At 41.3% G+C, this 144,179-nt stretch overlaps 4 protein-coding genes and 1 long non-coding RNA gene across 8 annotated transcripts; 1 reads left to right on the top strand and 4 right to left on the bottom strand.

Moving 5' to 3' along the window:
- Positions 1-32,549: 32,549 nt before the first annotated feature.
- On the bottom strand, positions 32,550-53,344 carry SPA17 (sperm autoantigenic protein 17). Of its 2 annotated transcripts, none has more exons than XM_054441730.2 (5): positions 53,130-53,344; positions 51,668-51,848; positions 45,656-45,726; positions 35,434-35,520; positions 32,550-32,883 (listed from the first exon to the last, which is right to left on the bottom strand). In XM_054441730.2, the coding sequence occupies exons 2-5, from the start codon at positions 51,819-51,821 to the stop codon at positions 32,740-32,742; spliced, it is 456 nt and encodes a 151-aa protein (XP_054297705.1). In that variant the 5' UTR covers positions 51,822-51,848; positions 53,130-53,344; the 3' UTR covers positions 32,550-32,739. The 2 variants fall into 2 exon arrangements, with proteins under 2 accessions (XP_054297705.1, XP_054297706.1); XM_054441731.2 differs by having other exon boundaries at positions 52,980-53,150.
- Positions 49,833-51,554, bottom strand: LOC134740288 (uncharacterized). The gene is made up of 2 exons (XR_010127656.1): positions 51,525-51,554; positions 49,833-51,421 (listed from the first exon to the last, which is right to left on the bottom strand). It is a non-coding gene; the product is annotated as an uncharacterized LOC134740288 (long non-coding RNA).
- SIAE (sialic acid acetylesterase) lies at positions 53,206-91,857 on the top strand. The gene is made up of 10 exons (XM_054441728.2): positions 53,206-53,444; positions 57,560-57,721; positions 66,309-66,484; positions 72,325-72,463; positions 77,379-77,556; positions 78,989-79,098; positions 79,666-79,799; positions 87,381-87,538; positions 88,507-88,702; positions 90,050-91,857. Exons 1-10 carry the CDS (start codon positions 53,378-53,380, stop codon positions 90,299-90,301), a joined length of 1,572 nt encoding a protein of 523 aa, XP_054297703.2. The 5' UTR covers positions 53,206-53,377; the 3' UTR covers positions 90,302-91,857.
- Positions 91,858-92,261: 404 nt separating this feature from the next.
- TBRG1 (transforming growth factor beta regulator 1) lies at positions 92,262-104,736 on the bottom strand. Of its 3 annotated transcripts, XM_063671533.1 has the most exons (11): positions 104,348-104,736; positions 102,598-102,668; positions 101,698-101,930; positions 100,991-101,127; positions 100,550-100,696; positions 97,152-97,249; positions 96,780-96,890; positions 96,221-96,363; positions 94,982-95,030; positions 94,574-94,681; positions 92,262-92,570 (listed from the first exon to the last, which is right to left on the bottom strand). In XM_063671533.1, the coding sequence occupies exons 1-10, from the start codon at positions 104,495-104,497 to the stop codon at positions 94,600-94,602; spliced, it is 1,221 nt and encodes a 406-aa protein (XP_063527603.1). In that variant the 5' UTR covers positions 104,498-104,736; the 3' UTR covers positions 92,262-92,570; positions 94,574-94,599. The 3 variants fall into 3 exon arrangements, with proteins under 3 accessions (XP_063527603.1, XP_063527604.1, XP_054297704.1); XM_063671534.1 differs by lacking the exon at positions 94,574-94,681; XM_054441729.2 differs by lacking the exons at positions 92,262-92,570; positions 94,574-94,681; positions 94,982-95,030 and adding an exon at positions 95,200-95,543 and having other exon boundaries at positions 104,348-104,735.
- Positions 104,737-106,218: 1,482 nt separating this feature from the next.
- Positions 106,219-116,293, bottom strand: PANX3 (pannexin 3). Its single transcript, XM_054441726.1, has 4 exons — positions 115,986-116,293; positions 114,606-114,748; positions 110,119-110,333; positions 106,219-108,324 (listed from the first exon to the last, which is right to left on the bottom strand). Exons 1-4 carry the CDS (start codon positions 116,164-116,166, stop codon positions 107,685-107,687), a joined length of 1,179 nt encoding a protein of 392 aa, XP_054297701.1. The 5' UTR covers positions 116,167-116,293; the 3' UTR covers positions 106,219-107,684.
- Between the last annotated feature and the right edge of the window lie 27,886 nt (positions 116,294-144,179).

Genomic DNA, 144,179 nt, shown 5'->3' with positions numbered 1-144,179 from the left:
GGCACAATCGTGTGGCCAGCTGGATTCAGTGACTGGCAGGGCCCTGCAGAACCATTTGGTAAGAGTGGGGGACGAGCAGTTCCATAAAAGAAAGGGGTGTTTTGGACTGGATGACTAAAGAATGCACGCACATCTCAATACATTGTGTTGTGTCATACTCACAATAATCCAAGCAAATACCATTGGTGAAGAAATACCATTCCCCAGTGTTTTACAGGTAAAAAACATATATATGGGGAAAAGAAAGGTTAAGTAACTTGAACAAGGCCATACAGCTGGTAGGCAGTAAAGCTGGGCTTCTATCCAAGTCTGTTTGACTCCAAAGCTGTCCCCACTATTTGGCCACCTCTCCTGCCTGGATGAATTTCTCCTCAATCTGTGCATTTTACTTAGAGTGACGAAGCCATTAAGACAGAAGACTACATTTGCATATTAAGCAACATTCTCCCGCTCTGCTCCCCTCTGGGAAAGGTCATTTTGGCACTGAGGGCTCTCCCAGGGTTCTGCTTCCTTCTGGAATAACTATCTCAGACAAACCTGGGGATGTTATGAAGCCACTTAACTGGGCTGACGTGGCTGGACCAGGGGCTTAGAACAATGCCATCAGGTTTCTGTCTCCTTTCCATTTTTCGGCAGTGCCTCCCTCAGGGTGTCTCTGTGTTAGATTCACCCTCAGATTGGCCTTTTATGGTGGTGGAGAAAGAAAGGTTATTAGAATCCCCAAACTCTCAAGAGAAAAAGAAACCGTCTCTCTCTATGTACCTGTATATAAAATTTCATGAAAGGGCTCTAAGCAACCTTTCTTGGGCGTTTGCTCATGTTACTGACAAACACTCCAGGACCACACAGACTGGGGCAGGGGTGAGCCAGCCCTAGGAAAGGACCTTGGCAGTCAAAAACATGGCCATGTTGATGCCTAGCAAGGCAGAATCATTGCAGAGTAAAGAGCTGTGATTGGCTCCCCCACTTCCCTGTATGCCCTCTCTCCAAGTGTGTGCCTTATTGGCAGTCATCACACTGCCTTGCCGTTGTTTCTGTCTTACCTTCCTCACTAGGCTGTGACTGCCTATAGAACCAGGATTTGACCTTTCGTTTTTTTTTTCGGGGGGTGGGGGTTGGGGGAGGGTGGTGTCTTGCTCTGTTGCCCAGGCTGGAGTGCAATGGCATGATCTCGGCTCACTGCAACCTCTGCCTCCCAGTTCAAGCAATTTTCCTGCCTCAGCCTCCTGAGTAGCTGGGACTACAGGTGCCTGCCACCACACCTGGCTAATTTTTTGTATTTTTAGTACAGACGGGGGTTTCACTATGTAGGCTAGGCTGGTCTTGAACTCCTGACCTCAGGTGATCCACCCGCCTCGGCCTCCCAAAGTGTTGGGATTATAGGCATGAGCCACCGTGCCCAGCCTGGCCTTTCATTTAGACATCCCAGCATCTAGCATAGTGTCTGACACATGGTAGGAGCTCAATAAATATTTAATGAATGAATGACTATAATACAATGCTATGGTTTATATGATTTGCAATGCTATGGTCAAGAAAACAAGCATTTTCCAAAAATCTGGTATGCACCACAGTAGCAAAAAAACTACCACTTAGATGCCATTGCATAATTTACAAAGTACATTATAGGCACTTGGTCAACAAATTTTACATATGTATCTCATTTAAACCTAAACACTATGGAAAGTTATGTGCCACTTCTTATCAGCCTTGCACTTGGCTGGATGAGGGTGAGGGAAGTTCGCAACATAGAGGACGCAGTCTGTACAAAGTATTTGGTCTTATGGAGAGGCAAGACAATCAAGATAATTAGAAAACCTCTTCCAGATGATACATAATAAGTTCTTCCATTCAAATCGATGCTTAGGTGCTTCCTGGCCAAAGTCCAGTGTCTGTTTGGGGTTGCAAGGAGGAATTGGGGATATATTCAAAGCAAGGTTAAAGGAGTGACAACAAGATGAGCTAAAAAAAAACATGATGTGTGGAAAGGTTCACGGAACGGGAATGACTCAGGTTGGAGAAGAGAAGACCGAGAGGAAACTGAATCATTTCCAAGACAAAGAAGGGCTCTCTTGCTGGGGGATGATGGCCAGCTGTCCTCCTTTGCCTCTGCTTGCAGAGCAAGGGGAAATGGGCTTAGACCGAAGGCAGGGCTAAGATTAGAGAGAAGGAAGAACTTGGCAGTGAAGGATGTTGTATAACCTAGTTTTTGAGACAACTTGGGGACTGAGGAGACTCCCACACGCCTGGTCTGAGCCCAGTGGACGTGCATGTGGGGTGATCTGGCTGACTGGCTGGGAAGGGAGGAGGAGGTCCTGAGGCTGCATTTTTCTCTGTGTCCTCGATTTCCCGTTGGAAGTTAAGTTCCCAAATTTTGGAGCTGGCAAGGCAGCACCTCCCCCACCCACCACGCACTGCACCAGTGTTCCTGGGCTGGGTAATAATGCCTGTCATTTCCTCTCCCGGGGGAGTGGGGCTGCAACCGCCCTGACAGCCCCGAGGGATTGAAGGCAACTAAAAATAGTGCATTAAATATAATCTGTTGAGGGGCACATTTGCATTGCTTTTCTTTCCCCCTCGCCTGTCTCTTCATCCTTCCTGGCAGGCCAGGCCTGGGTCTCGCTCTGGGCACTGGGAATCAGGTTCCGGGCACTGGCTGCTCTCATTTTGTTGCAGAAGGGCTCTCTAGACAAGAGGGCCGAGGGAGAAAATTCATACAGTACAGTCAAGGATCCCCAAGGGTGTCCCATTCCACTCCTCTCCATTCCCCCTGGGCCTCTGAGTCCTTCAAGGCCTGAAGGTGCAGGGGGAGGAGCTGTAAGTAGGGGAGCTAGTGTTGAAAAGGAGAGCCAGCCAGGGCTTTGTTCTCCCATCAGCCACTTCCGTCTGCTACACAATCTCTCTGAGGTTAAATATTAATTAAGAGCAGAATGACAGTGAGAGCTGAGCAGTGTCACTTTCTGTCCCAACACAAATGTTAATTTCCTCCCCTGTAGAAAGTGACTTTGGAGTGGGATTGGCAGCACAGGGGGAATAGCTGGGGAGAGGGGAGGAGAGGCAGTAGGGAGAGATGGGTGGTGGCGGCAGCAGCCCTGCGTCAGAACTATTAAGACTGATAAAGCAAGGAAGGTGTTTGTGCTGGGATTCCAGAGGGAAGACAGGACATATCCAGTCACAGAGGACACCATCACGGCACAATCCTAAGCTCTTCCCACTTTAACGATAGTCATCTAAGAAGTTGAGGTAGAGCTGGGTCTCCCCACTTCCCTAAGACTGAGTTCTTAATCTTGGGTCTGTGCGTTGGTTTCGGGGCTCATCAAACCTGGGAAGTTGTTTGCAAAACTGTCTCTGTGCACATCACCAGTTTTTTTGGAGACAGAGTTTCCAGCAGGGCTGGTATGTGATCCACAGTGTCATCCTCAGCATGTGGTGCCATCTTTGAGGTCAGCTTATGGTTTGAGATGGCTGCTGGAGCCCCAGCTGAACACCTAGATTCTAGGCAGGAAGCAGGAAAAAGTTGGTGGGCAGGAAAGACCAAAAAGTTCCACTCCAGTTTTCTGTCCCTCTTTTAATGAGCTTTCTTAGAAATCCATTTCCATCTTACTGTCCACACCTACCTGCAAGAGAGGCTGGGAAAATATGATAGTTTCGCTGACATGGGGCATCTCCATGTCATACTGGTGTTTGTGTTTGTAGGAAAGAAAAGGAGAGAATGGTAGACAACTAGGAATTTCTGCTGCAGTGTCTGTCTCACAAAAGGTCAACAACCTTGAATTTGGGGGAGGAAATGCTACTATCTCTCAAGGGTCTCTGTGCCCCCTGCTCAGACAAAGCTGACTGGAGGAAAAAGCCTACCATAGAAATGCTTACTTTGGTATGGATTCCTAAGCTCACAATGGGTCCTCAGAAGCTGGTCCTCCTGAGTGAGGTTGGCAGGTTTATTCTCTGACCAGGGCTTGGTTATTAGAAAGGAGGCTAAAAAGGAGACACTTGTTCCATTAAGGACCATGGCCTTGTAGGGGGCTTTGCAGCATATGCGTGGGAACAGCTTTGTTTGGTCTCTGGTAATCAACTTCTTCTTGGCAATACTTTGCTCCACACAGCCTGGAACAGGTGGCTGAGGAGAGGGAAGACATTCTCACTTCTTAAGGAAGATAAAGTGAGGAAGGCTGTGGGGTGTAGGTATGGGAGGGGTGAGCTGGGCCAGTCTGAGATGCCGCTTGTTTGGGACCTGGGTGGTATATTTACTTCAATCCCTTTCTCTTAGATCTTTGAGCCTTTGCACAAGCTGTTCCATCTAATTGGAGTGGTTACCCATTGGTGGACTCTTAATCCCTCTCTAAGAGTCAGGTCCATGAAGCTATTCCTGATTTTTCTTGACCATTCTTTCTATCCCCAACCCCTGCCCCAGGAACCTTCTTGTGATTCTGAAATCCTCTGTACGTGTTCTGTGATCTTCACAACAACACCTGTCACATTATTTAAAACTATCGACTTGCCTTCCTCCACAGCACTAAAAGCTCCTTCATGGTAGAAAATGTTTTGGGCCATCTATGGCATACGACTCTCAAAGTGTTCGATGGGGATGAACAAACTTTACAAAGTGTTAATGAACATCTGCTGTGAGCAAAATGCACTGGAGATAAGAAGGGGATTAACATTAAAAATGACAAAGACAGTCAGGCTTGGTGGCTCATGCCTATAATCCCAGCATTTTGGGAGACTGAGGTGGGAGGATCGCTTGAGTCTAGGAGTTCGAGAGCAGCCTGGGAAACATAATGAGACCCCATCTCTACACAAAAAATAAAAAATTAGATGAGCATCATGGCGCATGCCTGTAGTCTCAGCTACTCGGGAGGCTGAGGCAGGAGGATCGCTTGAGCCCAGAAGGTCGAGACTACAGTAAGCTATGATCACACCACTCCACTCCAGCCTGAGCAAGAGAGTGAGACTTTGTCTAAAAAAAAAAAATGATGAAGACACTGGCTTCTAGGAGTTCACAGTCTAGTGGGGGAGACAGAAGTGTAGATTACGGATCTGATAAAACGGTAACCCTGATAAGGTGCAGGGATCTTTGGAACAGGGGAGGGAGAGATTAATAGAACTGAGGGGCTCGGGGAAGGCGACGCCGATTTGTGCTAAGGCTTTGAAGGAAAAGTCACGTCTCTATCTTTAGGGCAGAGAAAGGGCAAGGACAAAGGAAAAAGCAGGAGTCATCTCTGGAGATCTGGTGTTTTGGGGTTGGAGAATCCACATGGGAATCTGGGAGTCTTTCTATTTGTTGGGTTTTTTTAAACATGGGGAAGCTGGTGCTGTGTGTGTGTTAGGTTGATTTGAAGACTTGACCTTTGTCTGCTTTTTGTGTAAGAAGACTGGGCCATTTGTTCCTGTATGGATTGAAGGTGTTTGTAAAAGTGTCAGGACTGGGCGATGGTGCCATTCAGGGAAGAGGAGGCAAGAGGCCTGGGTGGGGACAGGGTCTGGGATGGTTGTCACCTTGGTCTGAGTGTTTTGGGAGCCTGTGGGAAGGAGGGCCCATGCTAGGTTCTCCCCTCACCCTTTCGTTTTTTGTCTTTCTTAAAATACCCTGTGTTCCTGCAGCAGTGCGGCTGCTAATCTAAAATAAAAACAGCAGGAAATGCAAATGGTCAGGTTCTCCTAGCAACAGGAGCCAACCCACGCAGGGCGTGTGGAGCAGAGCAAAACTGTCCTGAGGCTGGGATGCGGGTGGCTGGGGTAAGGAAAATGTCTTCTCGTACAGCTTGGCCCCTCCAACTTCCAAGAGGGACTGGCTGGTGGAGAGCCACCTGCTGTGCAGAAGAAACCCTCACTGGGCTGGACTGGGGCAGAGGACTGTGTGCCAGGGAGAAGGTGCAAGGGTGGGGGAGAGAGCAGAGCCCTAGTTGAAGACACCTGACTGCAGTGGCTGGAATGCTGCCTCTCAGAGAACCGACACTAGGAGTCTAACTAGGTGCATGGTTGGGAAGGGCCTGGATTTGTGTACACATTTCCATGTGTCCATTTCAATAAACCTGTGGAGCCTTGTCATTTTTAAGATGATGAAATGAAAGGATGTACAAGGTGGCTCAGATTCCTAGGTAAGGGGTTCAAAATCAGGAAACTGCAAGATTCCTAGAGACATCTTGTTCCATCCCCTTTTGTTACAAAGGAAAAAACTGTGGTCCAGAGAGGTAAGTGACGTTCTCAGAACACAGACATCATTAGTGGAAGGGGTGGAAATGGAAAACAGACATACAGGCTGAGACATTTTATTTTAAGTAGAAGCTGACGATGTCGCTCCTCTGTTCACAGCTAGACAGTTAGAAGCCATGATAACCTCACTGGGCCCCTGGGGAGTTGCAGGGAGAAATCGTCTTAGGCACATGAAAGAAGGCTGAAGACATTTGAGGGATAAATGAGGGTCACATCCCCAGTGGGGTGTCGTAGAAAAGTGAGCACCTGGAGGTGAGAGGGGCATCGGCTGGGGGTAGAAACCAAAGGATATTGCTCAGACTGCCACGCAGCTCCAGCGGTCGCTATGCACAGCCATTCTTTGGGGATCTCATCATGGAAAAGGGTAAAAAAGAACATTGCTGTGTCAAGGCTGCACAGCAGGAAACTGGAGACGGTGAGGTGACTTGCTCAAAAAGACAGACCCAAGTGTGGGTGAACTTGGAAGAGAACCTTGGAATTCTGGCTCCCTGGATCCCAGAGAAGTCCATGTGCCCTAGACAGTGTGGTTTCCTATTACATAAGCAACTCTTTTATTACTCACACTCGCTTGCTCCTGCAAGACTCCTACAATATCTCCCCCTAGAAAACACAGTGGAAGAAAAGGGTTCTTAGTTCCAGCCGAGTCTTGGTGACTTGAATGCCTGGTCACTCCTAAGGATTCCAGGGTAGCTAGCGAGGTGAATAACAGCAACAAGCCACATTAGGGAAACTGGTGCACTAAGAGCTTGATTTCAGAACCATGGGCCTGCAAATGATCTACACACTTCCCCATGCTGCATGGCGCCCCATGGCCAGAGCACTCTGAGTGCCCTCAGTGCCTTCCCATGCTGCCTCATCCTTTCTGGCCAAAGCCCAAAATAAGGCAGTTGATGAATAGAAGAAAGAACATGGGCTTTGATATCTGCAGCCTTGACTCAAATTCTTGCTTCGTAACTGTGTGACCTTAGGGAACTTGCTTAGCTTCTGAGTATTGGATTCTTTAGCTGTAAAACAAGAGCAATTATGCCTATCTCATAGATGTACGTAAAATGCTAGCACAGCCAGACATACAGTAGGCACTCAACAAATATTGGTTTCTACACTTCTTACTTGTGGTTGCAGTTGCTCAGGGACCAGGTGGGAGTTTCAATTGCTATTGCCAAGGCAGGGAATGCTATTTTCCAGGTATTCCAAGATGGAGCTCAGAACGCAATGCTCCCACACACAAAGAATAGTTTGCCTTTATTATTGATTAAATAGGTTTTTATGGGTGGATCTGGGAATGCGACCTCTGTTTTTCACCATTATATTCCCAGCATCTGATAGAGTAGACAATCCATAAACATTTGTTGAGTGTTGCATATATGAGAAAAGGCATTCTAAATTATAGACAACCACCTTACAAAATAATGTTTGAAACATAATGAGGTTCATAATACTTGAAACGTAAGTTCAATCTACTTATAGAACCTCTTTGAGGTCAGGCCTAGGAAGACAGATCTGGGGGCCTAGGGTGGTACCTGCTATGCTAGTGACTCTACCAAGCCATGACCCATTGCAGCCCAGCCCCTGGACAACTCCCTGGGTCAGAGAACAGACTGCATTAATCCCTATACATGGGTTTTGAGGATGTGGGGCTGGGGGTGGGTTCTTCCCAGGAGACCTCTGGGTTAATGGAGCCAGTAAAGTGTATCATCACCACCCTTGGCCTTGGCCACTCTATCCTCTATTCCAGCCTTCCAGCAGCACAGACTAGGGGCATATTCACCTGAGATCTCCTCCCTCCAAGGGGTTGTTTGTTCTTTCCTCTTAGTCATAAAATCCCCTTTCCCCTGTCTCTCTCCTTCCTCTTTCTCTCTCTCTCACAGACACACACACACACACACACACACACGTGCATGCACACACACATAGAGCTATGAATTTGAATATTGATTCTGCCATTTTAACTCCAAATTCTGTTTCTCAAATGTGGGTAGTGTTGGCTTACTCACTGTTCTCTTGTTGCTGGAGTTGTAAAAATCAATGTCCCATTGCTGAGATCGAAGCTCCCTGTGTCTCTGGGGGGCTCAGCAGGGACGATGGCCTCCAGAGTGGACCTCTGGGAAATCGCAGAGGAGTCAGAGCTGTGGGCTCAGCATGTGAGGTCCCCAGGGGGCCATAGACCCCTTCTCCTGGGAAGAGTGCTCCTGCAGAGCTTATTTGCAATCTCCTGGAGTCCCAGACTCACCAAAGGATTCAGATCCTCTTCTTTTTGCTTCCTACATAGAGCACATTATAGACCTGAAACAGGAATCAGAATTCCAGACTCCCTTAGTGAGAGACAAAGTGTTAGGTCTTAGCTTTTTCCTTTCTAAATTAAGGGTCCTCCCTGGAATCAGGCTGCCTGATAGCATTATCCGTGAAACTGGTGGAGAATAGGAAAATCGTATTTCTCTTTATGGGTGGGAAATCAGGTCATCCTCTGCAAAGGTATAGAATACTCCCCCAGGCTGTGGAGAGCATGTTCTGGTTTCTACCCAGAAAAACTACAGAGGAAAACTGTGGCTGCCTACTACTGAGTATCAGGGGAAAAAGCAGAGATATTTTTAACAGACGGAATATCAGTGAACAGAATGCTAAGGAACTAGAAAACTTATTCCAATAAATAGGAAGCATATGCTCTGCCTAAAGCAAACTCAGCTTTTGCTATATACAAATTTCATGAGGGAAAATAATGTAGGAAATTGCGGAAATATTTGACCAGAGGTGGGCTACTACCACTTGCTACAGGAGACCTGGAAGGCTGTGTAGATGGATTGGGGAAAGTGACCGGTGCGCCACCGTGCGTGGAGCCCTTGGACATCTTGTCACGTGGGCTTGGGATCGTCCAGACTCTCAAGAGTCCTGGGGGACACAGGGTCCAGATGGACACTCCCCCTCACACAACCCCACTGTGTAATGGGGTGCACGGCACTGACAATCGGAACATCCCCGCGGGCTTCACCTCCCTGAGTCTCCAGGCACGGACGATGGCAGTCTCAGTGGCAGAGATTCCTGGGCTTTGGGTTTTATGCCACAGGTTCTTCTTCTTGCAACTAGGAAAAGCAATTTGTATGCATCTCATTAGCGAGATGCTAGTAGTTGGGGATATTAATTTTACTGCTAAACCTGACAAATATCTTACTGTCTCCTGTAGTGGGTAATTGCATCCCCAACAGCCTATCCTTTTGTGCTGCCAGATGGAAAGGATGTGTGTTTGCCGTTTTCATTAATACAATTAGTACCTTAGCATCTGGCCTGCCCGCTCCCTGGCTGCAGGCTCCCTGAGACGGGGAGGAGAAGGGGAGACGAAGCGGGAGGCCTGCCCGGGGCGAGGCGCTGGGACGCGGTGCGGAGGGGCAGGCGGGAGTTACTGGGAACCGCAGCCGCCAGCAGGGAGCACAGCGGGGGGAGGCGGCGCTCCCAGGCGCTAAGCCACAACAACAATACCGCCGCTGACAAGTGTGTGGTTACGGAGCAACAACTCATTAAGCTGCCTAAAACTCCCCCTGCTTCATCTTGGTCCCAGACAGCTCCCCACACAAAGGGCACCGCACACGTGTGGGCGTCGCTGCCACCCTCCCTACCCGCAGTCTGACGGCGGACTCGCTGCTGCGGCCACTCCCGCCCCCGCCGTCCCCATCATCTGTTCCGGTCGCCTCAAGCGCAGCCGCTCCCCTGGGAGGTGCTGGAAGGCCCCTCCGGCCAGGGAGACAGCAGCCTGTTCCCTTTCGCTCAGGAATAGGAGCAAAAATCCTGCTCCGGCTGCAGGGGCCTGCACGTTGCTCTCTGAATCACTCACTCCCTTCTCTATTCCCGCTCCGAAGGCTGCTAACTTTGCCAAATATTTACTATGCTCTTCGCCCAGGCTCCTCAGTCATCACAGGACTGTGACTGGCAGACGCTCACTTCTGATACGATTTCCCTCTCGGAGAGATGCAGGCAATGGCATAACCTTCCTGATGCTCCCACAGAGGAGAACTTGAGTAGAAGTGGGTTCTAATCCTGGTGGGAAACTCTGAGCTTAATATGAACTCTCTCATTTGGGAATACTTCCTGAGCCTGGGATTTTTGAAACAAGACTACATGGAAATACGCCAGCTGATTTGCTGTTTTCTCTGACTGGACCCGACTCACCCTTCCTTTCCAGCATATGACCCCTCAGCTTTACTATTCCAAAGAAGCTTTCCTTGAACATAGCTGTGCAAGATAATCCTTCTAGAGAACGCACTACCTGCCGCGTTCACTTACCACTTGTTCAGTGTTATCCTGTGTGACTCAAAGTGAAAGGATAGCTTGCCTGGACCTGTTGCGAAGTCTTTTTTTGTTTTGGATGCCACTCAAGACAGTCTTATTACCTTATTATGAGCTTCCCGATAAATGGGTAGAAGGAATACATTCGTAGGTGGTATATTTTGATTCTAAAATCCAAAGAGGCTTGCCAAGCACTATGCCTCTTTCTTTGGTAGGTAGATGCAACCTGTTGTTTTTTAATTTTTTTAATTTTTTTTTTTGAGACAGAGTCTTGCTCTGTCACCCAGGCTGGAGTGCAGTGAGGTGATCTCAGCTCGCTCAACCTCTGCCTCCCAGGTTCAAGCGATTCTCCTGCCTCAGCCTCCCGAGTGCCTGGAATTACAGTCTCTGACCACCACACCTGGCTAATTTTTGCATTTTTAGTAGAGACAGGGTTTTGCCGTGTTGGCCAGGCTGGTCTCAAACTCCTGACCTCAAGTGATCTGCCCACCTCGGCCTCCCAAAGTGCTGGGATTACAGGCATGAGCAATTGCCCCTGGCCGTTTTTTACTTTTTAAAGTGTATCTTGATATGAACTAGACCTGTAGACCTTTATGAACTTCACAGAAGGGGCCAGCGTTTGAACGTTCTATATGTTAGCAATACAATGGACTAGTGTGATGTTCTATCAAATATTAAGACAATCAAGATTCTCCAGGCTATATGGTGACAAAGTGCAGGAGCACTGCCATAGCCTGAGGTAAGAGATTGCTTTTAATTTCCTTTGGTGGTAGGAATGGGTTGTGGGGAGGAATTTGTTAGGCTAATATCTGAATACCAGCTTCCAAGGGCTGCATTGTGGCACTGCTGATTAAGTGTGTAATAATCCGTAGTCATTCTCCAAAACCATCTGGCTTTTCTAAGAACCAGGAAGGAAGTTAAGTGGAGATGTGGTTAGAATCCCACCTCTGCCTCTGTCAAGCCTTTAATGGGTGGCACTAACCCTGCAGTTCCTCTGGAGTGGTGGGTTTACTTTGAGTTACTAGTTTGGCATGGGGGAGTGGGTTGGGTAGGGCAATTCTAGGGTCTTCTACTTGCTATGGGCTCCTCCCTTATGGCCATAGGATACCTCACTCTGTGAGCTAGGAAATACATATGAGGATCTTGGCAGTTTTTTGGGTTTTTTTTTTTTTTTGGAGACAGAGTCTCACTCTGTCACCCAGGCTGGAGTGCACTGGCGCGATCTTGGCTCACCGCAGCTCAGATGTGAGGGTCTTTTAATTACTAAATATATCTATTTTAAATATACCTCCTGAGGCTGGGAGCCACAAAATGAATCCATGATCCCACTGGACTTAGACGAAAACTCCCTCTTTTACCTGACTTCCATAAGCAAATTCTGATTAGTGAACCAAGGTAGGATTTCAGGTTTTAGAATTAGTCAGTTTAATTCCTTTCTTACTGCCTTAAAGAAGGGAGTATCCTCTGGGCCTTCCTGGGGGGATATGGCTAGGAGGGGTTAATCAAGCTGCATGTAATAGATCCATTTTAGCTTTCTCATGCCTGTTCACATTTAGACTTCTTCCTCTGTCTATAGTATGCCAAGTTCTGGCATTTCAACTTTCCTTACTGTGGCTTGCTGTTGAGATTGACCAATCTAGCCAACTACTAATGCCACTTCCCAAGTGCTCAAACCATGACATTAAATATTGATTCCCAATTGTGCACCCATTTCAATAAATTCAGCTTAATCAAGTCTTAAGTTACATTCTTCTTGGCCTAACAACCTTACAATCCACTTAAATAAATGTTCTCCAGACTCCTGCTGATAAAAGTTAATGAAGTTCTGCAACTCTTTTGGCATAAAGTCTATCTTCTTGAGGCCTAGCCTCTATACTTTGCAATCTGAACTATGCCGGCATTTTACTTTCCTTGTGGATCTGGAAGCAATGAGGGGCAGTGGAGGTGGGTCTTGAGGAAAGTCACATTTTTTTTGTAAGGGAACTGCCTGAGGAATAGTCATTGAAAGGATTTTATTCAATGGAATTGGGGTTGCAGGGTTTAAACCTCCTCAGAGAGGTTTAGGGGGATTTTAGGATTCAGATTCTTAGTCTCATCCATGTCTGCACAATTGTCTATATCGCATCTCTCAGGGTCCCATCTCTCTCCCATTAGTACCCTTTGCTTATTGTAAGAAATTGAAACGGAAGGATTTGAGTATTTAATTGGTTTTGCATCTCTGCAACTATTAACATCATTTTTTAGATGTGGTCTTCTTCCGTATCAGTCCATTGACTACAGGAGAAGGACTCCATTAGAGCTACTGTAGAGACGTTCTGATTTCCCATCATGTTTTCAGTTGGGTATGCAAGACTTTCAGTATGTTTTTTTCCCTGTTTACTCTTTAGAGCCATCAGAGACAGTCGGTTGACTCCACAGTCTTTATAATCACTATTGTCACCATGGTGACTAAGTACCACAGTCGTTTTATTTCTATTGCCATCCTCCTTGAATTTATTCCTTGCCACCAACAATGGTAAGTCTAGTCACTGTTATGTCACTGAATGCCGTGGATTACCAGTATCCACCGTTCTCCTGGTAAGGAGGTTACTTAAGAAGTTTTGTGCTTCTTAAGTATAAAAGCAATAGAATATCAGAATCCTACTGTGGGGGTCTGTTTTCTTGGGCCCTTCCTGGTACCTATTCTTTTATTTCTCTGGAGCCCAGAAGGCAACATGAGGCAACCACTAAGCCACACTCAAATGTGGCTAAGCTCTAGGTGCTCAGGTACATGAGAATAGGGGTAATTGGCGTGGATTTAATAAAGGTAATATTTATAAAGATGAAGGCAGGGTGGCAGATTAAAAAATTGACTTCAATTCTTCATTCCTATCTGTATCTGTATCCTCTCATGCCCTTTTGATGGGTGGACCGTGCTTCCCTGCCTTGTGTTGTTGGGCTTGGCCTTGTGATTTGTTTTAGCCAATGACATGTGAGTGGGAATGACAGCATGCCAGTTCCAAGCTTAGGCCTTCATAGGCATCACGTATTTTTGTTTGTTCTTGTATGCCTCTGCCACCACAAGCAACATGTTTTCTGGTCTAATGAAGATGAGATACATGGGGAACAGAGTTGCTCCAACCACCCCATAGATCTACAGTGAGAAGCATAGCTGCTCTAGCTAGCAAGGCATGACGTAAAGATGCTCAACTGAGCCCAGCCTAACTCAGCCCCGCTCTAGCTGACCTGCAGATGTATGAGAAAAAAATAGTCTTTTAAAAGACACTGGACTTTGGTGTAGTGGTTATGCAGCATTAATGTTGCAATAGATAACTGATGCTCTGGAGTAAATAAAAAACAATAAGAGATGGGACAGAACCTCAGAGATGTTGATGGTAGGCCGAAGGATCAAGGGGAGGAAGCAGTTACTAGAACCTGGAGAGTAGCTAGAGGAGAGGACTGTATGATAAGAGCTGTGGCCTTTGGTTGAGGGATGCAGGCAATCCATGAGAACCAGGGAGGGAGGCAAGGGGAATGAATAGCATCACCTTGCTCTCCTGCTACCCTCTGATCTCCTCCTGGTGCCTGCCATTGTCCAACCTAGAAGGCTAAGGAGCTCATTGATGCAGGTTATTTAAAAAAATCCTCCTAGTGCATAAACACAATGAAGAATAGGTCTGGAAGGGAAAACAGAAAATATCTAAGCCATTGTGTGTCTGAAAATATCTTTGTTTTACCCTCATACTTGTAGGACAGTTTGGTGACATAGAATTCTAGGTCTGAAATAATTTCCTTGAGAAGTTTGAAGATAATCCCACTACTGTGTATGTATCTAAAGGAAATAAAATCAATATGTTGAAGAGCTATCTGCACTCCCATGTTTATTGCAGCATTAATCACAATAACCAAGATACGGAATCAATCTAAGTGTTCATCAGCAGATGAATGGATAAAGAAAATGTGGTGCTGGGCGCTGTGGCTCACACCTGTAATCCCAGCACTTTGAGAGGCTGAGGCGGGCGGATCACGAGGTCAGGAAATCGAGACCATCATGGCTAACACGGTGAAACTCCGTCTCTACTAAAAATACAAAAAAATTAGCCAGGCGTGGTGGCGGGCACCTGTAGTCCCAGCTACTCTGGAGCCTGAGGCAGGAGAATGTCATGAACCCAGGAGGCAGAGCTTGAACTGAGCTGAGATTGTGCCACTGCACTCCAGCCCGGGCAACAAAGTGAGACTCCGTCTCAAAAAAAAAAAAAAAAAAAAAAAGTGGTACATACACACAATGGGATACTACTGGGCGGTAAAAAACAATGGAATCCTGTCATTTATATAGACATGGATGAACCTGGAGGACATTATGTTAAGTGAAAAAAGCCAGGCACAGAAAAATGAACACTGATTTCACTCATATGTGGAATCTAAAACAGTCAATCTCATAGAAGTAGAAAGGAGAATGGTGATTACCAGAGGCTTGAGTAGTTGATGGGGGGATAGGGAGGTGTTGGTCAAAAGATATACCATCATGTGTCACATAATGACATTTCAGTCAATGACAGATGGCATATACAACGGTGGTCCCATTAGATTATGATGGAGTTAGTTGAAGAAATTCCTGTAATCTAGTGACGTCGTAGCCATCCTAACCTTGTAGCACACTTATTATTTTTCACAAATTTAGTGTAGCCTAAGTGTACAGTGTTTACAGTGTTGATAAAGTCTACAGTAGAGTACAGTAATGTCCTAGGTCTTCGTATTCACTCACCAGTTACTCACTAACTCACCCAGAGCAACTTCCAGTCCTACAAGCGCCATTCATGGTGAGTGCCCTATATGGGTGTATCATTTTTAATCTTTTATACTGTACTTTTACTGCACCTTTTCTATGTTTAGGTATGTTTAGATACACAAATACTAGCCATTGTGCCACAATTGCCTACAGTATTCACTACAATAACATGCTGTACAGGTTTGTAACAGGAGCAATAGACTATACCATATAGCTTAGGTGTGTAGTGGGCTGTATCATCTAAGGTTTGTGTAAGTACACTCTATGATGTTTGCACAATGATAACATCATCTAAAGGCAGAGTTCTCAGTATGTATCCCTGTCATTAAGAGATGCATAACTGCATAATTACAGTTAGGATAAATAAGTTCGAGAGATCTATTGTATAGCACAATGACTATAGTTAATGATGATGTATTGTATGTTTGAAAAATGTGGCCAGGCGCAGTGGCTCACAACTGTAATCCCAGCACTTTGGGAGGCCGAAGCAAGTGGATCACTTAAGTCCAGGAGTTCAAGACCAGCCTTGGCAACATGGCAAAACCCCATCCCTACTAAAAATACAAAAAAAAGTTAGCGAGGCATGGTGGCGTGCACCTGTAATCCCAGCTACTTGAGAGGCTGAGGTGGGAAGATCACTTAAGCCTGGAAGGCAGATGTTGCAGTGAGCCAAGATCACACCACTGTACTCCAGCCTGGGTGACAGAGCAAGACTACATCTCAAATACAAAATAAAATAAAAAGAAAAAAAAAATGCAAAGAGAGCAAATCTAAGTGTTCTTGTCACAAAAATGATAACCATGTGAGGCAATGCATTCGATTTAACTGTTCCACAATGGATATATACTTCAGAACATCATATGGTACATGACAAATGCATACAATTTTATCTGCCAATTAAAAATGTCCAGAATAGGCAAATATAGACAGATAGAAAGTACACAAGTGATTGCCAGGGCCTGAGGGGTTGTAGGGAGAGGATGGGGGCAGAGAGAAACAGGGAATGACTACTAATAATTATGGAGCTTTTTTGGGGGTTAAAAATGTTCTAAAATTGATTTTGGTGATGGTTGCAAAACTGCGAATATACTAAAAACCATTGGATTGTACTATTTTTTATCTTATTTTATTTTATTTTATTTTAATTTGAGACAGAGTCTCCCTCTGTCACCCAGGCTGGAGCGCAGTGGCACAATCTTGGCTCACTGCAAGCTCTGCCTCCCGGGTTCACGCCATTCTCCTGCCTCAGCCTCCTGAGTAGCTGGGACTACAGGCGCCCGCCACCACGCCTGGCTAATTTTTTTGTATTTTTTTAGTAGAGACGGGGTTTCACCGTGTTGGCCAGGATGGTCTCGATCTCCTGACCTCGTGATCCACCCGCCTCGGCCTCCCAAAGTGCTGGGATTACAGGCGTGAGCCACCGCGCCTGGCCCATTTTATTTTATTTTATTTTATTTATTTTTTGAGACAGAGTTTCGCTGGTCACCTAGGCTGGAGTGCAGTGGCACAATTTTGGCTCATGCAACCTCCGCCTCCCGGGTTCAAGCAATTCTCCCAGCGCCGGCCACCATGCCTAGCTAATTTTTGTGTTTTTAGTAGAGACAGGTTTCACTGTGTTGGCTACTGTGGTCTTCAACTCCTGACCTCGAGTGATCCTCCCACCTTGGCCTCCCAAAGTGCTGGGATTACAGGCATGAAGCACCGTGCCCGGCCGGATTGTAGACTTTAAATGGGTAAATTGTATGACATGTGAATTATATCTCAATAGTTTAATTTTTTTAAAAAAAAGTTTGAAGGAATTTCCAGTGGACTCCACTGAGCGGTTTGAAATTCTTCGGAGTTCTCACTCTTCATGTGTGAACTGTTTTGTCTCCCTCTGTCTATCTCTACCTGGAAACTAGTAGAACCTTGTTTTTGCCCCAGTCAAATTTTCACAAATTTTTACCATGTGCCTTGCAGTGGACTTGCTTTTATTCATTGTTCTAGACAATTATATGTTTCTTTCAATCTGGGGACTATGCCCTTTTGTTCTGGAAATGTTTCTTGAATTATTTCATCCATGAGTTACCTTATTTTCTTTCACTGCTCTCTGTTTCCAAATTTCTATTTTTCTCTCTTCTATTCTCTCTCTTTGCATTTTTACTCTTCTTTCTGGGAGATTTCCTTAACTTTTTTTCTTCAGTCCTTCTATTGAGTATTGTTTTTAATAGCATTCTTTTTTTTTTTTTTTTTTTTTTTTTTTTTGAGATAGAGTCTAGCTGTATCACCCAGGCTGGAGTGCAGTGGTGTGATCTCGACTCACTGCAACCTCTGCCTCCTGGGTTCAAGCCATTCTTCTGCCTTAGCCACTCAAGTAGCTGGGAGTACAGGCACATGCCACCGCACCTAGCTAATTTTTTTATCTTTTGGTACAGATGGGATTTTACCACATTCACCAGGCTGGTCTCGAACTCTTGACCTCAAGTTGATCTGCCCAGCTCAGCCTCCCAAAATGTTGGGATTACAGGTGTGAGCCACTGTGCCTGGCTGACTTTTACTTTAAAAGCATTTTGGAATTGAAATATGCTTCACATAACATAAAACTCACCATTTTAAGTGTATGCTTCAGTGGTTTTTATTATAATTACTACATTGTGTTTTTAATATAATTACTACTTGCATAATTGCACAAATTACTTCATCCCCAAAATATTTCCGTCACCCTGTACCTATCAGTAGTTAGTCCCAACTCCCCTCTACCTTCAGCACTGAAAATCACTAATCTATTTTCTATCTCTGTATTTACCTATTCTGGACATTTTATACTAATAGAATCATAAAATATGTGGCCTTTTGTGTTTGGCTTCTTTCACTTAGCATAATGTTTTGAGGTTCATCCATGTTCTAGCGTGTAACAATATCTATGTCATTATTTTTTATGCTTGAACAATATTTTGTGGTATAGGTATACTGCATTTTTTTATCCATCAGTTGATGGGTATTCAAGTTGTTTCTCCGTTTTGGCTACTATGAATAATGAGACCATGAACATGTGTTCACTAGTTTTAGTGTTCGCATGTTTTCAATTCTCTTGGGATATACCTAGAAGTGGAATAGCTGGGTCATATGGTAACTCCATGTCTAACTTTTTGAAAAACTGCCAAACTCTATTTATAGAGTTTTAAAATTCTGCTAACAAGCTTTACATTTCTAAAAGCTCCTTTTATTCATTTTCTGAATGTTTCTTTTTAAAAATGGAGTGTAATATCTCTCTTCCCTCTCTGATGATGTCAATACTTTTTTTTTTAAATTTTCTTCTCCCTGCATAGTCTGTCTTACAAAGTTAATTTAATTTTTTTTAAAAAAATATTTGTTTTCCCAAATATCTCAATCCTTGGCCAAGCCAGAGTGATTGTATTCAGGAGTGGGGAACCAGAAAGCTGATTGGATCATGGTCTTTATCATGTGGTGTGGGTGGTCTCAACTTGGAGTTTCAAAGTGATTTGATCGGACATTTGTTGAGAACGCCTAATGTCAGTCATCTTTAGGCCAGATGTTTTCAGAGAAGGACCTTCCAATCTCACATCTAGAAGTTTAGGATCTTTCTACCAGTGCTCTGGGGAGTGTTTGGGAAAGACAATTGGAAGTCTCTGTACTTATGATTCAGAACGCCCATGACCACTGAATCCTCTTCTTCGGGCATGGTATTTCCGTCCTCAAAGGGGCCTGGTACCTCCCAGTCTAGAGACTATTCTATTTCTTCTGGACTCTACACCTCCAGATTTCTGCCAGTATGAGGGAGGGGCAGGCTCCCAGTGGCGTGGAATCTAAGGATCAAATACCTCTCAAAAAACCTTTTACCCATGGTTTTTGAAATTTAGCGCTCTTGACTTTTACTTCTTTTTTTTTTTGGATGGTGTCTCGCTGTGTTACCCAGGCTGGAGTGCAGTGGCATGATCTCAGCTCACTGCAACCTCCACCTCCTGGGCTCAAGTGATTCTCCTGCCTCAGCCTCCTGAGTAGCTGGGATTACAGGTGCCCACCACCACACCTGGCTAATTTTTTTTTGTATTTTTAGTAGAGACGGGGTTTCTCCATGTTGGCCAGGCTGGTCTGGAACTTCTGACCTCAAGTAATCCACCCGCCTTGGCCTCCCAAAGTGCTGGGATCCGACTTTTACTTCTAGTTCTGGCAGTACCTGGTACTTGCTAATCTTGTGCTGTTTGTGAATTTTGTGATGCTAATTGTGTTGATTCTCAGCCTTCCTCACTCTGTGGGCTTGGGATTTGGCTCTCGTAGTCCTGCTGGACGAATTTGGTTTCCAGCTTTCAAAACGTGTCGGTGCTGTCTCATTTCTTGTTGCCCTACCCATGTGTTAGTTAAAATCATTTGCTGTTGTTGTAATGGAGTTTTTGGAGGATGCAGAATTAGCTGTATGTTTTCAGTCATTCGTGTTAATCTAGAAGTCTCCAATCCACATTTCTAAGTACATAAATCAGACATTTTTATTTCTATCCAAATCAGTCATGGTCTAATCAGGAGACAGAAACCACTATACTTATTTTAACAGATAGAATTTAATATAAATAATTGTTAGGTATAAAGAATTGTTAGCATAGTGACTGAGAAAGCTCAAAGAGAAGACACAGCTATTATGGAGATAGAAACTTCAAGAAGCAGCTACCACCCCTAGGCCCGAAGCCCTGAATTACGAAAACTCTGAAACTTGGAGAAAGAGCCTCAGGGAGCTGAAACACAGTACTCTGAGGAGGAACCTGATAGGCTGGGGCTGGTGTTTCTGAGGGAGCATGATGAGGCTGAACACAAGTGCTGGGACACTGGATTCCACTGTTCCTGGACTGAATTGCTGCTTGGGAGTGACGAAGAAGCAACGTGATACCGACAGGCATTGGAAGATTGTGCCACTCTCCACTTCCAGCCTTGAAGTCTCCTCTAAGGACCCCTATTCTCTGAGCCTAAAAAATCCACCTGGCAGGGGAAAAATGTGGTTTGAAGAGCCCAACTCCAGCATCACAAAGCCAACTAGAAGTGGGACTGGAAGCTGAGCACCCACAGCTTAGTAATTGGTATGGTCTACCCCATTGGCTACTCGGATTTGTATGCACATGACTAAACTCACTTAAATTTCCATACAACCACAAAATTGACTGTTTCTACCTTCCTACAAACAAAGGCATTTTCACTTTCTCCCCCAGTATGAGGAGACACAAAGTTCAGGCAGCAATGGTATTCATATGGGAGAGGGTCTCATGATCTATTCTGGGCTATATATTAACTACTGGTCAAATTCAGTCATAGTCCAATCTGAATATTCTGTTTCTAAACACTACGTTGCTTTTTTTTCCTATAGAGATGAGGTCTTGCTATGATGCCCAGGCTGGTCTCAAACTTCTAGCCTCAAGCCATCTTCCCTTCTCAGCCTCCCAAAGTGCTGCGAATACAGGTGTGAGCCATTGTGCCTCGCCTAAACACTACCTTTTCATCCCTGCTTTCCTCCTTAGTTTCCCTCAGTTGGTTCAGAATTTGGGTTGGGAAGAGGGGTTATGACCCTCTTAAATTCTAAGTGTGCTTATTATTGTGTTTATTAGCTATTGTGCCCGTTTACATTTGTAAGAGCAGTATAAATGAGTTCCAGTCATTCCACATCATCCACTTAGTATTGTCAGACGTTTTAATTTTGCCAATCTATGAATGAGAAATTACATCTCACTATTGCTTAATTTGCATTTCCCTTGTGGAGGAGGCTGAGCATCATTTTGCCATATGTTTATTGAACTTGAGTTTCTCTTCCGCTCATGTATTTTTTTTTTTTTTGAGGCAGGGTGTGGCTCTGTTGCCCAGATTGGAGTGTAGTGGTGCCATCATGGCTTACTGAAGCCTCGACCTCCTGGGCTCAAGTATACTCCCACCTCAGCCTCTCAAGTAACTGGGGCTACAGGCATGTGCACCATGCTAGGCTAATTTATTTTATTTTATTTTTAGTAGAGTTGAGGCCTTGCTATGTTGCCCAGGCTGGTCTTGAACTCCTGACCTTGTAATCTTTCTGCCTCAGCCTCCTAAAAGAGTTGGGATTACAGACGTGAGACACTTCTCCTGGCTGCTCATATTTTTTGCTTAATTTTTGAGTTTTTTTCCTTGCAGATTTGCAAGAATTCTTAAAAAAAATTTTTTTTGGTGAAATATATTTGAAACATATAGATAAGAATAGAAGATAATTTAAGAGATATTCATATTCCCACCATCCAGCTTCATTAAGTCTTAACATTGTCTTATTTCTTTTAAAGAAATAAAACATATACATACTTGCTGTCCTTCGGGCCTTCTTCTTCAATCCTGTTCTCCTACTGTTCCTCCTCTACGATAATCACTATCATGAATTTAGTGTTTACCATTCTCATGCAAAGCTTTTACACTGAGTAGGAGTTTATATTCTGGATACTAATCATTTGTTAATTTTATGCATTTTGAATTGCAAATATCTCCTCGCATTCTGTGCTGTGTTTTTCATTTGCTTATGGTGTTTTTTGATATATGAAAGTTTTTAATTTTAATATGATCATGTTTATCAGATGTTTCTTTCGTGGTTTGTGCTTTTTGTGGTATAACTTTTCTGTGGATGTATGTCTTATCTCCTTGGTGAATGTCTATTTTTCCTTGAGGAAAGGACCATGATTTTTATACTTTTTCCATCCTCTACAGTCTTATTATGATTATTATTATTATTTTCTGAGACAGAGTCTCACTCTGTCACCCAGGCTGGAGTGCGGTGGCACAATCTCCTCTCACTGCAATCTCCACCTCCCAGGCTCAGACAATCCTCCCCAATCAGCCTCCCGAGTAGCCTGGGACCACAGGCACGTGGCAGCATGCCCGGCTAATTTTTTATATTTTTGGTAGAGATGGGGTTTCACCATGTTGTCCAGGCTGGTCTCAAACCTTGATACTCTAGGCATTTGGGCCAGATAATACTGTGTTGTGGGAGGATCTGTCCTGAGCATTACAGGATGTTAGGTGGCATCCCTGGCATCTGCCTATTAGACGCCAGCAGCAATCCCATTTTCCACATGGAGCTGTGATGACCAAAAATGTCTCCAGATATCGCCAAGTTTCTCCTGGGGGGTGAAATCACCCCTGGTTGTGAAACACTATCCTAATTAAATGGTCCTAAATTATGGGTTCAGAAATAATGAGAGGCTGCTGAGTGATGGAAGGTGCTGACTGGCTTAAGCTAATCTAGATTTATCTCTAGGTTTGGTTCAACCTTTGTTCTGGATTAATGAATGTTCTAGAAACAAAAAGAAAGGTTAGGTACTAGTAGAAAGGGCAAAGGTGGAAGTGGAAGTGATGCTAAATAATCAAGAAATGGTCAACCCCAGAAAATTTGGATATGAGGCTCAACGTGGCAGCTAACTGATCATTGCCACCCTTCTCCCATTTTAATATCCAATAATTAATCCAGAGCCCTCATAAGCGGCTCATCCATTCCAATTTTCTCTTCCCTTTGTCACTCAGGTATATACATTATAGCAAAATTAGAAAGGAATGACTACGTCAGTGGTTCGGAAAAGATGGCAAACACTGACATGGTATTAAGTTTTGCGCATATCATCAGTTGTTACTTATCTTGGTCTTTTTAGGATGCCATAACAAATACCATAAGCTGGGTGACTTAATAACAGAAATTTATTTTTTCACAGTTCTTGGGGCTGGAAGTTTGAAATCAGGGTGCCAGCATGGTTGAGTTCTGGCGAGGGCTCTCTTCCTGGCTTGCAGATGGCCACCTTCTCACTGTGTGCTCACATGGCCTTTCCTTGGTGCCTGTGTGAGTGGAGGCTGGGTGGGGGGCAAGCTGTCTGGTGTCTTTTCTTATAAAGGCACACCCTTATAAGGGACCCACCCCATTAACCTCATCTAATCCTAATTATCTCCCAAAGTCTCTCTCCAAATACCATCACATTAGGGGTTATAGGACTTCAACATATGAATTTTGAAAGGAACACAACTGAGTCCATAGCATTACTAGTTGGGGCTTTGGTGATTGTAATTCATTTAGAGAAGAAATGTGTATTTTTTTCTGTTATAGATTATCCCCTGACAAGCAAATATACCTATCATTGAATTTTTATACAGGTCACATTAGAGGGAGCACATTTAAAATGTGCAAGTATGCCAGAAATTTGCAACTTAATCGGTCATAGGTCAGGTTTTTTGGGCATAGTTTTGGAGACAGAATTTGAGCATAGGTGGTTTACTAGAGAGTGCATTCGGGAAAAACACCTGTAGGGATGACAGAGAAGCAGGACTGGATAGATGAGGTTGAACTGTGATAAGGTCGCAATAAAAGTTTAGCCAATCCCTTGGGTGAGAGCTGGGATGGCTCTGCAAAACTGTCTAAATTTGAGGTAAGGGATCAGCCCTGGTACCAGAGCACTGACTAGGCATTAGATGGGGGCTGCCCCCAGGGAGGGCACAAATTTAATGCTGAGGGCAATTCTTAGAATAGAGGCAGCTTTAAGTCCTGAAAGAGTGGGGAGAAGGGGGCATATCTGGGTAGCACATTACAGCATTGATATTAGTCAAGCAATCCAAAGGCCAGTGTCTCTAAACTCATTACTGGGACAACAGCACTGCAGTAATCATTCTTTCCTACCAACTGCTTGTTAAGGGTCCAGGTAAGCATATTTTCTATAATTTCAAGGAATTAATAAACAAGTTTTTCTGATAGCTTCCAAAACTGGGTTTAGTACTTGGTTTATTAAACTGGACCGTACTTCTTAGTAATATAGTTTCAGTGGTGTAAGATGCTATACTTTTTGTCATGAAGTCTTTGCCCAAGCCTATGTCCTGAATGATATTGCCTAGGTTTTCTTCTACAGTTTTTATGGTTTGGGATTTTACGTTTAAGTCTTTAATCCATCTTAGTTAATTTTTGTATAAGATGCTATACTTTTTGGTCAGAAGCCTTCTGAGATAGGAGTGTGTCTTCAGGGGTAGAATAGTGGCAGATTCTCATACCTTCCCCATTGTATCTGACCCTCTTAGGGTTGTAGTTCATACACTTTCTGTGGTAATCTGATGGTCTTGCAGTGTTGATAGTCCTTTGTCTAAGTGTGTGGTGGCTCCTGAAATTTTAGTTATAATAACATCACTCCCCAGCAGGCTTTAATTTTTTGGATCTACACAACAGAGGCTGCTTACTTTGAAGCCTATTTCATTATGAAAATAATTTCACATTCTGAAGTATTGTATTCTGCATGTACAGACTCTTCTGAGAGAATCACAGGCATAAATAATTGTCAATCCGAGTAGCTATATTTGTTTTATTTATTTATTTATTTATTTATTTTTTGAGATGGGGTCTTGCTCTGTCACCCAGGCTGGAGTGCAGTGGCACAATCTCGGCTCACTGCAAGCTCCACCTCCTGGGTTCAGGCCATTCTCCTGCCTCAGCCTCCCGAGTAGCTGGGACTACAGGTGCACACCACCATGCCCAGCCAATTTTTGTATTTTTAGTAGAGATGGGGTTTCACCATGTTGGCCAGGATGTGCTCGATCTCTTGACCTTGTGATCCACCTGCCTCGGCCTCCCAAAGTGCTGGGATTACAGGCGTGAGCCACCACGCCTGGCCTCCAAGTAGCTATATTTGTAAAAAGCACTTCAGATTGGAAATGAGTTTATCAACATCATGGATTGATACAAAATGGATTATATGTTCATTACAGATAGCAGGAAAGGGAAAATAGGAATAAAAGTAGAGTCCTAGTCCTGTTTATAATGCACTCTAGAAATATCCTCAAGCCAAGAAACCTACAGGTAGGAAATTAGTACCTAGTTTTTGTATTACCTCCACCCCCGGGCTGCCCCAATAAAACAAGAACATTGGAATAATTTTACAGGGGAAAATCCAGGTTTGAAGATAATATGGTATCTGCTGAAATATTTCCAAATGTTAGATAGCTCAAGTGGAATACCTAGGAATTCATCTAACCAAGGAGGTCAGAGATCTCGACAAGGAGAACTACAAAACACTGCTGAAAGAAATCAGAGTCAAGGCCAGGTGCAGTGGCTCATGCCTGTAATCCCACCACTTTGGGAGGCTGAGGTGGGAGAATCGCTTGAGCCCAGAAGTTTGAGATCAACCTAGGCAACATAGGAAGATTCTGTCTCTACAAAAATAAAAATAAAAAAATTAGCCAGATGTGGTGGCATGAGCCTGTGGTCCCAGCTACTTGGGAGGCTGAGGTGGGAGGATGGCTGCAGTGAGCCGTGATAGTGCCACTGTACTCCAACATGGGTAACAGAGCAAGACCCTGTCTCAAAAAAAAAAAAAAAAAAAAAAATTGACAAACAAATAATCCAATTAAAAATGGGCAAAGGACATGAACAGACACTTTTCAAAAGATGATGTACAAGTAGCCAATAAACATATGAAAAAAATGTTCAGCATCACTAATCATCAGAAAAATGCAAATCAAAACCACAGTGAGATAGATCTCACACCAGTTAGAATGGCAATGATTACCAAGTCAAAAAAGAACAGATGCTGGTGAGGCTGAGGAGAAAAGGAAATGCTTATACACTCCTGGTGGGAATGCAAACTAGTTCATCCACTGTGGAAAGCATTTGGATATTTCTCAAAGAACTTAAAACAGAACTACCATTCATCCAGCAATCCCACTACTGGGTATATACCAAAGGAAAATTATTCATTCTATCAAAAAGACATGCACTCATATATTCAAAGCAAAGACAAGGAATCAACCTAGGTGCCCTTCAACAGTGGATTAGATAAAGAAAATGTGGTACATATATACCATGGAATACTACATAGCCACAAAAAAGAATGCAATAATGTCCTTTGTAGCAAAATGGAGCTGAAAGCCATTTTTCTAAGCAAATTAACATAACAGGAAACCAAATATTGCATGGTTTCACTTTTAAGTGGGAGCTAAACATTGAATACACATAGACATAAAGATGGGGAACAATAGACACTGGAGGCTACTAGATGGGAGGGAAAGAAGGAGTGAGCTGAAAAATTAACTATTGGGTACTACGCTTACTACCTGAGTGACAGGATCATTCGTAACCCAAACCTCAGTGTCGCACAATATACCCATGTAACAAACCTGCACATGTACCCCTTAATCTATAATAAAAGTTGAAATTATATAAAAAAGGGAAAGCTCAAGTTGTTTTGAGGTATAGAAACTGTTGTGTTAATTTTATTGAGGAATTGGGGAAATTACTGTTTAGTTTGCTTTAGAACAAAGAAAGTGAATGATGTAATAGTTTAGAGGCAGAATGACAGTGATAATTCAAGACCTTATTCTGGGTTCATCTCGGAATCACAGAGACATTGTTTGACTAAGCTTCATATCACAGTGGAACAGAGAAAAATTCCCTCCAAATTATGCTGGGTTTGTGTCTATTAAAAAGAACTGCTTGATGATCTTGACGGAAGACTCCTTCTCCATAGGTACAGTGTTCATAAGAATGTTTTATGAAAAATTCATGTTGACAAACTCTCACACTTAGCTTCCCACAGAGAAAAATTTTGCATATATTTCTAAAACAGTTCAAGTTCTCTCTCTCTTTCTCTCCCTCTCTCATGATTTTTCATACTCTCTTAGACCCAAAGCTCTTTCTATACAGCCTATAGTCCTCTGTTCTACCAGCTGAGCTATCAAAGGGTGCACCCAAAGCTCTTTCTTTTGGGAGAGTCTCCTTTTTGCATTGCATAGCTCCAAGAAGCACCATTAGCATTGCAATTTGTGTGGCAGCCTACCCAAATTTCCACATTCCCATATCTTGTTAACCCATGACATGCTGTTTCATTTTTCTTCCTTTTATTCTTGATACTTCTCTCATCTTTGGTTTTGATGAATAATTCACAAATTCAGTGTAGTGAGAAGCCAGGTGGTGATTAAAGCATTGTGGTGGATATTTGTTAGTTGACAACATTCCTCTATTCCTCTGTTTCCTATAGGAGACTTCAAATTTCCTTCACTTTCAGCCAAATAGTTTTGGGCAGAACTGACCTACTCCAGGGACAGGTTCTGACAGTCAAATGCATAAATTTATTAGCATATTCCTTTCCTCTGGCCTCAATAATTGATTCAAGGATAGATGTATTACCCAATCAAAGCTAATTATATGGAAGGAGATTTGCTAGGACTCCTTCATCTTCTGTATGAGGCACTAGAAGTGATTCATTCCTTCCCACTGCATATAAAAAAGGCGCTAGGCAGTGAATAGAATAACAAATCTCTATCTTCATGGAGCATAGATTTTACTGAGGGAAGCAGGCTGTAAACAAGATATATTAGATGGTGTCCAGAACTATGGAGATACATAACAAGGAGAAAGGGGAGTGCTTTGTTTAAAAGCTGTTTTTGGTAGGGGGGTGGTTCATGGAAGGTCTCATTGACTTTTGCTCATTGACTAAAGACATGAAGGAATGGGGCAATGTTTGGGGAAAAGCATTCCAGGCAGAGGGAACAACATATGCAAAATCCCTGAGACAAGAGCATGCCTGGAATGTCTGAGGAAGAGCTCTGAGGCCAGAGTGGCTGGAGCCAAGTGAACAAGTGATATGGGGGTCAGAGGTAACAGGAGGAAAGATCTCCACAGGGCTTTGTGACCATAAGGAAGACTTTTACTCTGAGTGAAATGAGGAGCCATTGGGGGTTTTAAGCAGAGGAGTGACATGATGTGACTTAAATTATAATAGGATACTCTGGCTGATGTGTTGAAAGGGGGAAAGGGTGTGTGATGGTTCATTTTTTTGTGACAACTTGACTGGTTAAGGGATGCTCAGATAGCTGATAAAATGTTTCTGGAAGAGATTAGTATTTGAATTGGTAGACTAAGTAAAGAAGGTCTGCCCTCACCAATGTGGGCAGATTGACATTGAGGACTTGGGTAGAATGAAAAGGCAGAGGAAGGGCAAATTATCTTGAGAAGGGTGCACCACACCTTTTGGCACATGGAGTTGACTATAGTCAAATTCATAGGAAGTCCATAAAGTTTAAAAGAGAACTTTATTGGCAAAAGTACCAGTACCAACTAAAAGGCAGAGGAAGGGCAAATTCTCTTTTGGAGCTGGGACATCCATTTTTCTCTGTCCTTGGACAGGACTTCAGGACTCACACCAGCAGCCCCCCTGGTTCTCAGGGCTTTTGCCTTGGACTGAGAGCTACACCATTGGCTTCCATGGTTCTCAGGCCTTCAGACTCAGACTGAATCACACCACTGGCTTCTCTGGTTCTCTGCTTGCACATAGCATATTGTGGGCTCTCTCAACCTCCATAAGTGCATGAGCCAATTCCCATAATAAATTCCTAGTCATATATCTATATATATTCTATTGGCTCTGTTTCTCTGGAGACCCTGAGTAACGCAAGGTGGAAGCTGGGAGAAGAAGGGACAGTGAATGCTCGGCAGTTATGATAGAAGTCTTTATATATTGAAATATTGGTTCCAATTTTTCACTCTTAACAGAATTGGTAACAAAGAGAGAGATAAAGGGAGGCAAATCTTGAACGAAATTGTGAGTGCACCACACCTTTTGGCACATGGAATTGACTATAGTCAAATTCATAGGAAGTCCACAAAGTTTAAAAAAGAACTTTATTGACAAAAGTACCAGTACCAGCTAAAATAGATTGACATTCTACAAGATATAAACAGATTATTGGCCTCTAATTTTCTACAGGCAGAAAGCAGGTTGAAGAACCCATTTATCCACCAAAAAGGGCATATTCTCTAATGTCCTTTGCAAGTGACTAAGGAAGATGAGGGAAAAAGAATGATTCCCTAGAGCTATGGAGGATAGACTGGAAAGTCATTCTTAGGGAGCAGAAACAGTGCCTAATCATGAAACATAATTCCCTCCGATGGAGGAACCTGACAACCATTGTCCAACGAGGTTTCCTAATTGTTATGGACCAGTGGCTGTGATCTTCCATTTCTCCCCTTTGTGAATAAGAGTATTTTTTTGTGGTTATTATTGTCTCTATTCCGTCATTTGTTGTATGTTTGGTATGTGATAAAAAGATACTTGCTCTTTTAATTCATAGGTCTCTATATCAAGAAGGGCTATATCTGGACCTGATATAGATCATGAGATCCTGGACTTCGAAGGTGTGATGGAACTTTTAGGGGTTTTGGGATAGGAGTGGGTCTATTTTTGCATGTGGTAAAGATATAATTATAATCAAGAAAGCAGATCGTGGTAGATTAAATTACTGGTCCCATTTCTTCACTACCCTGTAGTAGTATTATGCACACATGAAGCCTTTGCTATTGGTGAACAGTGTATTTCCTTATCCTCCTCACTTTGGGCTTCATTCGATGACTTTCTTTTGTATATGGGATGTCAGTGGAAGTGATATAAGCAAAAGCTTGAAATATTCTTGCATGCTGGGTTTTCCTGCTTGTCTTCTGTGACCAGCATGAGAAGAGCTTGTCCTGGATAACGTCTTTCAACAGGGGCTCAGAATAGGACACGTGAAGCAGAGGTGCTGTGTTGCAGCTGACCCTTGGGCCCACAGCCTGAAGCAGACCTTCTTGTCAGCCCACAAACCCACAGCTTAGAGCTGACCTGAACCTAACCTTGAGGTTGTAGTCCAGCCTAGTTCAGCTACATTACCACTGACCTACAGACCCAGGAGAAAAGATAATTGTCTTAAACCACTGACTTTGGAATGGGTTGTGCAGTAGTAGTGAGGTAATCACTGGCCAATATAGGTTATTGCAATAATTCACAAGGCTATCATGGGAACTAGGACCAAGGCGGTAACAATGGAAGTGGTGAGAGGCAGGCAGATTCTGAGTATTATTTTATAGGTACAGCCCACAGGTTTTGCTGATAGATTGTATATGGGGTGTGAAAGAAAGTGATGCATTAAAGATGAATCCAAGGTTTTTGGCCTGAGCAAATGGAAGAATGGAGCAGCCATTTTTGAATGGAAAAACGTGGGTGTGGGGGAAGTTTCAGATTTGGGGGCAATATCAGGAGTCATTTTTTATATGTTACTTTTGAGATGCCTATAGACATCCAAATGGGGATGTTATGTAGGCATTTGAATATAGAAGTTCGCAGGCAGAGGAGAGAAAGGTCTGGGAGTGATCATTAAGAAGATTGGATTTTAAAGCTATGCAACTGCAGGAAATCAAGTGAGTGTAGAAATGGGGTTGAAAGACTGAGCCTAAGGGCACTTAGCATTTAGTGGTTGGGGAGTTGAAGAGTTACCAGTAAAGGGAATTGAGAAGGAACAGCCAGAGGGATAAGAGGAAAACCAGATAAGTTCTAGTAAAGTGTCATTCATATGTGTTGTTCTCATATCGCATCCATTGCTCACCTTTTCCTTTTCCTCCTTCACTACAAATATCACCACCACGAGATCTGTGTGTGTGTGTGTGTGTGTGTGTGTGTAGAATGCATAGTGTTAGTCACTTTATATGTATAACAAGAGAATTACTGAAAAAGCGAACTCATCTCTTTTTTTTTCCTGCTATATACTCACTAGGGAAAAAATCCCTTTTTTCCTCTTCTGATCTCCTCTCCAGGTCAGGGAATCTAAGTCTTTGCATAAATTCTGGGTCCCCCCTTGACAATCCTCTAAGCAGGATGGCTCTGTCTGAGAGGGGAAGGTGTTAGAAGCTGGTGCTTTCAGTGGAATGGGAGGGACAAACAGCTGGAATCCTGGAGGAGAACTGATTTCTTTTCCTCTGTAAGCCTGGAGGAGAGGGGTTAAGGAGGAGAGGAAGGGGAACGTTAGAGAGTTGTGTTTAGCTAGCATGAAACTCTCTATAGTGGCAGCAAGATTTTGGAATCTTGCTTTGGAAGGAGAAAGGCTGCCTTTGTGAGTGGACATTAGAGAATGAAAGCCACAACCTTGAAAGGGTTGGTGTGAATCAGCTATGTTTGAGTGGCGATCACTTGGGGGAACTTCATTGCAGAACCTGATAAAGGCTCAGTGCCAGGGAAGGGCAACGAGGCTCCTGAAATAAAACTGCTTTGCAGAAAGAGCATGTCTAAGCCTAGGACAAGGACCAAAGTGTTTGTAGGAGAGTATTTGTTGTGACAACATATACCTGGTTTTAGAAGCTCCTCAGGACTGAGCCATCCTGGCTTGTTTTTAAGCTTTGGGGGAACACTGGCTTTGTGACGATAAACCAAGAGAGATGTCATCCTGGAACTAAATCATGGGCCATCCACTATGGTGCAGGCAGGAATTGGAACCAGCCAGAGAATCAACTCGGTCTGCTGCACTACGCTACAATATTATGGTAGAAGGCAACAGCATTAACTAAATGGTAAGACTCCACTTTCTACCCTTTGTATTGGGAAGAGAAGTGCACCCTTTGGTCTAAGACATGAACCCTCAGTTTCTTGGACAATCAAGGGGGGAGAGGCCTCAAAAAGGAGAGACTGAACTTTCTAAAACTAAGGCGCTAGGGATTTGAATGGCTCATTGAAAACATAAAAGAGATAAAGCCTCTGAGTTTGTGAAACAGGCATTACCATTGTATATTTAAAAACCTGGGAAGTTTTAACTGAAGAAGGCAGCATGATATGATAGCTTTTGCTTTTTACAATATGATGTTATTAGTCTTGTTCTGTGTGGTTCTGGAGAGCAAAACAATAAAGCATTGTAAGTTGTATGAGTGTAAGAACAAGTATTCACTACTAATTCCCAGCACATGAATAGTACTCAATACATTTTCAATAAATGATTGAATACACATATGATAAATGAAAACCAGTGGGTTAAACTTACAAGGAGGCAGAGGTTTTTTTGTTTTGTTTTGATTTTGAGACAGAGTCTTGCTCTGTCGCCCAGGCTGGAGTACAGTGGTGCGATCTCGGCTCACTGCAGCCTCCACTTCCCGGGTTCAAGCAATTCTCCTGCCTCAGCCTCCTGAGTAGCTGGGATTACAGGTGTGCACCACTACGCCTGGCCAATTTTTGTATTTTTAGTAGACATGGGGTTTCACCATGTTGGCCAGGCTGAAGAGGCAGATTTTTGTCCCAGCTTATCTTTTTAAAAATTCCAAAATTAAATAGACTATCCTTAAAAAGCAGTGAAATTCTTTATCACTAGGAGTGAAACAGGAGCTAAAGAACATTTTTGGGGGATGTGATAGAGAGGATTTATTCATTTGATAATGGTTAGAACACATAACCTCTGAGATCTCTGTAATCTCAGATACTTTAGTTCTATAATTCTAAATCCAAGGGTCTCTATAGATAGGCTTGAGACAAGTGTAAACAAACTCATGATCTCAGAGATATCTTCAAGTGGCATGTTTCAATGGTATGCTTATTAAACAAATGCTCATGACAGATTTTCACAACAGCAATGAATGTTATTTCACAACATCAAATCTTCCTTCCTCAGGAAAAAATGACATTAATAAGAAGGTTGATGGATTTGGATTGCTTTTCATGTTTCCTGGAGGTAAAACAGTGTCCTCACTTGTTTTCCTCTTTTTCCTCATTTTGAAGACTATTTGTTTTCATTTTCTTTGCCTCCTCTCTGGCTATGTGTCCCCGGAAGGCAGCTTGGATTTTGACAGCAGCAACCTCTTCTTTTTCCTTATCTTCCTCAGAAGAGTCCTTCATCGAAAGGAGAAAAAGTAAGAGACTCTTTAAATATGCCATATTTTTGATGCCACAAAAATAAATGGATGAAATGTAATCATTTTAGGGATGCAACTATCTGAGAGCTGTTGCTTCCTGAGGGAATTTCATATATTGTCACATTGTATATGTACCAAATGGCAAATGCCAAAATAGCAGGCATTTTGTTTTGTCACTCTTTTAATATGTCTCTGCAACAAAAGATCATTGCCAACTTTCTTTCCCCTAAAATAGTGCCTATTTAAGTTTCCTGAGCAACAACATTTTTGGGGGGGGTTGGGGGGACAAGAAAGAATCCTTGAGGCATGGTAAAAATGTTAAGAAGAAAGAACTGTAAATGTTATGTTTCAAAATAATCACAATTACATATAATGAATTAGAATAACTTCTCAATTTCTCAATGATTAGTTAATCATCGTCATACATTTAAAGTGAGGTGCCAAAGAGAAATCCATTTAGTCTAATAATGTCAGTTTTAACATGGTTGGTTGAACTTTGGCACATACCCTCTTTTAAAAAAATTGGGTATAAATTTTTAGCTATAAATTTACAGACAGTAAAACGCATGAATCTTCAGTGTACAATTGAATATATAGCTTTTAATATATCTTTTAAAATTATAGAAATGACATGTATACACTTTAAAAACTCAAATGTATACACTTTAAAAACTCAGATGTCACTGGCAGTGATAGTTTTCTCCACCTATCCAAATCCTGCTCCTGAGAGATACCCATTATTATGAGTTGAGTATCTACATCCTTCCAAAATTTCTCTATATGCAAATATATTCATATGGGTATATATATATATATATATATATATGCCTTTTTATTTTAAAAATGAGATCATGCTAATCACAGAGTTCTGCAGCTACTTTTTCCATGTAATGATATATCTTGGTTCTCTTTTTCTGTATTATTAGTCAGTGTATAACTCTGCCCATTCTTTTTTTTATGACATCATTATATTATACTGATGTACCTTGATTTAATATTTACTCAATCTCATATTAATGGACCTTTGGGTTGCTCAAGCCTCCTATCCCCCTATTATAAATAATGAGACAAATCTAGCTCTTAAACTTTTAAATGCAAACAGAATGGTACAAAATTCTTCAAGATGACATCCTAATATAGGCAAACAAATATACTCAAGTTGGAAATCAATGAGATCCCTACTCAAACTCATGAAAACCTGTGTAAAAGCACCTATGAAAGATGTAAGGAAACAAAACTCCCTTCTTCCTTGACTTCCTGTTACATCTTAATGTTAATCTTCCTGTTATATCCTAATGTAATGTTATTTCAGTACAACCCAATGGCAATTGTGGAATAACCTGTAAATCTTATAGGGAAGAGCAATGCATCACTAGGTAGGAAGTAGGGTATTCCTTGAGGGGATATCCATTCTGGCTGCCAGTTCTTGGGCAATTACCTGGGACCTGAGACATAAAAAGGAACTCAGAAGTTTGAACTTCGACATTTTAGAGAGTGAGTTCTTTCTTATGAGGGCTAGTCCACAAGAGTGTGGAGTATGAAGAATATAGACAATGATGTACTGGTAGGCGTTTTAACAACTGGCTCTCCAGAAGAAACAAAGCCCTGATTTGCAGTGTTTGCCATGGTCTTAATATTCTCATTGTGGCTGACTTCAAGTTATTAAAGTGACATTACTGAACATGGGCCTTTGAGGGTGGACTTCGCTATGTCTTTTTTTTTCTTTTTTTGAGAAGGAGTCTTGCACCGTCGCCCAGGCTGGAGTGCAGTGGCGCGATCTTGGCTCACTGCAACCTCCGCCTCCCGGGTTCACGCCATTCTCTTGCCTCAGCCTCCCGAGTAGCTGGAACTACAGGCATCTGCCACCACGCCTGGCTAATTTTTTATATTTTTAGTAGAGATGGGGTTTCACTGCGTTAGCCAGGATGGTCTCAATCTCCTGACCTCGTGATCTGCCTGTCTTGGCCTCCCAAAGTGCTGGGATTACAGACGTGACCCACCACGCCCGGCGTCCACTATGTCTTGACTGCTTGGATGTAGTACATCAGGCACGAAGGCATTTTTGTAGAGCGTTATGCATGGAAGATGAATAAGCCACATTGTTGTAAAGCCATTATTTTGGCTGTATGTAATTCCCTGTGATTTTCCTTGTGTTATCTCTGAAATTTGCCATTGTGTAGTGGTGACAGCACCAATTAGTGAAAAATTCTCAAAGTGGAAGATGAATCTGAAGGATCATGACTGGGTCTGTGAGTTCTGTCTGCCCTTCCCCATAGGGAGATTTTTCCATCCATTAACAATCTTGAAAAATAAGATTTCATTTTTAAGGGAAAAATGAATTTTTGATCATAAGAGGCATGGCTGAAAATTATCTACCAGTTAGTTTATCACTGATGTTAATTATCTGGAAAGTAAAATCATAATTTTGACAATAAAGATAACAGACATTCATATTTGGAGTTCAGTTTTAAATTGGGCAATATCATTCTTTGTAGGAATCCAGTAGTCCATGAAAAATATTACATACTAAGATGGTGATTGATATCTCTTCCTCCTTCCTAGATATCTGAGACTCTTCTTGTTTAGGATCACTTTTCTCAGGTGGTTCTTGCTCCTGGACAGATAGGAGAGAGCCACAATTAGCAATGTTTCCAAAATAGCAAAGTCTTGTATCAAACTGCTTAGAAGTAATGAAATATTACTTTAAATTACTGAGAAATAGGGGGAATTAAATACTACATATTTATCTTTTAATAAGGAAAATACATTGAAACAAGAAGAAATAATAAAAGCTCTTAAGGGAATATGTGTAAACAAATATTAAAGACCAAATAATTGGCAAAAATGTTTGATCTGTTGCTTTTGGAATGTGTGTACCACTGTTTTATGTTAAAAATAAACCACTGTCCTATACTAAAAGTTGATAAGATGATGTAATGAATCCTGAACAAAGTATAAAAAAGAGGTTCCAGTAGTTTCTAAAATAGGAATAAAATAAATGGCATTGTGTTCCCTAATGTGACATCAAATTGACTTTTTAGTGACGTTTATGGATTAAAACTAGTCAAAGAAGTAAGTTTTGCTGTGGAGTTTTGCTTTATGATTTAAATATAAAAGGAGAAACCGCCTCTGCCTATTTTGACATGGCTATTTAAGTCTTCCTTCATTGCTAATTCACACCTATGGAAAGAGCTTCTTTAACCCATAAAACCAAAATTTAAGAATATATAAGTTTATCAAATAAAGCCTTTAGAATTAAAAAAAGAAACACCCCAAAATTGCTATGTGACGCAAGGATTTAAAATCTTTCAACATTATTCCTTTGATTTCGATAAAACACGAATACAAATAAAACATGAGCACCGAGAATCTAGTAAAATGGAAATACACAGAACACACCCATATCTGCAGGCACAAATGGATGGAACTTCACTTTCAAACTTGTGTAATAAGTGACAGCTCCTTCTTCAGGAAATTCCCCAAATCTACTGGAGAACTTGAACTTTGTTAATTCTTTTCAATTCTAATATCTGCTGTGCTTTGTGGCTAATAGTACTACCTCAGTTGTCTAGAGCAGTGTTCTCAAATTTTAATGTACCTACGAATTATTCTGGTGATCTCCTAAAAATGTAACTTCTGATTTGTAGACCTGGAGTGGGGCCCAATACTTTGAATTTCTTCTTTTTCTTTTATATTTGTACAAATTTATGGAGTACATGAACAATTTTGTTACATGTGTGGATCGGTGATCAAGTCAGGGCTTTTAGGGTGTCCATCACCCAAATACTGTACCTTCTAGCCTTTAACCAATTTCTCATTATTCTCCCTTCTCCCACCTCTCCTCAATCTTCTGAGTCTCCATTATCTATCATTCCACTGTCTATGTCCATTTAAACACATTTTTTCAGCACCCACTTATGAATGAAAACAAGCACTACATGTCTTTCTGTGCCTGGCTTGTTTCACTTAAGATAATGGCCTCCTGTTTCATCCACGTTGCTGGAAAAGACACAACTTCATTCTTTATTATGGCTGAATTGTATTCCATTGTGTATATATCCCATATTTTCCTTATTCATTCATCCATTGGACAGACACTTAGGTTGATTCCATATCTTTGCTGTTGTGAATGGTGCTGCAAACAACATAAATATGAAGGTATCTTTTGATGTATTGATTTATTTTCCTTTGGGTAGATACCTAGTAGAGAGATTGCTGGACTGAATGGTCGTTCTATTTTTAGTTATTTGTGAAATCTCCATACTGCTTTCCTTAGAGGCTATACTAATTTACATTCCTGACAACAGTGTATAAGAGTTCTCCTTTCTCTGCATCCTTGCCAGTATCTGTTATTCTTTTGTCTTTTTAATAGTAGCCATTCTGAGTGGGGTGAGATAATATCTTATTGTAGTTTTGATTTGTACTTCTCTGATGATTAGTGATATTGAGCATTTTTTAATATACCTGTTGGACATCTGTATGTCTTCTTCTAAAAAATCTCTATTCATATCCTTTTCCAGGTTCTTTTTTCTCTCTCTTTTTTTTTTCTTTTTTCTCTCTTTTTTTTTTTGAGACAGGGTCTCACTCTGTTGCCCAGGCTGGAGTGCACTACAGCCTTGACCTGTGGGCTCAAGTGGTCCTCTCACCTTAGCCTTCCAAGTAGCTGGGGACTACGGGTGCACACCGCAACGTCTGGCTAATTTTTTGAAGAGATGGGTTTCACCATGTTGCACATGCTAATGTCAAGCTCCTGGGCTTAAGCAATCTTCCTGCCTTGCCTCCCAAAGTGCTGGGATTACAGGCATGAACCACCACGCCCAGCCCTTTGCCCACTTTTTAATCAGATTACTTATTTTTTGTTGTTGTTGAACTGTTGGACTCCCTTGTGTATTTTGGATATTAGTCCCTTGTTGGATGAATAGTTTGCAAGTAATTTCTCCCATTCAACAGCTTATTTCTTCACTCTGTTGATTATTTCTTTTACTGTGCAGAAGCTTTTTAGCTTAATTAAGTCCCATTTGTCTATTTTTGTTTTTGTTGCCTGTGCTTTTGTGATCTTAGTCATACATTCTTTGCCTAGACCAATATCCAGAAAAGTTTCTCCTAGGTTTTCTTCTAGTGTTTTTACAGTTTTAGGTCTTATGTTTAAGTCTTTAATCCATGATGGGTTGATTTTTGTGTATGATGGGAGATAAGGGTCCAGTTTCATTTTTCTACATATGGCTCTCCAATTTTGCTAGCACTATTTATTGAAGAGGATGTCCTTTCCACAATATATGGTCTTATCAGCTTTGCTAAAGATCAGTTAGCTATATGTATATGCTTTATTTCTGGCTCCTCTCCTCTATTACATTGATCTATGTATCTGTTTTTATACCAGTTCTATGCTGTTTCGGTTACTGTAGCCTTGTATTAGGTTAGTGCAAAAGTAATTGCGGTCTTTTCCACTAAAAGTAACAGCAAAAATGTCAATTACTTTTGCACCAACCTATAATATCATTTGAAGTCAGGTAATGTGATGTCTCCAGTTTTGTTCTTCCTGTTAAGGATTGCTTTGGCTATTTGGACTCTTTTTTTGGTTCCATATGAATTTTAGGATTGTTTTTCTCAATTCTGTGAAAAGTGAGTTGGTACTTTGATAGGGACAGCACTGAATCTGTAGATTGTTTTGAGAAGTATGGTCATTTTAAAGATATTAATTCTTTTGATCCATGAGCCTGTGATGCTTTTCCATTTGCTTGTGTCATCTTCAATTGGTTTCATCAGTGTTTTGTAGTTTTTATTGTACAGCTTTTTCACCTCCTTGGTTACGTTTACTCCTATGTGTTTTTTAAAGCTATTATAAATGGGATTGCCTTCTTGATTCCTCTCTCAGTTAGTCTGTTACTGGTGTATAGAAATGCTACTGATTTTTGTGCATTGATTTTGTATCCTGCAACTTTACTGAATTCATTTAACAAATCTAAGAGTTTTCTGGTGGAGTCTTTAGATTTTTCTAGACATAAGATTATATTGGGAGTCAGTCATGGTGGCGCATGCCTGTAATTCCGGCACTTTGGGAGGCCAAGGCAGGATGATCGCTTGAGGCCAGGAGTTTGAGACCTGCCTGGACAACATAGCAAAAGCCCATTTTTACAAAAGACAAAAACATTATTCAGTGTGGTGGCACATGTTTGTAGTCCTAGCAACTTGGGAGGATAAGATGGGAGATTCCCTTGAGCCCAGGAGGCCAAGGCTACAGTGAGCTATGATTACACCATGGCACTCCAGCCTGGAAGACAGAGTGAGACCCCATCTCTGAATATATATACATATATATACCAGTGAACAGAGATAAGTGACTTCCTCTTTTCCAATATGGATGCTTTTTATTTCTTTCCCTTACCTCATTGCTCTGGCTAGGACTTCCAGTACTATGTTGAATAGGAGGGGTGAAAATGGGCATTCTTGTCTTGTTCCTGTTCTTTGGGGGATTGCTTTCAACTTTTTCCCATTCAGTATAATATTAGCTGTGGGATTTTTGTACATGACATTTATTGTTTTGAGGTATGTTCCTTCTATGCCTAGTTTGTTGAGGGTTTTTATCATGAAGGGAAGTTGGATTTTATCAAATGCTTTTTCTGCATATGGTTTTTGTCTTTCATTTTGTTGATGTGATGTATCACATTTATTGATTTGCATATGTTGAACCATCCTTGCATCCCTGGTTTAAAACTGATTTTATCATGGTGTATTACCTTTTTGATGTGCTGTTGGATTCTGTTTGCTAGTATTCTGTTGAAGATTTTTGAATCTATGTTCATCAGGAATATCTGTCTGCAGTTTTCTGTTTTTGTTGGGTCCTTGTCTCATTTTGGTATTAGGGTGATATTGGCCTCATAGAATGAGTTAGGGAGAATCCATTCTTCTCAATTTTTTTGGAATAGTTTCAGGAGGCTTGGTATTAATTCTCCTTTGTATGTAGAACTGGGTAGAATTTGGCTGTGAATCCATCCAGTCCTGGGCTTTTTTTTGTGGTGTTGGGGTGGGGGAGATTTTTATTATGGAATCAATCTTGCTACTTATTATTAGTCTGTTCAGGTTTTCTATTTCTTCCTGGTTCAATCTTGGTAGGTTGTATGTTTCCAGGAATTTATCTATTTCCTCTATGTTTTCTAGTTTGTGAGTGTATAATTGTTCATAATGGTCTCTGATGACCATTTGTATTTCTGTGCTATCAGTTGTAACGTCTTCTTTTTCATTTCTGATTTTGTTTATTTGGGTCTTCTCTCTTCTTGGTTAGTCTAGCTAGCCATTTATCAATTTTATTTATCTTTTCAATGAACCAACTTTTTGTTTTGTTAATCCTTTGTATTGTTATTTTAGTCTCTATTTAATTTAGTTTTGCTCTGATCTTTGTTCTCTCTTCTGCTACTGTTTGGTTTGTTCTTGCTTTTCAAGTTGCTTGAGTTCATCCTTTAATTGTTAATTTGTAATCTTTCTACATTTTTGATGTAGGCATTTATTGCTATCAACTTCTCTCTTAGCACTACTTTTTCTGTATACCATAGGTTTTGTTATGTTGTGTTTCTAGTTTTCATTTGTTTCAAACAGTTTTTTAAAATTTCTGTCTTAAGTTCTTTTTTGATCCAATAGACATTCAGAAACATGTGTTTAATTTCCATGTATTTGTATCATTTCCAAAGCTCCTCTTGGTATTGAATTTTAGTTTAATTCCACTGTGGTCTGACAAGATACTTGATATTATTTTGACTTTTTAAAATTTGTTGAGACTTGTTTTGTGCCCTAACACAATATGGTCTATCTTTAAGAATGTTCCATGTGCTTATGAAAAGAATATATATTCTGCAGTTGTTGGGTAGAATGTTCTGTAAATGTCTGTTAGGTCCATTTGTTTAAAGTCAAGTTTAAGTCCAATGCTATTGTATCAGTCCATTCTCACAGTGCTATGAAGAAATACCTGAGACTCAGTAATTTATAAAGAAAAGAGGTTTAATTGACTCACAGTTCTGCATGGCTGGGGAGGCCTCAGGAAACTTACAATCAAGGCAGAGGGCACCTCTTCAAAGGGTGGCAAGAGAGAGAATGAGAGTGGGGCAAAGAGGGAAAAGCCCCTTATAAAACCACCCCCCCACCCATGATTCCATTACCTCCACGAGATCCCTCCCATGATATGTGGGAATTAAGAGAACTACAATTCAGGATGAGATTTGGGTGAGGACACAGCCAAAGCATATCATTTGGCCCCTGGCCCCTCCCAAATCTCATGCTCTCACATTTCAAAACAAAATCATGCCTTTCCAGCAGTCTCCCAAAGTCTTAACTGATTCCAGCATTAACCCAAAAGTCCAAGTTCAAAGTCTTATTTGAGAAAAGGCAAGTTCCTTATGCCTATGAGCCTGTAAAATCAAAAGCAAGTTAGTTACTTCCCAGATACAATGGGGGTACAGGCATTGGGTAAATACGCCTGCTCCAAATGGGAGAAACTGGCCAAAACAAAGGTGCTACAGGCCCCATGTAAGTCTGAGATCCAACAGGGCAGTCATTAAACCTTAAAGTTCCAAAATGATCTTGAGTCCATGTCTCATATCCATGGTGTGCTGATGCAAGAGGTGGGCTCCCATGGCCTTGGGAAGCTCCACCTCTGTGGCTTTGCAGGGTAAAGCTCCCTTCCTGGCTGCTTTCATGGGCTGGCATTGAGTGTGTGCAGCTTTTCCATATGCACAGTGCAAGCTGTTGGTGGATCTACCATTCTAGGGTCTGGAGGATGGTGGCCCTCTTCTCACAGCTCCACCAGGCAGTGCCCCAGTGGGGACTCTGTGTGGGCTCCAACCTCACATTTCCCTTCTGCACTACCCTAGTAGAGGTTCTCCATGGGGGCTCTACACCTGCAGCAAACTTCTGCCTGGACATCCAGGTGTTTCTATACATCCTCTGAAATCTAGGTGGAGTTTCCCAAACCTCAATTCTTGACTTCTGTGGACCCACAGGCTCAACACCACATGTAAGCCACCAAGGCTTGGGGTTTGCACCCTCTGAAGCAATGGCCTGAACTGTACATTGGCCCCTTTTAACCAGAGCTGGAGCTGAAGCAGCTGGGACACAGGGCACCATGTCCCGAGGCTGCATAGAGCAGGGAAGCCCTCGGTCTGGCGGAGGAAACCATTTTTCTCTCCTATGCCTCCAGGCTTGTGATGGGAGGTTGCTGTGAAGGTCTCTGACATACCCTGGTGATTAACATTTGGCTTCTCATTACTTATGCAAATTTATGCAGCCAGCTTGAATTTCTCCCCAGAAAATGGGGTTTTCTATTGTGTCATCAGGCTGCAAATTTTCCAAACTTTTATGATCTGCTTCCTCCTGAATACTTTGCTGCTTAGAAATTTCTTTCGCCAGATACCGTAAATTATCTCTCTCAAGTTCAAAGTTCCACAGATCTTTACGGAAGGGGCAAAATGCTGCCAGTTTCTTTGCATAGTAAGAGTGACCTTTACTCCAGTTCTCAACAAGTTCATCTTCATCTTAGACCACCTTAGCCTGGACTTCGTTGTCCGTATCACTATCAGCATTTTGGTCAAAGCCATTCAACAAGTCTCTAGGAAGTTCCAGACTTTCCAACATCTTCCTGTCTTCTGAGCCCTCCAGATAGTTCGAACCTCGCTGCCTGTTACCCAGTTCCAAAGTTGCTTCCACATTTCTGGGTATCTTTACAGCAGTGCCTCATTCTCTGCAGTACCAATTACCAATTTACTGTATTAGGCCAGGAGCAGTGGCTCATGCCTGTAATCCCAGTAATTTGGGAAGCCGAGGTGGATGGATCACTTGAGGCCAGGAGTTTGAGACCAGCCTGGCCAACATGGCGAAAATACAAAATACAACAATTAGCTGGGCGTAGTGGCATGCACCTGTAATTCCAGCTACTTGGGAGGCTGAGGCAGGAGAATCACTTGAACCCAGGAGGCAGGGGTTGCAGTGAGCCAAGATTGTGCCACTGCACTCCAGCCTGGGTGACAGAATGAGACTCTGCCTCAAAAAAAAAAAATTACTGTACTAGTTTGTTCTTACGCTGCTATGAAGAAATACCTGAGACTGGGTAATTTATTAAGAAAAGAGGTTTAATTGATTCACAGTTCTGCATGGCTGAGGAGGCCTCAGAAAACTTACAATCATGGTGGAAGGCATCTCTTCACAGGGTGGCAGGAGACAGAATGAGAGCTGAGCAAAGGGGGAAAAAGCCCCTTATTAAACCATCACCCCCCATGATTCAATTACCTCCCACTACATCCCTCCCACAACATGTGGGGATTATGGGAACTACAATTCAAGATGAGATTTGGGTGAGGACACAGCCAAATGATATCAGTTACTTTGTTGATTTTCTGTCTAGATAATTTGTCTAATGCTATGAGTGGGGTGTTGAAGCCCCTCACTATTATTGTATTGCAGTCTACCTCTGTCTTTAGACATAGCAATTTTTTTTAATGAATCTGGTTGCTCCAGTGCTGGGTGTGTATATATTTACAATTGTTATATCCTCTTACTGAATTGATCCCTTTATCATTATAAAATAAACTTGTTTGTTGTTGTTTTTTACTGTTTTTGACTTAAAGTCTGTTTTACCTAATATAACTATAGCTACTTCTGCTTGCTTTTGGTTTCTGTTGGCATGGAATATCTTTTTCCACTTCTTTACTTTCAGTCTAAATGTTTTTACAGGTAAGGTGAGTTTCTTATTAGCAGCATATAGTTGAATCCTGTTTTTTTTTTTTTTAAAGAAATCCATTCAGCCAGTCTATAGCTTTTATGTTGAGCATTTAATCCATATATGTTTAAAGTTATTATTGATATGTGGAGTTTTGTTCCTTTTGTCAAATTGTTAATTGCTTTCTGGTTATTTTATACATTGTTTCTTTCTCACTGTTTGTCATTGTGGATTGGTGAATTCTGTAGTGGTGCCATTTGATTCATTTCTGTTCCTTCTTTGTGTGTCGCTTTAACAGTGAGTTTTATACTTTCCTGTGTTTTAATGATGCTAAATGCCATTTTTTTGCTTCCAAGTTTAGGATTTCCTTGAATACCTCTTGTAGGGCCAGCCTAGTACAGACAAATGCCCTCGGCATTTGCTTGTTTGGGAAATACTTTATTTCTCCTTCATTTATGAAGGTTAATTCTGCTGGATATAGAATTCTTGGCTGATAGTTGTTTTCTTCCAGCTCTTTGAATTATCTTCCCGCTCTCTCCTGGCCTGTCAGGTTTCTGCTGAGAAGTACGGTTATTAGTCTGATCAGGTTTCCCTCACAGTTGATGAGATGTTTTCATCTTGCTGTTTTTAGAATTCACTCTTTGACTTCAGATAGTTTGATATTAATGTGCTGTGGTGAAAACCTTTTTTTTTTTTTTTTGCATTGTATTTGTTTGGGGAATCACTGCACCTCCTATATCTGGATGTTTAAATCTCTTGCTAGACTTGTGATGTCTTCATCTATTATTGCATTAAATAGGTTTTCTAAGCCTTCTGATCTTTTTGTCCTTGGGGATACCAATAATTCAAATATTCAGCTGCTTTATGTTGTCCCAAATGTCTTAAAGGCTTTGTTTATTCTTTTTTATTTTTGTCTTACTGGATTGTTTCAGACCTGTATTCAAGTTCTAAAATTTTTTTGTTCTACTTAGTCTAGTCTATTGTTAAATCTTTTGAATGTATTTTATATTTCCTTCAATAAATTCTTCAATTCCAGAATTTATGTTAAGGTTTTTTTTAAAATAAAAATCTATCCCCTTGTAAAATTTTTCATTCATATCCTGAATTGTTTCACTGAGTTCTTTGTATTGGTTTTCAGATTTCTCTTGCACCTCACTGACCATATTTAAAAATCAGTATTTTGAGTTCCTTATCTGAGACTTTAAGAATTTCATTCCGGTTATGATCTATTGCTGGAGAACTGCTGTGTTCATTCTGGGGTGTTATACTTCCTTGTTTTTCATGTTTCCTGTGAGGCTGAATTTCTATCAAGTTTCCAGTTGATGCCAATAATGCTGATTCCACACAGCCTTTCTCAACCAGCATTCATTATCTGAACCATGGAACACAGAGAACGTTTTGAGAGGCTCTTTTCTCAATTCTCCCAAGGATGGTACCTAACCAGAACCATTCTAGATACAAATCAGGACACTGATTCCTTACATGCAATTAGTGCCTTTGGTTTAGGGCTTAATTTTTTTGAGGAAACTTGGTTGAGAAAGCTGTCTTTGTAAAGCTGCTAAAGAGAAAGGCTCAGACTCTGAAAAAACTAGCTTTATAGAGAAAACTACACCATTACCATCTTTAATTCTAACCAGTCTTTTGTATCAATAATATCATATCAATGATAATGAAATAATTGGACTAATAGTGTTTTGGTCTATGAAATGCCATCTATTAATTCAGTAATTATTTGTGGAGTACCTGCTATTACTTAGCACTGTGATGCTGAAAACATTTGAAGAATAAATGATGAAATAATTATTCATAACCCTTAAGCACCTTCTTCCTGTTGTTCATCGTTAAACTTAAGTGAAATATCTGTACATGACTCAGATACTTTAGAAAAATATTCTCAGAAAAAAATCCCAGCACAATTAAAAAGATTTAATAAGTTATTTGTGATGCCTCCTCACATAATTCTCACAATTCTGGGGATAGCCTAATAATCACTAGCTGTAGACAGAGAGAAGAAATAGCCAAATCCAACAGCTTCAGAGGACCATACCTCGAATGCGTGATTGTTATAGAAGCGGTCTTCTACCTTACTCCCCCATTCTGCTGGATCAAAGTTGGTTTCTAAATAATAAAAATATAATAACTTCAGATTTGTTTGAATTCATTAAGATAACTGTAGAATAGTAACACAAATATAAGTTTCTTGTTTCAAATTACAGGTTCTTTACTGGCAGTCCAAAATCTTATTGACATTGTACATAGCCTAGCACTGCAGACATTACCAGTGATTATTAAATATATGATAACCAACTGAACATTGGATGAGCCTTTGGGGATATTTAGAAAAGCACCAAAAATGTAATTTCTGCCTTCATAGAATTTATAATAAAATGGGAAAAAGAACAAATGCCAGTACTTAAATATAAATGTAGACACTTAGAGCATGTATTAGTAACCACAGAAAACTGTATAAACCTAAATGCTAAGTTGTCAGAAAGTTTGGAAACGTGAAAGATGGGAGAAATTTTTTTAAATGAAGTATATTATGTAGACAGTTGACACAGACAAGCAGAAGTATTTATTTTTAAACAATTTTTTTCTTTAACTTTATATTATAAAAATTTCAAACTTAAAAAGTAGATATAACAAACTCCCATGAGCATATTGTCTAGATTCAATGATCAACCCATGATTTATTTTATCTATAACCTTTTCTTCTGATTATTTTTCTGCACTTTTTTCTGATTTTTTTTAACCCAACCCCTTGCATCCTGTTATTTTATCTACAATTATTTATTTCAGAATGTATCTCAATATATACTCTTTTAAAATATAACCACAACACCATTATCATACTTCAAAATACTAAAAATATTAATAATTCCTCAATATCCTCAACTATTCAGTCGACTATCCAAATTTCTTCCATTGTCTATTTATTTGTTGGTTCAAATCAGGACCCCGAAAACGGGCACGCACAGCTCTTTGTATGTCTTTTAAATTTCTTTTAAAGGAAGATCCCCCAGCCCCTATTCTTTCCTTGTAATTTATCTGTTGATGAAATTAGGTCATTTTCCCTTTGGAGTTTTTCACAGTTCAGATGTTTCTGACTATCCCCATGGTGGCTTTTAACAAGTTCTTCTGCCTTTGAATTTTCTGTAAACTGGTAGCTAGCTGTATAGGTTTGATCTAATTCGGGTTTGATGGTTTGATTTTTTTTCTGCAAGTATACTTGATTGGTAGTGCTGTGTAATTCTGTCATAAAATTTATAATATCTGGTTACTCTTTTTATAATTTTTATCGGCCCCCTGATGATCCTTGCTTAGATCATTTCTTTAGGGGTTGTGAAATGGTAATATTCTAATTTGATCAAACTTCTTTATTTTCTGGAGTATTCATTAAGGAAAACTTCCTCATCAACTGGTTACTCTGAAGAACGGTTGTTACAGAAAAGAAAGGTTAAAGGTTTAGTTCTTTCCTTTTATTTACCGGTTTTCAGAATAATCAGCTGGATTCCTAGGATCCTCTCAAGATGACCAATGAGTTTTTTTTTTAACCATCACAAATTCACGAATGTTTAAGAAAATGGACGCATTTTAATCCAATGCACGTATTATTCTTATTGATGCTCTAATTATTAAACATTTGTCCAGTGGTAGCTTATTCAGGTGCTCAAATGTTCCTGAGTCCTTTGGAAACACCTCTAGTAATCTTTGATAGCTTCCTTGTTCTCTAGTATGGCAAGACGTTCAGCCTAATCTGGTATATTTCCTGCCAAGTTCATGAAATTAGCTTGTTTTCCAAGAAGCCCTCATTCCTGGGAATGGTATTTAGAGATGACAACCTAGAAGCTGGGTGCTCACTGGTACTGGGTTGGTCATTGTTTTGAGACCTTTAATGTACAGAGCTAGAAAATACTTCTTTCATTTTTTAAAGAGAAAACATGAGGTCACACTGATATTTTTCAACTCAAATTTAAGATTACAGGATTTTATCAACCTCTTTCATTTTCATAATTGTATGTTGTTTTTCCTACACCAAAAATCTTATTCCTAATAACACTAGCTTAGTTGCTTACTTGCTTTGTTCTACAATATATGATTTCAATATATAATTTCAGAATAACCATACCATAATATGATTAACAATGATTACTGAAAACAGCTTAAGGGTTTTTTTTTGAAGTTCATTTTGTTTTTAGGATATATGCACTAGGCATGTATGGTCAAATTACTCCATTTTAATATCACTTCAAATAATTCCTTTCTGTGTGGTTATGTCACCCAGTCTATATTAGTTAGGCTCATATGTTTCACTTTGCTTTTACATTTTAGAAACTGCTTTTTTTTTTTTTTTTGAGACAGAGTCTCACTCTGTCACCAGGCTGGAGTGCAGTGGTGCGATCTCGGCTCACTGCAACTTCCGCCTCCTGGGTTCGAGCCATTCCCTTGCCTCAGCCTCCCGAGTAGCTTAAGAATTTTAAATTTAAAATTATAACTATGTTAAACTTTTATGATTCGAAATTCAAGATATTTTCTATCATGTTCTCTCTACCCTGTTCACTTTCTCCTAAAGGCAAATGTTAAGTTTTTAAAAAGATTTACTTTTCCATTTAAAAATATAAACAAAGTTGGGCGTGGTGCCTCATGCCTGTAATCCCAGCACTTTAGGAGGTGGAGGCTGGTGGATGCTTGAGCTCAGGAGTTCAAGACCAGCCTGGGTAACATGGCAAAATCCTGTCTCTACCAAAAAAAAAAAAAAAAACAACAAAAAACTCCCCAAAACAAAAATTAGCCCAGCGTGTTTGTGCATGCCTGTAGTTCCAACTACTCGGGAGGCTGAAGTGGGAAGGCTGCTTGAGCCTGGGAGGTTGCAGTGGAGCCACGATTACACCACTGCACTCCAGCCTGGGCGACAGAGCCAGAGCCAAACCCTGTGGCAAACACACACACACACACAGAGTTATGTATTCACATCAACGTCTTTTGTTAAATGATAGGATACTGGCCAAGTGTTGTTTCTCACAGCTGTTATTCCAGCACTTTGGGAGGCTGAGGCAGGAGGATCATCACTTGAGCCCAGGAGTTTGAGGCCAGCCTGGACAACATCGTGAGACCCCCGTCTGTGTTAAAAAAAATGGTAGCACACTAAGCACACTTTTCCCCATCTTGCTGTTTTCACTGACTATATCCTGAAAATCACTCCACAGTATCACCCATAGTATTATCGAGAGACCGTTCTCATTTTTGAAAACAGCTATATATATATAATTCAGTTGTGTAGATGTATCATAGTTTGTTCACTCAAACTCCTATAGATATTTGGGTTGTTTCTACAAAGAATGATGCCCTGAAAAGTGTAGAAGTGGCACCTCCGGGTCAAAGGTTAAATACATATATAATTTTGGTAGGTATTGCTAAGTTCCCCTCCTGGAAGTTACGGCATTTTGCTTATCCACCAGCAATGTATATAAATGCTTATTATCCTACAGCCTACAGAGCATGTTGGCTTTTTGCCAATGTAATGGAGGGGTTGTTATTGGTAGCTCAGTGTAGTTTTGATTTGAACTTCTGTTATTATGAATTAGTTTGAATATATTTTCATAAGTGCCATTTGCATTCATTTTTGTGTGAATTGTTTGCTCATATCTCTTGCCAATATTTTCTATTGGGTTCTATAAACCTATAACACACTGTTTTTACAAACTATTTATTTATTAGGGCTATTAACCCATTGGGATATAAATTGCAAATATTTTTTGTTTGTCTTTTGTAGTTTTGTTTTCCTCACAGTGCTTTTTCTCATGTAAAAGTTTACTTTTATGTTGTCAATTTATAACAATCTTTTCTCTAATTGCTTCCGAATTTTTGAAGCAATTAAAGCAATTTAGCTAGCAAAATTTTTTCTTCTCTTATAGAGAAATTCATCCATATTTTCTTCTAGTATCTGTATGGTTTCTTTTAAAAAATATTTATGTACTCAACTAATTTGGAATTTGTCCTTGTGTATAAGAAATTGATCCAATTTTATCTTTTTCCTTCTTTATCTTAAAATAACAAAAAGTCCACCTTTTTCCTAGTGACCTGAAATACCATTTAAATCATATACTAACATGTTTCCTGTCACAAAAATAAAAATTAAGAGTAGTAACTACCTATGATGAATGCTGGCAAGGGAATTCTTGCATTATGTGGGAGACTGAGCCAGAGGTCCATAATGATTGTTATTTTTCCTTTTTGAAGAGACTGAATTCTGATACTTGTATCTTCTAGATAATTTGTCTTTGGTTGACATGGGTGGAGTTGGGTGTGGTGCTTACAATTTTTTCAAATGGTTTTACCCATTGTTTGTTAGAGAGCTAGTGTCCTGAGACCACTAAACTGAATCATCATTTGCTTTAATTATTGTGATCCAGTAACAATGACGCAAATGTTTTTATAATGGAATGTTTCTGAGTTCTAAAATTAAATAAATGACTAAAGACTTTTACTGCAAGAATTTGTAGTTAATCTTATAATAAAATTAGTGTTCATTATAATTCACCTCTTTTCCAAAATAATTTAATTTTTTTTCCCCTTCCAACTTTTATTTTAGGTTCAAGGGATACACGTGCAGATTTGTTACATGATTAAACTCGGTGTTAAGGGGCTTTGGTGTAGAGACAATTTTGTCACCGAGGTAATCAGCATAATGCCTGATAGGTAGTTTTTTAATCCTCACCCTCCTCCTACCTCTGCCCTCAAATAGGCCCCCAAGTCTATTGCCAAATGATTTCTCTTAATAACGTTCCTCTTCTAAATATAGTTTATCAAATGTTTTCAGTGGAAAATATTTAAAGTTTCAGATTGTGCAACAAATATTCATACTGATCGGATATGGAAAAGACCAGCAACATTCAGGAAATTGGCAGAGATTTTGAGCTCTGCTAGGGCAGGGCAAAAAAAGCAAGGGGTGGACCTATGCAGTGTGTGTGGGAGTTGTTTGAATTCTACCCTCGTGCTAGGTTTTCTTCCACTATAAAATGATTACAATAGAATGTTTGTTTGCTTGTGCCTATTCCTAGTCACCTTTACCACTCTGTTAGAATACTGTAATAAAAAGTAATGATGACAAGAATTTACACAAAATGGATGTTCTAATCAAGAATGGCTTTCCGGGGGTTGGGGCGGGGGTCGTGGGAGTGCCCGGGATGGAGTGCAGTGGCTATTCACAGGTTTAATCATAGCTCACGACTGTCTTGAATCCCTGGGCTCAAGTGATCCTCCTGCCTCAGCCCCTGAGTAGCTGGTACGAAAGGTGCACACCACCATGCCTGGCTAAGGATAGGTTTTCAGTACAAAACTGGTAAAGTCCTGACAGTCATAAACCTTCAAGGTTGGGGATTTGTAAATTTTATTTATAGGAGTGAAGGAATTTTGCTTTGGCTTTCAACCAAAGAGTTATTGTTTGTGGGCATCTGGGTCTCTGTGCAGGATGGAACTTAGCATAAAGAATATAAACTACCTTTGCAAACTGTTAGTCCACCTTTCAAATCAGTTTGTCTGTGCTGTTATTGCAGAACAGTTTCATATACCCCAGTGAATATCAGTTTATTTAAGCAGTGCAGAATTCTTTTTGCAGCACTTATAATACTTTCAAATGGAAGGAATCAAAATTGAAAGGAAACCACAGATACTCATCTCAGGAATAATAGTCAGCTGCCAGGGATGCACAGGAACAGTGTGCTGGAACGTGGCGAGGGTAGACTGTATGATCTTTTTTTCCCCCACTGATTTCTCCCGAGAAATGTATGCTCTTTTGCAGTTACCTTCCACGCTGTACGTCCGTGAGAAATACAATGAAGACGGTCTGAATAATGAACTGGTAATCTTCGATAATATGAAACGAATTTAAGAGAACATATCAAAGAGGTACATACTGTTTCAAAGAGCAAGAACTGTTATCTGAAACTCCCGGCCTCATAAAGGCTTTCTGCAGAATGGAGATGGTCTTAAGCAAGTTTTACCATAAACAAATGCTTAGTTTCTTATTTTAAAAAATGACTAATTTTAGAAAGCTTACTCTCTCTTTTCTCTAGAAGGCTCTCAAAATAGGCTGCTGCAAAAGCTGGTATATTGTCCGGTTGCTCTCTCAGAATCTCGCGTGTCAGCCCTTCAAGAAGATTCCCAAATCCTTGTGGAATTCGGTAGTGGGTGTTGGAGAATGGAATCGACATCTTCTTGGTAAGAACTGCCTATGGAACCTAAAGATTCATTAAAGAGTACTGTCTTTAAATTTGTCTGATTTTACTTGTATAATCACAACTATGCCAACAAATTATTTCTGAGACCCATATATTTGGACTTGAATTCTTTTTTCCCCAACACAACCCAAGCCCATCCATTTCTTCCAGAGTTTTGAAATCTCCATTGTGAATTAGAATAATACAAACACAGACCCATTCACTAGGCCAAATCATTTAAAACCCTGCAAAAAACCCATAATTTTCAATATGACTTTTTCTCTCTTTACCCTTTATATGCTCAAAAGGTAAGGGTAATTTTTGCTATCACACAGGAATTTAGAGAGAATGATTGCTAAAAAGTTAAATTGAATTCATTATCAGTTGCTGAGAAGACCTTCTTTGAGGTCTATTTTTTTTTAAAGAGTAGAAATTAGTCCTGGTTCTAGAAATTAATTTGTTGAATGAAGAAGTTGCACAATCTTTCCCTTTGCTGCCACTTCTGAAGCATGACCCACAATGTTTCGAACACCTTTGTACTGTGGAATGGGGTTGTGCGTGCGTGTGTGTGAGGGAGGGATGGGATGGGGCTGTGTGTCATGATTTTGAAATCCCAGCCTCTAAAGTTTTAGAATTCTTATATTTTCCGGTTTCTTCTTGACCAGGCTGTCTATTTCTGTCTTGAAATACAAGGGCTAGATTAAGGGTAGCTGCTAAGCAGCGGGCTGAGCTACTGAGTATGAAAAGAATCCTCCGGGACCTGGCCTGTTAATGTGAGAGTGTGCGTCAATGCGGAATAGAGGCGAAGGCAGAGGTAGGGATCCAGGCTGGGAGAACTGGACGGTTTAATGAGGCTCAGACTATGGAGGGTTCTCGTTTCATCGCTTTTTTTTTTCTTTGAGACGGGGTCTCTGGTCTCGAACTCCTGGGCTCCAGCGATGCTCCCGCCTCAGCCTCCCGAGCAATTGGGATTACAGGCGCGCGCCACCACGCCTGACTCCTCTCTTTTGCTTTTTCTGAGGGAGCAGTAGATGGGGGTATGGAACCATTCTAGGGTGGTGAAAAGGGCTGGCGAGATTCTGAACTAATATGGGCAGAGGAGGGCGGGCGGAGGGGGCAGACGGGTCTAGTCGCGGGCGGGATGTTGAGGACCTGGGATTTCAGACTCGCGCAGAATGGGCTGCCTCGGCTCCCAAACGGCCCAGGGCTCCGAGGCTGTGTCTGGGATGCTGAGAGAATAAGAGAGACGAAGGGAAAAGGCTAGGTCTTGGTGTCGGAGAGGAAGTGGGGAAGCGGCCTCACCTCCTTTCTCTCCGAGCTGGTGCCGCCGCTTCCGGTTGTTTTTCTCGTTGCTGGGTAACCGTTTTTTCTTAAAAAAAAAAAAAAAAAAAACTACGGCGGCCGAGAAGGGGCGAGCACGGCCCAGTCCTGAGGTCGCGGGAGGCTCCGAGGACTGCAAAAGGGTGGAGCCGGCCTCGCCCCCGCCCAGGCCCCGCCCCTGCCGGGAGCCCACCTTCCCAGTCCCGGGCGGCGGGCAGATCCTTGCAAGCATGGTCGCGCCGGGGCTTGTACTCGGGCTGGTGCTGCCATTAATCCTGTGGGCCGACAGAAGTGCAGGTGAGGCGGCCCGGCTCGGCCGGACCCCTGCCCCTCAGCCTGTGCGGGCTCCGAGACCCCGTGTCCTCTGCGGGACACGGCTCCGCACCCCTTTCTCAAGGTCGACGAAGGAACCTAGCTAGGCTAGGGGCTCGCGTCTCCGACCGAGGCCTGGTCTGCAGGGGTCTGCTGGGTTGAACCCCGGCCTCTCCACTTTCTCCACCCCCCACTCACCATCCCTCACATGCAGCCTGTGAGCAGGGAGATAGTGCGGTTTGTCTGAGTGGGGAGGCCCAAATGTGCCCAGAAAGAGGCCTTCGGGGTCCTGGAGTAACTGCTGGGGAGCTCGGAGGGAAGGAGGCGAAGCTAGTTAGGTAATATTTGGAAACAGGTGACTGAATCTTCCAAAACATTTCAGCGCTACCCCCTCAGTGGTGCCCTTGGGGAGTGTTTGCTTCAGGCGGGGTTCCTTAGGGGAATTAAATTTTACTCGTTTAAGTGGTTATTAGGGCTAAGAAATACAACCCCCTCACTAGCTCAGACTATTTAAGGCTCAGTTTTGATTTCCGGTGCCGCTTACAGATATTGGTGGTGGGAAAATGTGAGTGGCATAGGGAAGGCTGGTGGCTCGCTTTGGCTGTTGTGCAGGTCAGATCTTGCCATTCGAATACCCTAGGCTGGACACTGGGTCACAGTATGGAGAAAGCAGAAGGTGCAATCTGTCTGATAATGCAAACTAAAGTGATAATGTTGGATTTCTTCCTTTCTTTTTCAAAACACTCAAAGAGTGGACCCCAGAGATCCCTGTTAAGAAATGAAAGTTGGGGTTGGAGAACAGCGTGCAGAAAAATGACTCCTTCTCTACCTGAGAGCCGGAAAAGTACCTAGATTCAGACAAACTGCAGCCCATAAATGACTGTTCAGAGTCTAACAAAAGTGCAAAATGCTAGCACTCTGTATGCCATTTCCTGACTCTTATCTCCACTCAGTGACCTTTGAGATCCATCTTATGAGGTGGGGAGAAGATATTTTATTAGGTTTTCAGTTAAAGGCTGTTTATTTTAGTGTCAGTATTTTATCTCCTCCTTTGGGTCATATTGTTACATCACCTTCATTAACACTGATCACATTTTTCGTTCATTAGTACTCTACTTGGTTGCATATCCTGACGTTTTTCCTTTAAGTCATTCTCCCTGTGCCCATGTTTACCATGTAATGCTTGAGATGTACAAAATTATATGTAACAATGACACAATAAAATAACACCCATGAGAGCAGCACCCAACTTAAGAACTAGAACATTGCCAGTCTATTGAGCCTGCCATTGTGCTCCTCGCCAATGCATCCGGAGCTCCTCACCAGAGGCAACCACTGTCCTCTCTTCCCGGTAACACTAATTCCTGTTTTTCTACTCCAGCCCCAAATGAAGGGAAAAAACTGAAGACCTAAAAAATCCAAATGTTGGCTCACACCTTTAATCCCAGCACTTTGGGAGGCTGAGGTGGGTGGATCACTTAGAGTCAGGAGTTCAAGACCAGCCTGGCCAACATGGCGAAACCCCGTCTCTACTAAAAATACGAAAAAATTGGCCGGGCACGGTGGCTCATGCTTGTAATCCCAGCACTTTGGGAGGCCAAGGTGGGCAGATCATGAGGTCAGGAATTCCAGACCAGCCTGGCCAACGTAGTGAAACCCCGTCTCTACTAAAGATATATTAAAAAAAAAAAAATTAGCCAGGTGTGGTGGCACATGCCTGTAATCCCAGCTACTCCGGAGGCTGAGGCAGGAGAATCGCTTGAACCCCAGAGGCGGAGGTTGCAGTGAGCTGAGATCGCACCACTGCACTCCAGCCTGGGTGACAGAGCAAGACTCTGTCTCAAACAAACAAACAAACAAATCAAATGTTAAATGTATGTGTCTTGTGTTTGACACAAGGAATGCCCAGCCTTGCTCTCTCTCATTCTCTCTCTCTCTTTTTTTTGTCCATTGCACAATTCCTTGATGTTCCACTGTCTACTCTAATGAGCTTAGAATTTAAACTTTACAAAGACGAGGAATATGATTTTTTCTTTGATTTGCCACAACTATCTAATTTCGGCAAAGTGGGAATTTCAAGTTTGGAATCAAGTGACTTGTTTTCTAACTTTGTCATAAACTATGTGATTTGAGACCAAAGGACATTAATGTTTGTGGTGTGTTTAGCACTGTACCTGCCACAGGTAAAGTCTCTAGTAGAGTGGAAGCTCCCTGCGGGCAAGGATTTTTGCCTGCTATTATTATTATTATTCTTTCATTGTTATATCCCCAATGCTTAAAATAGTAGGCACCAATAAATATTTGTTGAATTAACTAATGAACATGTAAGCTATTTAAAAAAATTGTTTAATCTGCTTTGGTCTCAGTTTCTTGATCAGTAATATGATTATACTTCTTGATCAGTAAGTAACATGTTTATACTATGATTATGAAGATCCTTTCCACCTCTAAAACTCTTTAGCCCAGCACAGAGTCATCCACAAAGATGTTCACTAAGTGTATGTTGGTGAAAACAGACAGACTTGGGAAGGTATTTCCCCTAGCCTATGGGCTACTGACTGCACACAAATGTGCAAGCTGCAGCCATTCCCCTACCCCCACCCTCTCTCTACTTAGCTCTTATTTATGTCTGTGGTTTTCCTTTTTTTGGTTCCATATGAAGCACCTACCCAAGACAAGGCCCTCCCACACATGTGCCTCCCCCTTCCCCCCAGCAGGCTGCCAACCTGCTTATGCAATTCTGGGGCGTTGTATTCTTTTCTTAGGGCATTTTGCTCATGGTAACCGTGCATCTCCAGCCCAGTAGGCCTTCTGGGTGATCTTTCATTGTCATATAGGTTTCATGATCACACTAGCTCATAAGAGAGCGCTGAGGATTTTTAGGGACTGGGCTGTTATTCCAAGAGCAGGATAAATAGGCTACGGAGCTGTGTAGGCGACTCCATTAGCTGTGCTGCCCTGTTAAGTATAGCCGAAGGGGCCCTCATCATTTGTAGCTTCCAGGGAGGAAAATGTCAGCCTTGTTAATTCTGATTCTCTTTTCTGCCTATCATTTTTGTTTAAAATGCTTAAAAAGATCTTAATTTTGTTAATTATTTTAGGTAGTTTGGGGTCTGTTTTATTCAGACAAATTGGGATATAATTTGTTTTATTTTTTCCTTGTTAACTTTTGATGAGGAACACGCTGAGATAATTTGGATGGATGTTTGTTATTAATAAAATACTTCTATATAGGCTGGATGTTAAAAATAGGAGTGATCTCGTTAAAGCGAGTTCTTATTCAGTCTTGTTAGTGACTCTCTAGAATAGAATCCAGTTTCTAGTGTGCTTTCTCTTGTCCTTTTAGTATAATTTAGCTTGTGGAATGGGTAAAATTGTGACAGAAGACATTTGTTCAGACATGTTGACCTTCTATCTTTCACTGACCTTATTTATGTGTCTTGATTTATTTGAATTTACCTGAGAAGGAAGCTGACTTGTCGTGAATATTTATAAGGCTTATTTAGAATTTTTGATGCAGTACACTGGGTTGTCAAAAAACCATGATAAGGGGCATTATTTGAAGGAAATTGGCATTAGTGGCATGGAAAAGGGGGATAGAGAAGGGGAAAAAGATTAGGGAAGGCTGTTTGGAGAGAGGCATGCTGCTTTATTCCCAGTCATTAGGAGTGGGCGTGGTAATGGAAAGTAGGGAAAGGAAGTGGTTTATTTTTCTCATAAACACCATCTATAGGGTGTATGAAAGGAGCATTTTAGTGATTTAGCGGGAGAGAGCCCAGCCCCTGTTAGGGCCAAGCCTGAGAGCAAAGAAAGATCAAGAACTCTGAAGGGGAGGGAAGACTATGGTCCATTGGTTGCCTTGGGCTCTGGGAATTTTCCTTAGTGGTCATCGTGTACTATGATGCATACTGTTGGAAACTGTTCTTGTTATGTTGCTTGCCTAATTAGGAGGAAGAAGAGCCCGTTTTAGACAATTAAAGGGACTTAGTATGTTAACATTCTCTTGCATAAAGACTGTATGTTCTTTGCTGTTTCACTTGATCCAGTTGGTGCTATATCTCTCCGATGATGCTCCCCTCAGTGTTTGCTAAATTTCTTAGGTATTGGTTTTCGCTTTGCTTCATACATCAATAATGATATGGTGCTGCAGAAGGAGCCTGCTGGGGCAGTGATATGGGGCTTCGGTACACCTGGAGCCACAGTGACCGTGACCCTGCGCCAAGGTCAGGAAACCATCATGAAGAAAGTGACCAGTGTGAAAGGTAAGGCAGCCCATCTTCTGTTCAGCTATTGCCCTCTTCTGCCACCTGCTGGATTATCTGAAAATGAATGCTAATGCTGTAGCTTACGTTATCTATCCATCCGTCTGTACATCCGTCTGTCCATTCATCCATAAAAGTTATTTGAATATTTGCCGTGTGCTTAGGCAGTGAGGATACAAAGAAAAATAAGACTGAGTCAAAGTTCCTGTTCTCAAGGAATTTACGGAATAATGGGAATAGATACCAAGTTATATAGGACAGCGTGATGAATGCTACGATGAAGGTACATGCGGGGTGTCTTGGGGTACAGAGGAGAAACATTGAACTCAGACTGGGTGGTAAGGGAAGGTTTCCACAGAAGATGATATTTGAGCTGAATCATATATAGAGGAGAGGCAGTATGGAGGAGAGGGTAAGAACTCTGGTAGTCCTTGCCTAACAACCTTCTTACCTTCTTAAATTCTTACCTTAAAAAGTCTTAAAACCCAAGACTAGCACCATGTAAATCCCATTTCTTATTTTTAAACCACAGCAGTTCTTTGGATTTCTAAGTCAGCATCATTTACTCAGAGTGCCATAATGTAAGAATGTAAGACTTCATATTGGTAGTCTAAGGCTCTGGAAGTCACTGCTTTCGGGTCCTGATTCTATCATTTATATGGCTGAATAATCTTGGACATGTAATATAACATCTCCATGCCACAGTTTATATGTAAAATGGAGATTGTCATGATACCTACAGGATTACTGTGAGAATTAAATGAATTAACACTGGTAAAGACTTGTAACAGTGCCTGGCACACAAGTGCAGAGTAAGTTTTAGCAGTCATGATTGTAACTATTACTATTATTATTTAGTCAGTCATTCAAATATCTATTGAGAGCCTACTATGTGCCTGATACTGTGCTAGGTACTGGTGATACAGTGATGAGTAAAACAGATATGTCCTCTCCCTTAATGAGGCATGCAGGTCAGACAGGAGGTCAGTAAGCAGTTACCGTTAAGTGTGATAAGTGCCACAGTGAGGAAGAACAAGGTGCGATGGGAGTGCTTCGTAGAGAGTAGGGATAATTACGTAGTCTGAGGCTCATCTTGAGAGGTGGGCAGGGCACACTGGGTAGTGAGAATAGCCTGGCAAAGGCATGGAGGCCTGAGTGTACCTGGGCCACGGGAGAGAAGCCAGGCAGGTTGGTTGGTCTGGAACACTGGGGGTGTGTAACTGGGCAGATAACAGGAGATAGGTTGGAAAGACAGGGAGGCTTGTTTGTCATTGCTAAGGAGTGTATGTTTTATTCTAAACGGACAGATTTTTAAACAGCAAAATAATATGATAGATATTTTAGAAAGCTCACTCTGGCAGCACTGTGGAAGATGGATTGGAGATCAGTAAGATAGAGGTGGTGGGCCCTGTGGGCAGACTGCTATGATATCCAAGCAAGAGATGATGAGGGTTTGACCTCATAGAGTGGCTGTGAGGATGTTCAGGAAGGTGAGAATTAGCAGTTTTCATGAGCAGGGAGATACTACAAAGGAGTGAGTCTCTGTCTAGAAGAGATAAAGATGTAGAAGCCGGTGTGGAGGAGGCGAAGCTAGAAGTTATGGGATGAAGGAAGGGATGCTTAGGGCTGGATGTTACGGATAGCGCTATAGCTGTGCGATGTGGAGGTGAGAATGAGACAGATGAGGAGGCTGCTCAGAGGTGGAGGTGGAGTTCAGGTACAAATTGGTGGTTTGAGCAATGGCTAGCATATATATGTGACAGGGATGCTTGTGGGAATTGTACTGGCCCCCGACGGCAAGGATTGTCTGGTTGGTTTTATCAATATACAAAACTGATGATCCAATCCAGAGTGATCCAGACCCTGATGCAGTCTCTTCAAAATTCATTTCCATTCAGCAAACATTTAAAAATACTATATGCCAGGCATTGACATAAGGTAAGTGCTTCTAATTCTTGGGTTTTAAGACTTTTTAAGGTAAGAATGTTGTTGGGTAAACTAAAAGACCGAAAGGGAAGCTTCAGCTGATTGAGACATGCTTCTCTGTTGGATCTAAATGCCCTCAGTGACTTGCAGGATGTCCTGAAAGTGAAGGATTCAAGGGACTCTCAGTGCTTTCTGTTTGTGCTGGGTCACCTTAGAAATGAGGAGCATTGTGTACAAATAATGGCACTCTCAGTAAATGATGCTGACTTAGAAATCCAAAGAACTGCTGTGGTTTAGAAATAAGAAGTGGGATTTACATGGTGCTAACAATTAAGTTACCAGTAATATTTAGGTGACAGAGATAACATAGTGCTGTAGAGATACATACAGAAAGCATACAATATTACATAGCATTTCAGTTGAAAAAATCCTCGTGCATGATTTTTAGAGTTTTTCTCCCTTCATGCGTGTTTCAGAACTACTATTTGAGGTGGGCAGAGATGAGGCAAGAGGCTAGGTGGAATGAAAGGTAATAATTAGGAGAGAAGCCTCCCTTTTCCTTTACAGTGATTGTGGAGGTGCTCATTTATCTTGAGTTTAATTTGATAAACACCGAGTGAGGGCTTACTATGTCTAAAACACTGAGCCAGAAACCCTAGGAAACTATAGAGAAGAATACAAATAGAGCCCATCTTTCAAGAACTCACTGCCCCATTCCATCCTTTCACATTTAGTAGTTTAGGCTCAAGTAATGCTCCAGCTGCCTCACTGCAAAGGGATGTATCATTCATTTGTAGTTAAAATAACCAGCAGCAACTTAAGAGAATTGAGTGATTCATGGATACTGATGATAATTTCACAGGAAAAGGGGTTGATGTTATTGGTGGTGGTGGGGACCTATTTATTAGACTTTCCACATTTACTTGGTAGAAAAGGGGAAGGTATTTGAGTTTAGAGAGATCTGCAAACCTGCTTTGATGGGTATCTTGCTTTGTTCTGCCTGTGAAGCAAAACAGATGAAGTGTTAATTGGAGTAAAGGAGGTAGACATGTAAGAAATTTCATAGGCAGAAAATGTCTCTCAAAAGAGATACCACAGAGAATATTGGAGGGTGGATTTCTGGTTTAGATTTTAATGAGGACTCTGAGATTTTCAGCCACATTACCTCAATTTGCTGCTTTGTCTGCCTCTGGTAATATTTAACTTACTACCCATAGTCCCCTAGGTACCCAGAACAAAGTAAGATATAACAGCATAAAGGTTTTTGTCCAGCAGACTGACACTTAGACATTGGGAAAATTAATACCTGAGGGATGATTGGCACCATGGTCAGGTACTGGGTTGGTTCAAACGATGTTGTCAAATGATGTAAGAGGATTCTTTCAGACACAAGGAATGTGAGCAGGGAAAAGCAGGCATATCCTCTCACTTTGACATACATGGTAGGGGTGTGTATGTAGGTGATAAAATGAGGGTGTGTCTGTCTATATTTTTGTCATCATGATTGAGGTAAATAGGTATATTTTCTCTACCTTAAAATAATACAGAAGCCTAAAACCCTCCTTGTCCCTGGTTGGCATGCATACCAATTTTCTTTTTTTCTTTTCTCTTTTTTTCTTTTGAGATGGAGTCTTACTCTGTCACCCAGGCTGGAGTGCAGAGGTGTGATCTCGGTTCACTGCAACCTTTGCCTGCCAGGTTCAAGTGATCCTCCTGCCTCAGCCTCCTCAGTAGCTGCGGTTACAGGCACCCGCCACCGCGCCTGGCTAATTTGCATACTAGTTTTCTATGCTACATAATAAATTGCCACAAACTTAGGTGCCTAAAACAACACGCTTTTACTATCTCACAATTTCTGCGGGTTTGAAGTCTGGTCATGGTTTAGTTGGATTCTCTACTGAGGGTCTCACAAGGCTGAAATCAAGGTGTAGGCCAGGCTGCGTTCCCACCTGGAGGTGCGAGTAGGGAGTTACCTGTTTCCAAGCTCCCTTGCGTTGCTGGCAGAATTCATTTAGGTGTTGAGCCATGGCAGCACCTCTGATGTTTCAGATCTCTGACCTCTATATCTTCTTTGAAAGAGCTCACCTTATTATATATGCCAACCTAGGAAAATCTCAACTTTTATTAACTTAAAGTCAAATGATTAGGGACTTTAATCACATCTGCAAAATCCCTTCATCTTTTCCATATAACATTACCTAATCACAAGAGTGACATCTCATTCCCTTTGCCATTTTCTGTTGGTTGGAAGCCAGTCACAGATTCTGCCAGCCACACAAGCATGTGACTTTGGGGTGTCACCTTAGGATGTGTCTGCCACCACAGGCTATAGTGTAAGTAACTTGCATGAGCAGTTTTATTGATACAAAAGCACTTAAGCTTTTTTTCCTTTGCATTCATATTTGATGGTGGAGATGAGCTTCAGGTTACAACAGAATAAATGTAGTTTGGTGAGGGGCAGTGTAGGCAGTAAGGCCTTCTTGACTTCCAAGCCAGTTCCACAAACCACTGAGCCACTTTGCAGCTAGTGAGGAACTAGGGTTCTATTGGATGGGGGTGGGGGGAAGTGAACAGGGGCGCTTTTCTCATTTCTAGGTTGTTCTTCTCAGGAAGAGAATGGTCATGGATAATCTTCCTTTTTCTCGTCTTGGCCTCAGATTTTGGCACAATAATAGAACAAAATAATTAACATCTGATATGAATGGCAAGAAGAAAAAACAAGAAAGCACTTTATGACTATGTCTCTAGACAAATTATTTTCATTTTTTTCCTTTGATTGTTTGCTTGTTCTTCCCATTTTGAGGTGGGAGTTAATTGGGAGGTGGAGAGAAGGTGGAGACAGAGAATTTTTCACTGCCCTTGGCTGGAATGTGAGAAGAAGAGCAACAATAAGAAATAGGCCACTAGAGGCCGGGTGCGGTAGCTCACGCCTGTAATCCCAGCACTTCGGGAGACTGAGGCGGGTGGATCATGAGGTCAGGAGATTGAGACCATCCTGGCCAACATGGTGAAACCCCATCTCTACTAAAATACAAAAAGAAAATTAGCTGAGCATGGTGGTGCGCACCTGTAGTCCCAGCTACTTTGGAGGCTGAGGCAGGAGAATTGCTTGAACCCGGGAGGCAGAGGTTGCAGTGAGCCAAGATCGCGCCACTGCACTCCAGCCTGGCGACAGAGTGAGATTCTGTCTCAAAAAAAAAAAAAAAAAAAAAAAAAAAAAAAAAAGAAATAGGCTACCAGAAATGCTAACCCTAGACATGAGAACATAAAGCCCTAGTCAATTTTCATGGCTCTCTTGTCATTGTAACCCAGGGATGGGGTTTACTTCCTACCATTTAACTGATGGGGTGCCTGGCACACTAAGCACTCTAAGTAGCTGTATAATGAAGGAGGGAAATTAATCTTCCTAGGTGGTACAAGAAAAAATGTGAGGAAGCAGAGATGTGAATGTGCTGAAAGTGAGAATTTACAGAAACCTGGGCCTGGCCTGGAATAGCTAATAGCAAGTGATTAGGGCCCAGAAGAGGGATGCAGAGCAACTTGTTCAGAAAGCTGATCTAGATCAGCAGAAAGGCAGCTGGATGGTAAACTCTTTGTGGTTGGTGGCTCAAGTTTATTATTTGGACTCAAGCTTATGGACTTCGTGGGTCAACACTGTTTCTAAAAACTCTTAACTGGACTTCATTGGCCTGTGGTGAGCTCCATTTCAACCAACCAGTCCTGAACGGATAAGCTAAGGACTAGCCAGTTCTTATGAAACATGGTGGCTTTTGCCTTTTTAATCCCACCCTTGCTTTTGGTCTAAGAAACAGTCTTCACAGGTGCTGCTGTCCTTTGTATATGCTTACATAGGAGTAAATCCTGGTTTTTTTTTGTTTTTTTTTTTCGAGACAGAGTCTCGCTCTGTCATCCAGGCTGGAGTGCAGTGGCACAATCTTGGCTCACTGCAAGCTCCGCCTTCCGGGTTCACTCCATTCTCCTGCCTCAGCCTCCCGAGTAGCTGGGACTACAGGCGCCGCCACCATGCCCAGCTAATTTTTGTATTTTTAGTAGAGACGGGGTTTCACCTTGTCAGCCAGGATGGTCTCGATCTCTTGACCTCGTGATCCACCCGCGTCGGCCTCCGAAAGTGCTGGGATTACAGGCATGAGCCACTGCGCCCGGCCAATCCTTATTGTTTTAAATGAACTGTCTCTGAATTGGTTTAACCATTAGTAACCTCTCTGGAGTGTATCAAGTTTTCCCTGCCTTGCCTGGAAGTTAACTGTTCTTAACACTTGTGTTATTGTCAGAGTTTACTTGACTTTTTTTTTTTTTTGAGATGGAGTTTTGCTCTTGTTGCCCAGGCTGGAATGCAATGGTGCAATCTCAGCTACTGCAACCTCCGCCTCCTGGGTTCAAGTGATTCTCCTGCCTCAGCCGCCTGAGTAGCTGGGATTATAGGCACATGCCATCAACACCCTGCTAATTTTTGTATTTTTAGTAGAGACAGGGTTTCACCATGTTGGCCAGGCTGGTCTCAAACTCCTGAACCTCAGGTGATCCACCTGCTTCGGCCTCCCAAAGTGCTGGGATTACAGGCATGAGCCACTGTGCCTTGCCAGAGTTTACTTTTCTTTTATCAAGTAGGAAAGGAAAAAAAGCTAGAAACTAACATCTTGAGGACTAACACAGAAGGAAGTTTTCTGAGGTCTTTGAGGAAGTTGGAAGGAGGTTTCTCTGGGAAGCACTTCTTGGGAATAAGGCTCGGGTCTTGATGCCTAGTTCTCTCGATTCCTTAGGCCCTAGAGGAAGTGCATCCTCTGGCTGTAGTAGGATGGTATTGCTATGTTTGGCCTAAATAGTTTGGCATTATCTTTTTATTACTGGGTAGCAGAGGTTTTTAGAACCTCTGGTGAAGGTAGTTTTCTTCACCAGCCATGTTGCCTGGATTGAGGCTAAGTGTAAATACCCAGTTAATAGCAGTGAATAGGAATAAATTGTGTGGCAATAGAAGGCTAAGAAATAGTCCTTGGTTTTCTGGAGGTTGACCTCACCACCATAAGTAAATAACATTGGTGGCAGAAGGACAGAGCTCCAGTAAGATGTGTCAGTGCAGGAAGCCTGGAAAGACCTTGGCAAGCTTGGAGTTGGGACAGATTGGAGTGTCTGCCTGCTCAGAAGTGTGAGCCATATGGAACACATCACACCTGTGCGACACAATCTGTCCTAGCTGCCCACTGTTTCCAAAACAGTGATTTTTCTGGTTTAGGTGAATTATACATTTAATACGTTGACGTGTGGCTACTGATGGCATAAAAGCAATACTGAACATTTGGTCTTAGATTTAATTAACCTCTTAGGGATGGGAGTAGCAAGCTCAGTTGCTTTTGCTTTTAAGAGGAGCAAGCATGCACCCTTCCTCTGATGTCTTGGGGCTTTTGGACATTTTCCCCAGGACTCTGAGAAATCCTTTATGAATTGAGTTTTTATTAGTCACCTGTTGTACATTAGGACATCTCATGCTTCTGCTTAGCTCTTGCTGAGTAGAAAGAACTTTGCAGTGTCTAGCACATAGTAGGCCCTTGGATAGTATTTTTAGAATTATTATTTCCCATAGATTGGATGTAATCATTTTAGGATGCTCCATTTCCAGTTCTTATCGTTCTTTCCCTTTGAATTTACATTGATCTGATGGGTATGAATTATAAATCAGTTCATATTCTTTGGCATCATGCCAAGAGTATTTATTTTAAAATGTTAATTTCTCATTTTTTTTTTCTATTTTCCCATGCTTGTTTTATCAACTTTGTTCATGTTGCTTGGTTCTCCTTGGCATAATTTTTGCCATTTTGAAGATATTTTTCTGAAGCTTCTAAGTATGTTGTTGGCAGGGATGGTCTGGTGAGTGATGAGAGGTAGGAGGGTGATGGGGTGGTTCTAGGGAATATGCTATGAATTTCTGAAATAGGGTCTCAGACAGCTTCTCATCTCCCTAATTGAGTCCCAAAGCCTTAAGTCTTGTAAATAACTCTGTGAAAATAATTAATTGGGCAAATTGGAATATCTTTTTCACAGAGAGATTAATTTATATGCCTCCCACGACTTTTTGATGTGTCAGTTTCTCCAGTCAACAGTTTGCTGTTAGGAAAACCCAGACCACTGGTAGTGTTAATCCTTGTTAGCAACACAGGAGGAGATGGGGTGTGAAGGCAAGGGTGATACTGTTAAGCCAGGGGAAGTTCCAGATTATCATTGATTTTCTCTACCCTGTGGTCACATTCGATTGAGTAATTGCAAGTTAGTTTGGGGCACTATAAGATGAAATTATGTTAATTTTGACAGCTGGATAGTATAATAAGAATTTTGCTTTTATGTTTTCTATTAAACTCTTCAAGTTAAATCTGTGTGTATTTTTGTCTATCCTCATTTAGGATTATAACTGGGTAACTTACTTTTTTGTAAATGCTTCAGTTAAAAGTAAGGAGGGATTGGTACAGATTAAGGATAAAAATGCTGCTGCTCGTGTTAGTTCTATCCTCTTATCTGAAATTTGGCCAATCTTCATAGCTTTGAATTCAGTTTATTACAGAGGCTGGGAATAGCCACAAATGAGTATAATTGGGCTTTGATTTTATTTTAATTGATTGATTAATTCCTTGGAGTCCTGTTACTATTTCAGCTCACTCTGATACCTGGATGGTGGTACTGGATCCTATGAAGCCTGGAGGACCTTTCGAAGTGATGGCACAACAGACTTTGGAGAAAATAAACTTCACCCTGAGAGTTCATGATGTCCTGTTTGGAGATGTCTGGCTCTGTAGTGGGCAGAGTAACATGCAGATGACTGTGTTACAGGTAATTTGCAGAGTCTCAGCAATAATACACAGTGTTGGTGATGAAGAAGGAAAAGAAGGAAGAATAAGGGGGCAACAAAGAGAAGCAGGGCTGTTTCTATGTAGTGAGTACCATGAGCCAAGATAGGTTCTAAGTGCTTTCAATGAATTCATTAATTTGATTTAACAATCTTAAGAGATAAGCTATTGATTAAATTGGTAGTTATTGATTGGTGCTAATGTATTCTATATAGGTTAAGAACTTAGAAGGAGTATTGTTTTCTCTAGCACTTTCTCCAAAACTGAGTTTCTTCTCAAGTTGATTTTTATTTTCTTGCTTTTTTTTTTTTTTTTTTTTTTTGAGACGGAGTTTCTCTCTTGTTGCCCAGGCTGGGGTGCAATGGCGCGATCTCAGCTCATTGCAACCTCCACCTGCCAGGTTCAAGCGATTCTCCTGCCTCAGCCTCCCAAGTAGCTGGGATTACAGGCATCCGCCACCATGCCCGGCTAATTTTTGTATTTTTAGTACAGACGGGGTTTTGCCATGTTGGCCAGGTTGGTCTCGAACTCCTGACCTCAGGTGATCCACCCGCCTTGGCCTCCCAAAGTGCTGGGATTACAGGCGTGAGCCACTGAGCCTGGTCTGTTTTCTTGCCTTTTAATCATTCCTTTGAGAAATATTAAATTTGAGACGTAAACCTGTATAGAACTAGACCATTACCTCAATTCATCTCTTTTTGAAAAATTTATGAAATACAATGTGTTCGTATACTCTATGATTTATTGTTTTGCTTCTGTTTCTTAGTTTTTTCTATTTTTTCTTTTTGTAGTCTACTACTAAATAATGCTACTAAAATGATCTTACTCTGAACATATCTACTTCATTTCATCATTAGTTTTCTGATTTAGAATTTAAATTCTTTCATTGAAGTCTTCCTTATCAACATTTTATTTACTCTTACATTCTGTCTTATTTATATATATGGAAGCCCCTCGCACCCCTTTTTTTTTTTTTTAAAACAGATAAGGTCCTTCTCTGTCACCCAGGCGGAAGTGCAGTGGTATGATCATAGCTCACTGCAGCCTAGAACTCCTGGGCTCAAGGGATCCTCCTGCCTCAGCCTCCTGGGTAGCTGGGATTACAGGTGTGAGCCACCATACCCAGCTGATTTTTTATTTTTTATAGAGATAGGGTCTTGCTATGTTACCCATGCTGGGCTTTTTGAATTAAAATGTTTATTAAACTGAACTTTGGACTCTTTTAACATAAGAGAGTAGAAGCAGAATCAAAGTTTTATTTCTTGATAGAAAGGATGGTTTTGTATAGAAGCAGAATTGCTGTTAACTCATTAAGGAAAACAGCGTTTTTCTTAATGCTGTAATTGCAGTTCCCTGTTTGCACAGAAAGGCATGGACCAGATCTGTTTGTATCTATATAGTCGCTTTCTCAACAGCAGTCTATGCCAGGGGATTCCATCCCATTTTCTGTCAAGCTAAATCAGATTTTGATTGTTAAGAGTAAACATATTTTCTCTGCCTAGAATTTACCCCTGAGCGTCTTCTGTATAAAGCTAGGTCTCTAAGCTCTGAGATATAGGGGAACAGAAAAAAATTCCGTCTGAAACATCCAAGTGTTAATATTTATTTTTTATTTTTGTTTAAATCATGCACTTAGTTTGCAAGATAACATTTTAGATGCTGACAGTACCAAAAGCCAAGCTTCTAGTCTCTTAACAGTATATGGAACCTTGTTTTTTTATTAAAAGGATGTTCTACATGGCTTTCCCTTTATTCCTTTTGCTCCTTTCCTCCTACAAACCCCCAACACACACACATACATCACACACACACACATATACACACACGAGTCTTTCTCCTTCCCTCCTTCCATGTGACTTCTCTGAGGAGGTAAGAGTTCCACTATAACCTACCACTCTTCACATTCAAATCAAGGAAATGGCAGATTGTGTGCCCATCTTGTTGTTAGGGTAAAGTGGAATTTTAAAATTGAGTGTTATTTATAACGCTGAGTGAGATGTTTATAAATGGAGAGAGTCTAAATGTTCATCTGTTGCCTCCTAAGTCAGGGTAGGTCTTAAGACTTGGATATTTCTAGTTATGCTCAGAAAAAGATGGCCAATATCCATCAGGAAACCCATTTTTCAATATCTCAGAACTCCCCACATTCCTACTTTATAAATAGAGAAATTAAGATCCAGAAGAGAAGGGCTGGTACCACATTCCAACAAAAGATTCACAGGACTTATGAGGCTGGCTTTTTTTTTAATAGTCCTCTCAATTTTAGAACTGCTACCATAGTAGAAGGTAAAATAACTTACAGAATTTCCAAATTCTTTTAAGTAAATAAATTTTCTGTCCTTCTGTGTGTGTGTGTGTGTGTGCACAGATACACACTCGCATGCATGCTTTGCTCCCCCATGCAGACCCCATGCCAAGATTCTGTGAGGAAATAGATTCTTGACGTGTCTTCATTAATTCAAGAATGTGGTATAAAGGTTACAAAATGAACACCAGTGAGCAGCTGCTTTGATGGTGAACGGTCCAGTCCCTAGAGAGGCAGCGGTGCTCTCTCCCAGCCTCTGTGGCGTTAATGACTTCAAATACCTTGGTATTCATTTACATCCTCATTTAAATACTTGGTAGAAAAATAATTACACTGCAGTGTTTGATGAGATGAAATCTGATCTCAGCAGATGGAGTAAGGTTTCCCCTTTCATCAGCAGGGAAACCAAGTGTCATTTAAATGAAAATCTTCCTGCAATCTCTTTATTCCTAAGTTTGCTGCCCATATCCCTGAGGAAATGCTTTCATCAAAAAGGCCTAGTTATTGGGAAAGGATACCAATTTCTGAAGTAATTGTCATTATGTTGTCAGGTACAGAAGGAATGGTCCCCACCCCCATTTTTGCTGACACTCTCTGTGGCTTTCAAGTTTTTGGCTTGAAATTACACGCAAATGTGAATTTGAAAATGGAAGTTTTCCAGTCAATGTTTTGGATCCCGTTCCGTGTGCCGGTATCAATATAGGAGAATGCCAACCATTCTGACTCTATTGGCCTCACAGTACTCTACAGTGTTAGCAACGGGTCTAAAAGACAAGTAGCATGTTCTCTCATACTGCCTCCCAAGCTGGCGTCTCACTGCGATGAGGCACTTGAGTTCCCAGTCAGTGCGGAAGCTAGTGTGGGTGGAGAGAATGAAAGCAGTTTCATCCACTGTTTCCATGGAAGCAACATAGGATCCTGAGTGCTTAGTGCCGAACTGAATTCCAAAGGAGGCGGCTTTTTACAGGTACTTGCTGAAAAATAATTTCCTTGCCAGATATACTGTGAGTGCATTAGCCTGTTCTTACTCCTTCGTGTTTACTTTACATTAACCTGCCAGGTATGATCCTGAACAAACAGGTCTGGATTTCCTATGGAATTTTCTTGAGACCATGTGTAACCTGTCCTGAGAATGGGAAGACCAGTAACCCTGACAGCCTAGAGCTGCCGCCACCAAGGGAGCATTTCAGGTCGTGGCTCCCACTGTGACCAAAAGAGCTATCTCATTTCCATCTGGCCATCTTATTGGGCACAGCCGGCTCAGTGGCAAGTCCAGAGAGATTCAAGGGGTAGCATCTTTCAGTGAAATGCACCATGGGGCACCTGGCTACTTCAGAGTTTCTCTTACGCTGTGGCTGGAGGGCCAGCTGTATTCTCTGCAGTGGGTGGGTGGGGGTGGAAAGCGAGCCAGCTGCACACCCTGTGACCAGCGGCCAATGGAACGTACCCGGCCTCCTGTGCCTCTCACTGCTGTGGCAGCCCCGACTCAGCTGGAGCACCTGCTCCCTGAGGCGAGCAGTAACTGGGCTTCCTGATGCTCCTGTTGGCCCTTTGTTTTGGGAGAAGCTGGGCCAGTCCAGGGGGATAGAAAGGACTCAAGAAGAAACACACAAATAAAAAAACAAAGCAAAATATTTCTGATATATTTGTTTTAAAATAAAAAAAACTAAAAAGTCAGGATGAGAGGAAATAGCACTTGTGCATAAGTTCATAGAGGAATGATGCTTTACTGGACTAACAAGGAACTGAGTGTAGCACACACATTCTTTTCCAGAAAACCCTAAGTCACTCCTCTCATACTCCTGACAATTGATGAGGTTTAATAAAGTGATTTGGGAAAACATGATTTATCTTCGGATGGACCCTTTTCTTTAATTCCTTGGGACTGTTCTGAGCTGTTACCCTGAACACCACTTTTCCAGTCTCCATGCCTCTCTTGCTTTTCTTTGGTGATTTACCAAGACCAGGATGAGGATACTGTCAGCCTGCGGTATCCACCAGTTCCATGTGTGCAGATTCAACCAGCCATGGATAGAAAATATTTGAAAAATAAAAATTAAAAGTGGCAATACAACAATAAATAATACGCATTGAAAAAACAATACATACAGGTTGAGTATCCCTTTTCTGAAATTGCTTGAGATTGGAAGGGTTTCAGATTTCGGATTTTTTTTGGATTTTGCAATATTTGCATAGACATAATGAGATATCTTGGGGACGGGACCCAAGTCTAAACCTGAAATTCATTTATGTTTCCTATATACGTTATGCACATAGCCTGAAGGTAATTTTGTACAATATTTTTAAATAATTTTGTGCATGAAACAAAATTTGTCTGAAGTATTTATGTGTGGAATTTTCCACTTGTTGACATCATGTTGGCACACCAAAAATTTTGGATTTGGGGGCATTTTGGAGTTTGGATTTTCAGATTAGGGTTGCTTAACATATACAACAACTATTTACATAGCATTTACATTGCATTAGGTATAAGTAATATAGAGATGATTTAAAGTATACAGGAAGATGTTTGTAGGCTATTTTATATAAGGGACTTGAACATCCTCAGATTTTGATGTGCTGGGGTTTGGTGTAGGGGGGTGTGGTTCCTGGAACCAATGCCCTGTGGATATGAAGGATAACTGTATATGCATTTTGAGACTCATTCCAGTATGTTTCAGTACTTCAACTATGTTTCAGTAGTTCAACAGTCATTTCTGAGCTGTGTTTCTTTTGAGCATGCTTCTCTTGTGTGGTATTCATTAGACAAATCTATCTCCCCACAGGCTTTTTGGTTCCACATAATATCCTAAGCACCATTTTAAAAAGAAGTTAATTGGCTGGGTGCGGTGGCTCACACCTGTAATCCCAGCACTTTGGGAGGCCGAGGTGGGTGGATCACGAGATCAGGAGATCGAGACCATCCTGGCTAACACGGTGAAACCCCATCTCTACTAAAAATATAAAAAATTAGCCGGGCGTGGTGGCGGGCACCTGTAGTCCTAGCTACTCGGGAGGCTGAGGCAGGAGAATGGCGTGAACCTGGGAGGCAGAACTTGCAGTGAGCTGAGATTGCGCCACTGAACTCCAGCCTGGGTGACAGAGCAAGACTGTCTCAGAAGAAAAAAAAAAAAAAAAAAAAAGTTAATTGGTTTGGTTTTCTGTTGTGAGATACTTTTTCAGAGTAGAAATATTTCAGTTTCAAGGTATCAGAATGTTGTAAGTGCTGGGCAATATTCTTTAGCCTCAGCTACTTCACAGCTCCTGTTGTCTAACATAGAACACCTCCTTAAGATCACAGATTTCATTATATTTCTACCTTCTTTGGGAACATGTTTCATCCTGGTCTCTTTTGGTAAAAGTGGATCAAGGTGATTCAGTCCAGCCCATTGGTTTTGGTTATTTATTTGATCTCAGTATATTGAAAGCTCAGGAGCTCAGAGGATTGATGTTTACTAAAAGGTGTCAGGCTAGTTCACCACCCGCTAGGTTAAATGACGTTTCAATTTCTTTTCTAGATATTTAATGCTACAAGGGAGTTGTCTAACACTGCTGCCTATCAGTCTGTCCGCATCCTCTCCGTCTCTCCCACTCAGGCAGAGCAGGAGCTGGAGGACCTTGTTGCGGTTGACTTGCAATGGTCTAAGCCCACCTCAGGTATGTGACGGCTTGAACGTGCTGTCTCTGATATAGTGGGTCAGCGCCCTAAGTGGAATCTGTAAGACTGAATTTGGTTCTTATGTGTCTATTTATTATTACTCATGCCTTTTACTCCTTTCTTATTGACTCTTCATCCTTCCTGATGGTGACTATTTCAGGTTTCTTCCCAAGACTACCAACAAATCTTCCCTCTTGCTGTGGGGAAATGACTTCCTTCAACATCTTCAGTGAAAATATCAAGGCCCTTCGGCATGGGCTCCGCCAGCATCTCTCGCCGATGCCTTCACTCCAAATCCTCTCCTCTTTCTTCCCTTGTTTCTGTGTCTATAGACGACTGGTCTCTTTTCAGGGCTAACTCTGATTTGGGTTCTCCTTTCTCCAGAGCCTTCTTTAATCCCTTAGGCACTGTGGTTTTCCCCTCAGTCCATTCAGCATGAGCTCTCCATTTCTTTTTTTTTCTTTTTCCCTTTTTTTTTTGACACGGAGTCTCAGTCTGTCACCCAGGTTGGAATGCAGTGGTGTGATCTTGGCTCACCTGCAACCTCTGCCTCCTGGGTTCAAGTGATTCCCCTGCCTGAGCCTCCCGAGTAGCTGGGACTACAGGCACCGGCCACCATGCCCAGCTAATTTTTGTATTTTTAGTAGAGATGGGGTTTCACCATATTGGCCAGGCTGGTCTCGAACTCCTGACCTCGTGATCCGCCCACCTCGGCCTCCCAAAGTGCTGGGATTACAGGCGTGAGCCACCGCACCCGGCCACTCTCCATTTCATGACTGCTTTGTGTCAGGATCTGTGTCAGGCCCCAGGGATACAGCAATGACCAAATGGACACACAGTCCCTGCTCTCTGAGCTTAGTCTTTCTTTTATTCTCACAAAATAAAACAAAACAAAACAACAGTAAACATCGCAAACACTCTTCTCAGATGCTTCATCTTTCTCCTTTGCTTTGTTAAACCTTTCTAGAACATCTGTTTTCATTCTTTTCACTGACTTTTCCTGTGTTCACTCTTCAGCCCTTTGTCACCTGGCTTCTGCTTCCTCCTCAACAATTTGTTCACCTTGATGTTACTATCGTTCTTCTAATGATAAACCTAGAGACCTTTGCCACATTCGGCACTGCGGACCACCCCCTTTAGAAACTGCATGTCTTTCCTTGCTTGCCTGGTGCTTTCTTTTCCTGGTTCTCCTCCTCTGTCTTCTCCATCCCTTTTTCTTTGCTTCTTCATTCCCTTCCCTCAGAGGTGGTCCTTGTGTTCCCCCTGGACTTTTTCTTTTTCTCCTGTGCATGCTTTCCTTGGTGCTCAGATGCTCCTACATTTACAGTAGTAATTCACTTAAATATTTGAGTGCCTACTATGTGCTCGACACTGTTCTAAGTGCTGGGGATATTGTAGTGAGTAAAACAGGCAAGAATACCTGACCTCATGGAGCTTACAGTCTAGTGTAAGGGAATACTAAAAGTGAATCATAAAATAAGTAAATTATAGACCAAGTATCTGATGCTATCCAGTCTTACACTATCTGAACTCTCCCTGTAAAAGAGCTCAGGAACTGAATGGATTCAGGTAAATTTTTGGACGAATCCTTTGCTCTATGAACTCTTACTACATGGTTTCCAAAACTCAGGACTCAATCAAATTTGGATAATGTATTATGCCTTGCTATCTGAACTTGTTTTCACTTAGTGAAATCAGAAACTGAATGAATAAATGTGGATATCACAGGATAGGTTACTGGGTGACATGTGCTAATGAGACAAAAACAAATAAATCTATCAGGGGAGGGAGGCAGTAGGAAGTGTTCCTGCTGGGATGGGGAAAGGCAGCATTTCAGTAGCAGCCTGAAAGAGGCGAGGCAATGCAGATACCTAGGAAGGGCACAGAGGATGTATCTCCCACATTGAGAATCTCTCTTGCCTGCTCTGCTCTTCCCCACCCCCTTTTTTTTTTTTTGACGGAGTCTCACTCTGTTACCCAGGCTAGAGTGCAGTGATGTGATCTCGGCTCACTGCAACCTCCACCTCCCAGGTTCAAGTGATTCTTCTGCCTCAGCCTCCCGAGTAGCCAGGATTACAGGTGTGCCCCACCACGCCCAGCTAATATTTGTATTTTAGTAGAGACGGGGTTTCACTATGTTGGCCAGGCTGGTCTGGAACTCCTGGCCTCAAGTGATCCATGACCTGCCTGCCTCAGACTCCCAAAGTGCCAGGATTACAGGTATGAGCCACTGTGCCCGGTCTCCTGCCTCTTCTTCTGTCATCACATCACTGCTGCTGGGAAAGGTTTTCTGATTTTAAGGACTCTTGTGATTAGATTGGACCCACCTAGATGAGCCAGGACACTCTCTCTATCTCAAGGTCCCTAACCTTAATCACGTCTACAAAGTGCCTTTCACCATGCGAGGTAACACAGCCACAGGTTCCAGGGATGAGTGTGTGGACGTCTTTGGGGTCTGTTATTTTGCCTACGTCCCACATTCTCATTCTCAAGCATTTTCAAGTGGGTTTCCATTTTCTCTACTCCAAGATGTGGCTCTAACCTCCCCTCCAGTCTTATCTTCCACTGTTCTCTTTTATAATCTCTGCTCCAGCCAGATACTCTCAGAATATTCCCTATTCTGTGTGCCTTTTCATGTATTTTTTCTTCTGCCTTGAGTGCCAGCTCTGTCTATTAAACTCCTGTTGCTGGTTTAAGGCTTCCCCAGCTCTCTTCTTCCCTCCTGTTTACCACTCCCCTCTACCTACTGTCAGTGAAACCACAGCCACCCTCAATCAGTCAGCAAACACTGACTCTCCATCATGTCCTGGACACTGGGGATACAGACGTGAATCAGGTGAAGTCTCTGCTAATAGTGTAGTGAGCTAAGGGAAACACTGAACAGATGGTTATTGCAAGGTCTAGTGATGGAGCAATGCACAGAGTGTTGTGGAAGCATGGTGCGGGGCGGGGAGGTCAGTGTTTATTAGGCCTTTTAGGATCTGCCTCTCATTTGATATTCTTTCTTTGTGTTAAAACTCCTTAATACTTGTTTGTACTTACCATCTTTTGCCATATATTTTATTCAACTAAATACTTGTCTTATTCTTTTTTTTTTTTTTTTTTTTGAGACAGAGCCTTACTCTGTTGCCCAGGCTGGAGTGCAGTGGCACAATCTCGGCTCACTGCAACCTCCGCCTCCCAGGTTCAAGCGATTCTCCTGCCTCAGCCTCCTGAGCAGCTAGAATTACAGGTGTGCACCACCACACCCAGCTAATTTTTTTGTATTTTTAGTAAAGATGGGGTTTCACCACGTTGGTCAGGCTGGTCTCGAACTCCTGACCTCGTGATCAAGATGGGGTTTCACCACGTTGGTCAGGCTGGTCTCGAACTCCTGACCTCGTGATCTGCCTGCCTCAGCCTCCCAAAGTGCTGGGATTACAGGCATAAGCCACCATGCCCGGCCCTACTTGCCTTATTCTGTCAACTATAAGACCTATGAGGAGAGGTTCCATGTGTCTCTATATTCACTTTTGTCACTGTCTCCCATCCATCTAGTAGTTCCTGATACATGGTAGGTGCTCTGTCCATTTTAATTATTTTGGAATTGATTTGAATCCTCACTATTGCACTGTCTACTTTTGGAGTGCCAGTGACTTAGCCATAGTCAGTCTTTAATAAACCTTGGGCTGAACTGATCCCATCCTTGTGTGTGCATGCATGCTCCCCTCTTCACCAGCTTTCTTCTAACATGAAATTGCTCACTCTTGCCTCTGTTGGTTACTGGGCAGTGTAATTAGATGAATTAGTTAGACTGTGCTGAGAATTTAAATACTAGTTTTGGCTTCTGTTGCTTTCCCTTCGGGCCAAATTTCCCATCACTTATCTGTCCATATTTTCTTTACCATAGCTATTTATTTTTATTTTTTGACTTTTATTTTATTTTTTATTTATTTTTTTGAGACAGAGTTTTGCTCTTCTTGCCCAGGCTGGAGTGCAATGGCACGATCTCGGCTCACTGCAACCTCTGCCTCCCACGTTCAAGCGATTCTTCTGCCTCAGCCTCCCGAGTAGCTGGGATTACAGGCATGCACCACCACGCCCAGCTAATATTTGTATTTTTAGTAGAGACGGGGTTTCACCATATGGGCCAGGCTGGTCTCGAACTCCTGACCTCAGATGATCTACCCGCCTCGTTCTCTCAAAGTGCTGGGATTATAGGTGTGAGCCACCGCGCCCAGCCTCTTTACTGTAACTATAAAATTGGGTATAAAGCCACCAGAAAAAAAAAAATACACATTTCTTCTTAAGTTGCCCCCTGCTTACTTTTTCCCTTCCACAGAGCTAAGTGGGTATGAGGGGCTGAGTCAGAGAGGAGAGATGGAAGACAGTAGCATGGGGACATGATGGCCTTCCCACCTCTCACCTGTTTGAGGGGGAGCATTGATTATCCGAGAGTCTGCAGATCCTATAAGTGATGGGAAGCACGGGGAAGCCTATTGCCTAGCCAGAGTTTTAACTTCCATGTTATGTAAGTGAATTATTTATACTCAGACTGAGAGCAAAATCGGTATCATATCTGCCTCTCTCCCAGGCGGAGAGAGCTATTTCCTTGTTATGAGAATAAGCATTTTGAGTAACTGAAAAAACATGAAGACAGATAAAAGGAAACTGTCACTAAGGTTACGGTTTTCTCCCTTAGAAAAGATTCTCCTTAGGGAAGGTTTGGAAGAGATAATAGTGTTCAGACCAGCATATTGGTCTTGATGCTGTATCTTCTCTGTGCTTCTCAATCTTATCCTACTTTTGAAAGTCTTAGAAAACAACAGAAGAATGACCTCTGCCCACCCTTCTCACCTACACCGACCTAGCAGCTGCAGTTTGTATCCATCAACCTTTCTCTGGCTCTTTTTCTTTAACCATTTCTCTGAACAGAAAACTTAGGCCATGGATATTTCAAGTACATGTCAGCAGTGTGCTGGCTCTTTGGACGTCACCTGTATGACACTCTGCAGTATCCCATCGGGCTGATCGCCTCCAGCTGGGGCGGGACACCCATTGAAGCTTGGTCATCTGGACGGTCACTGAAAGCCTGCGGGGTCCCTAAACAAGGGTAAGACAGCATTCTCCAGTCTGAGAAAGAGCCTACCAGGGAATTATGCAAGAGAGAGGGTCATCGTCCTCTGTGGGGAGTTAAGTATGTGGTGAATGTCCCAATATGTGTTGATTGTATGTAATTTATTCATGCACAGGGAAAGCATTATTTTCACTGTCATTGCCACCACAATCGTTTGAGAACATGTAAAAAAAAAGTATGTTTTTCCCTAATAATAGTAATAGCTAGTGGTTACTGAAAGCTTTTTATATGCCAGACACTGTGCTAAGCCTTTATATATATAAATTATTAATATATTGAATATATATTAATATATTGAAGTGTAGATATTAAAGACCATGGGTGAAGACACTACATTTCAGAGAGATTTAGTAACTTGCTCATGAGCATGACTAGTAAGTGGCAAGTCTGGCTTCAATGTCTGTGCACCTAACCATTGTGCTGTATTGCCTAGAAGAATAAACAATCCAACAGAAAGAAAAAATGTTATAAACATGTACTCAAAGAAATGTATCAGTATACTGACTATGAACACCTGCTTAGGAAAGGCTGGATCAGGAAGAATACTTGGGGAGGGAAAGGGCTAGTGAATACAAATCCCGATACTAACATCAATGTAGAGATGAGCATATGTGACCTGCTTTCATGGACCATGTCTCATTCACACTGGGAAGGCCTGTGGGAGGAGGATGGGCTTGAGCTCTTGGTATAGTTTGGGTAAAAGCTTGCCTGTGGGGGAGTGAAGATATTCAACTTTGGAACAGGAAGAATGGCCTGCAGTAGAGTAGGAGTTGAGCGTTAGACCAGATCTCTGGGGGTGGAAGGGATAATCCCGAGGGTGTGGGCAAGTGGGCTTCTCACACGCAGCAGCTACAGGATAAATTCATATAAATATTCTACAGAGAAATTTGAGAACGTGTTCAGAGCCTTAAAAAAGATGCCCTTTGACACAGCAATTTCATTTCTGGGAATTTATCTTATGGATATAGTTAAGCATATATGCAATGACTTAGCTATAAGGAAGATAATCCTGGCATTGCATATAAAAGCAAAAAGTTTAAAATGACCTAAATGTCTGTCCATTAAATAAAGGTTTATTTAATAAAAGTTAAGTAAATTTATTGCCCCCCCCCAACAATGTGAGATACTCAACAATAAAGCACTACTTCCCTGTGGCTTTAATTACCTTAGAAATTACCTTTAATTACCATAGAAAGCTGATCGATACACTTATTTTGGGAATAACCTGGAGGTGAAATTCAGAGAATATTCACATGTTTTCAAGAAAAAGAGTTTCAATTCAATTTTAATTCTGTGTTGCTTTCATCAGAAGTTTGCCACAAGTGAAAGTGGATAGATGCCCAATTAGGGACCCTTATGTGATCAGTCACTGGCTCTCTGGTGACACTTGTGCCTCGTATGATTTCAGGTCTGTTCCATACGATTCTGTAACTGGTCCCAGTAAGCACTCTGTTCTCTGGAACGCCATGATCCACCCACTGTGCAATATGACTCTGAAAGGGGTAGTATGGTACCAGGGTAAGTGTTCAGTGCACTCTTTCTCCATCGTATCACATAGCGTTTGCTGTATAACACAGCACCCTAGAATGTAGTGGATTAAAGCAACAATAACTTTACAATTTTATTCAGCTCACTGTTCTGTGGGTGAGCAGGGTAGTTTTTATGTCTGGGCTGCTTCAGCTAATTCCTGCTGGGACCTCTTATGTGTCTTTGGCCACCTGGCAGATTGTCTGGTGGCTGGATGACCTAGGATGGTCTCTCCCTAGATGTATTGTCTGGGGGCTGTTGCAACATGGTGCTGAGGTGACGTCTTATCCTTCAGCAAGCCTGTACAGACTCATTTATTATTTATATAATAGTCTCAGGATTCCAGGGTCATCAGGAGAGGACAGAGCCCAAACCTGAAGTACTTTTCAAGCCTCTGTTCGTACCACATTTGCTGATGCCCCATTGGCTGGAAAAAGGCCAGTCCAGAGAGACTGTGGGAAGACCCCTACCTCAGGGCATGGATAGAGGGAGGAGAGTAATGTGTGGTCATTTTTGCAGTCTACTCCAAACTCCCCTTACAATTTGGACTGTTTTTAGGGGAGTCCAATATAAATTATAACACGGATCTGTACAATTGCACATTCCCTGCACTCATCGAAGACTGGCGTGAAACCTTCCACCGTGGTTCCCAGGGGCAGACGGAGCGCTTCTTCCCATTTGGACTTGTCCAGGTGCGATGTGGGTAAAGGCTTCTCTGTTTGGACTTGTCCAGGTGCGATGTGGGTAAAGGCTTCTCTGTTCGTGTCAACACCTGTTCCTGTGTTGAGAGGAAGAGGTTTATGGGCATCGGTGTGGGGATGTGCTATTTAGATCTCTTTCCTGGAGTTCATCTTCCTTTTTTGTCCTCATAACATGCTGGTCAAGAACTGAATGTAAGGCTTACTTCATCTCAGTTCACTGATAGGACAATTAAATCTTCAAAAAAAGTTGATAAGTAACTAATACTTCTTATTTAAAAAGCATTACAGTTTCATTGAGGAAATATTAAAAAGATAAGCAAAAAAGAAGCTAAAAACATTGATAATTTTTCAATCCAAAAATAAGCAGCTGTCTTCTGCTCATTTATTTTTGAAATAGATCCATACTATATCTTGCATTTTTCTCTAAAAGTAATATTTCAATTACAGATAAGTAGTAAACGATTTTTCATGTCAATAAATATTAATCTTCAATGCAGTTTGTAATGACTGTAGAGTCTGAAATATGGTTACATTGTAGTTTATTTAACTAGCTGTCTATAGATTGGGCACTTAGGTTGTTTTAAACGTTTTGCTTTAATAAGCTTTGGGATGTTTATTTTCCTTGTTGCTAAATCACTGCATATATGCTTGATTATTTCCCTAAGGTAAATTCCCAGAAATGAAATTTCTGGGTCAAAAGGTACACCTTTGTAAGGCTTTGAACATGTCCCCAGATTTCTCTGAAGAAATTCATGAATTTGTATAAATTTATGCTCTTAGCAACTGTCTGTGAGAATGTCCATTTCCCCACCCCCTCCCCAACTTGGTGTTATCCATTCCACTCCCTGGAATCCACCATGCTTTGTCACTCCCAGGCCATTGCACTTGCTCCTTGCCTTCCATACTTTCCTAGTTAACTTTAATCATCCTTTAGGTCTCAGCCTACATATTAGTTAGGAAGCCTTCTGTGACTATCCAGAGTCTGGGTTAGATGCCCCCTTTCTCTCTACTTCCCTTCTTTATTTGCATGAGGTTGCCTACATGACTACATTTTCCTGGGTCACACTTAACATCCCTAGTACGTATGTAGTTGATTGGCACTCATTAAATAGCGGCTTAACACATGAATGAAAAAAGATAGCAAGAGAAACCATACAGTTAATTAGAGATAGCTAGTCAGAAAGATTCTGCTTTCAGCCTTGCATAAAAAGAATAAACATATTTGACCAAGTTCATAATTGCCTAGCCTCCACATCTTCATATGAACTACACTTTTTAGCAGGGTGGTAGTGCTGGTTTTTCTAGAACATAAGAAATCAAACAAGTAAGGTAATATAAAAACAATGCCCATCTTACAATATGACAAGAGCATAGACTTTACTGTGTAAATGGGACATCCATGGTCCCAGACACCTACCTCCGCACGCCCCACACATGCTGTCACCATCCTTCCAACTCCTGTACCTTCTCCTTTTCACTGTACCTTCTTTTGAATATTTGTATAGACCTTCTCACTTAAAATGCCTTTATGATTATTTTCTTTCTTCTTTCCTGCATTTGTTCTGACTTTGAAATAAGATTATTCTGCTCATTATTTTCAAAGTAGCAACTCCTGTCACCAGTTCTGCATCTCTGTTGGTGGAAACTACACTTGGGCTTTGGAAGTACTTTTTTCTCCCTTGGCCTGTGTACATGGTGATTTGAGTATGACTTTAGCCAACTCAAACCAAAAGTATGTGTTGAATGCTTATTATGTGCTGTGAATCTTGTGAGGTGCTAGAAATATAGCAATCAGGCCGGGCGTGATGGCTCACGCTTGTAATCCCAGCACTCTGGGAGGCCGAGGTGGGCAGATCACCTGAGGTCGGGAGTTCGAGACCAGCCTGACCAACATGGAGAAGCCCTGTCTCTACTAAAAATACAAAATTAGTCGGGTGTGGTGGCGCATCCCTGTAATCCCAACTACTCTGGAGGCTGAGGCAGGAGAATCGCTTGAACCCAGGAGGCAGAGGTTGTGGTGAGCATTGCACTCAGCCTGGGCAATAAGAGCGAAACAACGTCTCAAAAAAAAAAAAAAAAAAAAAAAAAAGGAAATATAGCAATCAGAAAGACCTGGTTCTATACTTATGCCTTACAGTTTAGTGAAAGTCCCTTAACCTCCAGGTTTTAACTTTATTATCACCAACAAAAACATGCTGGTTACTAGTGGAAGTCTGGAAATATAAACATATCCCTTCAAAGGGAAATACCCAGCATGCCAGCATCATGGTTCAGACTGAGTCTGAGCTAGACTAAGTGCATTCAGATGCTAGCTCTGACACTTCCTGAGCCATGTGATTTTGAACACGATACTGAACTCTTTGTTATTTTAAATATTGAATGAGTTCATCCATGGAAAGCCTGGAACATGCCAGATAATGTTAGTGTTGAATAGTGTTGATGAGAGAAATCAGAAGATCTGGAGGGACAGTTGGTCTGTAAGGAAAGAGGAACTGGCTTCATAGAAGTGCTAAGTTTGAAACGATGGTTGCAGTGACTAGAGTACAGCTAGAGATGGAAGATGTGAGTTCCATGGAGAGACCAGGGCTGGACACGTGTATCCCAGACTTATTAGTAGAAAAGCCACCTGGAGCCTGGGAGAGAAACAGCAAGAGGCTAGGGGCTGGAGTCCCAAGGAGTGTGGTTTTTAAATAGGGATTTGGAGGAACAGTTGAACAGACCACAAACTGCAGCATGTTATTTGTGAGCGTGGCCAGCTTTATATTCTTTGGCTGGTCTACGCCTTTATTAGCTGCAGTATTTCTACCAGCCACTGTGGAAGACGGATTAGCGCCCCACTGTATCTCAGATTAGGAAAACAGGAATTCCATGTGGGTGTGGAGTACGCCGGTGCCCCCATGTGGCGAGTATATAATAGTGCAGTCAATGAAAGTGAATTGCTGCAAGAATTCTCAGCAAACTGCCATTTTGAGAAAATTCCCTTGGCTTGAGGGACTGTCATTAGCATTGCTTCCTGCTGAGCTTCAGGCTAGTTTTTTTTTTTTTTTTTTTTTTTTTTTTTTTTTTTTTTTTTTTTTTTTTAACCACAGATTCTTTCCTGTGGCGTTGTTACTGTGATCTTCAATATGACCCTGGCTGGTGCACATGGTTCCACTTTGTCTTCTGGGTGTGGAAGAAGTAGGGTGACTTGATGGATTTTTAATTCCCGTTTTCTAGTCTTCATGAGATTCTACTGTGAGGCTTCAGCGGCACCTTTTATCATTTCCTATGTTAAAGCTGATTTGCCTAAGAGAATTTTAATAAGAGAATTGGAAATGGCCTATTAGTTCCATGTCATATCCAAGGCTCGTTTCTGTAATTACTGCAACCTCTCCGTGTTCTCCTGATGATTTTCTCATCTTTCTGGAGCAACTCAGAGAGCAGAAAATATCCTCGATTCAAAGTTGCATTTGGCCACATTTGTAGGGATGATGTCAGGTATTTTCTGGGCTGTGTGAGTAATAAGGCTGGGTGGAACAGTCTGTGTAAAATGCAGTCCTCTGATGGGGTCAGACATTTTGAAGTGGAGTCAAAAAAAAATGTTGTTGCTGGCCCAGACTGCTTCCCAGTTTGTGGTTTGACTTACAGTTAGATCATGGTATGTAAAAGAGAGATAACAGGTTGATGCCTCTCATTGGCTGGAACTGGAGCTAAGAATAAGATGCTATCTAAATCAAAGGACAGGGTGATGTAAACATCAGAAAAAGAAGGAAGAAATAGCTGGACTGCCTGTGTCATAGTAAGAGTAAAGATTTTTTTTTTCTGGGAGTCTCTGTTTTGCAGGAGTAGGAGTATATCAACTTTCCGTTTAGATGAAAACAAATCCTGTTAACTCACTCTGCATTCAGAATCTGACCACTTCTCACTACCTTTACTCCTCCTACGCTAGTCTAAGCCACCATCATCTCTCCCTTGAATTATTGCCTCCTAACTGGTCTTCTTCCTGTTTCTACCTTTTTTTATCCTCCTGTAGGATATTCTCAATATATCAAAGTGACTCTTTGAAGTGTAAGTCAGGTTGGAAGGCTCCAGTGGGTCCTCGTGTGCTGAGGTCAGCAAGGCCATACATGATGTGCCCCCACCCGTATTACCCGCCGACCTCACCTCCTAATTCTCTCTGCCTTGCCTACACCACTCCAGCCACACTGGCTGCCTTACTTTTCTTTAAGCACGCTAGGCATACTCCCGTCCTGGGGCCTGCCATTTTCTTTTCCATTCTTCCTAGAAAGTTCTTTTCCCGCTGTTTTAGTTTTCTATTGCTGAGTAAGAAATGACTGCATATTTAGCAGCTTAAAACAATACAACGCACATTTATCATCTCAGTTTCTATGGGTGAGAAGTCTGGGCCTGCATGGCTTAGCTGGATCTTCTGCTGAGGGTGGAAGTGAAGGTGTCAGACAGAGCTGGGGTCTCATCTGAGGCTTGGAGTTCTCCTCCAAGCTCCTGTGGTTGTCGGCAGAATTTACCTCCTTGAAGCTGTAGAACTCATGGCAGCTTACTTCTTGAAGGCCAGCAGGGGAGGGCTTCTAGACCATCTTTGAAAGGACTCACCTGATTAGTTCAGGTTCACCATGATACTCTCACTTTTGATGAATGTGAAGTCAGCTGACTGGGGACCTTACTTGTAACATCTGCAAAATCCCTTCACTTTTGCCATATACAACATAATCACAGGAGTGATATCCCATTACCTTTGCCATAGCCTACTGGTTAGAATCAAGTTACGAGTTCCCCCTACCACAAAGAGGAGAGTATTGTATAAGGATTCAGCTCCCTCTGGGTCATCTGCCTAACATACCCAGATATCCTCATAGCTTCTTCGCGCATCTCCTTCTAGTTTTCGTTCAACTCTGACACTCTCTCCTCCTTCCCTATTATCTTTTTCTCCAGTGCACTTGTCACTTTCTCATAGGATATGTAGTTTACGGATCTATCTTGTTATTCGTTCTCTCTTTCCACTAGGGTATAAGAATGGGAACGGATTCTTGTGTTTTGTTCACTGCTCTATCTCCTAGGCCAGTATTAGTGCATGACACAGAGTAGGTCCTCAGTAAATATTTGTTAAAAGCATGAATAAATACATGAGCTGACTGATAATACATGAGCCGTGGATCCTTCACAGGCTCTTTCTGGAACAATATTATTCCCCAAATATTCTGGTGCTGCTTGGATGCCTGAGATGCCACACAGTTAATTCAGATGCCGTGGCTTCCGAATGATGGATTTTACCCTTTCTCTTGTTCCCCATATCCAGTTGGTTGCCTGGTTTTGTCAGTTTATGTTATTTCTCATCATCCCATTCCACTACTATCTCTGTAGATTAGACCTTTGTTTTTGTGTCTAGAATATTATAATAGCTGCTTAACTAATCAGTCTCTCTGCGTTAAGTCCTTTATTCTGGCTTCTTTTTTGTTTTTTGAGATGGAGTCTCACCTTCTTGCCCAGGTTGGAGTGCAGTGGCACAATGTTGGCTCACTGCATCCTCTGCCTCCTGGGTTCAAAGTGATTCTCCTGCCTCAGCCTCCCGAGTAGCTGGGATTACGGGTGTCTGCCACCACTCCTGACTAATTTTTTGTATTTTTAGTAGAGATGGGGTTTCACCATGTTGGCCAGGCTGGTCTTGAACTCCTGACCTCAGGTGATCCACCTGCCTCGGCCTCCAAAAGTGCTGGGATTATAAGCATGAGCCACCATGCCTGGCCTTATTTTGTTTTTTTGCCAGAGCCATTTGTATGATCTCTAGAACAATCTTTTGAAATGGTCCTTTGATCACGTCAATAATTTCAGTGGCTCTGTAATTTCTTAATTGAGGTGAAATTCATATAACATGCAATTGAGTTCAGTAGCACTTTAGCACATTCACAGTGTTGTGCAGCTATCACCTCTACAGTGGTTCTTTATTGCCTAATACAAAAGTATCAACTATACAAACACTTGCCTTGCTATCTTTCCAACTTTGCCTTTCCTTCACAAATCCTCCGGTCCACCTGGATTGCCCTTCTCTCAGAATGACCATTCTCCTCCCCACCTTTGCATCTTACCTGCTTCTAACATGTGAAGTATGAGCAGTACTGCCTGTAGTGACTTCTCATATTTTTGATGCCCATTTGTTTTTATGAATTCTGAGGCCACGTTTTCCTATAATAATAACCTTTGCCTGTCTAAATGTTTAGTACTTGCTGTCTGTGGCACTGATTTAACATTTAATCCACACTATTTTATATGTTTATGAAACATAAACCCATTCAATCCTTGTGTTTATTTCTTATGTGTAGGTCTGTCCTCCTCAACAAAGCTGTAAAGTACTTGTACCAGTTAGCTACTGCTGTGTAACAAACTACCTCAAAACCCCTGGCCTAAAATAGCCTTTCTTATATAGGTAGCTCTTGTCTGGGGAGCTGGGGGTTTGGGTGATTTGGCTACGCTGCAGATCTTTGGGCTCTTTCAGACCTCTGTGGGTCAGCAGGGGAGCTCTTGTCCTTCTCCAGAAGCTCTTGTCCTTCTCGAGGGAGCAGCAGGCTAGCCCAGGCACGTCCTTCTTATGGTGATAGCAGCAGTGCAAATGAGCAAGTGGAGCCATGCGGGGTCACTTAGGCTAGGAAGTGACACACCATACTTTCTGCTTCTGTCGATTGTTCAAAGCAAACCACATGGCTGAGCTTAGAATCAGGGGGTTGGGAAACATACTTGTCCTGTTAACAGGAGGAACTGCCAAGCCACATGGCAAGAGGGTGTGGATATAGGAAGGAGTGAAGAATTGGGGTCTTCGATGCAATTTAGCATATGCTCAAGGGCAGATTCTTTTCTGCTTCCCTACAGTGCATAGCCCTGTATTGTATACAGATGTATCAGTTATCTATTGCTTTGTAACAAGCTACCCCAAAACTTAGGGGCTTAAACCATCAGCCATATTTTTTGCTCATGATTCCTTGGGTTGGCCAGGTAGGGCTCACCTGGGATGGCTCATTTCTGCCCTACGTGATACCAGCTAGGCTTGCTTATGTGGCTGCAATTTGAACTGGATGATCTAGAAATCCATATGACTGGCCCCTTATCTGTGATTGCTGGAACACTAGAGCCTCTCTTTCTATGATCTTTCAATTTCCAAGGCCCCTCTCACTCCATAATCTCTCCAGCAGGGTAAGTGGAGAGTGTTTACATGACCAGCTCAGGGTTTCAAGAGAATGAATTCAGAAGGCAAGGCCTCATAAGGCCAAGACTCAGGAGCTGTACAACATCATTTCTCCTGCATTCTATGAGTCAAAGCAAATCTTAGATTCAAAGGGAAGAGAAACAGACCCCGCTGCTTGATGAGAGGTGTGGCCAAGTTGCACTGCAAGAGGGCACATGGGATGAGAGGGACTGTTGCTGCTGTCTTTGGAGAGACACTGCCACAACAGTAAGAAGCTCAGTAAATACGTGTTGAATGAGCATTTAAATGCAATGAGAGAAGCAGAAGCAGAGTCTGCCAGTGAAAAAGACTCCAGTGTGGGATTCTGATACAATAAAATTAGCAATGTCTGTGCTTTCTAGTTATCTTCAGATTTGTCTAAGAAGAGCTCAGACGATGGATTTCCCCAGATCCGTTGGCATCAAACAGCAGACTTCGGCTATGTCCCCAACCCAAAGATGCCCAATACTTTCATGGCTGTAGCTATGGATCTCTGTGATAGAGACTCGCCTTTTGGCAGGTATGATTGCTTCTTGGGCTTTGCATGAACAGTATATGTTCTTTGTAGTCTTTCACTCTGATGTTCACCGGTGAGGGGCAGATTAGACTGAGGATTGGCACTTAGAATCATGTATGCTGGGATGTGCTGCAGTAACAACAAACACCCTCAACATCTCAGTTCTTTGATGCACCAAAAATTTATTTCTTGGTCACTGTCTATGTTAAAAGAAGGTCAACAGAGACTTTTCTCACTGTAATCATTCATAGACCCAGAGCAATAGAGGCTCCAAGTTGACCTGTGCTTCCACAGTCATCTTAAAGTCTCATACTGGCAATTCAGTGCTTCCACACAAGTCATTTCTGCTCACATTGCACTGGCCAAACTAAGTCATAAGGCTACAGTTAACTTCAGTGACAGCAGGAAATGGAATTCCAGCATTCCTCTGGCCTCACAGGAGGAATACTGAGATACCTGTGATCAGCCCCAGGGAACACCACACACTAACTGTAGGATGTGAGGGGATTTCACATAGGAAATAGAGTCCAACACACAGTGTCTGGATTATAGGAGGAACTTGATTGATTTATTGAATAAATGAATAAAAGCTCTAGGGGACTAAATAATGAACAGTTGATTCAGAAGAAACCTGACTTTTAGTGGTTAGGAAAAATCTTATAAGTTAGCTCTCTTAGGTTAGTTCTGGTATCTTTCCTTCTTCCATGTCTCCCTCCCTCCTCCCAACCTGCCCTTTATTCCTTCCTTCCAAGTCATCTATTGTTTCAAGGTTTCCAACCCATAGAAGGCCCAGAGCCCCATCTATGGTTACCATTCACCATTTCCCTTAAGCTGACTAACCACTGATCACGGAGTTCAGTCACCTTTATTCTTACTTTCATAAAGAGTGCTTTGTATAATCCCCCTTTTAAAAAAATGTGGTTATTGTTGAGCTTAAACCCAAAGTTCTCTACTTATTCCTTATCTTGTAGCATCCACCCTCGAGATAAACAGACTGTGGCTTATCGGCTGCACTTGGGGGCCCGTGCTCTGGCTTATGGTGAGAAGAATTTGACCTTTGAAGGACCACTGCCTGAGAAGATAGAACTCTTGGCTCACAAGGGGCTGCTCAATCTCACATATTACCAGCAAATCCAGGTGCAGAAAAAGGACAACAAGATATTTGAGGTGAGAAGAACAGCAGAATAAACAGGGGTTCATTTTGTGGTGGAGTCAAGATTTCCTCCACACTGAGGCCATCTCTTTTGTTATTACGGTGCGGCAGGTCTTGGTTGGTTGGGGGCTGAGCTTATTTCAGAGCAGCAAATAAACAGCTGTTAATTCACTAGCTTGGAGGCACTTTTGGTAGACAGGACAATCGAGAAAGGGAAAACAAGTCCATATTAAAATGGACTTTAAAAAATTTTTAATTTCCTTTTAAATTTTCTCTGCCAAAGCAACCATCTTTGCTAGGGCAGGGCCTGCAGCTTTATTTGTAGGTTACCTATTGAAGGATCCTTGCTCCAGAATATTTACCCCATCCTTGGGTGTATTTTTTGTTACACTCTCCTAAATCCTGACATTTTCTGAGTTTAGGTTCTCCTTTGAGAGGCTTATTCTTAGGTATTTGTAACTTAGTGTGACTTAATATAATGAGTCCTTTTAATACCTAGCAGGGGTCATTCTGCTGTGGAATTGGGGCCATTGATGAAAGAGGTTATTCAGGAGTCTTCAATAGTTGAGGGTGGGAGATGGAGGCATTCCTACATGGAACATTTAAATGAGTGACTTTGGGAATCATGAAGCCTTAGGTTGGGAAGGGGTGTGTGAAAAGAATGCATTGGAGAAGAGAAAAGAATATTAAAGGCAAACTTTAACTACACAGGAGTTTATCTAGGGCTGCTATTTCTGAAGTCCTAACTACGGTATCCACCTGCCTCAGATGCTTGGTTGGCACTTACCCCACTTAGCTTCTTTCCACACTGGGTTCCAGGTGAATTGAGAGATGTCTGCATTCTGAGCTCTCCTCTTTAGTCAGTTGCCAGTGGTCTGGATAATTTGTATTCCCGTTTCTGGATTGCCTTCTGGCTTGAGAAAGGCTTCGTGTCTAGAGTTCCTTTATGCCCCTTCTTCATTCGGCAGTGGCTCTGGGAGTGCCAGAGAGGAGCAGCAGCAGCTGGGCCACTCTGTTCACTTAAATTCCTGCCTGCCTTGCTGTTTGGCAAGAGGGATCACCCAAAGAATGTTCAGGGGAGCCTTCCCTAAATGCTTCATGTGATCATGCTTCCTTGTCTCCCTCGGTAAATGTTTTATTTATTAAAATTATTTATTTGATCACATGAACATGTATTATCAACCTGTGGCTGTGCTGACTAGATCCAAAGTGGGCTCAGGTTTGTTCTGCTTACTGTAGGAGTAGGTCCTTGGTGGAGAGTGTCTCCTTTCCTCCCATCCATTCTGTCTGAAAGAGCGGTGCCCAGTTTCTTGGAAAACCCTTCTGACCTAATCATTCCTATTTTATGGCTGTCTTATTAGATCTCCTGTTGCAGTGACCGTCGATGCAAGTGGCTTCCAGCTTCCATGAGCACTGTCTCCACCCAGTCCCTGACCCTGGCGATCGATTCTTGTCGTGGCACTGTGGTTGCTCTCCGCTATGCTTGGACCACATGGCCTTGTGAATATAAGCAGTGTCCCCTATACCACCCCAGCAGTGCCCTGCCAGCCTCTCCCTTCATTGCTTTCATTACAGACCAGGATCCTGGACATCAGAGCAATGTTGCTAAGTGACTGTTTCAATATGATCAGAACTTAGATATAAGGATGGGTCCTTCAGATTTTAGCATTTAGGAGTTTCAATAATAACCACTGCTTTTAAAGGAAATTAATAGAAAGCCTCATTGAATGGCTTTCAGCTAGCACATGGCTGTTTCTATATTCTGATGAGCCCGGGCTTATAGGTAACTTGAAATGCTTGCTTTTTGTTCCCTAGTTAGTCTAAGGGTCTGTATTGGACTAATTCTGAACTACAGACAAATTGGACCTCAATGTCATTCACTTCCCTCATATTAATGGGAGTGAAATGTCTAATCCTTTTGCCCCTTTTATCCAGCGTGGTGGGATCTCAGGATTGGAGGGATTTTATCCAGCGTGGTGGGATCTCAGGATTGGAGAGATTTTATCCAGCGTGGTGGGATCTCAGGATTGGAGGGATTTTATCCAGCGTGGTGGGATCTCAGGATTGGAGAGATTTTATCCAGCGTGGTGGGATCTCAGGATTGGAGGGATTTTATCCAGCGTGGTGGGATCTCAGGATTGGAGAGATTTTATCCAGCGTGGTGGGATCTCAGGATTGGAGGGATTTTATCCAGCGTGGTGGGATCTCAGGATTGGAGGGATTTTATCCAGCGTGGTGGGATCTCAGGATTGGAGGGATTTTATCCAGCGTGGTGGGATCTCAGGATTGGAGGGATTTTATCCAGCGTGGTGGGATCTCAGGATTGGAGGGATTTTATCCAGCGTGGTGGGATCTCAGGATTGGAGAGATTTTATCCAGCGTGGTGGGATCTCAGGATTGGAGGGATTTTATCCAGCGTGGTGGGATCTCAGGATTGGAGGGATTTTATCCAGCGTGGTGGGATCTCAGGATTGGAGAGACTTGAAAGACCACACAGGCCAGCTAGTGTTCATGTTCTTTACAGAACTTCCCACAGGTGCTTCCTGAATCTCTGTATGAACTTTCCATTCAAAACTTTCCAAGTTTTTCCTTATGTGGAACCAAAATCTTTCTCCTGTGAAACTTTACTACTATCAGAGGCTTTCAGATAATTGAAGACAGATCTCTTTGTATTCTCTTCAAGCCCAAACCAATTCTGTTCCTTCAATCTAAATAGTGGTAATACGAATGTTTAAGAAATAAGAAACATGTGCAGGCACTTTGGGAGGTGCTAAGTGACTGCCCTAAGGAATGAAAAGCAAGGCCAGGTGGGCGTAGCCCAGGGAAGGCACTTGGGCTGCCAGGAACAGGAGGGGTGGGAAACTCTGGCTTAGGAAAACATGAACATAGGGGCAACAGAGGCAAACTGTTGTTCGAGTTAAATATAAATCTCAGGCTCTTTAAAGGCAAAAGGTTTAAGGATAATCCATTTGGAAGAAAAGAGTGAGGCTGAAAGTAAAGCCACATGACAAGCATATAGAAAAATAATGCAGATGATACAAATATGAAAGAGGCCTTCTGTGTTTATTATTAAGAATCTTAATGCAGTTTACTGATGGATTAAAAACAGCTAACATTGCCTGAAAATTATGTTACCTATAAGAAGTTGGAAATAAAAGCATAATCACTAGTGATGTGTATGTATTTATAGCCACTTGCAAAATGTCCTTGAAGCATGTGAAAAGGAGTAAGAATGCTATCTGTGGGTAGCTTTCCTCCCCTTAATGTGAAAAATGAGAACTAAAGCAAAAAGCATCACTCACTCTACATATACAATGTATTTTACGTAGTGTAAAAAATATGGTTTAGATCGATCGTGAATATATTAATGAAATCATATGTAAATTTTTTAATGGCTGAATGATTTAAAACATTATGTGGAATTCACTATATTTCCCCCAATTTAGGAACTTTTTACTGTGTGAAAATGAAATTTATAATCATTCTGTAGGGTGAATGATGGTTTTTGCTTTAGTTCTACCCCTCTGTAGAGTTCCAAGGGGTTCTGGTGTAGCTCTAAACAGCAGGAATAACTTTGTCAGTGCCAAGATTTTATTTAGTTAAAAAACAAAAAATCGACACACTTTACAAGGAACTTTGGCTCCCCTGAGGACTTCCTAGCATTCAACTCGTTCAGTTAACCCCTATTGCCCATGCTTTGACCACTCATGCATCTGGCCCCATAGAAACCATGAACCGTGTAACAGATTGATGCCTGAGAAAGTCAATCTACCTGTCCACTCCTCCGCTCCCAATACACATACCCCCATGGGCTGTTCTAATTCGGGGGCAGCCAGCGGTAGCCAAGAACTCTAAGTTCAGGTTCCTTTCACCTCCAGGAACCTAGAATACAAGTGTGAAAAATATGGTTTAGGCAATGACTATGTTAATGAAGTCATGTACATTTATTTTTAGTGGCTGAGTAATTTAAAACATTATGTGGGAATTCACTGTATTTCCCCAAATGTAAGAACTTTTTAGTTTAAAATGAAATTTATAGTCACTGTAGAAAATTTGGACATTACAGTATAAGCAAGTAAAACTCACCCCCAAATTCATCATTCAGAGAAACACTATTTTGCTGAACCATTCACTTGAGTTATATAATTTTATACACTACATATTATTTTGTAATCTGTGTTTTTGACTTACTTTACCCAAATAACTTTCTTATGTAAATAGAATATAGATTTAGAGTGTTTCAGTTTGTGGAAGCCTCATTTTATTTAACCAATTTCCTATTAATGGACATACAGATTTTTAACAATTTTCTACTATTAAAATAATACTGTAATGAATATCACATGCAAACATCCTACCACACTCGTCCAGTTATTTCTTAGGGTCCCTAACGTGGAAGAGGATAAATATATATTTAAAATTTAGGTATCTACAGCTTAACCCTCCCAAAGGATGAAACAACTACATTCTCACCAAGGTAGTCCTGTTTTGCCTCACCCTCATTGACACTGGATGTTGTCAAATTAAAAAAAATCCTTAACAATCTGATAGATGAAAAGATAGTTTATACTATGGCAGTGTTTTTTAAGGTTTTTTGTTTTTGAGATGGAGTTTTGCTCTGTTGCCCAGGCTGGAGTGCAGTGGCGCAGTCTCGGCTCACTGCAACCTCTGCCTCCCGGGTTCAAGCAATTCTCCTGCCTCAGCCTCCCAAGTAGCTGGGACTACAGGCGCATGCCACCACGCCTGGCTAATTTTTTGTATTTTTATTAGAGATGGGGTTTCACCGAGTTAGCCAGGATGGTCTCGATCTCCTGACCTCTTGATCCACCTGCCTTGGCCTCCCAAAGTGCTGGGATTACAGGCGTGAGCCACTGCACCCGGCTTTTCAAGTTTCTTAAATCCATGATCCATAGCAAAAACATTTTACACATATCTCCATACAAGTATATGTATATGTGGTATACGTACACCCTATAGTTGTATACGCATTATAGTTGAAAAACCAGTTCAACCTTTCTCTATGTGATGTGTTCCAAAAATTTTAAATGTCTTTCTAAAATGAGGCTCTTTTAATATGGGTATTACTCAGGCTGTAATAGTGGGAAAATATTTGTTATATGATAAAAGCAGCATATATCATTTCTGTGTAAGTGCCAGTATGCTCAAGCCATTTATGCAGAGAAAAAAAGAAAAACACTGCATTAACATTTTAAGCAATCCCTTTCCCGATTTGCTATTATACAAAGTTTACTTGTTTCTTTTACATTGTAAAATGTATACAACTTATAAAAAGACTATACTCAAAATCATAAAATACCAGTTAACTTAGCTTCTGAGTTTACAGTGGCCAGTGTGGTGTGCTCTAAACATTGCTGCCTGAACCTTCCCTCTGCTGGTCAGATTTATTACTATAAAATACCAATCCCATTTGTGTTGTCCTCAATTGGCAATTATGAATGGTAGTGCATTAACCATTCAATTCTCGCCACTCCATTCCCATTCTTCTACTTCTGGGTCCTTTTGTCCCCCCGTTTCCAGACAGTGCTTGGTAACCTGGTGATGGGTAACTAAGGCATCCCACAGGTAGTGTTGAGGTGTTAGGTGATACAGTGAACCTCTACCTTAATGCTATTAACAGGGTCCAAAAATCCACTTGCATGGAACATGGAGTTATATTTTTACATGGCTAATGAAAAGACAGGACTAAGTCTGTTACAGAGGATGGGACTAACCCCCAATTATATGTGAATTTGTGTTATCATATGGTTTCAATGTACTGAGCTTTTTTAAAAGCACATTATCTGAGGTGCAATACAAAGGGTTAAAGAGGTTAAAGATCCCCTTGAAGGATGTGCAAAATGTGAAGAAAAAGATGAGCAGTGTACCTTGGACTGGACTTTCCATCTTGAGTTTAAGCAGAACATTGGATTTTGATGATACTGACATGAAAATTAAGCAGCAGCCTGGGTTGCAGGGGCTGGGACTTGATATTCCTTGATTTAGGATCAGAATAAACAGTAGAAGTTTGTCAGAATCTGCCTATCTCCCTCGTTAGTCAGCTGCTGCTACAGACTTAATGTTTACATCTCCCCAAAATTCATAAGTTAAATCCTAACCCCTAATGTGATGGTATTGGGAGGTTGGGCCTTTGGGAGGTGATTAGGTCATGAGGGCAGACCTCTCATGAACGGGCTTAGTGATCTTATAAAAGGGACCCCGGAGAGCTGCCTTCCCCTTCTACCACGTGAGGACACCGCAGGAAGACGGCTAAGAACTAGGAAGTGGGCCCTCACCAGACATTGACTCTGCGCTCCTTGAACTTGGACTTCCCAGCATCCAGAACTGTAAGAAATAAATTCATGTTATTTATAAACCAACCTGTCTATGGTATTTGTTGTAGCAGCCTGCAGCTCTCTATCACTCTTGTTTATAAGAGGCTGAAGTTTACCTCAGGCAGAACTAAGCAACAAAAATTATATCCCGATTACAACAAGACGAAAATAAACAGAACTGACGAGAGAAATTTATTACTAAAAATAAAGCAGCTGAAGTTTTTCCCAGGGAAAACCATCACCACAGGACCCTCCATGATGAAATATGTTAATATCTTCTTTACTTCTGAATTGCTGCCTTCTTCCGTATACCCAAAATTTTAGTTTAAGTTAAATTAATCACGACGAAAATGATGTGGCATCTGATCCCTTCTTGTTCAATCTGAAGACTGGACTGGGCTACCCTGTGATGGAGACTTCAAGTGCTGTAGGTGAGTATCTACCAAGGGTTCATGTGTCAGGTACATGGGCTGGTAAGAAGACACAAAGGCTGCAGGCTGAAGCTCTGGGAGGTCCAAGGATCCTGAAGAAAACAATTCCTTAAGTTCCACTGCTGCTTGGGAGTCTGAGCAGACTGTTTTGGTCAGACACGTACATGTCCTTTCAATCAATTCCTTAACACCCTTGCATTTGTCAGCTCAATTTTGCCTTTGTTAAGATAGGACAGATACTTTTACAGTGAAAACTGTTTGAAACAGTTTAAGTGACTTGCCTAGGGTTATACAGTATATTAGGCAAAGAGTGAGAATTTCAATTCCATTTTTTAACCCAGAGTTTTCCCTATATGACCCCAAAGGCTGAACCCTTGATCACTCATTTGTGGGAGGAATTCATGGAACACAGGCAGGGCCAAGGCCTTGACTTGACCCCACTGACTTCACTTGAAATGTTATTCCCTGCACAGTAAACTTTCCCCTGGTGTTCTGCTCCCGTCTTGCTTAGGTTACAGAATGAGATACCTTAGTTTCTGGGGTACCCTGCCTTACTATGATCGCAGGTGCTCCCCATGACATCTGTGAGTAATCTAGGAAGCTACGCAGGCCGCAGGTCCCCCTCTGACTCAGCACTCTGCAAGGCTGATTCAGTGAAAGCTTTTATCACTCAATGCATAGATATTTAGGGTACTTGGCTATGTGTGAAGATGGGAAGGTAGCCTAAACACAGTCAATTTTCAAACCAGAAAGGTAAAGTTAAAGATACCTGGCAGAAGGGGATCATTCTGATCTTCATCAAAGATCTGTCTCTGAAAGGCTTCAAAGCTCATAGCTGCATCATTCTCTGGCAGCCCCTCAGGTAGCTGCCCATCTCCAGGTTTGCACACATCAAATTTCACCCACTGGTAACTGCAGAATCAAGGGAAACCCTTGAGAGTTATCTGCTAGACATAAATACCCATTCCTATCACCAAAGGGATCAGGTAATTTTTCTTTATATTCCTCCCATATATATCTAAAACACATATTTGCTAACAAAAACCTAAAATAAATAAGCAGGCCTCTTTAGTGACAAATTATTCTGCTAGATTTCCCACCCCTTTTGCTGTCATGGTACACACAGAAAATAGTAATAATCAGCGAACAGTGGAGTCCTGGCTCTTGCTCACCTGTCCAGAGGGCGAAGGGGACCAATACTGAGGCATACTGGTTGAGAAGCAGGCAGGCTTTGAACACAGAAGGTCAGTGAACAAAGTAGGAACTGCCAGTCCCTGGCCGGCTGATCACTGAGCTTTTCTCAAGGGAATGAATTTGATCACACTTACTTGATGCATTTTCGAGCTCCTGGACAGCTCTGGATCAGGTTGTGGATGGCTGGATGAGAAAATCCAAAAAAGTCAGCTCCAGCTGGAAGCAGGTTAGGCATTAGTTTCCCCCTAAACAAGAGAGGGATAATTTTTTAGTTTGAGAGCTTAGCGGGAGATGAAGATGGGTTTAAGAACAGAATAGTGGTATGAACAAACAGGATAAGCTTTCTTGACTTTGATAATGTGGAGGCTCTAGTTGGTATGACGTCAGGAGGATCCAGGATAGGTTTCTATAAAATAAGGCCTCTCCACTCATTAAAAGCAAGAGAAAAGGTTTCACTGTACCAACAGTGATCTTTTAGCCTATTTGCAAGCTTTTGGTCAACTTACATAGTAGCGCTTATAGTCCTGAGCAGTTCTGCATGACAAGCATCTGCAGAAGAGCTGACAATGGCATTCTGGGGGTCATCTTCAGGAACAATTTCAAACTGAGAAAGACAAACGAGCAATGAGATCAATCCTCAAGAAGGAAGGAGAGAGGGGCATACTACTCTGTAGATATTTCTTTACTCTGGAACTTGAAGCTGATGTATACCATCTTCAGAAGGGACACAAATACTTTCCTATAGGGCTGCTAAAAATGTAAACAAATCCAAGTACCTAGAGAAAGTCCTTTGACTGTTTCAGTTCTACCTTTCTTGGCTGACGGCTTTCCAAAAGTGAGCATTTAATTTGTTATATACCTTTCCAATCCACTTACTTATATCCTTAAATACACATACAAATGGTATTTTAAAAACAAATGAGATCACTCTCCATGTAATCTTTTAAGTCAGTTTTACAAGATCTAAGAGAAACAGGCTGACTGCAAACTGCCATTTCATTGTATTTACTTTCATTTTGAATGTTAAAAATATCTTGGTTATGTTAATAAAAAGAAACTGTTGCATTGAAATTACACTAATTCTGAGGAATTTTTGCCAAGAAAATATTTTTGTAACAAATCTAACAAGTTAACTAGCTGATTTAATTATTTGGCCAGTTTTCTATAAAGCACAATGATTTTTTTGCCAGGAAAATATTTCTGTAACAAGTTCTATCTAGTCAATTAAATTATTTGACTAGTTCGAAAGTTCAGTTAAACAGTTTCTAGTTCTTCAATGTTTACTTCAGTCAAATTATCCTGAACAGGATTAATTTATTTTCTGTATAATTTCTTAGAATGACATTGAGCACTACTGATTTCTAAAAAAAGTCAAAGCAATTTTTACTGAGTATAGTTTCTACTACTGTTAGTTTTCTTCTGTGGTTATTATTTCACTGGATTCAATTTACTGTGTCAAATTTTAGAGATCTGTCAATTTTGTCAGTAATAAATTCTCTTGTGAGTGGTTTCAGTCAATGGTGGTTTTCTTATTTCAACCAATGGCATATCTTGCCAGGTTAAGATTCTAATGTTTTATATTTATTTCTCAGCTAATAAATGAAAAAACCGTGAGCAATTAATTTTTCTTTTTTCTTTTTCTTTTTTTTTGAGACTGAATCTTGCTCTGTCTCCCAGGCTGGAGTGCAGTGGCGTGATCTTGGCTCACTGCAAGCTCCGCCTCCCGGGTTCACGCCATTCTCCTGCCTCAGCCTCCCCAGCAGCTGGGACTACAGGCGCACGCCACCAGGCCCAGCTAATTTTGCTGTGTGTAATTAATTTCAAATAGTCCAGGATTGCTCTACTATTTAGTATTTGTCATGTCTATTTCAATTACTTTTTTTGTACTGAAATTTTTACCCTATTTGAGTAAAGAGCGTTAAAGATAGAAATGTTATACTTTAGTCTTGAAGATACTTCCTTGTTAGTACTAATGTATAAATCTACCTCATTCTTTTAATTGCTGTACATACAAGGGTGGATATATTTTATTTAACCATTTTCTCATTGATAGGTATTTAGGCTATTTCTAATTTCTTGCTATCGCAAATACTGCTACAATGAACATTGTTACATGTTACTTTGTTCACATTTGCACATTTCTCTAGGTGCAAATGTGTACCTAGTACAGTCTAGATACTAGACTATCTAGATATATTCTGGGTCAAATGATACACATATTAAAATTGTTGATACTGCCAAGTTGCCCTCCCAGAAGACTACCAATTTTCACTCCTACTAATGTGTACTTGTTTTCCTCCACCCCGGCCAGCACTGGATATTATTAATCCCTCTGATATGCGCCTATGAGCCAAATAAGATGTCAGTTTTGTTTTATTTGCATTTCCCCACTTACTGATGAGGCCCACACTTTACCATCTGCACTGTTTCTGTGAAATGCCTGTGGGGTTTTTTTTTTTTTTTTTTAATATTGCTTTTTCCTACTCTACAGGAGCACTTTATTTGGTATTAATCCTTTGTCATACGTTTTCTTCCTGTTTATTGCTTGTGTTTTAACTCTGATCATGGTGTCTTTTGCCATTCAGAAGAGTTCACATTTTTAATAGTTAAATATGTTATTATGTTCCATTATGGCTTCTAAGTTTCATGTCTTGCTAAAGAAAGCCTTTTCATCTCACCCTAAGATTATAAAAAATTCTTTTACATTTTCCTTTAACATATTTATAGAATAAAATATTCAATAAAGCTAAAGTAATAAAAAGTCATATTGACACGTATAGACAAATAGATCAATAAAAAGGAATCATCTGGAAAGAGATACAAGAATTACATATATTTAGTGTGTGTGTGTGTGTGTATATATATATATATATATATATATATATAAAAAACAGCTACTTGTCGTTAGTTGGAACAAAATTTGAAGCTAGATTCCTAGCTCATACACCTAAAAATAATGTCCAGGTAGGTTAATGACCTAAAAAAGAAAATTAAAAACTCCACAGATTCTTCTTTTTCAAAAATGTTCTAGCATTTTGTTTTTCAGAGAAAATTAAGAATCGGCTTGTCAATTTCTACTAGGATTTTTGATTAGATTTGCACTGCATTTATAGATGTATTATAAATATGGTATACCGTTACAATAATGAGTCTTTCTAAAGAAACTATTGCATAATTGAGGTCACATAAGCTCTCAACTATGCCTAACAATGCTCTGACAGGCGTGATGCAATATTATCTACAAGAAGTCAAGCCGTCTCAGGGTTCTCCCAGCTTCTGCTCAAAGGTTCCTTACCTTGCCTCTACTTCCTTCTACCTTACTTTCTAGTGATCTGTAACTTCCTCAGTGAAGCTTAGAACTCTGAAAATGGTCTATTTTTTTGTTTTTCCCTAACAATAAGGAGATGATGGTTGGGGAAAATGTACTGTCTCAAATCTTAGCACTGAGAAGGATGAAAAAAGGTATTTAGTAAGACTAGGATTTAAGACTCTCAGGTCCTTAAGAGTATTTGCAGCCAGAAACTAATATGCAATTTCTTTGCTAACTCCATCTTGGTCCAACTTGAAATGGCAGTGTATCAAACTAATCTTCCTTCTATTTTGGCCTGTACCTCACAGAAGTAGGCTTGATCAAGCCTCACATAGTCACAAAGTCAGCAGTTGAAGTAGCATGGTTCAAGAGAAAAGAGCATCAGTTTGAGAATGAGACAGATAATAGATTCACATCCAAACTCAACCACTTATTGGCAGAGGTGTGACTTAGGGCCAGCCACTTTTCTGCACCTTGGGATTACCCAAATGGTGATTATACATATCTACCTTGTAAGGTATCAGAACAGGTAATACATATCCTGGCACAGAGAAGGTTCTAAAGACAAACAGTGGTTATTACTAGAGGGGGTACCTGAGGCTGCACACCACCATCCTTGATCTGACAGGTATATAGACACTTCTGGTCTGGGCACTTCATGCTGGCATATATTCGAGTACTGCAGTAGCCCACGGGGTAGATGGCACTCTCATCATGAAAGCCAGGTCGGTCGGTGATGATCTATAAAAAACATTCCCCCAACCTGGGATTGAAGTCACTGAAGAATTTAGAAGTCCAGTTTCCTGTGGTAGCCTTTAGAACCACTTTGGGGCTGCAGAGAGTGACAAATCACACAAAGACAGAGAGTAGGCTGTGTAGCAGACAACACTGACCTGGTTTTGCAGGGACTGGAGATATTCTGGGGTTGGTATGGATCAGCAAGGGGCTGCTGCTAATGCGAACAGGGAGGGAAGGCTCAACCCCATTCCCATATTTCCCTGATTCTCCTCTCTATATATCGCTGGTCTCACTCACCTCCCCCAGGCTATATACTGTTAGACCCCCTAGTCCGATGGGGAACACAGGCCGTCCTGAGGGATCCAGGGCAATGGGCTGAACCAGCTTGCGAGCACCTCCCTCCATTTTCTTTTTCTTGCATGTTTTCTTCAGAACTGAAACGCAAATCTGGGGTCACCCACTTTAGGCCCCTCCCAATGTTGAAGGGAAGGGATAAATTTGCACGTGAATGGTAAGGGCAATAAGCCAATCCTGGTTTTACATACTTACTGAATGGGCATATGGGGCTTTCGCCCAAAGCCCTGTGAGTAGCTTTCTAACCTTCCCAGATTAGTGCTTAGGAGCTAAAGGCCTTATACTTTTTAAGGCCTCTTATTTCATCTGTAAGATCAGAAATTTCCCAAGCCAGCAGTGTGCTCCAAAGGCCACCTAGCCCATTTCCCTGCCTCTAGGAAAGACTAAATGGAATGCAACCCAGAGAGTTGGGGGAAGGGGGAAGTCTCAGTCTGCTCCCCTTGCATTTAACGAAGTCTAGCTAGAATTTCTCCACCCAAAGTGGCTCTAATACATTTGACATTTGTTTCTCAAGGGCTCTTAGGACTCCTTAAGAACCAGATGAGACTCTAAGTATATCTGTAGCTGTGTGTGTCTGTCAGTTAGTACCAGGTCTAACTGTCATTAGTAGGTGAGTCACTGGGGCAACTGATATCATCTCCCCAAAGTACCTTCCAGTTTGTTGTTCTCTTTGCCTTTTTCTTTTTTCTCCTTCTTAGTTTTCTTCCCAAATGGTTCCTCAGCCCCAGTGCTGGGCCCTGAAATAGGCCCAGCTCCCTGTATAGTTCCCACAGAGCTGGCCACACCATAAGTCAGGGGCAAACTGGAACTGTGGGAAGGAGCTGCAGCCTGTACTTCCCCTTCAGTTAGAGCCTGAAGCTGGAGGAGCTTCTTTAGCAAGTACCTGAGATCAGGAAGGAAAAGAGCAGAGAAATGAACTTCTGTATTCTCAATTCAGTATTTTACTCAAGTACTGGGAAAAGCCAGAATTGTATACAAAGATTACTATACTCATAAAAGAAAGGTTCTTATTAGACCCTATGAATCGTAAAGCCCTGGAGGATAATCAGTACTTCAAGAGGCCAAGGATAAGAACTGTAGCTTATCTCTTGCATCTGGACGGTTCCTCTACCTTGATGTTGGAGGGTGTTAGGCTTCCGAAAGGCACATTATTTACACATGTATATATACCCATTGTGCTTTGCACAGAATAGTACGTACAGAATAAATATTTGTAGAATGAGAGGCAGTTGCTTTTATCACTTGGCTTTTATAATTGGGCCATAAGATTAAATAATCTTAATAAGATTATTTATTAGATGTGGCAAGACGGCTTTTTCAGAAAGATGAGTAGAGGAGCTGTCTCATCACCATGGCCCAACATAACCTGAGTGTGCAGGAACCAATGCCTCAGGTTCTAAGTTTCTCTGTACTTGATCAAGTGGCCAAGGGGCTGTGCGATGCGCATAAATCCCACTGGGAAAAAAAATCTCCAGAGCAGTAACACCATTATCAGTCACCAAATCAATCACCAAAAAGGTGATGCTGAACACAAAATGAAGCCAGCTCACCTTCTTTCTTCTTTTGCTTTAAGAAATTTTTCCTCAAGACGAGCAATTTCATCACAAATAGCAGCATTTTCCTTTAAGTAAAAATTTGAATATAATCATATAAAATGAATAAAAAATCACATTATTATGCTGGGAAGAGGATCCACATTTCAAACCAAAAAAGCTTGTATTACTGAGTGAGAAGGAGGAGCTATTCTACCGTGTGACAAACTATAAATAAATCCATAGGTAAAGGTAGTCAGGTTCTACTATGGACAGGGTATAGCTATGTAATTTATTATCCAATCTGGGACATCTTTGAGTGAAAAGGGGGTACTATTAATGCTTATGCCAGAACAATATGGTAAACCAGGACTGTCCTGGGCAAGCCAAGATTAATGATCACCCTAATTAGTATAGCCTTCGGCAGAGAAAAAGGCATACTGCCTAAATCCATAGATGCTTAAATTAAATACTATAAATATGAAAACTGTCTATTCCCAAGTGCCTCAACTCTTGAAAAACTTACAAAGCCAATCTAACCCAAACAGAGAAAAACTGGACGGAACAAAATCAAATTTAGTGTGTAAAATTCTTAAACTTCATAATCTACTTATATGAATTCAAGTATTATCTTTTTTCTTTTTTTGTAACTGATGACTCAATCTATCTCCCAAGCACCAATCCTGAGGGGAATGCTGAATCTGAATGCCCCATAGGTGGAACCTCAAACTCTCAATGTTCAAAACAACATCGCTTTTTCTTCACAAAATCTTCTTCATGTATTTGATGGAACCAACATCCTTGAAATAACATAAATTCCAAGCTTTAGGTACCTTTGACGTATAGGGGATAAAAGAAAGGGAGCAGTCAATCAGATGCCAAGTTCTCTTAGTTCTACTTTTCTTGTTTCTCTCCAGCGCAAATAGCAAGCAATGCACATAGCAAGTGCTGAATAAGTGTTTTTGGAATGTGTATTCTAATTTCTGAACCTTTCCGTATGCTTCCAAAAATGCTGAGAGATGTTCAAGCTTTTGGTAGAGAGAAGAGATGAACTGTTGACTTGGATGTGGGGGGACATTTGGGGACTCCACCCCTATTTCCAAGCACTGAGGCAAGCCAAAATATTCTAATATAAAGGGATGGCTGGCAAGCTATATTGTTTATTCATTCAATAAAGCCAGTGCTTCTCCAGTAAAGGAAGAAACACTTGGAACACTCAAAGGTCAGAGGGGGGAAATTACTGAAAGTTTCACGTACCTCTTTGGGCAAAGGGTCAGGTATGGGGATGTGAGGTGCTCAGAAAATAGTCTGTGTACTGGAAGTCATAAAATGGAATCAGGGTTATCTAAGTTGGAGTCAGGGCTCTGATACAGTACTTTTGCGCAAATCACCTCTCTGGGCTTCAGTGTTCTCATTTTACAAATAATGCCTAATTCTCAGGGCTGTATCTCGAGAATCAAACACATTTCCTAGAGTTCTGCAGTAATAACGATGACTAAAATTTATTGGCATGTCTTTTACGCACCAAGCACTTTTCTTGGCTCATTTAATATTCATTATTCTGCAAGGCAGTTACTAGCTCATTTACAGATGAGGACACAGAGAAATTACGTAATTTGTCCAAGGACAGAAGGCTAACAAGTAGTAATGTATACGGAAAAGCCAACACTGTATTAATACTGTCACCCTGGGAAGGGGGAACAGCTTGGGGAAAGATTTTGTGAGGGAGTCTCCAGGCGGGGACCGGCTGGACGTGGGTCAGACTCACAAACACCGTGGCCTTGGCCGCTTTGCGCAGCCGCAGGTACTTCAGCCGGTACTTCTCATTCTGGCTTTTCTTCGGGAGCTTTTTCATCCTGGCCTTGCTGGACTGCAGTGGAGCCCGCGGCGAGGAGGCGAGGCCGTCCAGCAGGCTCATGGTCCAGCCCCGCTACGGGGGCCCCAGGACGCTGCTGGCATCGGATCCTAAGTCGGGGAGCGGGTGGGAGCGCTGGCTTTGTCTGTTCCGGGCTAGCGGAATCGGGCCTCTAGGAATCTAGCTCTCCGGGACGTTCCCAGGGCTGACCGCAGGGCCAAAGACACCCGCAACCGAACTGGCTCCCGGCGCCTCCCAGCACTTCCGTGTCTGTCTTGGAAGTAAGCCCTTCCCGGAAGTTACGTCCCGGTGTCGGCAGCGTGTAACTTCCGGGGCACGGAGAGTAGGGTGGTCTGGACGGTGCGTTCCGGGGCGCCGGGAGGAAAGGGACCGCTGGGGCTAGTGCTGGATGAGGAGAGGAGGGAGGGCCGGCGGCCGGAATCGGAATCCGGGCCTCGGGCATCTGTATGCTTAGCTGAAGGATACTATAGTTGAACTAACGAACTAACAAAAAGCTTACCAACCGAGCTCTCATTCACTCTCCCCCGCCGGGCCACTGCGTTTCAACACGTTTTTCATGCTTCGTGCAGACAGGCTTTCCCAGACTGTAGGACAAAGTGAACCCAAGTGCTGGAACTCTGTTTCTTTCCCTGCTTCGTTCCTTTCTGCAGCTCACAGAAATGTGTTTGCAGGGCCTCCTAATGCTATCATCTTCCCAGGAGCTGGGAACACAGTAGTGAATAGGAAGAAAGGCCTTGGCTCTTTATAGTAGGGAAGATGAGAGATTTAACACGCAGTTTTAATACTAGCACTAAGTAGGCACTCAGTAAATGTTTGTCTAGTGAAACCAGAAGTGTATTTCTGTACATAATATGTACATTTATGTGGTTCTAACTTTACAACCAAGGTCTATTTAAAATTAGGGAGGATGGAAAAATCTTTAGGGTGCGGTATTGGTAAGTGACCCAGGCTGGATGGCAGAAGGCTTGCATCTTCTTCCAGCGATGCCAATAACTAGTTCAGTAACTCTCTAGTTTTTTCTCTCAAAAAAAAAAATTGCTGTTGTGCTGTATTTTGTCCTTGCAGGGTTTGGGGTCTGACTTTACTTGTGTTATTTATTTTCATATACATGTATCACATCTAGGGGGAAGAAAAGTGCTATCCTTTGTCCTAGTTTGCAGGCTGTTTTGGCCAATGGACTTTAGTGGGATTTGCATGAAGATATTTTCTGTTTCTTCTTCATTGGAAACATTTCCTTACACTTATAAAACACTTCATTCGAACTTTAGAAATTTAGAAAATGTAGTACAAGAAAGGTTTAAAAATCCATAATGCTACCACTTGGAATGAACTACTTTTACCATGTTAGTATATGTGTCTAATATTTTATGCATTTTTGTATAGGTTAGATAATACTGAAAATAAAGTTTTCTTTTTGTTCATTTACCATTGTATCATTTCAGTTTCACAGATGTTAGTATAGCTTCTTTATAAGCATAATTTTAAGTGGCTGGTTAATATTTCCAGTTATGGCTATATAATATTTTGCATAATTATTTCCATGTTCTTTGACTTTTTGGTCAATTCCATTAAAAGCACATCTTTGCGTCCAAAGCTTTTTCCATATAGGACTGTTTAGAGGCTGGGTTTGTGTGCTCCACAAATGTCATGCCACTGAGCAACTCATTCAGTCCTTATTTGTTTAGAAGAATATTTACCTAGTGCCTATTATGATACCCCCTTTAAGAACCTTAATTTAAGAAGGAAAGACAGACAAGTAAATTGGCAATGTTAATATGGTATAATAAGTTTATTTCAGAGGTAGGTTTTATTTCATTTGGCAGCACCCAGTCAGGGAAGGAGGGAGGAGATAGGAAAGGTTTCTTAAAGGAGATACACCTGGGCAGACTCTGAAGGAGAGGTAGTGGTTGGTTGGCCCAGTGAAGAACAAAGGAGGGCATGCTGGATGGTGGAGACAGCATATGCAAAGGCTCAGCATTGTGAGCAGCATGGGAACTGCAAGTAGTCGATCAGTGTGAAAGATGTGTGTAGAGAGAAGCAAGAGGAGAGACTGAAGCAGTAAGTAGGGTTTTTTGGGTCATGAAAAGTCTTGTGTACCAACTGAAGAGTTGGACTTTGACCCAGTGACAATAGGAAACCATCTATCAGCTCTTTGCTTGTGTTAGGTAAACTTACCTGAATCTGTCAGAAGCAACGTAACTTTTCTACTTAACTATACGAAGAAGGGTCTAAATGGCCTATGCAAAAATTCTCTAAAGAAATGCATAATGTGTAGCTCTAAAAAGAAATATAAAATGGCAGACAGCATGATATTGTGTCTGAGTGTGGTCTTTGAAGCCAGATCAAAGTTCCATTAACTGCAGGCATAGGAATGGGATTTAGAAGCTAAAATGGGGTGATAAATCAGAAAAGAAAGAAGTTCAATAGCACTTTACTGTCTACCCATTTCTAAGTGCTTGCTATTCAGTGATTAGCTGTAAGGGAAGGCATAGTATCCTGTGGAGTATTAAAAGCATACCTGGCCCCATTAACAGTTGTGAAGGAGTCCATAGCCCATAATCCCAGCCCCTGGTGAAATGAGTTCCTGGTTTAGATGGTGAAAAGTGTATCTGGGCACCTGAAGGCTCCACTCATGGCTGAGACATGGCCCCGGCCTTGTTCTACTATGTCCTTACATCCTAAGAGCAGATTACAAATTGAAGCCATCATCTCCCAGCACTTTGGAAGCTACAGAGGACTTGGACAAGGTTGATAACTTCTACAAAGCAAGATGGGTAAATTCCTAGGATTTCAGGCCACACCAAAGGGTTTCCAGGGGTTTACATCTTTATTAACCTCTTGCCAGATTGCCTCACTTGCTCTCTGGGGTAAGCTGAATGTGCGTTCAAGAAAGGATATGGAATTGCCTCCATAAATGGCCTTTAGAATCTTCTTTCCTTGCAGCGTGTCTAGACTGTATTTCTTTTTATTTATACTATCCTCATAGAATGTTCTAGACTTAATTTTTTAGCTCTTTGACTCTTCAGCTCCAGCTTTCACATTTATTTCCATGTCTTGGTTATGTCTTCTCACTTTTAGGATAACATGATAAAAGATATTTGATTCGGTTAAATCCAAGCTTAGCAGTTTTAAAGTGCGTATTTTTTTGGTGTGTGTGTGTGTTAGGGTGCATGCCTTATGAGGAAGGAGAGAGACTTGCCACAAGATTTCTTGCTCCATGGTTTCTTAACTATGGGTGTTCATCACATGCCGAGTTGGTGAGGTGTTTGGGTTTTGAGGGTTCTAAGCCAGCCAATAAAGTCATAAAATCAACTACTGTGTCAATATTGTGCTTCTGGGTGGTTGTATCCTTTAACACACATAAGACACTCAGCCAGCTAAAAGAGATGAGCTCAGAGATGTTAGCTCGGAGGAAAAGAAGGATCACATTGAGGTCATTGATGGGACATCCTAGCATCTTTCTGCTGAGGAGATCAAAAGCTGGGAGCATCTCATAGACAGATAAGAGTCGTTTGTCCCACCGACATAGCCGTGTGAGGTTGTATATTATCACTGGAACCAATATGGTGTATATTGCTACAATGGAGAGGCTAACAATCTGGAAAATGGACAGCGATGGCAGCTTGCATGTGATGAGACTGGGGACATGGGTCTCATCACTTAGCAGCCCTGTCTTGATGGAGCAGCTGAATTCTTCCTGGAAGAAGACATCCAGATGGAAATGACCAAGGTATAGGTAAGTGGCGGAGGTGAAGATGAGCAAGAGGGAGTTCCTCAGGAGGTAGGTAGCCACTAGTGAATGTGAACGCTGCTTACATGCCAGGTACCGCTCTAGCAAAGGGAATTCAAAGTATCGTTCTTTCCGAGCCCTGGGCAGTGGAAGAAAGGAGGCAAGGTTAGTAGTGACCATTTAGAACCATACTCCAAGAGAGGCATGTGACAAAGTAACAGATCTGTTTTCAACATGGCATTCTTGGTTCCCATGAAAATCTGTCTTCCGGAGCATAACCATGCTTCTCCCCCAAACAGAGGCATATGAATATATCTTGATTCTCCAAGTACTGACTTCAATGTGATAAACCCAGTGCATGATCAGTGAGTAATGATTTGTTACACTGGATTTCTGCCAAGCAAGGTGGACTAAAGTTCTAAGCTGAACTAGGATCTTTAGGTAGCAATAGGCTTATGAAATTAGCATTGGATTGGGGGTTTAGTTAAGTGCATTCTGGGCCGGGCATGGTGGCTTATGCTCATAATCCCAGCGGCCGAGGTGGAAGGGTCCCATAAGCCCAGGAGTTTGAGACTACCCTGGGAAACATAGTGAGACCTCATCTCTATGAAAAAATACAAGAATTAGCTAGGTGTAGTAGTGTACACCTATGGTTCCAGCTACTTGGGAGGCTGAGGAGGGAGGATTGCTTGTGCCCAGGAGATTGAGGCTGCAATGAGCCAAGATCGTGCCACTGCACTCCAGCCTGGGCAACAGAGTGAGACCCTGTCTCCCCCACCCACCCCCCCAAAAAAGTACATTCTGGTTCTTGGCCTGTGTACTCTGTGTATGATCTTTGGGACAATTCATTCATCTTATGTAAATAATTTGGCTCACAAATGTTTGTTGAGGGCTTTGGTTTCAGGTACATGAAAGCCACTTTGTGCTCTGAAGAAGCTTAGAGCCTGGCTTGTGGGGAAGGGGCAGATAAGACATGCAAATATGGAATAAAAGTGGCACTTGGTTTGTTGCTAAAATAGTGGACACAAACCACAATGGCTATAAAAGTTAGGAGAGGGAGGAAACAGTATGGCCTTCAATGTTCAGAAACCCTTATGGAAAATATTGGCTGAAATCTGGGCTTCAAAAGATAGAGAGGATTTTTTTTTTCAGAAGATAGAGTATGTGCATAAATATGGGACAATATAATTCAAATGTTAATGCAATGTCCCCTTGGGCCATCTAGCCTGGCCACTCTGTGTAAAGCTACACCACTCTCCATCCCTCCAGCTTCCTCCTGCCCCCACTTTACTTTTTCTTTTCTTCATACCACTTATTATCTCAGAACATATATTTCACCTCTGTGTTCTGTTCATTTGTCTGTGTTTCCTTAATAGAATGTAAGCCCCACATGGGTAGGTACAGCTTTGTCTCTCCTGCCTCCATCCCCCAACACATACACGTGAATGTATCAGAAGCACCCAGGACAGTGTCTGTATGCAGGTGGAAGAATGATTTCATAGATAAATAATTTGTTCAGGGGAAAAGGAGGAGGCTGCCTAGGTATGGTGGAAGGTTTCTGTCACCTGGTAGTTAAAGTTTTGAAAAAGTAGATGGTGACAGTGTGTTGAGGGCCTTGCACACATATCTGGGAAAGTTTGGGTATTTTTTGGTAGGCATGAAGGGAGCTATTTAAGGTTTCTGAAGGCAGTAGTGTATGAAGTGGAATTCTAGAGAGATGAATCCCTTTGTGGGCTCAGTGTGGTCATCTGTACACTAGAGGAAGAGTCCTTTCTCCCTTTACAGAAACAATAGAAAGTTAATGAGATGATGTGTTAAGCACTTTGCCTTCTTGAGAAGGATGGCATGGAAGAGCATTTAAAGATGACTATGCAAAGATATCATTTTAATGCTTGACTGAATTTCTCAGAAAAAGGTGGAAGAGACAACTCACTTCTCCAGCTCATCCCAGAACACATAGGGGTCGGAGCTCTTCTGCCGGATCTTCAGCATGTGCTGCACCAGGCGGATGGAGCGATTATAGGATTTGTCCAGTTCGCTGATGATGAACAGCAGATCGGAGCTGAGGGCTGGCACAGCTGCATACTGCCACAGCAGCACCGGCAGGTACATGAGCAAGGCCAGGGCCAGCAGGGAGTAGGGGAGGGCCTGCAGGGCGAGAGCAGCTGAGGAGGGAGGCCGGGGCTGCCGAGACCCCGAGTGACAGCGCTGACTGAGGGGCTCTCCTTTCCCCTGTTCCTGCCTCAGCAGGGGAAGGCTGTTTGGGGAATGGGCTAGCCCAGGCCCAGCCCCTGAGGCACCCTACTGACCTGGCTGAGTACAGGGAGGCCTGCTTGAGAAGGAATGTGCACCTTCCTGCTCCCCTGTTTCGCTTTTCTGATCCAGGGTCTGTGTGGGGTCCCAGGGAGAAGAGAGAGAGAATAAGGAGAGAGAGAGGAGAGGTGGGGAGGGGAGGGGAAGGGAGGGGAGGGGAGGAGAGGACAGGAGAGGGATATATATAGAGAGAGAGAATAAGGAGAGAGAGAGGAAAGGAAGGGAGGGGAGGGGAAGGGAGGGGAGGGGAGGGGAGGGGAGGGGAGGGGAGAAGAGGAGAGGGATATATAGAGAGAAAGAGAGAAAAGGAGAAAGAGAGCGATCTGCCTACCTCCCTTAAAGTAGTCTGGGCAGCTAGCTAGCTAGGGATCATGGCCAGCAGAGGCCATGTCGTCCTAAGGGAGAGAAAATCCCATTTCTTTCCTGTCACCTTCTGGACTTGTCTGATGCACAGTGGTCTTTTCTGATTTTTGGATTCTTGGTAATGCCAAACTACACTATCAGACACTGTCTTGGGATTTTTTGGGGGGCTCTTTCAGGCATTTAATCTATAAGCTGACTTTCAGGAATTCATAAGTCTTGTCTGCTCAATGACTGCATCATTAGCTCCCTGCAATAAGGGACTGATATGGGTTTAATTGTGTCCATGTCCACCTCCCTCCATTCATACCTTGAAGTCCTAATTCTTAGTACCTCAGAATGAAACCTTATTTGGAAATGGGGTTGTTGTGGATGCAATTAGTTAATTCAAAATGAGGTCATACTGGAATAGGGTAGGCTTCCAATTCATTATGACTGATGTTCTTTTTTTTTTTTTTCTTTTTTTAAAAAAAAGCCAAGTAAAGAAGCAGACATGCACACAGGGAGACTGCCCAGGGCACTGGATTCACAGGCCAAGGAGTGGGAACCTGGCAGCCCTTTCCCTTGCAGCCTTCAGAGGAGCCAATACTGATGACACCTTGATCTTGGACTTCCGGTCTCCAGAACCCTGAGACGATAATTTTGATTGTTGAAGCCACCCAGTTGGTGGTGCTTGGTTTCAGCAGCTCTAGCAGATTAACACAGGGACTTTTCCTTAGGTTTCCTCATCATACTTACCACACCTAGCAGGGTTGGGCCAACTATTTTGCCTACAGTAAAATCTCCACTTGTAAAGATTTTTATTTATTTATTTATTTATTTATTTATTTATTTATTTATTTTTTGAGATGGAGTCTCGCTCTCTTGCCCAGGATGGAGTGCAGTGGCGCGATCTCGGCTCACTGCAAGCTCCGCCTCCCGGGTTCAAGCAATTCTCCTGCCTCAGCCTCCTGAGTAGCTGGGATTATAGGGGCTCACTACCACACCTGGCTAATTTTTGTGTTTTTAGTAGAGATGGGGTTTCACCGTGTTGGCCAGGCTGGTCTTGAATTCCTGACCTCAAGTGATCCGCCCACCTTGGCCTCCTAAAGTGCTGGGATTACAGGTGTGAGCAACCATGTCCAGCCTGTAAATATTTTTTAAAGCTGCATTTTTGCTAGGTGCTTAACATGCATTCTTTTATTTGATCTTCACAAGGATGTCATCAGGTAGATACAATTTAGTATCTCTATTTTACAGATAAGGAAACCAAAGCATGAAAAGATTAAGTAACCTGTGCAGGGTTGCACATCAAGTAGGTAGGAGAGCCAGGATTTAGAACTATAGGCCATCTGATTTTGGAGCTTATTCCCTAAATGATTACTTCACTTATAGCTTCTCCTGAACCAGGGATGTTTTGTTATTTCAGAAGAGAATTTGAAGAAAAAGAGGGAGGATACATAATTCATTGCATCTGGGTAGAAAAGAAAGGTGTGGGGCCAGGCGCAGTGGCTCACACCTGTAATCCCAGCACTTTGGGAGGCCAAGGCAGTTGGATCACAAGGTCAAGAGATCGAGACTATCCTGGCTAACATGGTGAAACCCTGTCTCTACTAAAAATATAAAAATTAGCTGGGCATGGTGGTGGGTGCCTGTAGTCCTAGCTACTCGGGAGGCTGAGGCAGGATAATCACTTGAACCCAGGAGGCGGAGGTTGCAGTGAGCCGAGATTGCTCCACTGCACTCCAGCCTGGCATCAGAGCAAGACTCCGTCTCAAAAAGAAAAGAAAAGAAAGGTGTGTGTTTGTGTTTTCTGAATTAAACAAGAAAGATATGTTGGGAAAGGCACACCAGGCTCTAGAGAAAATTAGAAACTTTTTGCTGCTACGAAAGGGCATTTCTTGGCCGGGCGCGGTGGCTCACACCTGTAATCCCAGCACTTTGGGAGGTCGAGGTGGGTGGATCACAAGGTCAGGAGTTCGAGACCAGCCTGACCAACATGATGAAACCCCATCTCTACTAAAAATACAAAAATTAGCCAGGGATGGGGGCAGGCATCTGTAGTCCCGGCTACTTGGGAGGCTGAGGCGGGAGAATCGCTTGAACCCGGGAGGTGGAGGTTGCAGTGAGCCAAGATCACGCCATTGCACTCCAGCCTGGGGGACAAAAGCCAGACTCCGTCTCAAAAAAAAAAAAAAAAAAAAAGAAAGGGCGTTTCTTGAAAATAAACCCTTCCTTTATACTTAGAGATTCTGTTGCGGTAGGCTGAAGTGGAGCCTGAGAATTTGGGTTTAAAAAGCTTCCTGGTGGCGGGGTGCTATGGTTCATGCCTGTAATCCCAGCACTTTGGGAGGCTGAGGCAGGCGGATCACCTGAGGTCAGGAGTTTGAGACCAACTTGGACAACATGGTGAAGCCCCATCTCTACTAAAAATACAAAAATTAGCTACGCATGGTGGCATGCACCTGTAATCCCAGCTACTCGGGAGGCTGTGACAGGAGAATCGCTTGAACCGGGGAGGCAGAGGTTGCAGTGAGCCAAGATGGCACCATTGCACTCTAGCCTAGGTGACAAGCACAAAACAACTCCGTCTCAAAAAAAAAAAGTTTTCTGGTGATCTTGATTATCAGGCAATTTGATCCTTTTCTTATATGTGAATTCCTCTACCACAGAATTTTTTTTCTTTCTTCTTTTTTTTTTTTTTTTTTTTTACCATCTAGATCCTTCCTGAACTTCCAGTGACAGAAATCTCATTAACTCTTTCCATTAAGTCTCTGGTTTTGTCTCAGTCCTAGAACTGTGGCAGTCTGACACCTTGAAACTGTCGTGCCTAGAAAATGCTACGAGTGTCTTCTGACTAAACCTCGTGAATCAAACATACATGTTACCACTGCCTCCTCCTAAAACCCCACTAGGATGACAATGAGACATAAAAGAAGACATATTTTTATAAGGTCAAAGAGAACAGGAGAGGGGACAAAGGAGCCCAATATTGAAAACTAGAAAGCAGTTGCAAGATAGAAGACACCAGCTCTTGGGGAGGATGGGGAGAGGAGGCAGGGACAGGCAGGCGGTTTTCACCACAGAACCAGGAATTGGAGACACCAGGTACTTCTGAAAACAAGAGTGCAGGAGAGGCTGAAAACAGGGATCTTGTTGGAAAAATCTGTGTGAGAAGCAGCCCGCAGATCCTTTCTGTAATGTGAGGCAGTCAAGCGGCTGCTCTTTCCCTCCCCTAACAGAGGCTTGACGGTTACTCCCTGGAGAGATTAAACCAGATTAAACTCTGCTCTTGGGTCCATTGAGGCAGGGGGCCTATGCTGGGAAAGGGGGAGCGGCTGAGTGAACTCTGAATGGTGAGACCCACAACCGAGTTTCTAGAGGGTTGGCAGCCTGGCTGAATTCCAACTGCTCCCCGCCCCTCCCCACAAATTAAGGTTTGAATGACTCTTCTAGGAGGAAACTGATGAGCTCAGGAGAAAGGACTACAGAGTCATTATTTCAGATACTAATGAAATAGACCAAAGGGATCACCTTAAACCAAAGTCTGCCTGTTTATGTGCCTCACCCTTAGGCACAAAGCTTCCAATTAGATAAAAGTGAGCAACCAAAGATTGCCAGATTCAGAGAATGCCTGAAACATGAAAGTAAGTGACCAAAATAAATGGGTTAGGGGTGGTGGGGATAGACGCAAGAGGGAGTAGAATGAAGGGGTTCTGCGCCACTCCACTCAGCCGTGAAGCTGACCTTACAGAGAGTTTGCTTTACCTTGTGGGGCCAGAGAGATTTCATCTTGTCCTGTCCAGGCCCGTCCTGCTCATGGTGAAGCAGTGAGTCCCAGCAGGAGCTGTCCACGTAGGCTGCCTGCCGGATGCTGAAGTTACTGGGAGAGAAGCAGCTGATCGGAGACCCTGCAACAGGAACACAGCTTTGAGGCCGCCTGAGTTGGAGTGGAGGAGTGGGGACTCAGGGGCAATCGTCTAACTCTTCCCCAGTTTCTGTTTCTGGCAGGGACTGTCTTCTTCCCACACCTTAGTTTTCTGGGTTGAGCACTGCCATGTCACGGTAGGACAGGGCACTCCTGGACTCCTGGACGCATCCCACTGTATGGCCAGGGCTTGCCAGTGCTGACTCAGCCTTTTGGGTCTGGTGGTTCTTTGCTCTCAGAGCACCCCCTGGGCTTTTTGTGCTCCTGTAGTCTGGTACCAGAAAGCTTGCGGTTTGATGGTGATGTCTCTTTCCTGAAATAACTGACATCCTTTAGACTCTAAAATGTTGAGGATGAATTGCCTGGGCTTCTGAGCCTAAATGAAGAGAAACGGTGGGCAAATTATGCCGGAAGGAAAGTGGGCTTGGAGGAGAGTTCCTGCCTTTTTGTTTTCACATCATTCTCCAGAAAGAGGCAGAAGTGGGAGCCATTTCTTCTGCCCTGGTTGTGGATGAATAAGGAGGTGGTGGGAGGCTGGCACACCTGTTTGGGAAATGTAGTCAGCTAATGGCACTGCCAGAAAGGAAAGCCAGAAGTCTCAGTTCTCAGGAAGTCCACACTCTCTTTAACAAAGGTAGTGGATTTGCTGAGTGAATCTGGCACCTGAAACCCTAGATGCATGTGTATACTAATGTCTGTGTGTGCGGCTGGGGTTTGTAGACAGGAAGCAGTGGGTTTACCCAGCATCTCCAATGTGCGTGGCTCTCAGGCACTTAACACGTGTTCTCAAGTCAATAACCCTGGAGTTGGTGGGTTAGGGGTGGGAAGAGGGCCCAGAGCAAATAAGAGACTTTGCGACAGCCCAGCTAACATGAAGAGGTCTAAGGTCCTAAAAGCATTACCAGGGGTGTCAACTTCTTTCATCCATAATGAAAACCAAAATAAAGCTTTAATCATTTGAAATGACATAAAATATATGAATACTAAAATTACAACTTTTTTTTTTTTACTGTAACATTTTGGAGATGACTTTCAAAATTTTTTGGTGCCTCTGCTTTGCTGGTGCCCTGAACTCATGCACCATCTGCCTTTTGGATAATCCAGCCCAGCCCGAAGTCATGGAATCCCGTCACTGTGCGCACCATCTCACTTCAGAGCCCATGCAGAGAGTGACATGAGGGGGAGTCTCTCTTGTGCACTGGGCCTTGGAAGCAACTTACCAGAGGAGAACTCCCGGGCGAATGCCAGGGACATCAGCAACAAGGGGGAGCCCACAGCTACGAACTTGACTATCCGGTCCAGGGGCAGTTCCAGGTGCAGTCCTTTGAGGTGGGGGCCCCTGCGGTCAGGCAGCAGGGCATCCGAGAGCATGTACTCTGCAGCTGTGTGTGCAAGTGACATGATGCTGCTGAGCTTGGGGGTGCAGAGGTGGCAGCAGGGGACCTGGGATGGTGGAATGAGGAGACGGCAGCTTCAGGCAGCTGGCTTTGAGCAGACAGTGCCTGCTGCCCCAGCCTTATGGATATCTATGCTGGGAGCAGGCGATGGTTCTCTAAATAACTGCCCAGGCCCTGAGCCAGGCCCTGCTAATTAGAGGGAGGCATAGCCTTAGTGGGTCCTTGTTGGAGGAGGGTCGGGCCTTACCTGGGCCTGGTGCCACGCTGCTGTCTGGATTGTCCTAGAGCAGATGGAGTTCTGTGGCTTTATGCTGCCCTGTCATTAATAAAGTATTTTCAGTGGAGAGAAGGAGGGCTGTGGAGCCAGGACCCCCCTCCATGTAATTTGTGTGGAATTTGGGTGAGGATTGCTTAAATGTTTTGAAGGCACTCATTTTGTGGTTTGGAGTGGGAATGGAGCCCCCACGACCCAGCTGGGATTGCTACCCTACATAGTAGTCTTTGTCCCAGTGATGATTTTTGCTCTGGGCCCAGACTCTTTCCCAGAATTTTCTGTATTTGGTGTTAGATTTCCTTCCCCGACTATGGTCTTTTTTCCAAAATGATTCAACTACATATTTACAGTTTCCAATTCCTTTTTAGCCCATGGGTTCTTTACAAAGCTGGGGATGCATGGCAGTGTAGAGTCATGGAAAGAGTACAGCCTTTGAAATTCAGAGGGAAAACTCCTCCACTGGAGACCTAGGAGTACTCAGGTTTTAACTGTGTGACTTCAGGCAAGTCACTTTTAGCTCAGTTTCCCCATCTCTCAAATGGTAGTATGTAACAAGCTTACAAGATTGTGGGGATCGATTAAGAATATTGTTTGTGAAGGTGCTTTGTAAACTGTAAAGTGCAGCAGAAGTGTCAGCTCTTATTTCAATTTGGTGGGGGTGGGTGAGTGGAGAATAGGGCACTCTTGTCTCTAGTGTTGCCCTTAAACTGGCAATAGAGGCTCTTAACCTTATCCTCTTTGGCTGTGTCCTTCTCATGAGGCAAGGAGTACGTGGGCCCAAGGGGATGTGTCCATTCAGAGTCTGTGCACCCAGCTAGAAACCACTCTGTAAGGCCCTGCCCAAATGGCCTCAGCCTGCTTCCCAGACCTGTGTGGGCCTTTTTCTCAGGGGCAACCACCCAAGGGAAGATTGTGCTGCTGGTATGCACTTCTAGGCCCAAGGAATGGCTGGTTGTCAGGGTTTGGATGCAATTTATAAATCTTGGGGTGTCCACACATGCAGTTCTGAGGTTTTCTGCAATGTGGGTGTTAGCTGAGTTGGGAAGAGAAGATTGGGCCAGGGGCTTGGGAGAGTCTGAGGATTCTAAATTTGAATCTGGCATTCCTGATCATTATGAAGCTGGGGTGTGTGTGTCTATATATGTCAAGGTGAGCAGGGATAACGTATTTTATTTAACAGTTTGTTAACTTGGTTTATAACTTTTAATATTTTAGATACATAGTATGTGGACCTGTATTTGAACTTTTTTCTCCTAGGCCACAAATGGTGGGGCTGGGCTTACCTCTCTCCCCATCCCACAGGCTAGAGGTCGACTTGGATTCAGAGCTGCCATGCGTGTGCTAACTGGAGTGTATGGATCATGGGGTAGCAGAAGGGACCCTTTATTTCTATTTCCCATTACCCTCCCCACACCACATTTCTGTATCTTTTAATTAGGCATGTTTTTGCCAAATGTTTATTATTAGTTTGTATGCATGTATATCCTTTTACTTTTTAAAGATACATTTTTATTGAGAAATAATGTACACACCTTAATATTGTGTACAGTGCACACAACTTGGGTGATGGGTACACTAAAATCTCAGACTTCACCACTATGCAGTTTATCCTTGTAACCAAAAACAATTTGTACCCCAAAAGCGATTGAAATAAAAAATTTTAAAAACCAAAAACTGGAGAAAAATTCACATACCATAAGGATGCAGTTTAATAAATATTCATCTGATCAAGAAACAGAACATTATGAGCACCCCAGAAACCACCTCTGTGCTCCTCTCTTCTAGCTTTTCCAAATGGTAAGCATTATATAAACTTCTAATTGATTAGTTTTGCCTTTTTATACATTATGAAAATGGAATCGTGTATTTACTCTTTTGTGTCTGGCTTCTTTTGCTCCACATCGTATTTATGAGAATCATCCATTTTATTGCCTGTTTTTGTACTTTATGTAAATGGAATCATGTGCATGTGTTTATGTGTCTGGATTCTCTGCTCAACGTATTTTTTAGATTCACCATGTTGCATGTACCAGAAATGTATTTCCTCTGTGTAGATATATAACAATTTGTTTATCCATTCATAAGCTGACAGATATTTGAGTTTTCAGGTTCTGGATGTTATGAGATACTGTTGCTGTGAACATTCTAATACGTGTCTCCTGGTGAATATGTGTATGCATTTATGTTGGGTACATATTGAGGGGTGGAATTGCTAGGTCATAATGCTATGCATATGTTTATCTCTATAGTTTTTCAAGAGGTTGTATCAGTATACGCCTTCACCAACAGCTTATGAAAATCCTAGTTGCTGCACAGCCTTGACATTACACTTTTGGAATTAAAAATTTTTTAAAGCCATTTTGGAAGGTGTATAGTAGTAGTGCATTGTGGTTTTAACTTGAATATCTCTGTTGACTAATGAAGTTGGCTACTTTGGCCATTTGGATATCTTCTTTTGTGGATGGATGTGGGTGTATGTATGTGTCTTTTGCCTGTTTTTCTGTTGGGTTGTCTGTCTTTTGCTTATTGATTTTAGCACTCCTTCGAATATTCTGGATGTGAGACCATTGCTAGCAATATGTTTTATTTATATCTTCTTCCACTCCACTGGTTGCCTTTTCATTCTCTTAATGGTGTCTTTTGATGACCAGAAGTTCTAATTTTAATACAGTCAATGTATCATTTTTTTTTCTATGGATAGAGCTATATGTATTCTGTTTAAGAAACCATCGGTTATTAATTACAATACCATGAAAAATGTTTTCTAGGTGTTCTCCAAAATATTTTTGTTTTATCTTTCTCATTTGGGTCTGCAGTTCATCTATAATTTTTTTTAACATATGGTATGAGATAAGGGTCAAGAAATATTATTTTCCATATGGCTATCCAACTGACTCAGCACAATTTATCGTAAGACCAGTCCTTTCTCATTGCAGTGCAGTGTCGTCATGGTCATAAATCAGGTGACTGTGTTCCAGCTGACAATTTGTCCTTTTTTTTTTTTTTTTTCCAACACTACAATATCTTAGCTAGTATAGCTTTATAATAGGTCTTGGCACCTGTAGTGTAGATCTTCCAGTTTTATTGTTCTTCAGGATTGCTCTGGTTATTTTGGATCTTTTGCATTTCTACATGAATTTTGCAATCAGTTTTTGAATTTCAGCAGGAAAGAAGCCTGCCAGAATTTTTTATTGTGACTTTAATTTACAGCTTAATTTGGGAAAAATTGCCTTCTTTACAGCATTTAGTTTTCAAATCTATGAACATGGCATATCCCTCCATTTGCTTAAGACTTCTTTCTGAGGCCGGGTGCAGTGGCTCACACCTGTAATCCCAGCACTTTGGGAGGCCAAGGCGGGTGAATCACCTGAGGTCAGGAGTTCAAGACCAGCCTGGCCAACATGAAGACACCCCATTTCTACTAAAAATACGAAAAATTAGCTGGACGTGGTGACAGGTACCTGTAATCCCAGCTACTCGGGAGGCTGAGGCAGAAGAATCACTTGGACCCGGGAGGTGGAGGTTGCATGAGCCGAGATCGTGCCACTGCACTCCAGCCTGGGCAACAAGAGTGAAACTCCGTCTCAAAAAAAAAAAAAAAAAAAAAAGACGTCTTTCTGTCCGTAGCAACTTTTGGTTTTAAGTGTGGATGTCTTACACATCTATTGTTGGATTGATTCCTAGGTATTTGATGTTTCTTGATGCTATTGTTAACCATATATTTTTTAAAAAATTGATTTTCTAATTGTTTGTTGCTCACATATGGAAACACAACTGATTTTTGTACACTGATCTTGTATACATCAATCTTATTGAATTCATTTATTGATTCTAATAGTTTGTAGGTTAATTTAGATTTTTAAAAATCTATACAACCATATCATTTATGAAAAATCACAGCTTTGTTTTTTTCTTTCTTTCTATCTTTATGCCTTTTATTTATTTTCTTGCCCTATTACACTGGTTAGGCCATCCAGTATAATATTTAATATGAGTAGTGATAATGGGTATCTCTGTCTTGTTCCTTCTCTCAGGGGGAAAGTTTTCAGTGTTATTATTGAGCAGGATGTTCATTGTTGGTTTTTTTCCTTTTTTTTTTATTGGTAGGCATTCTTTTTCACATTAAAGAAGTTCTCCTTTATTCCTAGCTTGCTAAGTGTGTTTGATATGAATAAATATTGAATTTTTAAAAATATATTTTCTGCATACTTTGAGATGCTCATATGATTTTTATCTTTATATGTATTATTGTGATGAAATATATTGATCAATTTTTGAATGTTAAATTACTCTTGCATCTGTGAAATAAATCTCACTTGGTTCAGATATATTACCTTTTAAATTTTTTATTGGTTTCAGTTTGCTAATATTTTGTTAAGGATTTTTACATTTCTATTTAAAAAGAAGAAATAACTTGATTTAATTTTCCTTTTTTATAAGGTCTTTGGCAGGTTATGCTGGCCATGCCAAAAGAGTTAGGAAGTATTTCTTCTTTATCTGCCTCCTCTTGTAAGAGTTTGTGCAATATTGGTATTATTTCTTCATTAAATATTTGGAAGAATTTACAGGTGAAACTACCTAGTCTTGGGATTTTCTTTGTGTGGAATTTTAGTAATGGATTCAATTTCCTTAGTCAATATTTGACTATTCAGATTTTCTTTTTTTTAACTTTTACTTTATTTTATTTTTTTTGATATGAAGTCTCACCCTGCTGCCCAGGCTGGAGTGCAGTGGTGCGATCTCAGCTCACTGCAACCTGCGCTTCCCGGGTTCAAGCGATTCTCCCACCTCAGCTTCTGGAGTAGCTGGGATTACAGGTGTGTGCCACCATGCCCAGCTAAGTTTTGTATTTTTAGTAGAGACAGGGTTTCACCATGTTGGCCAGGCTGGCCTCGAACTCCCAACCTCAGGTGATCCCCCCGACTCAGCCTCCCAATGTGCTGAGATTACAGGCGTGAGCCACCGCACCCGGCCTGACTAATCAGATTTTCCAGTTTCTCTTATCATAGCTTAAATGCACTAGTTTTCTATTGTTGCATAAAAAATTACCCCAAAACGTAGGGCTTAAAACAAAAAAAAATTTATTATCTCAAATATTCTATAGATCAGAAATTTGGGAGGGGCTTAGCTAGGTTGTTCTGGCTCAGGGTCTAGTGAAGGTGTTGACTGGGGCTGCAGACATCTATACTCACTGAGCAGTTACTGGCTGGGAGTCTCAGTTTCTTGCTGAGTGTTGGCAGTAGGCCTCAGTTCCTTACTGCATAGGCCTCTCCTTAGGGTGACATGGGTGCTGGTTTTCCCAGAGCAGGTGATCCAAGAGAGAAGGCAAACAGGAAGTGACAGTGCCTTGCATGACCTAATCTCTGAAGTTGCAACTGCTATTTCTGCTTTTTACTATTCACTAGAAGGAAGTCATTAAGTCCCCATACCCACAGGGAAGGGAATTAAGCTACACAGTATAAAGGAGTGTCAAAGAATTTGCGAACTATTTTAAACCATTATATTCATAAGTTAAAAACTTGAGAAAATTGTCCATTTTCCATTCAAACTGTCAAATTTGTTGGCATACTAGTAGTCATAATATCCTCTTATATCAAATTGTATTATGTAATTTTATATATATAGCAAGGTTGAAAGAATTTTATAGTGAATGCTTGCAATCCTTAATTCTATCATTAGCACTTCACGTGGTTTGCTTTGTTATGTGTCTATCCAGCCTCCGTGCACCCATTAATTAATCTTTTTTTGGATGCATTTCAAAGTAACTTGCAGACATTGATATTCTCTTCCCTAAACATTTCAGCATGCACATCAACTATACCTCCATGTTGATTTACAGTTTTGTTTTTTTTTTTTTGGAGATGGAGTTTCGATCTTATTGCCCAGGCTGGAGTGCAGTGGCGCGAGGACTCAGCTCACTGCAAGCTCCACCTCCCGGGTTCAAGTGATTCTCCTGCCTCAGCCTCCTGAGTAGCTGGGATAACAGGTGCCCACCACTATGTCCAGCTAATTTTTGTATTTTTAGTAGAGATGGGGTTTCACCATGTTGGTCGGGGTGGTCTTGAACTCCTGACCTCAGGTAATTCACTCACCTTGGCCTCCCAAGGTTCTGGGATTACAGGCGTGAGACATCACATCTGGCCTATTTACAGTTTTTTTAGAGGTAAAATTTACATACAATGAAATGAACAAAGTTGAGGTGTGCATACATGGAGTTTGACAAATGCATACACCTGTGTAATCCACACCCCATTACAATTAGAATATTATCATCACTCCAGAAAATTCTGCTTGATTATTTTTTAAAGATCCTAGTTTTCTGGCAGAAATATCCATAACTTTCTTTTTCTTTTTTCTTTTTTTTTTTTTTTTTGAGACTGAGTCTTGCTCTGTTGCCCAGGCTGGAGTGCAGTGGCGCGATCTCGGCTCACTGCAACCTCCGCCTCCCAGGTTCAAGTGATTCTCCTGCCTCAGCCTCCTGAGTAGCTGGGATTACAGGCATCTGCCACTAAGCCCAGCTAATTTTTTGTATTTTTAGTAGAGACAGGGTTTCACCATGTTGGCCAAGCTGGTCTTGAACTTCTGACCTCCTGATTCACCTGCCTCGGCCTCCCGAAGTGCTGGAATTACAGGCGTGAGCCACCGCGCCCAGCCCATAACTTTCATCTAATTCACCCATCTTATATTTTCTTGATCTTGCTAATCAGAGTTATTTTAAAATTCTTATTGCTAACTCCAGAATCTGGGTAGTCTATGGATCTGCTTTTATGGTCTACTTTTTCTCTTCTTTATTGGTCATATGGTTTCATCTCCTTGTATATCTAGTAGTTTCACATTGTATGCTGAAGACTGTGTATACAAAACCATAAGAACCATAGATGTTCTAGATGATGCTATCATTCACTAAAGATGGCTCACCATTCTATTAGGTAAATAGGGTGAGAAGCTGATTACAATTCTACCAGGAACTGAGCATGGTTAGGCCTGTGTTGGAATTTTAGTAAGGTTCTGTCTACATTTAGTTTTTCCCGTTCCTAAGCTTGACCTTTCCAGGTTTTTGACTGAGAACCTGTTGGGTCTTTTCTCTTAAGCTATGAAAGATTGAGAGGTTCTATTATCCTCTTTAGAGGATTTCCATTTAGCACTTTAGCCTCCTACTGCTTCAAAATCTGGCAAATGTTAGACACTGGCTCAGTGAGTTTGGATCAGTGAGTTCAGTGCAGACCCCATTCCTCTGGAGGGTCTTCGTTTTCTAAGCACCACAGAGTGTAGCAGTTTTCACTTTGTATTTTAGAAACTTCTGTTCTGGTCTTCAATTCACATGACTCTAGCGCTCAGTCTATGTTCTCTGGGGACAACTGGCCACGTGTGTGAAGTCCCTCAAGTTTCTAATTGTCACTCCATCTGGTAAGAATCATTAAAAGCTTTGATGGTTTATTTTTTTCTCAACAGAGGCCCTGTGCTTGGACCAAGTCTCCTAGAAACAGAAAGAACTTGTTATGTTACTGCAAAATAGTTCTGTCTCCTCTGGAATTTCAATTCATCTCATTCTCATTTCTTTCATAGCTTCCAGATATCCATAAAACATACTTTTTGTTATTGATACAGCTTTTTCTATTTGTTGCTGCAGGAGCATTCACCTGCCATGCCATGACATGACATACTGCACCTTACTTGAAAGTCTGTGCTTTGTAATTTTAATATACTTAAGTGATATTGCATGTTATATTTCATTCTGTTTCTTATTTTTAAAAACGCTCGGGCTGGGCGCGGTGGCTCACACTTGTAATCCCAGCACTTTGGGAGGCCAAGGCAGGCAGATCACGAGGTCAGGAGATGGAGACCATCCTGGCTAACACGGTGAAAACCCGTCTCTACTAAAAACACAAAACAATTAGCCAGGCATGGTGGTGGGCACCTGTAATCCTAGCTACTCTGGAGGCTAAGACAGGAGAATGGTGTGAACCTAGGAGGCGGAGCTTGCAGTGAGCCGAGATCACGCCACTGTGCTCAGCCTGGGCAACAGAGCAAGACTCCGTCTCAAAAAAAATAATAATAAATAAAATAAATAAAAAAACTCAGCACTGTGCCTTTAAAGTCAATCCATGTTGTTATGTCCACAGCAAATCTGTTTCTACTGCTGCAAAATACTTTACCTACTCACTTGCCTATTGATGGAGACTCATTTTACTTCCACAAATAACACACACTTCCCCTTATGGTCCTAAAGGAAAATTCAGTTGGGATACACGTCCAGGTCTAGAATTTCTAGGTCTTCTAGGGCTACTGCTGTAAAATGATACCTTGTTACTTTAATTGGCTTTTCTCCTGATGACTAATGACTTTGAGCTTTTCATATGTGCACTATTTCTGAGTAACAAATTACTTTAAAAATTAGCATCTTAAGGCTGGGTGTGGTGGCTCACACCTGTAATCCCAGCACTTTGGGAGGCTGAGGTGGGTGGATCATGAGGTCAAGAGTTCAAGACCAGCTTTGCCAAGATGGTGAAACCCCATCTGTACTAAAAATACAAAAAATTAGCCGGTCATGGTGGTGGGCACCTGTAATCCCAGCTACTTGGGAGGCTGAGGCAGAGAATTGCTTGAACCCAGGAGGTGGAAGTTGCAGTGAGCCAAGATCATGCCACTGCACTCCAGCCTGGGTGACAGAGTGAGACTCCATCTCAAAAAAAAAAAAAAAATTAGCATCTTAAAACAACAAACATTTATTATTTCCCAGGTTCTGCAGGTCAGGCATTTGGTAGCATCTTAGCTGGGTTGCTGTGACTCAGAGTTGCTCAAAAGTTACAGTCAAGAGCTTGGCTTTGGTCATCTGATGTCTCAGTTGGGGTTGGAAGAGTCACATCCTGGATGGCTCACTCATGTAGCTTTTGGCAGAAGGCCTCAGTGTGGCAGGAGGCCTCAGTGCCTCGCCACATGGCCCTTTCCATAGGGCTGATTGAATGTTCTCACTACGTGGCACCTGCCTTTCTCTGGAACAAGCAATCCAAGAGAGGACAAGGCAACAACATGAATGCGTCAGACCCATGGGAAAAACCCAGAGCTTGCCCTTTGTAAAGCGGATGTGGAGGATGCTGGAGAGAAAAGGAGTAGGAAACAAGAACTGTTAATCTAGTGACTACAACATTGCATCAAGTAAAAAAGAAAATTTTCCTATCAATATTATAGATGCTAGTGCATGAGAGAAGTATGACTGATGAATAACTCACACTAGTACTATTTTAATACAAGGCAAAATATCTATTGTTGTACCAGTCAACTCCATATAAATACTACAACTACCAGCAGGGAGCTGACTTAATGAAATGTGATGACAGCAGTGACTGGTCCACGTGTTACACTTGGCCATGACAATACAAGCACGAAGCACTACAAAGCTGTGACATGCCGTCCTCACAGGAGATGATGGTCTTCTCTAACACAAACTTCACCAGTATTTTAGGGGTACTAATAGAGCAATTGCAGTGATTCATAAATGATAAATTTCCGATGACGTAGTACATGGGAGGGTGAAGCAGAGAATTAAGGAAAACTAGAGTGGTCAAGATGAGGGCCCCCACTACGGTTTTCAAACAGATCCCTAGAAGAGCGGGAGGTGGAGCCCTCGCTGGCTTTTTCCTGAGAATGAACTCTGTCACTGTAGAGTGAGTTTCTGCTGCCATTTTCCTGGTGGAGCTAGGTATGAGCATCTTCCCCGCCTGAGCGGTTTCCTGCATTTTACTCATGCCATTACTACTAATGTTCTCTAGGAATCAGACCAGCCAGAGAATGTTCCAGAGATCGAATTAGTTAGAATAAATGAGCTAGACCTGGAGTTTTCACTGCCTATAAGATTTTCACATATTTAAAGATGAAAATTTTTATGTTTTACTTCTTGGGTTTGGATGCTTACTTTGCTTCTGAAATTTAATCTCCCTTTTTGTATAGGCAATCCCAAAATATTCACTAGACTTTGATAATATAAAACTAACATTATTCCAAATCTAGAGAGTACAGTGTAGTGTGGTTATAGTTAAACTACTTACCAAGTGACAAGTCATTTCCTTATCCATAAAATGAAGGTAACAATGTCAACTCCCAAGGCATGTTGTAAGCATAAAGGGAGATAATGTGTATGCAAATGTTTTTCAAATGCTTAGTTGCTATAGAAATGTAAGTTGCCCTCAAGCATCTGTAAATCATCCTTAGTTTTTCCCTGGACTTGAAGCTCTATGATCTAACACAGCGGGTGTCCTTCCATTTTGGGGAGGTTAGTTAGCAGCAAAATCAGAGGGAAGTCGATGGGGTGAAAGTGTTATGTGGTGGTTCCTGAGAAATCATTTCAAAAAGGAGTACAATCTGCACCCTGACAGGCCATGCATATCAGTATTAATGGAGCTCAACAAGTTGAATTTTAATACACACAGATGTGCAAGTCTGAAGACCATGAAGAAACATTGCTGTAGGTGTCTGCATGTGCCATGTCTGTGGTATTGGCACAATGTTACCAAAGAATAAAGAAAAGAATAAACAATTGTACACACCCACCAAAACATGCATGTTATCACAGTTATATATTTGTGAAAAATTACATATATGTTTGTGGGTATATGTACTGAAAATAAAAGAAAATATGAAAAGAAATAGGATATGCCACTTTTTTGTATTTATGCCAATAAGTAGGTTTGCTTCGCATATGAAACTGAATCCAATAAATTTGTACTTGGGCTTAAGCCATGTGGGTGTGGAAAAGCCAGCATCTATGACTCTAGGCAGGAGGTTGTGTTCTGCTAGAGAAGGAATAGTTAATGTCAACTGAGAATTTTGTTGTTTATTTGGGCAAACTAGACTTGGAATGTAGTCTATCCTGAGAAAAATAAAGGAACTAAGAAAAATAGATAAGATCTATTGCCTCCTTCTATGCTCAGAGGAGCTCAGGAAAGTTCAGGTTAGGTCAGGGTTAGAAGTAGGTGGAACTAGAAATAGAATATAACATGCTCACAAATCAAAAGCAAAGTAATCTGAATGGAGAACTGGATTCTCTTCCTCTGTGTGCCCTTTACATTGAGGTCTCAAAAAGTCTTTGTGTCCTTGACTTCCTCTTCCCGTGTCACATTTTACCCCTGAAAAATCTCAACTGCTCTCATTGCTTCACCATTTTTCTATTTTTTAGCTTTGATTCCCAAATCACTGTTTATTGTTTTTCCACTTTTAGGGTCAACCCATGGTCAGGGCAGAAAGGCTTGTAGCTGATGATAATTGCATGTTGCTGCCCAAGAGGCCTGCTAGAGGAATCTTGGGACATTTAAGACAAAAAGGCAGGTTAACATCTGGTCTTTAAAAAACAATTGCTTTTAAAACTATACAACTCTTAGAAGAAAACGCAGGGATAAGTTTTCATGACCTTGGATTTGGCAGTGGATTCTTAGATACAACACCAAAAGCAGGAGCAACAAAACTAAAAATAGATAAATTAGGCTTTATCAAAGTTGAGTGCTTTTTTGTGCATTCAAAGGACGCTATCAAGAAAGTGAAAAGGCAACCTATAAAATGGGAGAAAATATTTGGAAGTTATATATCTGATAAGAGTCTAGGATCCAGAATATATAAATAACTCTTAAAATTCAACAACAAAAGACAAACAATTCGATTACATGGGGAAAGGACTTGACCAAACATTTCCCCAAAGAAAATATATAAATGGCTGACAAGCACATGGAAAGGTGCTCAACATCATTAGCCATCAAGGAACACAAATTAAAACTACAATGAGATGACACGTTACATCCAGTAGGATAACTATAATAAAAAGGTGGACAATTGTTGCTGAGGATGTGGAGAAATTGGAATGCATTATATAATGGCACAGCCACTGTGGAAAATATTGGCAGTCACTCAACAAGTTAAACATGTGACCCAGTGAGTCCATTCCTAAGTATATACCCAAGAGTATTAAAACATAAGTTTACGGCCGGGCGCGGTGGCTCAAGCCTGTAATCCCAGCACTTTGGGAGGCCGAGGCGGGCGGATCACGAGGTCAGGAGATCGAGACCACGGTGAAACCCCGTCTCTACTAAAAATACAAAAAATTAGTCGGGTGCAGTGGCGGGCGCCTGTAGTCCCAGCTACTCAGGAGGCTGAGGCAGGAGAATGGCATGAACCCGGGAGGCGGAGCTTGCAGTGAGCTGAGATTGAGCCACTGCACTCCAGCCTAGGCGACAGAGCAAGACTCCGTCTCAAAAAAAAAAAAAAACAAAAAAAAAACATAAGTTTACACAAGAGCACAAATATTCATGGTAGCATTATTCATAATAGTCACAGAGTGCAAACAGTCCAAATATACATTAAGTGATGAATGAATCAACAAAATATGGTATATCCATGCAATGGAATTATTCAACCATAAAATGTAATGAAGTACTGATAGATACTACAACACAGAAAACATTATGTTAAGTGAAATAAGCCAGTTGCAAAAGGCTGTATATATATATATACACACACACAAACACACACATATATACATGCATATGTGTATATGTATATATATGCAAAAGGCTGTATATATGTGTATATATGTATATATACATATATACACATATATACATATATACACATATATACACTATATATGTATACACATATATACACATATATACACATATATATGTATACACATATATACACATATATATGTATACACATATATACACATATATATGTATACACATATATACAGCCTTTTACATATATATACATATACACATATGCATGTATATATGTATGCATACATATATGTATACATATATACATATATGTACATGTATATAGGTGTATATATACATATATGTGTATAGATATACATATACCTATATGTGTATATACATATACCTATACATATATGTGTATATACGTATACATATACATATATGTGTATATATGTATACATATGTATATACACATATATACAGCCTTTTGCATATATACACATATATATACTTTGGATCATTTCATGTAAGTGGAATCATATATATACACACACACATATATACATATATACACAAATATACATATATACACATATATACATATATATGGAATCATATACATGTATATATATGATTCCACTTACATGAAATGATCCAAATAGGCAAATTTATAGAGATAGAAAGTAGATCAGTGTTTGTCAGAAGCTGGGGGAAGAGAGGAAGTGGGAGTGATTGCTAATGGGCACAGGGCACAGGGTTTCTTTTTGGGATGGTGAAAATGTTCTGAATTAGATGGTGGTAAAAGTCACACAACCTTATAAATATACTAAAAAGTACTGAATTGTACACATTAAAATGATGAGTTTCATAGTATGTGAATTATGTCTCAATTTTTAAAAAAGCAATTGCTATCACTGTATCACTGTATCACTGGATTTTACACCCTCTTCTGACACACACACACACACACACACATTTATTTATTTATTTATTTGCTATTCAGAAAAAAAGCTGTAGAAGGAATGCATAACTTGTAAGAGCAAATAGGACCTTTCTTTTGAGAAAGTTGTTCACTGTAAGTGATTGGATTATTCCTATAGAGAAGTGATTCTCAACAGTGGGTGATTTTGCCCCTAAGGGACTATTGGCAATGTCTGGAGACATTTTTATCTGGGGGTGGCAGCATATTACTGGCATCTAGGGGCCAGACATGCTGCTAAATATCTTACAATGCACAAGACAGCCGTTCAAAACAAAGAATTCTCGGCTCTCAAATGTTAATAATGCCAAGGTTGAGATTTTAAGGTAGTCCCCATGGTCCCTGCCTTCTGGTAGTCACACCTTAGTGTCATCCCCTCCTCTTGAGTGTGGGTGGGCTTGTGACTTGAGGTTCATGCCAATAGAATGCAAAGGTGATGGTATGCATGTGATTCTGGGTGTATGATTGTGTAAGAGTGTTAGTTCCCATCTTTCTGGAGTCTGTCTCTGTTGCTGGCTTTGAAGAAGCAAGCTTCTGTGATTCTTACAGCCACAAGAAACAGAATGCTGCCAACAACATGAGTGGGCTTGGAAGAAGATCCTTCCCTAGTCAAGCTTCTAGTTGAGAACCAGTCCTGGCAACCCCTTGACTGCAGCCTGGTGAGACCCTAAACAGAAGACCCAGCTAAGCTGTGCTTGAATCCCTGACCCACAGGAGTTGTGAGATAATGAATGTCTGTTGTTTCAAGCTCCTAAATTTGTGTAATTTGTTACCCCAAAGTGGATAACTCATAAAGAGTCCTAGACAAGATGGGTGGTTGGGTGATTGGACAAAATGACTCTATATCTCTCCAATCCTCTGATTTTGTGATGTTAAGATATGGATGAGGAAAGAAAGGTTCAATGTGGGCGAAAAAGCTATTTTCTCTCAAGTCTGAAGGATTATATAATACAACAATTCAGAGTAGCTAAAGGTAGTGAGGGAAGTAACCTAGTTACAAGGTATTAGTATTTCTGGGAATCTTTCTTTAATATTTATATTGAAAAGCATCCTTTGTTATGTGCACATACTAGAAACAGAATGATATGAAAAATAAGCAGTCTATATAAAGAGGACATTTTTTGAAAATAAAAATATGCAAAGTTCTAATTCCAATAGAAAGCCTACAAAGTGAAGTTGATAAAAGTCTCCTAGGGAAATGAACAAACTTTTTAAAAATGGAAACTAGGAGGGGAGGTCCAACCTGTCAATAATAAGGATTCCAGAAAGAGAAAGGAACAGAAATAGTGAATGGGAAGAAAATAATAATTAAGAAAATTTCCTAGGGGTGAAAGTTTTTCTCCCCCAGAGTAAGAACTCACTGAATATACTGTATAATAGGTAAGAAAAAGAGATACATACATCATTGTGAAATTTTAGAACACTTTGGAGAAGAGAATATATTGAAAGCTTCCAGAGAGAGAGAAAAATATTACTTACAGATAGAGTTTCCAGATCAAATACAGGGTACCCAATTAAATTTGTTGTTTAAATAAACATGAATAAATTTTTAGTATATCCCAAATATTGCCTGGGACATATTTATACTAATAATATTTTGTTACCTGAAAGTACAATTTAACTGAGTGTTATGTATTTTTATTTGTTAGATATGAGAGCCCTGCACATAAGAGAAATGAGAATGGAATTAAAAATCTGAATGGCAATAGTGATTACTATAATAAAAGACAACAGAGGAATCCTTTTATTATTCCACGGCAAAAATTATTCTTAATGTTTTCAAGTATAAGGGTTAGAACTAAAGATATGTTCAAAAATAAGAACTGAAAAAATTATCCCTACCTTCCTTCTCTGCATCCTCCTCCTCCTCCTTTTTTTCTTTAAGAGAACTTTTGAATAAAGTGTTCTAGCAAAACAAAGGTCTGCCTCTAAACCAAGATGTGGAATCCAGAAAAGAGCAGATCCAACCCAAGAGTGCAGCAAAAGGAAGTTCCAGGATGACAGCCACACTTCAAGCCTGGAGAGCAATCCAGGTGGGAATAGGAGAAGGGAGTCCTCCAGGAGAAAATGAAATCTACTTATTGTCGCATATGTTTGTGCTTTTGGGAAATAATATTGTTGGGTACTTGACAGTTATAATGGAGTATGTGGAAATATTAAGAAGAAGCACATAGAAAGCAATGAGGACAGTGTTTACTCTGGGAAAAAGAAAATAGAACAAGTAAAAAAAAAAAAAGCTCCAAGTACAGTAGACATTTAGTGTTGAGAAATGAATATTGTGATTTATCTATATTGGGAAGATAGGAGAGAAAGATTAGGGATGGGGAACATAAGAGAACTAAATTCCAATCAAATCTAATTGGTAGCAATTCCCTTAGCAAAAAATTATTGAAGGCCAGGCGCAGTGGCTAATGCCTGTAATCCCAGCACTTTGGGAGGCTGAGGCCAGCAGATCACTTGAGGTCAGGAGTTCGAGACCAGCCTGGGCAATGCGGTGAAACCCCATGTCTATTAAAAATCCAAAATTAGCTGGGCGTGGTGGCAGGAGCCTGTAACCCCAGCTTCTCGGGAGGCTGAGGCAGGAGGATTGCTTGAATCTGGGAGGTGAAGGTTGCAGTGAGCCGAGATTGTACAACTGCGCTCCAGCCTGGGTGACAGAGGGAGACTCCATCAAAATAAAATAAAATAAAATAAAATAAAAAAAGATAAGATAAGATAAAATAAAATAAAATAAAATATTGAATAACTGAGTTAGCTACTATTCTGGGCCCTGGATCAATCAATCATGTCTAAATTAGATGAGTCAGCAAATAGAACTGTAAGCATATTATTTAGAAACCCTGCTTCTGATCTTTTCTGTGTGAGCCTGAGAAAGGTACTTGACCACTTGAAACCCAAGCTTTCTTAAGCTACAAATTTTGAATTATTACAAGTGGCTTCCTCACAGGATTGTGAGGTTTAAATTAAGAACTGTGCCTAGTAAATAGGAAACATTCAATATATTTTACTATTGTTATCATTCACATGTTCACGTCATGGTGTCTAACCAAGGCACTATTATCTTCATAGTAGCAAAGTACTCACATTTCAGACATGTTTTCTAGGAGCATGGATCTTCACTGTTGGGTTCCTAATATGGAAATAATGTAAATTCTAGCTATGTTAGTTGCTTAACTCATATAATTAATGATATTTGCACAATTCAGTAGAATTTGTGCATTCCTTTCACAAGTTTAAATCATTTAATGCTCATAAGTGTCTTGGGGACAGGTGATATTTATTAGCAGGAATTATGATATTCTTTTTATTGGTGAAGAAGTTGAATCGCAGATTAAGAGATTTGCCCAAGGTCACAGAGCTAATGGAGGTGACGTGGAACTTGAACCTGAAGTGCCTGAGCTTGTTGCCTTGCCTCTAGTTCAGTGGTTCTCAGCTTGTGGTCCTCAGACTAGCATCATCAGCACTGCCTGGGAACTTGTCGTATAAATTCTTGGGCTCCATCCACAGACCTACTGAATAAAAACCCCTGCTGATGGAGCCAAGAAATGTGAGTTTTAACAACTTTCGTAGGCAATTCTAATGAATATTAACATTTGAGAACTACTTCTCTATTTTGCAGCCTCTTATATTTGTGCACCTATAGGCATTGTGACTGCACCAGTTTTACTCTTTTAAAAGTATTATTTTTTTAGTACACTTGGAAGAGGGCCCACCTGGTGACTTGAAAGACAAGTGCTTCTACTCTTGATACTCTTGATTGTCTTAACAGCATAGCATAGGGACAAAGAAGAATCCTGTATTATTTATTTTTTTTGCATTTTCTAGGGGCTGAGGTGGGAGAATCCCTTGAACTCGGGAGGTTGAAGCTGCAGTAAACCAAGATTGTGCCATTGCACTCCAGTGTGGGTGAAAGAGTGAGACCTTGTGTCAAAAAAAAAAAAAGACAAGAAATAAACCACATAGTTTTATTTTATTTCACTTATCTTCCCTAACCCCACACCCAATAACAATGCCTATCCTATGTTCCTTCTTAGGTGTGGGAAAAAGTCTATAAGCTTCATGTTGCAGTAGTAAAAACAGGCAAAGCACATTACATCATAAGCTTTATACCTCAATTTATGGTGTCAGAAATGGCATCATTTATTCATAACTATAACTCTTTGAGTTTAGGCATTATTATCCTTATTTTAAGTTAAGGGATTTGAAATCCAGAGAGAGGTTAAACAAATTTATCGCTGTCATTCAGCTAGGATGTGGCAGAGCCAGCATTTTTACTGAGATCAGTCTGATTCCAGTTTATTGCCTGAGTACTTAGTAGGACCATATAATTTGTCATTCAAGTGGGATACAAAGGGGGTTGATTTTAGAGTGATGTCAGCAAGAATGGCAGAGTAGGGAACTCCAAAACTCTTTTTTCACCCACAAAAGCAACAAATAAACTGGTAAAAAACTTTCAGAATCAACTTGCTTAGAACTATGAATACTAGTAAAAAAACAAACAAACAAACAAACAAACAAACTTGCAGCAACCAAGGCAACACTTAAGGAAAAAGAGCTGGATCTCATAAGCGAGCTTTGTGGCGTTTTAACTTATCCTGGGGGCTTCTCCTGCTCTTACCTAGTTGGCAATAGCCTTGAAGACAGGAACCCGCATTCCTGGCACAAGTACCCAGTACCTGAGGGAGCATAACAGATCTTATTCTCAAAAAATTGAGATTTTTAAAAAAATTGTAGAAACTTAAGGTGTGCAACCTGATTTTGATATACATAGCATAGTGAAATAATTACTATAGTAACCAATTTAATATATCCATGATCTCACATAGTTACCTTTGTGTGTGTGTGGTAAGAGCACCTAAAATCTTCTCTTTTAGAAAATTTTCCAGTATACAATATTATTAACTACAGTTCTCATGCTATAGAGAACTAGATTTATTAGATCTCTAGATTATTCATGGTACATAACTGCAACTTTTTACCTTCTGTCACACATTTTTCCACCATACCCCCCCCCCCCCGCCGCTGGTAACCATTGTTCTTTTTTGCTTCTATATGTTTGACATTTTTTAGATTCTACATAGAAGAGAGATTGTGTGCAATATTTTTCCTTCTGCATCTAGCTTATTTCACTTAGCATAATGCCCTCAGATTCGTGTTCATCCATGTTTCCTCAAAGGGCAGAATCTCCCTTTTTAAAGCTAAATAATACTCACTTGTGTGTGTGTGTGTGTGTGTGTGTGTGTATGTATGTATTGCAGTTTCTTTATCCACTCATCCATCCATGGATGATTAAAAAAAAATTGATGTTTGTTTTGGCTTCCCTGGTGGCTCTCTGAAAGATCAGCTCAAAGGATTTGCCTGTATCTTGCCTAACCTGGGACTCTCCAGGGCTAAGGTGGCTTTGTAGGTGCCCAATGGGAGTACAGAGGTGTGGCTTGTTATAAGTATGCAAAGGCAAATGTAATAGACACAGTCAGAAGCAAGAGATAACAACTGGGGCAAAAAATAGGTTAACCAAAAGCCTGGTATGGTAGACTGAGAATGAGATGCTTTGGGAAATAGGAACTCTGAAAAGCCCCCACATATTCCTAGGAACCTAGAAGGTCAGATGCATGCTACTCAGAAAAGACCTGAGAAGGCTCTAGCTCTAAGATCTCACCTTCGGCTGACCTTCAGGTAGTATTATTTATAATCGCCAAAGTAGAAACAATCTAAATGACCATTATAAAATGTATACACACAGAATAGAATATTATTCAGTCATAAAAATGAATGACATAGGCCAGGCATGGTGGCTCACACCTGTAATCCCAGCACTTTGAAAGGCTGAGGCGGGCAGATCACGAGTTCAGGAGTTTGAGACCAGCCTGGCCAATGTGGTGAAACCCCATCTCTACTAAAAATATAAAAATTAGCCGGGTGTGGTGGTGGGTGCCTGTAATCCCAGCTACTCGGGAGGCTGAGACAGGAGAATTGCTTGAACCTGGGAAGTGGAGGTTGCAGTGAGACGCAATCAAGCCACTGCACTCCAGCCTGGGTGACAGAGCAAAACTCCATCTCAGAGAAAAAAAAAAAAAATGACATACTGATATATGCTACAACGTGGATGAACCTTGGAAACATTATGCTAAGTGAAAGAAGTCAGGCACAAAAGGACACATATCGTATAAATGTATTTATATGAAATATCCTGAATGGCCACATCAGTACAGATAGAAAGCCAATTACTGGTTTCCAGGGGTTGGAGGTAGGAAGCAATAGGGGTGACTGCTAGGTATGAGGTTTCTGCTTGGGGGTTATAAAATATTCTGGAACCAATAAGTGCTGATGGTTGCACAGTATTGTGAATGTACTAAAAGCCACTGTATGCACATTTTAAAAGGCTTAAAGTGGTGAATTTTATCTCAACAAAAATAAAAAATAAAAATAAAATAAACAGAAAGGCAACACTCTAATTTTGAGATGCACTTGAAATGAAGCGTCCATGGCAACAGTCTCTGAAGTGACATCAACTCAGAGGGACTTGCCCTAGTGTTGCCTCATCCAGACAAGAACCCTCAAAGGTTCTTAGAGAAAAGTCAACTTTTAACGAATCCTTGAGGTCTTATTTGCTCTTGAGTCTCAAGGCGGTTCTGCCTTATGGGGCTTATTTGAAGTTCATCATAATGAACTGTTTTTCTCCAGTTGTAAATTTTGTGCAGTGGGATTGAGAACAAGGAGTGGGATTTATTAATAACACTGAAGGATGTGGCAACATTCTCATTGAAAATCTACACATGAGGCACTGTTACTGCTGAGCCTTGGTTGAATATGGCCTATGGAGGAAGATAAGCAATTATCGATAAGTTTGTGCATATACTCATAACCATAAATAGGCCTTCCTAGGAAGAACATGGGCTTTGGCCTTTGTGTTATGGTTTTTTTTTTTTTTTTGAGATGGAGTCTCACTCTGTTGCCCAGGCTGGAGTGCAGTGGTGCAATCTCGGCTCACTGCAAGCTCCGGCTCCCAGGTTCATGCCATTCTCCTGCCTCAGCCTCCCGAGTAGCTGGGACTACAGGTACCTGTCACCACGTCCGGCTAATTTTTTGTATTTTTAGTAGAGACAGGGTTTCACCGTGTCAGCCAGGATGGTCTCGATCTCCTGACCTCGTGATCCGCCTGCCTCGGCTTCCCAAAGTGCTGGGATTATAGGCGTGAGCCACCACGCCTGGCCTTTGTGTTATGATTTTATAACTTCTCCATGAGGACTCTAGCCGTTAACTCTGACTGGAAATATCTATAACCCATCTGCTAACTGAGGCTTCAATTTCTCCAAATAGAAATTTATTGCTTTGGCTAAAATGCCTGTTCTCATTAAAATATAAATTATTTAAAATATAAATATAATATTAATATACTATAAATTCCTAATACAAAAAAATAAGGAATGTGGACTACAGGTGGTCACATACCAGCTTTATTCATCCTTGAAAGAATGAGTTTTATGAGATTTCTTTCCAAAGCTGAGTACCCATGGTTGGAATTTAGGGCAGCCATGGCTGGATATCTGGAGAACAGAATTGGATGTTCACAGTTACCTTCATTATATGAATTGTGATTTCTTAAAATGCTCAGATACTTTGCTCTTCTAAACTCTCAGTATGTCCAAGTTTTTCTCTCTTTAGATCCAGCGCTTTGGATTAAGATATAGTTACTAAAATATCTGATAAAATTTATTGCCTGAGACAGATGTTTCATTTAGCCACAATTATTCAATAGTACATTAGGGTAGCTAATATTACTGCAAAAGTCTGATCATCTTTTTCAAGTCTTTGAACAAATATCACCTTCACAATGAGGCCTAACCTCACTACTTGATTTAAAACTGCAACCTGTGTCCCTGCTCTTTCTATCATTTTTCCTTGATTTATTTTTAATGATATTAAAAATTGAGAAAAATATTTTTTATATTTACCCACACACTTACGATTTCAAGTGCTCTTTGAGTTTACATTTACGTCATATCTCTAAGGTTACATTTTGCAATTTCAGGAGCTCTCCCTGCTTCCAACTAGTATCTTTTTTCTTTTGCCTAGAGAACTTCTTGTAACATCTCTTGCAGTGCAGTTGTTACTGAGCAAAAGGGGCTCGCTGCCCCATATGCTAGAAGCCAATACTATGACACCAGATTTTTGAGAAAAGAAAAGCTTTGTATTGCAAGTTGACTCACAAGGAGACAGGAGTGTCAAGCTCAAATCTGCTGACTTCAAGGTAGCATTTTTATTGGAAGAGGTACAGGGGGTGGATTTTGAGATTAGTAGGTGATGTATGGAAGGAGAGGGGAGGTCTGGAAAGCCCTTGGATATGTGCAATTATTTTTTCTTGCTATCTCATGGGTCACATGTGCAAATTTGTGGGGAGTTAGCATGAAACGTGGTAGAAATTCAGGCTGTGATGTCAGCAAACTCATTCTGCAAAAACTCCAGTCGGCCATATTGGTTCCAATCAATTTCAGCCAGTTTTTTCATCCCAGAGGGAGACAAAAGAGGGAGTTTCGGTGTTTCAGGAAGTTGTTTCTTTTCTTAACTGCTGTCTGCCAAACTCAAGAATTTCTGTTAGTGGTTTCTTTAACTCTTCGGTGCATGATTTCACTTTCACTTATATTAAGAAGTCTTTATTTCCCCTTTAATTTTGAAATATATTCCACTGAATATAGAATTTTAGATTGATAATTTTTTTCTTTTTGCCCTTTAGAAATTTCAGAAGAATGAAATTCTGTCATTTGTAACAACATGGATGGAACTGGAGGACATTATGTTACGTGAAATAAACCAGGCACAAGAAGACAAATAGCACATGTTCTCACTCATATGTGGGAGCTAAAAACAATTTAATCTCATGGAAATAAAGAGTAGATTGATGATTATCAGAGGCTGGAAAGGGAAGTAGGGAGTAGGGGATAAAGACGGGCTGGTTAATAGGTGCAAAAATACAGTTAGATGGAAGAAATAAGAGCTAGTGTTTGGTGGGGTGACTATAATTTACAATAATTTAATGCGTATTTCAAAATAACTGGAAGAGTGGAATTGAATATCCCAAACACAAAGAAACATTAAATGTTTGAGATGATGGGTATCCCAGTTACCTTGATCATTATATGCTTCTATCAAAATATCACATGTACTCATAAATATGTACAACTATTATGTATTTATAAAAATAAAAAAATACTATTAAAATATGATTTTTCATTATCTTCTTGTCTGCATCACTTCTGGTGAGAAATCTGTAGTAATTCTTACCTTTGTTCCTTTGGTATATAATGTGCTCTCCTCCTCCATCCCATTTCCCCAGGCTGCTTTTAAAATTCTCTCTTTCTAACTGATATTCAGAAATTTCATTATGATGCACCTTTGCATGGTTTTATTTGGGTTTATTTTGCTGACCGATTCATTGAGCCTCTTGGATCTGTGGGCATATCGTTTTCAGCTAATTTGAGACATTTCAGCCATTACTTATTTATAAATTTTTCTTTCCCCCTTTCTCCTACTGTGACTCCAATTACAACTATGTTAAACTGCTTGATATTGATATTGTTCCATAGGTCACTGAGGCGCTATTCAGTTTTTATTTTTATTTTTGAGACGGAGTCTCGCTCTGTCGCCCAGGTTGGAGTGCAGTGGCGCGATCTCTGCTCACTGCAAGCTCTGCCTCCCGGGTTCATGCCATTCTCCTGCCTCAGCCTCCCGAGTAGCTGGGACTACAGGCACCTGCCACCACGCCTGGCTAATTTTTGTATTTTTAGTAGAGACGGGGTTTCACCATGTTAGCCAGGATGGTCTCGATCTCTCGACCTCGTGATCCTCCCGCCTCGGCTTCCCAAAGTGCTGGGATTACAGGCTTGAATCCCCGCACCCAGCCTCTATTCAGTTTTTATGTCAGTCTTTTTTCTCTCTGCGTTTCAATTTGGATAATTTCTATCACTGTGTATTCAAGTGCATTGATATTTTCTTCTGCAGCATCTGATATTAATACAATCAAGTCATTATTTTTCTTTATGGATATTATATATCTTTTAATCTCTAGATGTTCCATTTGGTTATTTTTGGTATCTTCCATTTCTCTCAGGATCATGTTTACTTTTAAAAAATTATTGACTGTATCGAACATATAATAGCTAATTTTAAAGCTCAATTTGCCGGTTCCATCATCTCTGTCATTTCTGGGATGTTTTTGCTAAGAAATTTCTTCTGGCTACAGGTCACATTTTTATGTTTCTTCCATATCTAGTAATTTTCAATCAGGCATGGACATAATAGATTTTAGGTTGTTGAGTGCTAAATTTTGTTATATTCCTTTAAGGTGTGTTGGGAATTCTTTTGGAAGGCTTTTAAGCATCTTGAGGGTCAATTTGATCTTTTTGAAGTTTATTTTTAAGCTTAACTTAGGTATCAAGCCAAAGTCTCAGGTAGACCTCTATGCAGATTTGTGGGGTTCTTTTTTGCAGAGCTCCCTCTTCTCACTTTCTGCTCCACAGCTTCTTGCTGCTCTGGCCTCCCCGAACACGTCTGTCTCTTCACTTCAGTGAGACTACCAAGCCCTTTTTGCTTCCTGATCCCTGCATTCCTGAAATTGCCTCTAAGCAGGAAATTCTCATTCGTTTTCCCTTTTCTTCCTCTGGAATAACAATCTTCTGCTACCTTTTGTCAATGTCTGAAGACAGTTGTTTTGCACATTTTTTTCTGGTTTTCTAATGATTTAGGGTAGGGGGCAAGTCAGGACCTTGTTACTCCATCATGATTAGAAGAGAAAGTCTCAACCCCCCTTTTTCTTGAAGCATCTTTTCTATAGTTTTAATGTGCATTTCTTGTATGAGAAAAGTTGAATATCTTTTTATATGTTCAAGAGCCATTAATAAATCTATTTTCTCTGAAGTCTCTATTTATGTCTTTTGCTCATTTTTGTCTTGGGTTGTAGGTCTTTTATTTTCAAATACTAGAAGCTCATTATACTAAATATATTAGCTTTTTGTCTGAGATATAAATTCCATATAGATTTTTCTCATTTTTTATCTTTTGACTTTTCTTACAATTTTTTTTCCAGGCTAAAAGTGCTTTCTAGAATATAGTCACATTTATTAAAATTTTATTTATAGGCTCTGGGTTTTGAATAATTGTCTGCCAAGTATACTCTACTTTCAGGTTATAAATAACTTCATCTATGTTTCATTTTCCTTCCCAGAACTTGTATGAATTTAATTTTTACATTTGGATGTATTTGAAGTTTATACTGTTTGTGGTGTGAGAAATAGATCTAATTTTATTATTTTTCATAAGGCTATCCAGTTATACCCTCACCATTAAAAAAATGATAACCCTATCGTTTCCCCTATTGATTCTAGTTGCTACCTTCATCAAATATTAAACTAAATTTCTATTTGTTTTATATTCTGTTCCAGCGGACTACCATCCTATTCATGTGCTAATATTTTGTTTTAATTATGGAAGCTTTATGTTGTTTTCACATATGTTAGGGTTAGCTTCTGCAAGTCGTGATCCCTCATGCCCCCAGAATTTTCCATGGTATTCTTGCCTATTTATTCTTTCAGATGAACTTCATTATCAGTTTGTCTTCCTCCAGACCAAAAAAAAAAAAAAAACCCTCCTACTATATTTATCAAGATCATGTTACATTTACAAACTTAGAACTAACTGATACATTCTGGTGTTGAGTCTGACAATGGGAGACCACCGTATGCCTTTCTGTTTGTTAGATATGCTTTTGTGTCCTTTAGGTATGTGTATACTTTTAGTCATCTAGGTTTTGTACATTTTTTAACTAGATTTTTGATTAGAAATTTTATTTTCTATTGTAATGAGATCTATTGTGACATGTTCTACCAGGTTATTGTTTGTATATGAAGTATACTGATTTCTAATTTTACTCCTGCAATTTAACTGGTATTGTTTTTAGTATTTTTCATGGATTCTTTTGGAATTTCCAAAAAATTAATAATAGTATCTGCCCATACAGATAGTTGTACTTCTTCCTTTATGATTCTTTTGCCTTTAATTTCTTTCTCTTGTCTAATTGCATTGGTTCCCTACTTTACAATATTAATTAATAGAAGAGATAGTAGACATATTGGTCTAGTTCGGGTTTTAATGGGAATGTATCTAATATTTTTACCATAAGGATGTTTTCACATTTACCTTTAGAGTATGTCTATTGATTCCTATTTTACTGAATATTTAAAAATAATGATTGAACTATTGAAGGTATTGAATTTGATCAAATGCCCTTTCATGTGCTCTTAGTGCCACCTCCTCCCATCCTAAGTATTTCAAATCCTCAAATTTTCTTTCTTTTTTAAAAAATTTTTTATTTCCATAGGTTTTTTGGGAACAGGTGGTATTTGGTTAAATGAGTAAGTTCTTCAGTGGTGATTTGTGAGATTTTGGTGCACCCATCACCCAGGCAGTGTACACTGAACCCAATTTGTAGTCTCTTATCCCTCACCCCCTCCCACCCCTTCCCTTGAGTCCCCAAAGTCTATTGTATCATTCCTATGTCTTTGCATCCTTACGGCTTAGCTCCCACTCATTAGTGAGAACATACAATGTTTGGTTTTCCATTTCTGAGTTATTTCACTTAGAATAATGGTCTCCAATTGCATCCAGGCTGTTGCAAACGTTATTATTCCATTCTGTTTTACGGCTGAGTCATATTCCACGGTGTGTGTGTGTGTGTGAGTGTGTGTATATATATACACACACATACATATATATGTGATATATATATCTCTCTCTCACAATTTCTTTATTTACTCGTTGATTGATGGGCATTTGGGATAGTGCCATACTTTTGCAATTGCAAATTGTACTGCTATAACCATGTGCGTGCAAGTATCTTTTTCATATAATGACTTATTTTCCTCTGTAGATACCCAGTAGTGGGATTGCTGGATCGAATGGTAGTTCTACTTCTAGTTATTTAAGGAATCTCTGCATTGTTTTCCATAATGGTTTACTAGTTTACATTCCCACCAGCAGTACAGAAGTGTTCCCTTTTCACTGCATCCATACCAACATCTTTTTTTTTTTTTGATTTATTGATTATGGCCATTCTTTCAGGAGTAAGGTGGTATCACATTGTGGTTTTGATTTGCATTTCCCTGATCATTAGTGATGTTGAGCATTTTTTTCATATGTTTGTGAGCCATTTGTTTATTTTCTTTTGAGAATTGTCTATTCATATCCTTAGCCCACTTTTTGATGGGATTGTTTGTTTTTTTCTCGCTAATTTGAGTTCCTTGTAGATTCTGGATATTAGTCTTTGTTGAATGCATAGATTGTGAAGATTTTCTCTCACTCGGTGAGTTGTCTGTTCACTTTGCTGACTGTTCCTTTTTGCTGTGCAGAAGCTCTTTAGTTTAAGTCCCAGCTATTTATCTTTGTTTTGTTGCATTTGCTTTTGGGTTCTTGGTCATGAAGTCTTTGCCTAAGTCAATGTCTAGAAGGGGTTTTCCAACGTTATCTTCTAGAATTTTCATAGTTTCAGGTCTTAGATTTAAGTCCTTGATCCATCTTGAGTTGATTTTTGTATAAGGTGAGAGATGAGGATCCAGTTTCATTCTCCTACATGTGGCTTGCCAATTATCCCAGCACCATTTGTTCAATAGGGTATCCTTTCCCCACTTCATGTTTTTGTTTGCTTTGTTGCAGATCAGCTGGCTGTAAGTGTTGGGCTTTATTTCTGGGTTCTCTAGTCTGTTCTATTGGTCTACGTGCCTATTTTTATACCAGTACCATGCTGTTTTGATGACTATGGCCTTATAGTATAGTTTGAAGTCAGGTAATGTGATGCTCAGATTTGTTCTTTTTGCTTAGTCTTGCTTTGGCTATGCAGGCTCTTTTTTGGTTCCATATGAATTTTAGGTCAAATCCTCAAATTTTCATTTTCTTTCTTGTGCCTTGAATGTTCTCTTTTTACTAATTCCTTTCTTGAACAAAAACATGAGTATGCCTTTATTTACTTAAAAAATTTCCCCCAATTCTCTCTCTTTTTTTCTTTTTTATTTTTATATTTTGTAGAGATGGGGTCTCTCTTGCTATATTGTCCAGCCTGGTCTTAACTTCTGGCTCAAGCAATCTTCCTGCCTCAGCCTCCCAAAGTTTTGGAATTTCAGGTGTGAGCCACCATGCCTGGCTCTGTCTCTCTATTGTAAAAAATTTTTAAATGTTTTGTGTATTTCTCTTTGTGTCAACATTCAAGTGCTGGTGCTAACTTTTCACTG

Source organism: Pongo pygmaeus, chromosome 9 (assembly GCF_028885625.2).
Source record: "Pongo pygmaeus isolate AG05252 chromosome 9, NHGRI_mPonPyg2-v2.0_pri, whole genome shotgun sequence".
NCBI classification, from domain to species: Eukaryota; Metazoa; Chordata; class Mammalia; order Primates; family Hominidae; genus Pongo; species Pongo pygmaeus.
This window is presented reverse-complemented; position numbering and strand designations above follow the sequence as displayed.

Bases quoted from the DNA above. Each gene is read 5' to 3' on its own strand.
- SPA17 (XM_054441730.2), bottom strand. From the start codon at position 51,821: ATGTCGATTCCATTCTCCAACACCCACTACCGAATTCCACAAGGATTT. The intron at 45,727-51,667 runs GTAAGCTTTCTA...TTTATTATTTAG, and splicing joins CCTTCTAGAGAAAAGAGAGA to AAACCAACTTTGATCCAGCA. The intron at 32,884-35,433 runs GTATGTAATATT...CTTTCGATGAAG, and splicing joins AGATATCAATCACCATCTTA to GACTCTTCTGAGGAAGATAA.
- SIAE (XM_054441728.2), top strand. From the start codon at position 53,378: ATGGTCGCGCCGGGGCTTGTACTCGGGCTGGTGCTGCCATTAATCCTG. The intron at 77,557-78,988 runs GTAAGACAGCAT...GTATGATTTCAG, and splicing joins TGCGGGGTCCCTAAACAAGG to GTCTGTTCCATACGATTCTG. The intron at 88,703-90,049 runs GTGAGAAGAACA...CTGTCTTATTAG, and splicing joins AGGACAACAAGATATTTGAG to ATCTCCTGTTGCAGTGACCG.
- TBRG1 (XM_054441729.2), bottom strand. From the start codon at position 104,497: ATGAGCCTGCTGGACGGCCTCGCCTCCTCGCCGCGGGCTCCACTGCAG. The intron at 102,669-104,347 runs GTGAGTCTGACC...TTTTACTTAAAG, and splicing joins CGGCCAAGGCCACGGTGTTT to GAAAATGCTGCTATTTGTGA. The intron at 96,364-96,779 runs GTAAGTGTGATC...TTGATTCTGCAG, and splicing joins GGAGCTCGAAAATGCATCAA to TTACCAGTGGGTGAAATTTG.
- PANX3 (XM_054441726.1), bottom strand. From the start codon at position 116,166: ATGTCACTTGCACACACAGCTGCAGAGTACATGCTCTCGGATGCCCTG. The intron at 114,749-115,985 runs GTAAGTTGCTTC...TTCCTGTTGCAG, and splicing joins CGCCCGGGAGTTCTCCTCTG to GGTCTCCGATCAGCTGCTTC. The intron at 110,334-114,605 runs GTAAAGCAAACT...CTCGCCCTGCAG, and splicing joins AATCTCTCTGGCCCCACAAG to GCCCTCCCCTACTCCCTGCT.